This window comes from Crocodylus siamensis, chromosome 6 (assembly GCF_052110815.1).
Source record: "Crocodylus siamensis isolate JL-2025a chromosome 6, ASM5211081v1, whole genome shotgun sequence".
Taxonomy (NCBI): Eukaryota; Metazoa; Chordata; order Crocodylia; family Crocodylidae; genus Crocodylus; species Crocodylus siamensis.
Window position 1 is genome coordinate 69043562 of NC_143400.1, and position 144179 is coordinate 69187740.

General features: G+C 40.4%; 1 long non-coding RNA gene and 1 pseudogene across 1 annotated transcript; one reads left to right on the top strand and one right to left on the bottom strand.

Annotated features, from left to right (window-relative positions):
• Window positions 1–13652: 13652 nt before the first annotated feature.
• On the top strand, window positions 13653–14291 carry LOC149862951 (MOB-like protein phocein pseudogene; annotated as a pseudogene).
• Window positions 14292–46455: 32164 nt separating this feature from the next.
• On the bottom strand, window positions 46456–106566 carry LOC149862952 (uncharacterized). Its single transcript, XR_016443295.1, has 4 exons — window positions 106463–106566; window positions 81440–81603; window positions 47919–47971; window positions 46456–47159 (listed from the first exon to the last, which is right to left on the bottom strand). It is a non-coding gene; the product is annotated as an uncharacterized LOC149862952 (long non-coding RNA).
• Between the last annotated feature and the right edge of the window lie 37613 nt (window positions 106567–144179).

Here is a 144179-nt window from a genome sequence, read left to right on the forward strand (position 1 = left end):
AATCCTCGGAAGCATGTTAGCAATGCATCTTTTTGAAATGTCAAGGAACGGTTTTGTTTGGAATGAAAGTTGCCAGCAATCACTCCAGTCATTCAGATGCCAATTTAGATATTTAAATACTAATGCCAGACCAGAGAGAGACAGAGAGAGGGAGGGAGAGAGAGAAGAAAAAAAAAACCCCTCTGCATACTAAACTAAAAATAAAGATGACGGAAGTATCTGCAAGCAATTTGGGTGGTCAAAACACAATGGTGCCCTCTGGTTTGAAAACAATGTTTAGTGTTTGCAGTGTTTCAACTTGTCACAATAAATTTGAACAGAGTTCCTATTTCTTGAACTGACTGAAGCTTTTCATTCTTTAAATTTCTAATGTGTTATGTCACATCTTATTGTGTTTCATAGTGTCACATTGCATTACTTTGCATCCTTGTATCTGAAGTTGATGAAACACAACACAACAGCACATGACACAACTGAATGAGCTGTTGGTGACATGAACTTAGTACCGTAATTTAATATTGGTTAGGTTCAGTAGTCATTGCAAATAATGACAATATCTCTCATTATGACTGTTCAATCAGGTAATGTGAATCCTGTTTAATTACTGGCACACAGTCAAGAAAGGTCCCTCCGCTGAAGAAACATGAGTTTTGTCATTATTTACTTGGTATCAGAATATGCTGCTGAGGATTTTCTACCTCTCTGTTGCTAATTTATAATGATTAGAAAGAGATTTGAGATGAACTAGTGGAGAGCAGTTCTCAGAGTAGAGTAATGAGAGTCTCCATTTGAGACACCATCAAGGGCAAAAGCTGACAATTTTGATTTTCAGTACAAATACAGTATCTATCCTTGGAGCATTTCCCATTCCCTGTGATTAAGTTGCATCACCATGCAAAAGACTTTTTTCTTTGCCTGTTATTTTTCTTGATAACAGTCTTCACTATGAAACTAAGAAAGTAGAATTTCAATTCATAATGATTATCCTGTTATCATAAAGCAGCTCCTTTTATTCCCATTTAATTGCTGGCACAATATTCATAAAAAGGGCCACCTGATTCTACAGTCTTCATTCTGACTAAACCAACAGCACTTCAAGAGATATTCTTGCCTGAACAGAAACTACATGAACAGATGGACATAAAATAAGAATTCCCTCTAAACTTTTGCTCAGACCTCAAAACAGCTGAACATTTGCAAAAATAAAAATAAAAAATCAGGTTTTTTGTATTGTCATTTTTATTTTCCACATCTAGCCTCTCACAGGATTATAGATAGATGGTCAAATTCCACCAAAAATCTGTGTGAGGTGTCTAGTCCTGTTTTCCAAAATGGAGGCAGCACTCTTTAACATTGGCTTGTCACAGTTTCATTACCTTTGCAGTACCAAATCCAAAAAACAGTAAGAAGGAAGCACAGAACGTTAAATTGTAATCCTAATGGTTTGTGACTACTAGTAGTTTGCAAGTATTTGTGGGCAAAATTTTGAGAAGCGGAGATGGCTTGTATAGCTTCCAAAATGAGAAAAAAATGCAAACAGATTTCCGTAGAAGAGGAAGAAAAGACAAAATCAGAATCCATTATTTTAGTGCAACTAGTTTTAATTATATAAAGTTGAATCTGATCCTAAATCTGCATTTGGCTAATTGTAGGTACTTTGCCTTTTTGCAACCAACAGTTCACACTTCTGCAAACTTGAAGAAATAAAATGGTGTTGGTCTTCCGGTAGTTAGGAGAAGAGGGGGAATATGTCAGTAAGATGTTTGCTGTTGAGAAAAAAAAGTGAGTTAGAATAATAGGAAAATGTAGTGATGTATTAAGTCTGGCTACAGGTAGAGTTTATTTTTTTTTACAACAGGCATATCAAACTCATCCAGCCACATGAGAGGCTGGTCAATGGTTCAGCTTGGGCTTCAGGACTGGTTCCACATGCCAGATCCAGGGCCTGGAGCAATCCAGCTCAAGCATTGCATACAGCACGTGCCCCGCACTGATCCTACATACAGCCTGAAGTCCATTCACCAGCTCTAGCCTCACCCATCACAGGCAGCACACACTGGCCTCAGCACCACAGCAGTGTGTGGGGAAGCTCTGGGCTGCACACTTCATGTGACACCTGCACCAAACCAGCAGTACTTACTGGATCCAATACAAGCAGATAGTCTGTAAGCCTGATCCAGACCAGACTCAGACTCTGTGTGTGAGGCTGGTCTAGCACAGGCACCACATACAGAAGGTGCCATGGACTGGCCCCAAATGTTGCAACACACATGCTAGATCGAGCCCCGACACTGTGTAACACCCATGCCAGACTGGCCCTGCACACTGGCCAGAGCCAGTGCTTGCTGCATGCGTGTTGGGCCAGTCTAAGACCCACAGGCAATACTGTGAGCTGGATGATAGGGCTCTGCAGGCCATATCTTTGACACCCTTGCTTTACAGCATAATATACAAAGTAAAGAGAAGGAAAGGTCCACTACCCTGAACACAGAGATGGTAGGATAGAAAGGCACTTCCTGAGTTGAGTCCAGTAATCTGTCATGACATCATACATATTAGTTACACACAACTAGCTAACTCTCCCAATTTTGTGTCACCAGAAAATTTAGCACACTCCTCCTTTTTTGTGCTAAGGTTATTAATGAAAATATTAAATGAGTCCCAGGAGATACTTGTCTTTTTAGCAAAACTCATCGTTGGCTTTCCTTTAGCCAACTCCATGTGTACTTTGCAGTTCTTGAACTAGCTGTCATCATTTCCAGTTTGGCCACATTCCCTCATGTGGTACCATACCAAATGGTTCACTGGAGATCATCTAGATTAGATCTACTGCATTTACATTGTCTAGAAAATTAGTTATATTAGTAAAGATATTGTGTTAATCTGGCATGATCTATGTTTGGTAAAACCATGATGGATTTTATTACATTTTCCACATCTTTACCAATCTTTTCAAACTTTGTTCTAAAGCACTGTACGTTATTGTGGTCAGAAAAATAGATCAATAATTGCTCAGATCACATTTGTTTTCTTGTCCTGTAAACAATATTTGCTGTCCTCCAGTTATATTGGAGCATTGCAATTTAATAGAATGATTAAAAGTCCTTGCTATTAAACCTATGTGCCTGTTTTTTAAGTATTCTGAGAAAGGGATTATCTGCACCCTGACTTGTATGTGTGCAGCTCTTTTGTTTCCAACTAGGGTAATTTCTAGTTCTATTTGCTCATCCTCATTATCCATTCTGTATTTGGTTCTCTATTCTATATTATCATCCTACTGAAAACAGAGGAAAAGTCTTTGGACCATATCTAGATTTGGGCTTACTTAAGTTATCCTCAGTGCCATGCCCTGTTTCTTCTTTTCTTGTTCTTCTTTGATTTATATGGCTGACAAATCACTTAGTGTTTATTTTAATTTCCTTTGCAAGTTGTCATTCAGCTTGACTTTTGGCCATTCTCACTTTAACCCTACAGATCCTGACCTCCAAGGTGTAACTGACTTTGCTACCAATCACTTTTTTCTATTTTTGCATCTCTCCACTTGTAATATCTTTGTAGAGGTGGTTATTCAAGCAGTAATATCTGGAGGTCTTCCTACAGGCATTCTTTCCTGCCTTGGAGTGAATATTCCAGATAGTTTTTGTACCTTTGACTTAAATGTATTCTATGTCTCATCCACATTTAAATCTTTGAGCTCTTGAGTTCAACTACCCTCACTAACTAGTAGGGATGTGCAAAGTGGGCCCTATTCGATTCGGATTCAGATTCCGTCCGACTCAGGGACAGTGATTCGATTAATTGATTTGGATCACGGTCCCTGATTTGATTCAGCTGAATCCAAATTTGAAGCATGTTTCCCCGAGTGCCCCCTGGCATAACAAGGAATAATGGACACAAATTATTGGAGAGTAGGTTTAGATTAGACATCTGCAACAACTACGTCACAGTTAGGGCGGCTAGGAGCTGGAACCAACTTCCGAGGGAAGTGGTGCTGGCTCCTACCCTGGGGGTCTTTAAGAAGAGGCTTGATGCCTACCTGGCTGGACTCATTTGAGTCCAGTTTTTCTCCCGCCCAGGTGGGGGCTCTGGCTTGAAGATCTACAAGGTCCCTTCCGACCCTACTTCTATGATTCTATGATTCAATGCTGATTCAGAGAATCAGTGATTCGGACATAGACACAGCTTTAAATGTTTTTTCTACATACCTCGAGGTACCAGGTGCAGCTTGTGAATCTGTGATGCTGGGGCAAATGCAGCATCCTACAGGAGAGCGGGGGGACCCCATGTGCTCAGTGGCAAACCCAGAAGTGGACCAGAAGTCTGCCTGGGAGTGTGCTGAGGGGTCCCCCTATGAACCCCTGGCTCAGCGATCAGCCGCAGGGAGACCCTGGGTGCCACCCCAGACCCAGTAGGCACCAGTCGCTGAGCTGGGGGAGGCATGGGGGGGGGCCCCCTGAGCACTCCCCACTGGACCCAGAAGTGGACCCCCCTGCTTCTGGTCCACTTCTGCCAAATTTTTCCAAATCTCTCCGAATTGATTCAGAGGATTCCAATTTGATTTGGAGAGATTAAAGGGTTCTCTGGTTCAATTCAGATTCAGAGATTTGGCCACCGAATTGGGCTGAATCTCCACTGAATTGAATCAGGGACTGAAGCTTCACAAAGCTCTACTAACTAGCTTGCTCAATTTCTCAGTGTATGACCCTTGAAATCAAAGACATCTTACTGATTTGTTCTTGCTTATCCTTCCATAATTTCAATTAAATCAGCTTGAGCTAAGGTTTTTTCATTGGGTTCTTTTTTTTTACCTTGTTTTCACTGCTTATCACATCCAAGTTTAAAAACAGCATCACTTCTTGCTCACTGATTAGTTGGTGAAGAAATCTATTGGCTATCAGACCCAGAAAGAACTTTGGGTCTTGTCATTATTCATAACCACTTTTCTCCAATGTATATCTGAGAAGCTATAATGACAGAATGACAACATTCCTGGTGTATTTACATTGGAGTTTTCAAAGATTTCTTCAGAACCATTCCAACCCAAGCTCAGAGGAATCTGTTTCCCCAAAGTGATATGATCTAAACCAATTCTGCATTGTCTATGCTACCACTTCACAGTTTACCATGGCTAGGTATAGACATTCAGAAAGCCTGAGGTGGAATCAGTCGAAGTTGTGCAGTTTTCTGTAAGCAGCATAGTTTAGATCGGTAGCAAGTGAACAGGTCACACATTTGCCCTTTGTCAGGGTGAGATGCAAATTTTAGACCAGGTTCCGCCACTTTTAAACCAGCCTGTGTGTGCCAAACTTCTGTTCTATTATGGTTACAGACCTGTTTTGTGTGCTGAACGTCTCTTCTGTTACAAGTATACGCTGGTTTCCAATTACTTATATGGGTAAAAGTGTAATGTATACCTGGCCCATGTCATTGAAGTGCAGTGCTATCTCCCCACCTTTTCAGGTAGTCCTGCCTTTCATAAGGAACTGTCACCTGGCAACCTATGAGCAACTGAATGCGAAAGTGGCAATGGGCTTGTGAGCAAGAACGGTTGATGCAAAAATGGCAGTGGTTTCAGTGGCAAAATTTACTATCTCCCACTGTGCAGTCAAAGCACTCATTAGGAACAAGACCCAGCTTCATTGCTGTGGGGATCCAAGTACAATTACAAGTGCATCAGTACTTTCAGCTCTTGATTTCCCCAGCTTAGCCCCTGCATAAAGAAATTGACTGCAAATTTAAAACACTTTTACAGACATTATATTAATAAGCAGATTAACAGACTCTACAGTGGAAATGAATCTAGATGGCCCTAGGAAACAGCCATAACTGATATTATTAGCCTAGTTTGTCCGTTCACTTGTTTGCTTATGGATCACATTAGGATTTGGCTATAAATCTTTACTAGCCAGACCACCTCAAGTTGAGATCTTGCAATCTTTATATGTTAAGCTTTGCTAGACCTGGTGAGTACTGAATAGGAAAGGCCAAGTGGCTGCTGTAAGTGGTGATAGTAGATGCCACTTTGTCTTCCAACTCTCAGGACATTAACCTGCATGACTAAAGTGACAGCAGTAGTAGATAACAGAAAACAACTAATTGTCAGTTGAGGGAAAGATGCTCTTTCATAAAATGTTCTTATTTGATTTGATTTGAAAAGGTTGCAGTGACCTGCTCTGGGGCCTGTCTACATGTGCTCCTATGGCGCTATTCTTACTGCGTTGTCATTCAGAACTTCCTCTTGGAGTACCATGTTGGCAACACATAGTTATTTTTAGCCCCTACGTCACCATAGTAATGTGCTATGCTGAGGGAGCACATTGCTACATCAACGTACTGTCGCGTGTAGATGCTCCCAGTGACACTAGTCACATAGACACTTTCCCCACTGCATTCTCAGATGTACTGGAAGACAGTGCAACTGTCTTTATCAATCTGTAGAGCATGGGAACAAGTTTTTTACTCTCTTCATTTTGATGGAACAGGCTGCAAAAGGTCTCCCAGGTAGACTAATGCAATGCCTGAATACAGTGTGCCTGGCTAGGCTCTGGGTGCCACTTTGGATAAAAGATAAAATTAGACCTTTTAATTGTTTCCATTAAAATCCTAGTCCACATTTTCCATGAGTCATGGTGTTACCCTCCTCATTCCAACTAATGTCTAATTGTTCAGTTTCATTCTGCACATCTACATTTCCCTGTAGTTTCATTTAGGTAAAGATATTTCTAATTGGCCAACCTGAGCTATCATAGTGTTGCTTTATGCTGTTTATAAGCTGCTGCCTTCCAGAGGCTGCTGTAATTCCATTATGACTGATAGTTTCTCTCTATAGCTAGTGGAAATCAGTCTGTAAAGATTACAGAGTGCTTGAATATTTTCAGTTGACAGGCAATACAACAAAGTATCAGGAACTAAAAATATTTGTCCACCTGTTAACTGATTATTTTGCTTTCTAAGCAACTACCCTACCAGCTTCCAATTTTTGTGTGCTTAGGTTAGATGCCAAGTACAGATAATCAAAACGTGTGAGGCTGAATTGATTCAATCTTTGCAGGTTAGTCTAAGCTTCAGAAACTTAACAAATAAGAAGTGAACAGACATTCACTTTTGATTCTGGAAATACATCCACATGCCTGCAGTGGCCCAGGTCAGAAGCAGGGGGTGCTAGAGGTAAGCTGGGACAGAAGTTTAATAAACTGATCTAACCTAAATCAGTTGAGTGTAATGCTACATCCGTACAGGTTTATCTTATACTGGTTTTAGCCACTTTGAAAGCAGTTTATGTGCTCTGAACTTCTGTTGTGTTACATATTTGAACTGGTTTCTGATCATTTATACCAGTTGATGAGTAATTTCTGTCCTTAGCCAGGGTGTTTTTGACTTACAGTTATATAGAAGGAATGACACAAAGTTTCAGGTTTCAGAAGGTTCCTTGAATGTGTTACAAGTAAAGCATAACATTAACATAAACAAGCATAAACTTTTTTTGATCTAATCAGCACTGGGTAGACATATGTACATCATCAACTCTCAGGCTCAGATTGGTTGCATTCTGTACTGTTTTGTCTACCAAAGTGTACACCAACCTTTTTAGCAAGCATACTACAATGTAAGCCCCTTACCCACCCTAAGTGCTACTCCAGTCCTCTTACCCTACCCAGTCTGTTACTCTGTTTTCTGTTCCCTGCCTTATGTGCTTCTGTGCGCCATACTCCCTCTACAATCTGCCATGTGCCACACACAGAGGGTCCACATGCCATGCTGCATGAGGCACGTGTGCCTCAGGCTGGCCACCCCTGGTCTGCCATAAGAACCATCCCCTAAGAAAAAAAAAGATATAACTGGAAAAATGTTTGGTTGTCTACTGTTTCTTAGAAAGATCTAAGCAACTACTTAGTCGCACATCCTCCTGACTAGAAGCTGCAGTCTGAATTTGTTTATACTAATTTTCTGCTGTGTAAAACTACCGGGGTTCCAACTGCTTCTCAACCGTATTGGATCAGAATCAGGCCCTAAATCTTTATCATCTTGGCACAAACTGCAAGACATCAAGATAAAGGCCTGTCTGTCCTGCTTCTGAGTTCCCTCAGCTCCCCTGACAAAACAGCAAACCACTAATGATTACATCCTGATTATTTCTCCTGACCCATGGACTCAGAAGCCCCCTATCTACTGCTGACCTGGGATTAATGCTAGAGCTGCCTAGAAATTCACTGATATATTCCTGCTGACAAATTTTAATTAAAAGAAATTGGTAGGAAGATTTGGCAAATCCAGGATACAGAATCTGACAGAAAAGGGAGAGAGAGACCCACTCCAGAATAGCCAGGCCTGGTGGTTAGAGCAGCTCCCTGGGTTGTGAAAGATCCATGTTCAAAGATGTATTTAAAACTGCTGAGAAGAGAGGCCTTGCCAGCAATCCAAGTAGAGGTGGTAATCTCTCTGATTTTTCATCTTGTCTTAATGTGGAACAAGAAAAAAGTTGAAATCTCAACCTTTTTTGTGGAAAAATTTTGTCATTTACCATAAGTTTGTCTGTCAAACAAACCAAAAGCTGAAATATTTGGAGATTTCAGTCTACTGGAGTAGCCTTTCTCTAGGCAGTTCCTTTACATCACCCAATTTTCTTGGTGACTATCATTTTGAGAGGCATGTTTCTTGCTGGGAGTTAGAGGAATTACAAGGCCATTTCCGTAGGTAAAATCAGTACTACTCCATAAGTCAACCAGAACCTGGCATACAATCCCTTTCTCCAATAATCCAAGGCCTACATACTGGCCAGGTTCCAAGAAAGTATGTATGAAAAATAGGCAGAACTTAAGTAGTTCTCCTTCCCTTTGGACTTTGCACAGGGTCCGCACAGATGCCAAGTGCCTGGAAGTAGATGAGAAGCAGATGAACTGTAAGTGTTGGCATGACTCAAAGACCTCTTTTACATCAGATAGATCAGCAGAGACAAACTGCAATGTTCCACACTTTTAAAAGTGTACAACAGCCAGTGCATTGATATTCTTTTATGGGAACCCTTGAGAAGTGGGAGAATTTCTCTCGAGAATTTCTGAAGACAAGTTGTCTCTTCTCTACTGGTTCTGAAGATACACAGATCAGGCTCTTATCTTATATTAGTTTCTCAACAAGTCTATACACCTCTTAGTTCTTTGCCATCTCCAGATAAAACTACCGTATGGGCACATCTACATGTCACCATACTTCGCCATTGCTATGGCACAGTGCTTTAGTACTTCCTTGTGGCAGTACAGGATGGGCAGTTACTGCGCTGTCTGTGTGGCACATAGGTAGATTTCACCGCTACATCACCATAGCGGTGCACTTTACCTAGGAGTGTGCTGCTATGGCAACGTAGCTGGCAATCACATGTAGACACACGGATTGCTATATCACTGTGTGATAACATGCCGTATGGCAACATAGCACATCACTACGTCACCATAGGGCGACATGTAGACACCCCCTATGATTCCTAGATATAACTAAATCAAAATATCTATTTGGATAATAAATGAAAAACCAGTTACAAAAAATCAACCCATGAATAATATGAGGTAGATTTTAGTATTGGCCAGTGGCATTTTTCTACCTAAGTGTTTTGTCTGCCACGAAGTCCTGAAATTATATTTTATAATTATATATTTATAATGAAATTATATATTTCTAATTATATAAATATAAAAGTAGTATCTATTGGTCAACTGTTTAATGCAAGTAACCCATCTACCTGTGTTATAAATTAACAAAAGAAAAACACCTATATATTTCTAATCTTCAGAAGAAAACAAAAGTGTGTCATTAATTACCTGTCAATCATGTAGATGTAATCACAAGCAAAAATGGACAGAAGTATGTCTCAAGACAGGTATATCACAAGACAGGTATATCACTTACTGACCTGCATGCATATTTGAATGGCCAACTGATCTGAAGAAGTTGGAATTGAGTTTCTAGTGCCTGGCTGTAATATCTAATTGAAATGAGCCATGCTGTTCAATTAAGGGAAAAGAGAAAAAATTTCCTTGGACAGGTAACATAAATTTCTGAATTGTTAGTGGGTGCTTTCTTTTGCTTTTTGGAAGTATTTCAGGTTTCTAATCAGCATGGCACATCTCTAATTAATAATATCAATACCCCAAACTAAAAATTTTCTGTAATTGCCTTTCCTTGTGTCTTTTCCATATGCTCTTATTCTAGGACAGTATGTAAAATTGAGTGGCATAAACCATTTATAGTTCAGCAAAGACCTTAAGCTATTCTTTTCAAGTTTTATTAACAACAAATCCCAGTTCCATACTGATTTTCCTGCTGTGCATACAAAAATGCCAAAAGCATTTTTGGTAGATATTAACAAATTTCAACAGCATAAAACCAGTCCCACATTTTTGCAGATAATTAGACAATCTGAAATAATTTTGAAAAGGTGGTTTCTTTATGATCTGTGAGTAATTCACTTTCATGGACACATATCTCTTCTTACAACTTGCTAACGTAATTTACACATTACAAAGCTTCTAGACATAGTTGGACACTTATCCAGTACTAATAAATTGAAAAATGTGTGTGCTTGATTTAACAGAGAAAAAAATTGGGATTATAATGCTGGTAATTGTTGAAATACATTGCAGTTAAACAATATGGTGAATAGATCAGGTTGGAAAACAAATCTAATTTGCAACAACCTTGAAAGTTTTCCAGTTTGGATTTGTTTTGTACTGGGAATGAAAACAAAATTTTGTGACTCATTTTGAGAACTGAATGGTTTCAAAATGTTCCTTCTCAGATTGAAATGTCAGGTGTTCAATAAGGGTGCCTTTCTCCCTCTCATTGATGGGAGAGTTCACTATGGAATTTGAAAACCTTCACTGAACTGAGGAATTCCATGTGAAATATTTAGGCCTCAATAAAAAAATAAAAACAACACCATTTTGTTAAAAATATTCAGAACCTTTCCACAAACACTTTCCTATAGTGTTCCTCTATTTCCATCTGCTGTACATCTTATCTATCTAGTTTTGATCAATAGAGATCTTTGAATTTTAGCTATCACCAGTTCAAAGCATGTGCCTTATTTCTAATGCTGTGAGAAGCCTGGGTTTGTAACATGAACTCTCTAGATTAGCTTCTCAGGAATTGGCAATGGATCAATCTTTGCAGATTCAGCTAGAGGTTCAGATTTTAAAAACTCCAACTTCCAAAGGGAATATCTCCCTTCTAACAGTCTCCCCCTACAGCCAGCCCCAGGTCACTTATTCACTTATAAGGAATTTTACAATAATTTATGGGATAGCGAGAGCCCTGCGCGTTCCTTCAGGAAGAGAGTAAAAATTTGGGGGAGGGTTGAAGCAACTGTGGGGAGTATGCATATTCATAAATTATGCATAAGCCTCAGCCACACTCTCCAATATCAGCTCTCCTCCATATCTGAATGGCTGTGTGGTTCAATTTTAATGCTTTTCAAAGCTCCAGTTACTTCTGAAATATGTAACCTCAAACACATGACACAATGCAGCCTTAATGAATCCTTATGAAAATCAACACAGATTATTTAGCATCTTCTTTTTCTACATACCTCAAAGGAAAACTTACCTACTGACAGAAACTTTCAAATAGGTCAGACTTTAAGTAACTGTATAACTTTATTTTTTGGTTTTCTTACCAGGTTTGCTACCTTGAAAGGCCATTTGGGAAGAACAAAAGCTTGCCTTTGGACAGTTGTATTGCAGTCACATGATTGAATTTAGGACATCACAGCCATTCACAAAACAGCAGTGTCTGGAAATATAAAACTAGAATTACAATTCCAACCCAGGAAAACAGAGGGAAAGGCTGTGGTGTGAACATTGCGATTTAAATGGTAATATCTTCAAAATTATGCAATACTTTTAATAGAGTTGAAATTACATCACAATTACTATTACAGTTACTTGAATTGAATTGTAACTGTCCAGAGCTTAGGCAAGTGCAATCATTACTCAATGATGATGTTAATTCAAACACCATCAATTCCAGCAAAAGAAACAGAAAAATACTGGCTATCCACTTAAACGTTTTCATTTCTATGATTTCTTCAGTAAAAATTTTCTTTAAGTATTGTGGATTGGAAACTCAGGGCCTCATCTTCTACTCACTTCAGTATACATCATTAATAATTCCACTGACACTAACAGGTGACAATGGTGTGCAATAGGTATACATGAACGAAGAGTAACCTCTACAGTTGTTAATGTGGTAAGGCACACAGGAAACATCTGTTTAAGAAAAGGGATTATTGGTTGTTAAGTTATTAAAACATTTCTTTAAACAAATATTGAAAATAAATTCTTCATCTTCTGTTTTATTTTCCATATAGCAATAGAAGAAAAGCTACTCAAAGGCTTTGTTATACCCCTGGGCATTTTCAAACACAATTCCACCTCTCTTACCTTCCTTCTTAATTCCAACTTTCTGAAAAATAGTATCATTTTTGATACTCCTGTTCTTATTACTTCTTTCTTATCTCTAATGTCTTCAGATCTGCCTGCCACATGCTCAACCTTGCCTTTGAACACTATTATGTTGATTCCATCTTTGCTGAAAAAACCCACACCAATAACTGCCATCAAATTCAAGTTAACATTGCCCTGTGACACTTTGGAGAGTGGATGTCACTGCTGTATTTGTTCAAAAAGGCAGTTGAATTCTTCAGTATTGATTAGTTTAGTATGGCTCTTTTATCTATATCTGAATCTTTAATTCAAGTAGGATCATTTTAATTGGCACATGCAGATGGAAACAAAAATGTGCCTACTGAGGGCTAGATTCTAACACCCTTTTTCGTCAGTTGTGTGAGGACCTTATTCTGTAAGTAGTCTATTGAAATCAAGTGATCTCTCCAATTGTTACAGGTTCATAGGAATGCATTGTTCTGATAGATATTCATTTTTATTTCATGGTATGCTTTAAAAATATATACTATACAAAACATTAAAAAATATATTAAAGTAAGTTTTGCCATAATAGAGCAGGGAAGCAGCATGAAATGAACAAAGTGCTACCCAGCAGGACATTTATGCTAGCAAACACCAATTCACACCTGTTAACTACTGTGAATAAAATCTTTGGAATCAGATCCAAAAGAAAGAAAGAAAGAAAGACTTTGACTTTTAAGAGACGTTTATTGCGGGAAGGGTGACAAATGGTGGGCAGTAGAAATTATGTACAGTTCAGTCCGAGGACCTGAGCCTCGAGGACAAAGTCTGGGCTCATGGCCTGCAAGGCCTGCCCACACACTTTAGACAAAAAACCAAAAAAAACACAAAGAACAAAAAAAGTATTTACATATATACAGTTCTTGCCAGGGGGACACCTGCGGGGGAGCCTCAGGACGTGAGGGGTCGGCCCACCCGGACAAAGCCCAAGGTCTCAGTGCGCTGGGTGAGCCTCTGCACCTTGAGGTGCTGGTGGTGTCACAGGGCAAGGAGCAGGCATCCCGCCTTGACTCGGCACAGTGCCCCGTTGACGGCCCGGTGTTCCTCAAAGGTGGACACTGTCTGCCGGAGGACCGCATGCTCGAATTCAAGAGAGAGGCAGTCCCACACCAGCAGGTGGAACAGCTGCAGGGCGTCGTGCATCCCAGCCCTGGTGAGAAAGAAAGAAAGAGGCAGAACAGGCCGGGCACCAAGGCCCAGGATTTTTACAACTGGCCTGATGAATCCTTTGAAGAAATGGACAGCACACTTGCTGTTCAACAGTATATCCAACAAAATGTAAGAGCAGACTGTTCCAACATTGACAAAATTCTTGAACCTCCTGAAGGCCAGGATGAAGGTGTGTGGAAATACGAACGTTGAAGATAATTTTGTCTCGAGCTCAGTGGACTTGCTGTCAAATTTCAGAGTGAGTGCCACCCAGACACATGTACTCAAATGGCAGCAACTGAGCAATGGATTTTATTTTGTGCTGCCCATAAAACTCCCAAAGAGTACCCTGCCATAGACTACACCAGGCATACACTTGATAGGGCTGCATGTCTTCTGAATAGCAATAAATATTTCCCCAGCAGGGTTAGCATAAAGGAATTTTCCGTAGCCAAATTAGGATCAGTGTGCCGTAGGATTTACAGAATATTTTCACATGCTTATTTTCATCATTGTCGGATATTTGATGAATATGAAAATGAAACCTTCTTGTGTCACTGGTTCACTAAATTTGTAATGAAATATAATCTGATGTCCAAGGATAACCTGATTGTACTAATTTTGGAAGAAGTGCAGAATTCACTGTCTGTGGAAAGTGAGGCATGAAGGAAATTTAGTACAGAAAACTGTACTGAACACATAATTAACTTAATTATGTACTGTATATATCATTTTACACACTTCAATCATGTATCCTTATAGCTTTGTTTAGTATACACTTTGTATGCTGTGTTGTTGCCTTTTAATATGGAAAGTACTCTAAGTTATTCATGAGCTGTATATTCATCAATGTGGCACTGATGGTTTTTAAATAAAAGTAGCGTTATCTGTATAAAAAAAAAGAAAGAAAGAAAGAATGAAGGAAAGAAAGAAAGAAAGAAAGACTTGACGTTTTACCATGAAAAAAGAACCTCAGCAGTGCTACTAAAAGCTAGGAAGTCAAATTAGCATTTATAATCAGTTGTTTTTATAATACTTGAGGGAAAAGATGAAAGATTCTTTGCCCCTCCCCATCAACTTTTTTTTTTTTTTGAGAATCTGATTCCCAATATTGGTTTCTGAGTTTTTTTTCGAAGAACAGATAGATAACATAATGACATCACTGTTAAAGCAAGTATTCTAAATTCTGAACTGAAAGTTTAGTGAGGGCTCTAGTTCTGTGAGATCAGTAATTATTAGATTTTCTGGCATAACTAACAAAAAGAGATTGCTCATTGATGTAAGGAGAAAAGGAAAATATATAATGAACTCATACCTGACATTCCCCTGAATTGTGTCTAATATCTGATCACCTGAGAAAAGAGACATACCATTGTCAAAAGCTTTATAAATTTATGTTTCTCATCCTGTTTATTGTATCCAGCCAGAGTCAGAGTCCAACAAATAACTATAATGGAACAAATTCTGATTTTATTTACATCTGCACAGATTTGGAGAACCCCAATGAAATCTCCTGGGCAGAGTCAAGGCTGTAAAATTTCAAGACACCTGTTCAAGATCTCATGGCTATCAAATACAGGTCTGCGAAATGGGCTGTATTTGATTTGGATTTGGATTTGGATTTGGCCTGAATTGGGGATAGTGATTTGATTTGTTGATTCGGATCACTGTCCCAGATTCAATTTGGCTGAATCCAAATCTGAAGATTCGATGCTGACTCTGAGAATTAGTGATTCAGCCATAGACACAGCTTTAAATGTTTTTTCTACATACCTTGAGGTACCAGGTGCACACACGTGAATGCTGTAATGCTGGGGTGGATGGAGCATCCCACAGGAGGGCCGCCCTGCTCCCCCACATGCTTGGCGGTGAACCCAGAAATGCACTGGAAGTACTTCTTGTCCACTTCTGGGTCTGCTGCAGAGCACGCTGGGGACCCCCCTGTGCTCCTGCTGGATGCTCCATCTGCCGCAGCATTGCTGAGCTGCCTGCTACCTTGAGTTATGTGTAAAGCTGTGTCTATGTCTGAATCGCCAAATCTTTCTGAATCAATTTGGAGGGTTCCAATTCAATTTGGAGAAATTAAAGGGTCTCCTGATTTGATTCTGATTTGGAGATTCAGCCACCGAATCTCTGCCAAATCAAATCAGGGACCAAAGCTTTGCACAGTCCTACCAAAGGAACTTTAAACCTCCAACATTTTCAGTGTAGAGTCTAATTATGAAAACATTACTCATGTTTGATTACATGCATGAGTAAGATCTCAACAGCATGCATAAGGGTCACAAATCTGGCCCTTATTTAATAACAATAACATTTTATTATTTGGATTGGCATGCTTTTGTATTCAAGGTTCCTGGAAATATAAGGCATTCAGTTCTCATGTTTGTGAAATGTGCTTTGTATTTGTTATGCCAGTCCCGCCATAAAGACAATTTACCCAGGAAAATCCAGATGTGGAATTTTGGCCTGATGGATATTGCAGTGGTATGGAGTTACCTGTCCAGTCACCAGGTAGGAAGCATGGTACTAAGGAAGGAGGACATGGCTAGGACCTCCCTACTGCATTGATTCTTGGGGTATCTGTACACAAGTGAGAAGGCTGCTCTGACACTGTAATTTCAGTGTGTCAGAGCAGATTCAGTTAGTTGAGTCTGCTAGAGTGTGGCAACTACTGTACTCCAGCAGCCTCCCATGTCTCATGTATTAGCATCTCTGCACTTAAAAATAGGGGCAGGGCATTTGAACTAAAGCTCATTGAACAAGTTTCAGTTCAAGTACCCCCACTGCCATTGTTAAGCATGGGGATGCTGATACATGAAACACTGCAGCACTTTACTTAGAGTGGCTCTTTGAGTCCTCCCCTCCCCCCACTGCTGGAGCACATGTAAAAGTGCCCTTGGGGACTAATTGAAACTGGCATTGTTTAAAGCAGCCCATGGGCCACTGAGTCCAGCCCTCTATGTTTGCAAGCATTTAAGTAAAGGGATCCTCAAATTGCCACTTCACTCAGTAAAATGACCTAGATTCCATCTTTGCTACTTTGACCACAAAATCACCCTCCTTCCTGGCTTATTTATGTTCTTCAGCAGACCTGAAAGTAGCGTTAAATGCTTTTAATATGCCATCCAGTATGGATACACCTCCCAACAAGAAAGAAAAGGAAATATAACAGGCAAAATTAGGCCTTAGTTCTTTATATCTGTGTAAGCTATTTCTCTCATTCTCAGAAATCCCGTTTCACCATTCCCATCGTCTTCTCCAGGAGTTATTTCTTCCCAGCAAGTGAAAAGGATTTTTACCCAATTCCTGGAATGCATCAATTGCTCATCTGTGGTACTTGAAGACTCTTCTGAGTGACTCAGCTTTAAAAGGACAGTCATTCCTATCTTAACCATCAATTGTCCAAAACATTAATGAGTTGCATGGTGGGACTGAGTGCACACTTAGCAAATCATCAGATGCCACAAAGTTGGGTGCATTTGCAGATACTGGAGTTGGGTTAGGTTACAAAATGACCTGAATAAACTGAAGAAATTGTCCAAAAACCAATCAGGTGAAATTCAGCAAGGAAAAGTTTGAAGTCCTGCACTTCAGATGGAATAACTGCATACACAAATACACACTGGGTAATGATTGGCTAGGCTGCTGTACTGCAGAAAAGGACCATGGGTTATAATGAACCATATGCTGAATATGAGCCAGCAGTACATGCTTGGAAAAAAAACAACATACTGGGGTGTATTAACAGGATTCTCTTGAAATCAAGGAAAGCATTTCTTCTGCTATATTCATAGAATTACAGAATCATAGCAGAAGCATAGAAGTAGGATCAGAAGGGACCTTGTAGATCTTTAAGTCCAACCCCTTGCCTGAGCAAGAGAAAAACTGGGCTCAAATCTCTCCAGCCAGGTGGGCATCAAGCTTCTTCTTAAAGACCCCCAGGGTAGGAGCCAGCACCACTTCCCTCGGAAGTTGGTTCCAGATCCTAGCTGCCCTATGAAGTAGTTCTTACGGATGTCTAATCTAAACCTACTCTCCAGCAACTTATGGCCGTTATTCCTTGTTATACCAGGGGGTGCTAGGGGAAACAAGGTCGCTCCCAAACTCTTCTGGTCCCCCCTAGTGAGTTTATAGTTGGTCACCAGGTCCCCCTTCTCTTGTGAAGGCTGAACAAGTTCAGGTCCCGCAGTCTTTCATTGTAGGGTCTGCCCTGTTGTCCCCAGATCATGCGGGTAGCCCTCCTCTGGACCCTCTCAATGTTGTCCACATCCCTTCTGAAGTGGGGTGCACAGAACTGGACACAGTACGCCAGCTGTGGCCTGACCAGTGTCACACAGAGACACTCATTCAGCATTGATGAGGCCTCACCCCGAGCACTATGTCCAGTTTTTGGCCCCACACTTCAAGAAAGATGCAGCTAGATTGGAAAGACTAGATTGGGATTTTATAATAGTCTTCAAATACCTGAAAGACAATTATAAAAAGCAAGGAATAGACCGGGGTGGGCAATTATTTCAGTTGGGGTGTCACTTAATGACATTTGGTGAGCGATCGAGGGCCACATGTGTAGTCCCACCTCTTGACAAGTGCCCCACCTCCTTGGGACCAGAAATCCCAATCCCTAATCCCTGAACTTTGTCACCAGGCATCCCTCCCTTTGCCCCATGGAAGTACTTCTTTCGGGAGGGGGACTGCCATCTTGGAACTGGAAAAAAACCCAAATCATATACTAAAAATCAAACACCTATTATACATATTTAATTTTATTTCAAAAAATATTTTTGTCCTGATTTTTGTGTGTTTGCATAGTGTATATAGAGGTGATTCCATAATAGTTCAAAATACACTTGTATATTGTGTGGGGCAGGGTTTGAGGTGTGGTTGGGGTGTGGCAGCGGGTTGTGAAGTTGTGGGTGTGTGGATTTCTGTGTGGGGTTTGGGAGGTGTAAGGTTTGTGGGGGTGTAAGGTTATATGAGAGGGTTTTTTGGGGGGGGGGTTTATGGGTGGGTGTGGGCCCCCTCACCACAACCCCCCACCCTTGTACACAGGCTCTGCCACTGGCAGCAGCAGGCCCTCAGGGCACTCATGACCACTGCAGGCAGAGCTCCCCCCCAGTGGCATGTGGCTCCAATGGAGTCCTTGGCACTGCACATCCCAGCCCAGCCCACTGGTACATGCCTTTGATCCAGACTGGGCTGGCTCCATGCCAGCATGTGAGGCTTTTGATGCCAGCACATTGCCCTTTCAGAGGGACAGCTGTAGGCTGATAATAAGTTTTTTAAACCAGATAGAATGGCCTGGTGAGCTGCTTCTGATCCATGGGTTCTATTTGCCTGCCCCTGAGATAGAGTGTTCTCTGTTGCTGTAAGGGACCAGACTAGGAGCAATGGTTTCAAACTGCAACAGAGGAAATTTAAATTGGAGATCAGGAAGAATTTCTGACTATGACAGTGGTTCCCTGAAAATGTTCAGAAGCAGGTTAGACTGCTTCATCTATGGTATAAATCAGGGATGACCCTGCACTGAAGAGGGAGGTGGAGTAGATGATCTCATGAGATCTATTTTATTATTATCCTGTGAACTGCTACAGCTTCAGTTTCCACAGTTGTGCCATCATCTCATGGGGAGCATGTTGAAATTCTGTTCCACTAAAATACTTTCAGATGGATCCTGGGTAATTTTAGGCTTTGTCCTGGGATGCAAGTGGATTTAAAACATTTTTCCTTGGAATTTCTGAACACTATAAATCTCCGTTTAGGACCCATTTTCATAAAACCTTTTCAACATTTTCCCTAGTAAACATGCAGGTTTTGTCAGTTTTCAGCTTTAGATTTTCTTCATTTCCTTGTTATTCCCATAAAACTTACAATTTTTTAAAAGGGATTAGTTAGGGTTCTCAGTTTATGCACTTTCCATTCACTGCTGTTTCATATGCATTTTTCAAAAGACCCATTGACTCAGGATGTGGCTGAACTAAGTAAGATCCTATGATCTTACAAATATGGATTCAATGTTTCTGCATTCATCCATGAAATTCAGGGTCCCCAGAACTGACAAAAACTTGGTTTCCTATAACTTCAGGTACAATTATAGCCTCCTCATAGTTTTACTGGATAAACTTGAGGTATTTCGTAAGGTTGGAAGTGAAAGAAGGGACCAAGTTTTAGCACATGCTGGGTACATCTACACATACCAATTTAAGGTGCTTTAGCCCAATTTAAGGCACATTAAGGGTGTACAGCTACACATGTGTGCCCTTAATGCACCTTAAAAATGGCAATTTTAGACTATTCACAAATAGCTAAAGCACATCAATGCACATGTAGACATGTTAAAGCATACTAATGCTGTGTATGGACTAACGTGGGACTAACTATACTCCCACATCAGTCTGCACACATGGCATTAATGTACGCACGTGTAGACACAATCCTAAATCACCTTAATGTGCATTAAGCTAATGCACATTAAATTTAGGCGTGCTTAAATGCACGTGTAGACATGTCCATTGTGTTAGTTCAATTCAGGTAGTGGAAGGCTGGATGAAAATCTTTCTTGTTCTGTATCAATCATGTGACTCAGCCAAAAAATATATCTTTTTTCTCCCGTGCTAAAAAGCACAACTATAAATATTCAGTATCAAGCACTGTTATTCTGAAATGTTTAACATTAAAAAAATCAAAATATGAAAAAGAGACTTAATTCATAAGTTCAGATGTCTTTCATGTACTCAAAATTCTTCCACTCATTTATTGGGCAACAGCATAAAACCAACATGACAAATATTTCTTACACTTTTCTTAATATGCCAACAGATCTCCTTATTTTATTCATAGAACTGATCTACATGGTTATCTCATTTTGGTTTCCTATAAAATAATATTTCTGATTTTCCATGCCCTTCTCACATTAGTCACTTTTAACTAACACGTTATCTTTTATGGTTCAATTCAAATAAATAATGGTTTGCAGGATCTAGCCCTCACGTACAAGCTAACATAATACCTCACCAGCTCTGCTGAAAATGTTTATCAGGGCTAGAAATGGAGCTGTTAAATTGCTTTAAATTAGGCAGGCGTATCTATATTTTGGGAGTTCTGGCACATGCATTTTTTTAACCAATACCTCTTTTGATTGCTGATAAAAGAATATAAACTGGGCATTCTCCACTTGATGCGGCTTCACTATACAGTGATTCCCATCAATGTATAATTAAAAGTGGATTTCCTTTTCCCTGTTTGGTTGAGGTGGGGGAGGGTCTGCATAAACCTGGTTGATGTGAAGCGAACAAAGAGAACTTTCATGAGTTCTCCTGCAAACAGTCTATCAGTTACAATTCTTAGTGTTCACACTGCTGCACTGTTCAAAAGGAGCTCTAAAAAAAAGTCAAGCAGGGGGTCCAAGAAAAATTCAACCCGCATGCCAACTAAGGAAAAGAAAGAGAAGGCAGGGAAAAAAACCTAGCTTTTGTTGTATAAAGAACTAATGAAGCTGCTGTTAGAACTGTCCATGGTGACACAACAAGATTGTGCACCCACACACATTGTTAGAATGCCAGTCACCCACAGTAATGAGAAAAGGAAACACTGTGGGCAAAGGAAATATATGAATACATTGGTTTAATGGTTTAACTGTAGGGATTCACAATGCTGGCACACAATATCTTGTGCCAACTGCCAAAAGTGGTAAAGTAATACATAAGGTTGTCTACTTATATTTTTCTTACAGACAAGATGGACTGGTGGGGGGTAAAATCCCATTATCATTATAAATTGCTAATTAAATAATTATCAATTAGATGGGCAGACAGAACTCATTCCAATGAATTCCTTGGAGGGCTTTCAGTAAAGAAAAACAGTAATTTTGATTTTTTTTTTATCCATACTTCCTGCCTGGGGGCTCTAAATAGAGCTGATATATGGTGCGTCCCACGTTAGACTCACATACAGTATATCTCAAGTTAGAGCTTAGGGACAAATACTGAACTTTAGAGCGTATATAGATCTTTTTTCAGTATTTCAGATAAATGGCCTTAATTTCATGACATTAATTAGAAACCCAGGGTTATTTCCTAAGGAATAAAAATGGTACTTTGCAGACTTTTACATGGCTTTGAGAAGTTATTCTTTATCCAAGTTACATTGGATATTTCTAATGCAGTATTACTAAAAGCTTTCTTTACTTGGGTGTTTTATCCAAAACTTTCCTTAAAATCTAACCTTACAAAGTAATAGAATACAGCACAAGAAGTATTTAATGAGCTTTGCTTTGTTCATTAACATCAAAACAGTAATTCAAATTAAACCTTCTGTCCACAGGTTTAGCTCTCAAAGTTTAAGATCAAACCCTTGGGCAAAAATGCTATTGACCTCATAGGCCAAGTCCAAATGAGCACAGACATTTAGTTTCCTGGGAGCAAGTAGCAGCAGCACACCTTGTACCACACCTACCTATCCCTGGGGAATGCCTGTGCCACATGTGCTTTGGTGTGCAGTAAGTTACTCCAGGGGCAAGGCACTGTGCTGGCCCTAGCAGCTTTACCGGGGTCCTTGGGACCTCCCAAGGCTGCACCAATGGTGATCCTGCCAGGCAGAGCCTGGCTGGCAGCTGCAGTGTGGCTCCAAGTGGCCTAGCTCCACTTTTCACTCCAAGTGGCCTACCTCTGCTCACTCATGTGCTGCTCCGTTGGTTTTTTTTTTCCGACATATTTTTTTTACCCCTGGATATCCAGGGGTCAAAAAAACCAGCAGAAAAAAAATGGAGTCGCGCACACATGGGCAGCATGCTCTTGCAGCACAGAGAACACTTGACTGTGAGGCATGTGGCGCTACAGATGTGTTTGCAGTGCCGCATACCGCACGGCCATGCTTGTCTGGACATGCCCACATAAAGCAACAGAAATGATCAATTTACAATCCCTACACATATGAGTAATCTTTACTGAGGAAAAGCAGCCCCATTAGCTTTCATGGGACTTACTCAACAAAATAATAATTATTCACATAAGCAGTTGGATGTATCCATAGTTTTCTTGTGTGAAATCAGTTTCTGGAACCATGAAGATGCAATTGTGTACAACTCCTGTGTCAAAAGCCTGGTTGACTAACTGGTATCTTTCAAAAGAAATCTTCAGAAGCAGAGATTCTGTAGACTGAAACAAGTAATCGTGTTAATGTTTGGTATACAGATTGGACTGCAAGCAAACACCAACAAAACGGAACGGAAATGGTAACATGAACGATAGACTTTTCATTCCAGAGCCAGTTACATTTAAATATGAATGGGTTTTGCTGAAGTCCTGTTGTATATGTAGATCAGCTCTATCTTTTGTCAAGAAATATGAAGCTCTGGAGCTGCTTTTGTTGGTTTATTTGTTAAATGTATAGGGCTGAGAGGAGTTAGATGGCTTCTTTCAGTTTCAAAAACCATCACAATGGGCCTAGCCAAAAAAAAAAAAAAAAAGGCTGATAAATACATGAAATTGTTGAATGGTTTACACAGAAAAGAAAACTTTTTTGCCAAGTCATCTGCCCTTAGATGACATAGCAGGGACTTTCAATCAAGATTAAAAGTCACACAGACTGGATTTTTAAGGATTAAGGAATAGTTTATTCCTTTGCATATTTAATAAATGCACTATAGTAAAAACACCAAATTAGTATATATACTGACAACAATACCTAAGAATAATTACAAGTTAACTTGATGATAAACAGGCATTCCCCTCCATGTTTTGCTGTGTTTCCTTAGGTTGGATACTGAGATATCATTGAATACTAACAGAAGTTCATCATGGTGATGGTTTCTAATGTGATTTTACTTTGAGGAATACTTAATGGTAAGGGGTCCTTACTATGTTATTTATTGAGTTTTTTTCTTTATGGTTCAGGATTGATCCACTTGAGTTTTTCCAGCAGGGAGCCGCTTTCCAGTGTGGCACAGCATGGCTCCAAATCAATAAGGTTAATAGATGTGGTGGCCACAGTCAGAGGTGATGTGGCTGGCATTTTCGGTGCCAATGAAGAAAATTTCTGATGACGAGATGTCATTTTTGTGCCGGCAGTAATGTCACCCTGATTACCTAGAGCACATTGCCAGTTACTATGTTAGCAGTACTGTAAATGGCCCATTAATCTGAATTATCTTTACAAGAACTGTTTAAAAAAACCTTGCTTTCCTCCAAATTACTGGCCTTTGTATGATTCCTGAAATGCCAACAGCCCACTTGCCATATAAAAATGACTTGGCTATATAGAAATGACTAAACATGGATGTTTAGTTTGGCCCTTCATTGTATATTTATAAACTCTCAACAAAGTGCTGTAAACCTTGCAAAATGCCAGCCTAACAAATTCAGTAAAAGATGCACATTGTTTTTTAAAAAAATAAATCTAACATATTGTTTCCCACATGCTAGATAGATAGATGCAGTACACTGGCAAATATTTAAAGCAGAAAGAAAAAACAAGGCAGTGGAGGAAAGTACTGTTTATGCCCTAATAGTCATGCTACCAACATCAACCTTATTAGTTTAATGAAGAATGAGTGTGTCACATGTTGTTCATGTTGTATTCTAATTTTCTCTGACTTTTTAAAATATGCAGGATGTTAATAAGCTCTCCAGAATATAAACCAATAAATGCTTCCAGTCAGGCCTACATTGTGAAATAAAGATCTGATGCTACTGAAAAGAATTTCATTTTAACTACTGTTCTTAAATATACAATATTTAATCTCAGCAAGCTGTAATTTAAAGGTCCTGCACATCCATAATGGAGATTGAACTGTACAAAATGTAGGATTTCAAATTATCTACATTGATTTTAGTTAATTATTGAAATGCTTTATTAGTTACTGAAAGCATTATTTAATATTTACTCTTTCCTTATCATTGGTCATATCTCAATTAAATATTTAACAGTAATAGGTATTATGGCAACACTGACAACTATACACCCTAATGCTAGGCACTGTATTGAATCTAAAATACCAAATACTCCCTGCTCCAAAGAGTTTACAGTCTAAATCTTTCAGGTAAACAGAGGGTCAGATGTAAAGTAAGTGACATAAAAGGATAATGAATGACATGAAAGTTTGTAAGCATGAAGCCAGGTTCATGGTTTCCTTCCACTTTCTATGGGCTGATAATGGGCCTGATGTTGACATGTCATACATCATACTTTCTAATTTCACAGTATTTTCTTAGGTAAACATAATTGCTTGTCATAAGAACTACATTTTCCCCTCAATAAGTTCAAGGGCTATCATTTTCTAGATGTGAGAGCAGAATGAAGATTCTTGTTGCTCTGTGCATATAAGTATTGACCAAGTGAAGGAGAACATGTGGGAAGCCCCACAACCCACTAAATGATAATTTTACTTATATTCTTGCATGTTCATTAAACATGTTAAATAGTGGAACCTATTAAGTTAACTTGAAAATGCTTAAGGACTGTCAGAAGCTAGATAAAAAAATTACACTGAAAGGATCTCTCTTAATTGAGTTGTAATCAGTTAGTATTGATCATTAGTCCTTTTTTATCAGCATGATGAAGATAATGATGCTAATGATGATGATGCAATGTGCAGCATTTGGATCATAAAGAAAAGATTAATTTTCCCCCAATATTTGATGATAATGCTTTCTTTCTTGTGGGAAGCAAATATTCATGATAAAGCCTGCAACTGTTCTTAATACTCAAGGTTTCTTTGCCATTCATACCTTTGCCATTTACCCTTTTAGAGCATCAACTAATACCACTCAACAATGAAAAGAAAAGTGTAGACTTTTGGTAAATATCTATTTAAAAACTGTGCCATTCTCTACCTCAGTCTTTCAGAAGGAAAGCAGTTCTTTTGCCAGTTACACATTCAAAAATCATGTCTCATTTGAATAAATTAACATATTTTGTGGCAAAAATTAATTCCAAGGAAGAACAATAAATAGGAAAGCAATTTAAATTGTGTATTTTACAAGGGAAGGGGAAAAAAAGCCAACGTTGTCATGCCTATGACAGCTCAGCTAATTTGATGGGCTTTGATGTTAATTTAGGGTTTGCTTTAATTTCAAAACATATTTTTTCACTTAATAAGGGAAACAAAAGAAACTTTCAACTAGTTTGTTATCTTGGAATGTTTTGGCTTCTCAAATGTGAGAACATGATTGCTTTTATTTCCAGGAGGAGATAATAACACTGAAGCAATAAAAAAGAGTCAAGGCAGCTTGCACAGCACAGGAAGTTCACAGCCAGAGACTTAATTTCCCACACAATGTACTGTGCAATGGGCCCATTAACATAGATGAATAGGCTCTTTAAAGGTTTTTTTTTCCAGATATGCAGCTGCCGCTGAATGGTGATATGTTAATAAGGTACTCACATGCCTATTCTTCAGGTACTCTGGCATTCTCTACCTAGGTAATCTCCATATAGGAAAAGCTATTAGGGGGTTGTATCTACTACCACACCTTCAATTATATTAACACCTGCACTGATAATCCAGGCAAGGTAAACTAGTAGGGGGCCTATGGCCTAAGTCCATCCCCTTCTTCCCCAAAGTCACATCTCAGGGGGGAGGGAAAAAGGAAAAGGAAAAACAAAGTAAAGTCACTTTTATTACACATCAGTGAGAACATTCTGAAAAAGCTTTCATGCCTAGGAAATTGTTATTTCTTCAAACAACTGACAGCCTGCAGAGGAAACTCTAATGGAAATCCAGCTCATGCATTGTTATGCATGGCCCTCATGTAGATACATGGGGGTGGATTAAGTTAGCTTCCAAAGGGTCTATTGTGTGCAGCATTAATTTGCAGCGCTCTTGATATTTGAGTTTGAAGGTTTTGCAACCTTTGTGTTTACTTAGATGCAGTATATTCTAGGTCTGTTTATTTCCTTCCACAGATTCTTACTCCCCAGAACATGTTATATTTATCCTTATTAACTTTCAATATGGTGAAATATTGAAAGTCTCAGAGAAGGAAATAATTATAGACTCTTCAAGGTTTATTAATTTTAGAGCTTATGAGCTTCCTGGTCAGTTTTCAGTTCTCTGCTTATAATGACACTGGCCCCCCTTTTAAAGTCATTTTGGATCTATAAATGAAAAGTATAAGTGCTAGTTATTATTAACTGTTATTATATAAAGTAGAAGGTAAAGATATACATTTACTTTCATAAAATATTTCTCCTTCCCAGTAAAACCCCACTGTGATCATACATTAAAAAAAAATAAAGCCTTCCAAAACACTAGAAGTCCATGTAATATTAACACGATCATCCCCTATTGCTAAGGGATATAAAATAAAAAAGATACGCATCTAACTTCAAGATGAGTACAGTCTTTCCTTATCCCACTGATTCTTATTTCATTAGGAGTGTGCTACTTCTTCAGAATCCATTACAATTATGTTTATTTAACTTATAGCTTTGAAGGAGCAAAACATAAATGATACTTTTACTATGTTGCATGAATTTGCAGTATTATTTTCCTGGAAGCTTGTAAATACTCTGAAGACAGGTGTTTACATATATCCAGCTTTCCAGTGAGATTTAAACCCAGAAAAGACTAATGACTTTTTATTTGAACTTGTCAGGCATGTCTAGAAATGTTAGTTTTTCAGCACTGAACTAAGAACTCAAAGTAACTTGTAGACTCCAAAAAAGCCATGATCTTAATCTGAACTAAAGGGCTCAATTGAATAAAAATACCTTATGCTCGAGTAACTCAAGTTATGTGCTCCCCTGCTTTTTATGTGGAAGCCAGCCAGCAATATGTTTTGTATTATAATAACAAAAAAGGGTTTCTTATAAAAGTAAGTGCCAGAATTATAGTATTTGGGGCTTGAATTGTATCAGGTGAACAATTTACTCAAAAACATTAAAAAATGTGGGCTGCAGAAAAAGATCTCTTATAACCACAGGAAGTTCTTGTGGAAAACATTCATATTACTTATTGTATTAACAGAAAATAAATTACCTCCTTTAGGCTCACTCACTGAGTGGGCATAATGGTAGCAGTAACTGACTTTTAACACAATAAAACTTTACAACTTGCTTTTGTAGTCAAGGAGCACATCTACACAAGTTGCTTACTGCACAGTAGCCTAGTAACACTGTGCAGTAGCGTGCCGATCAAAAACCATGCTAATTAGATACCATGCAGTAACCTTCACAAAAAAACCTGCACCAGTGCTACTGCACAGTAACTGTAGCTACTGCGCATTTAGTTTAGTACTTCATTAAGTACTAAACTAAATGCGCAGTAACTACTGTGCATTAATTAATGTGTAGGCAAGCCCAGGGGATCCCACTCAGAACTTAGTCCAGTACGATTAAGAATAGGTCTGAACTGACTTGCTTGATCCAAAGAGCCCCAGTGGGTAGGCTCAAGTTCTCCTTTAATGTTCTAGTAAATTATGATGTCAGAAGAAACTGCATTTCATATATCTGTTTAAAGTCTAGTGCTAGTATTGGCAACATGGCCACATCTGGAAAATTATAACAAACCATAAATGGTTTTTAAAAATTAGATCAGGAGCTTGTCCCTGTTCTCCCTGTTTCACAACCCAAAGGCAGAAACTTCTAATGCCATTCAAAAGTGGCAAGTTCAAAGCTAATACCAGGAAAGAGGAAATGCTTCTTTTCTTATCAGGTATTTAGACTGTGGAACTCAGTGCCACAGGATCTCACTGAGGCAAAGAGTTAAGCAAGATTCAAAAAAGGGGCTGGATTTTAGATGCATGAATGCCCAGTATTACAATAACTAGCAAAGATCAGGGAACCTGAAAGCCTCATGTTTAAGGATTTAAATCATTCTGTAACTATTCAGGAATAAGATAACACCTATGGCTGCATCCAGATACACGTGGATGTTTGGTTCCCTGGGGACAACTAGCAGTGGCACATCTTGTACCACCACTAGTTGTCCCCAGAGAAGACCTGTACCACGTGTGCTCTGGCACATGGCAGGTTACCTTTGGTGGGATAGGGGAGGCTGGGACCAGCACTGGCTTAACTGAGATGCTGGGGGCCTCCCAGGGCTGCAGCAGCAGCAATCTTGCTGTTCAGAGCCTGGCCAGCAGCCACAGTGCAACTCTGGCCAGCTAGGCTCTGGTTTTGAGCAGCACACGCTGTTCCCCATGTGTGCCTCTCTCCTTTTTTTTTTTTTTTTTTTTGCATGGGTGTTTTTGACCCCTGGATATCTAGGGGTCAACCCTACCCCCTGCCCCTCCCCCCCCCCCACCTCCCACGCTGCTTCCCTGCAACGCAGAGAACAGCTGAACATACGGTATGTGGCACAGGCACACTTTTTAGATGCAGCCTATGAGGCAGTGGCAATATGTAGAGGGTGCATGGGGGTTCATGTGCACTCCCTGAGAGCACTGGTGCACCCCGTCAGGTCGCATTCCCCATTTAGGTGATGGGGGGGGCAGGCAGGAGTGCCAGCGCATTCCCTGTGATCGCCGGCCGGAATGAAGCACTGGATAAAGTGGCTGCGGTGCTCCACTGCGGTGCCACAGCCACTTCTGGGTGCTCCACAGATGCTTTCAGGTGAGTGCAATTGGCCATGGGGGGACTCCTGCCCCTGGTCGGTGAGATTGGCCACAGGAGGGCCCCCTGGACACTGGCTGATCACTGGGAGCCCCCCTGACAGATGGCACCAGCTGCCCATGCTAAGAGGGGAAAATATATTTTACATCTGCCTACAGCTGGGGTATCTGGTAGGTATGACTGCAGGAGAGAGATGGACGGCAGGCGTTATGCTGTAGACAACTTCTATCTGGCTGTCTTCCTATAGTCTTATCCCTAATTAGTGGACTACATGCAAAAGAATCTACCAGTTTTCTATTCAGTCTTTTCTTAGGTAAAACTCTTGAGAGAGTTCACTGAAGATTGCACTTGAGGTAAAAGGCTGAGAAGATATAAAAAACAACTAAGGGCTTCAACACCCAACTCATTAATATTCAAGACATCATTTCAAGCCGGGATGGGCAGACTACAGCAGGTGCAGAAATATATTGCCCCATGTAGCAGCAACTGGGTAAACCTTTCTGATCAGTGTGCCTACTACAGCCAGCTTTGCCTCAGTATGATTGGCCTATTCTGCAGATCTGGGTAGAAATAAATACAGGATTGGGTCTTGCCCCTCACATCATAGAATCATAGAAAATGAGGGTTGGAAGGGACTCCAGGAGGTTATCTAGTCCAATTCCCTGCTCAAAGCAGGACCATACCATCTCGATCATCCCAGCCTAAGCTTTGTTTAGCCAGGTCTTAAAAACCCCCAAGGATGGAGCTTCTACCACCTCTCTGGGTAACCTGTTCCAGTGTTTTACTACCCTCCAAGTGAGAAAATTCTTCCTAATATCTAACCTAACCTTCCCTTGCTGCAACTTGAGACCATTGCCCCTTGTTTTGTCATCTGCCACCACTGAGAACAGTCTAGCTCCATCCTCTTTTGAACCCCCACCCCCTCAGATAGTTGAAGGCTGCTATTAAGTCCCCTCTCAGTCTCCTCTTCTCTAGACTAAAGCCCAGTTACTTCAGTCTTTCCTCATAAATCATGTCCCTCAATCCCCTCACCATTTTTGTTGCCCTCCACTAGACTCTTTCCAATTTCTCCACATCCTTCCCATAGGAGGGGGACCAAAACTGAACACAGTACTCTAGATGTGGCCTCAACAGTGCTGAACTGAGGGGAATAATCACTTCCCTTGACTTGATGGCAACACACCTACCAATGTAGCCCAGTATGCCATTAGCCTTCTTCGCAGCAAGGGCACACTGTTAGTTGCTATTCACCTTATTCACTGTCACTCCTAGGTACTTTTCTGCAGAGTTGCTGCCCAGCCAGCCAGCCCCCAGCCTGTACTGGTACATGGGATTATTCTGTCCTAAATGCAGGACTTTGTACTTGTCCCTGTTGAACCTCATGGGTTTTCTTTTCGCCCAATCTTCCAATTCATCTAGGTCATCCTAAATACTAATCCTACCTTCCAGCATATCTACTACTCCCCACAGCTTGGTGTCATCTGCAAGCATCCATTCCAAGCCCTTCCAAACACCAGGTGCCATGTGAAGCAGAAACAAGGAAACAATAATCCTTATACTTCCTTGAGAGCAGAAACTTTCAGGCTTTTGTGCAGGCCTCTGCAGGAGGTGAAAGCATCTTGCCTCCCTCTTTCCCTATCCTTTTTACAGATCCTTATGCACCCTGGCTGCTAGAAGCATTCCGACAGTGTCAAAGACTTTTCAAGCACACAGAAAAGGCAGGATTGTGTGTGACCCTGTGCAGTTTTAACTCTCAGATGATAACACTTTGAGATAGATAAAGGATATGTTAGGTTAGGTGATGAAATATTTAAATTTTAAGTCCTTGTACCTGAAATGAAATCTGGGACTCTGAGTTAGGCACCTACCCAGTGTCTGGGGGGAGTCAGGCTTCTTGGAATGCGACAGGAGCATAAAACTGCCTCCAGGTAGCCAAAAGGAAATGGCTGAGCTCAAGGGTGTTTCTAAAATACTGTCATTCTCAATGCATAGGTGCCTCACAACAGGTAATCATCCACTTTTGAAAAGGAGCAAGCAGGATTCACTGTTTTGTTTTGAAATAACAGTCCTGTTGGTGATTCTGCCACCCACTTTTCATACAGCAGGCCATCGGTTAGGCAACTTGTCCAAGAAGTGGGAAACCTTGGTTCAATTTTCTCTTCAACTTGACAAGATACAAACCCACAACAAGCAGTACCCAGGAGAATCCCCTAGCCATCAAGCTAAAGTTGTGCCACTCTTAGAAAAGAATGTAGGATTCATGGGGCCAGAAAGATGGAGCTGGTGCAGGAGCATGATTGTAGCCTAATGCTATATTAATTATGTACTTTATCCAAAGACTGTTGAATAGAATATACAGAAACAGTCCTGGAAGCAAGGACTAGAACCTGGCACCAACTCCTTCATAGTGCTCTAACCTGGAAGTCAAACACCACACCTCCTCTTGCACACCCCCTCTTTTTGGCCTAAGGAATCTCGTATTCTTTGCTGCACAGTGACATAGCTTCAACAGGAGGGGTAGGGGCTGCCACAACCCAAAATAATCTATAACGTGGTGGTAAAGAACATCCTCCTGGAAGCTGCAATGTGAGTTTGAACTCCTCAGTTTGAAAAAGGAAGTAAGTCCAGGTCTTACATTTCGTGGATAAGTCTTCTAACCCCCAGGTTATTATATAAAAGTAGGGAATCACTGTGATGTTTTACAAGAAATTAGTAGTTGCACCTTGTAGGCAGCCCAACAACGGGTACATATTAACCATGGCCTGGAATGGAAATCTGATTACGCCTTTCAGGAGACATAGGTAGAGGAACATCTAATTTTTGGATCCTAATTTGCTTTAGTCAGGATACAGGTGCCAAATTGCGGAGACTGGGGCAGTTTCAAGCTTGTAGAGAGGCAGAACTTTATACACCTGAAAAAATGTTACCGTAAGTTTGGGAAGTGTCTGGTGATATTAGGCACATCCAGAGTTAGATAACAGTTGGGCAGGAGGCTTATAGGCTGGACCTAGCCTAAATTCCACCTGGAACTATTTTTTTTTTTTTTTGTATCTAAGCCTTTGTGCCCAAGAAGCACCTAGCTTTGGAAAGATGGACCTAGTGTCCATCAGTCCCACAATGTAGGGGACAAATACAAATAATATATTAAGTTAGCCTGGCAAATATTCCCCCAGATACTAACACTAAGAGCAGGTCATGAATGCAGCAGAGAGATCAGTGTGAGTTACAGGTATGAATCAATTCACAAAGACAAAATAACAGATACTGGAAGTCATACCAGATAGGAAACTCTTCTACTTTGTAAAATTAAGTAGGCATAATGTGCTAATTACCTCATGTATAGTGTTGTATTGACATGGCTACACAGCTTCCAGTTCAGGTGGTAAGACAGCCCAACACTGAGTAATGTTTTTGAGGATGTCATTCTGGAACATAGTAAATTCATCACATATACTTTGCCATAACATTTTAAGGGTTGATTTCAGCGGGCCAGTCATAGTCAAATATCAGATAAGCTGCCTGTGAAATATTGATTTGCTTGTGCAAAATAGCATGGGTCTGGTCACCAAGATTTCTAAAGCTGGAGAACTAAGGTAAAACAGTCTTTTTTCCCCTCCAGCCAAACACACTAGTAGCAGCAGTGAGGGCAAGGGGTAACAACTGCAAATAGGCAGGGACTATACACTTTGCATTTTATTTTGCAACTGTGAAAACATTTTTGATCACTGATCTCATTTCTGGAATGGTTGACATAGTTTTGTGAGTCTAGAGAAACATAAAGCTGCTTCCTGTTTTTGTAGCATTAACATATACCATGCATATATGTATTTCTGATGCAGAGGGACTATTTATTTAATGTATGAGGCACAAACTTATATTACTACACGTTAATTCTGTACAGGCTTTATTTCCAGAATCCCCAAGCTCCTGAAACCCATTCCTTGTTGGGAAAGGAGATAACAAGGAACATGTTATACACCTGGAACAAGATTCTCCTGTTTTTTGTGTGTGCCTTCACTGACCATACATTTCAGGCAGGTTTATTCTGAATCCACAGTACAGTAATGAAAGCATCAGAGATTATTCACTCTAGAAGTACACACAGTAGATTAAACTAACTAGGTTTCCACTGTAGCTGCACCATCCCTGGGAGAAACAATCTGTTCCAGTGTCAACAATATCCTGGGGTCATATATTTGCTGCACCACCAAGTAGCAACAATGCGGGAGGGTGCAAAATGGAGTGGAACAAAGCTCCAGATACAGTCTCCTAACACCCCTGTGATAACTGGTACCCCCTACAATACATGGAAGCAGCCGTCCTTCTCCTTCCTTCAGTACAGGAACATCTCCAATCTCTGGATTTTGCCCAGGCATAGAAACAAGAGGAATTTTTTAACCCTTTATACACTCTTCAAAGATCAAGAAAAATGTTACCTATAATATTTTGGACAATAAACCAATGGAAAATGTTGGTGCCTTCACACATGGATGTAGAGATTCTATTACTTTCTATGACACTGCACTCAGTGCATTTATGACAGGAAAACATGAGATCTCATTTTGGTTTTGGGGAGAGGGAGGATTGCACCAGGAGACGCTGCTGCCAGAACAGAAGCAAGAGCTTACTCTTCAATTATCTGACTGGCCTGGAAGAAGGGAAGTGTATGAGAGATACAACATGAGTTACGAAGAAGAGCAAGGAATTAAAAGAGAGAAAATGACCAACAGTTTATTTGACATCACTCAATTAATCCATCTACCTCAAAGGTGGGAACTGTTTTAGCTGGAGGGCCACTTAATGAGTTTTGGTGGGCAGTCAAGGGCCACTAGTGTAGCTCTGCCCCTTGACAGGTCTCTCGACCTCTGGTTGCCATATTGGAAATATAAATCCCAATCCTAACCCCTGATCTTTGCCATTCCAACAGAAGTCCCTCCCCTTGCCTCCAGAAGCAAACCATTGGGGCGGGGGGTGCCATCTTGGAACTGGAAAAAAACTAAATCATATACTAAAAGTCAAACATCTACTACAACATTTTAATTTTATTTCAAAAAATATTTTTGTCCTGATTTGCATGTGTTTGCACAGTGTATATAGAGGCAAGTGCATTATAGCTGAAAACAAAGTCTTACTCTTGTATATTGTAGGTGGGGGGAGTGTGTCAGTTGTGGTTGGGTGTGGATGGGTAGGTGTGGCATATGTAGGGAGTGTGGGGGTGGGTGTGGAGGGTGTGGGTGTGTGGGGGGACTGGTGGGGGGTGTTGGGGATATGTGTGGGGAGTATGGGGGCAGGCGTGGCGATAGGTTTGGGAGCGCAGCGTGCTGCCCTGGAGGGAGTGGGTGAGACTCAACCCCATGTGGAGTGCAGCTGGAGCAGCTGGGTGGATACAATTAATTAGAGGGTGCCTGTACACAGACCAGATGAACTCAAGTAAGACCTGATGCCTGCCGAGGAGTGCAATTCCGTATTTCCCCAGAATTGATGGAAGGGTGTCAGTCCATCTCCCAGAGAGGTGTCCATTTCTTCTCTGAATTCTTTGGACATATAATTCATCCTGGAAGTTTGATTAATGAAGTCTCCCTTTGTTGGGGGAATTTTTACAGTAATAAACTATCAAAAGAATAAAGCAAAGATCATTTGTTTTAGTCCCATCATTTTAATAACACTGAGCAATACTGTCAGGTCAGGATTGAAAACCTACTACTTCTATGACCATAAGTGGTACCACCTGTACTGGTCAATACCAGGTTTTGGGCAGTGGTTTATTAACTTGGCAACCTCAGGAAGTGCCAATGGCTTCTGGCAGATGAGTGCCTGAGGAAGGGAGTGGAAACCTTGATGGAGGAAATGACATCAAAGGCAGAGGAGCATAGTTACTCATACACTGCACACCCAACATCAGATGGCAAGATAAAGTTACCAATGCAGAGGTTCTTCAAAGGGCAAATTTACCTAGTGTTACAGCCCTACTCAAACAGAGATGACTGCACTGGATAGGCCTGTGAGCAGATTGGAAGTTGGACGTATACCCAAGGACATGCTATACAAAGAACTATCGGGGAAACAAGAACAACAGGATCCCCCAAGCTTTACTACAAAGATACATGCAAGTGAGATATGAAGGCATTTGGAATTGATCCTGGCCAATGGGAAACCATGGCAAGTGATCAGAACAAATGGCATCAGCATCTCCACCAGGACAGTAAAGTCCCTGATGGGAATTGGCTCCAACAGCTTGAACAGAAAAAAGTCCGTAGGAAACAAGCATTTCCCAAACCACCCGACTCTGACACGTACACTTGCAACCACTGCTGCAGATCATGTAAATCTCGGATTGGACCTTTCAATCATGAGAGACAAGGCAAAGCATCTACGTCATAGGCTGCAGTATCTACTGTCTCCCACAGACAAAAAGATGCCAAGGATGAGCAGTCAGGCTTATGCTCATTTTCTACATGCATGTTGGGTTTATTATATCCACAAAAAATGGATTTTAGCCAATTCACTCCAACGAAATCTGGTGACCCATTTCACACCTGTTTGCACAAAAAGGTTGGATTTGCATGGACACAGGGTCATCTTTATAAGAGCAATTATTTGCACAAGCAAATGCAATGACACAGTGGCTAAATGTACTGGAGGTTATAAACTAGGGTCCCCCAGCACAATCACATTGTAAGAGACAGTCCCAGCCCCAAAAAGTTTACAATCCGCACGGGAATAATACCTATATAGTCATTGCATAGAAAGTGGTAAATTGTGTCATTCCTGCTGACATTCCAGATGTACATTTGCTGCTGAGTATTTTAATAACTTGATTTTCTGAAGACTAATGAAACATACAGGATTTTTGTTTTGCTTTGTTCCATTCTAACACACAACTCAGGACCACAGAATATCCTCCCCACTAACGGAAAAAGGAGTGTTTTGATCCCAGTAGTATGCATCTATAATGCTGAAGTCTGCATCTTTAACACTCTCTGCTGCTCCTGGAGGCTGCTTTTAACTGCATGTTTTAGCTTAGAGACAGCCAACATCATCACTGAGCACACTGATTTCAGCAGCAGCCAAGAACTGAGCAGTGGCAGAGCTTGCAGGAAGCCAAGGTAATCATTTTTATATTAAATATCTGGCAAAATTATGGGCATGTGCAGCTAGAAAGGACACGGGACAGGCTGAGGGAGAAACTGAACCTAAAGCTGACACTGGAAAATGAAGAAACAGATGTTTAAAATAAACATATTTTCTCTGCTGGAAGGGACTGAAACAAGAGGGGGTGATGCTGCAGCAGGGAGGAAGATACAGCTAGAAGAGGGATGGATCACAAATCTGCATGACAGAAAACATGCTCTAATGCTATCCTCTTCTTTTTTAGGTTAACTGCAAAGTTTTGGAAAAAGGTTCCACTACTAAAAGCAACTGGAAAGCACTGGGTACCTGGATGGTGGTTTTTCTTTGTGACAGTTTGTTTTTGTCATACTGAAAAGGGCTGTTAAAGGAAAAATGCCCATATAATTTCCAACAGCGACAGTTTGATCAGTTCCATTTTTTTTAAATGCTTCCTTCATTTTTATATTTGCATATCTAATTTTTATGCTGACATGTACATTTCTATTATCTTCCATCAACATGTTGCTATTTGTCTCTATAATAAAGGAATTATTTTTCCTGTGGGCAACATGAAGCCTGATTTGCTTGTAAAAGATCTGGGGGGACTCCATCCCTTATTGAATCAGAGCTAATATGCTACATGTTTTGTGCTAACAGTCCACTTGCAAACTGCATGTAGTGCATGCTGCATAGCATGTTTGTATCTCATATACTGCACATTATAATGTCAGCACTGTACATTCCCAGAGGGGATTAATATGCCCAGTTATGTAGCTGAGGAGCAAAGGGGGCTGAATATAAATTGTTACTATACCAAAACTCAACTAAATTTGGCCAGCTGAACATTGCTAAACAGCCAGTCAGGCACTATTCAACTTCTGGAACTACAGATGCCAAATCTGGTTTTGAAGGACTGTTCCAAGATTTATGAGTCAATCAGTGGTTGGATTTAGACTCTGATTCACACTACCCTTTTCAGATTCTTCCATCAGATGTTTGGCTTTCAGCAGGATTTAGGATGCTAAATCATTTAAGTGTTTATGAAAATGCTGCATGCAGTGACAGACCATTAACCCACTCTGCAGCAGACAGGCCTCTTCTTTTCAGTCAAAATGAACACCACAGTTTTATGGGAAATGAGATTTCAGTCTGTCCATCTCTTATTTTTTATCTATACTTTCAGGGTTCAATACGAATGTAACTGAAGTCAGTGGAAAGATTCCCATTGATTCCAGTAGGAGTTAAAATAAACTGTTACTTTTATTTGTTATATTTTCTTTGCTTTGTTCCCAGGGCACAGCCAACCACCGGATGCCCTGATTTGCTACCAGTCTGAAGCCACTGTGTCTGCAAAAATGAATAAGCCGAATCTCTGCTGTGACCTTCTCTTTTAACAGTGTACCCCTTACTCTGCTATTGCTGCTTTCCCTCACTGTGGCACCATCATCTCACCTACTGACTGAAGAGCATGTCTTGCTCTTTTAGTGAAGGAAGGCATGTTTTCAGTATATCTCCTTTTACTGATAAACAACTGACAGTGTTGACAAATGACATCCAGGGAATAATATGGTAGATGGCATTTACTCTCCTTGGGACACTGGCAGCTATAGCGAACAATAGTGGATCAACCTTCAGACACTGATGTTTTGCAGTGCTGCCATTCCGTATGTCCAGATGAAGCTCTCACAGCCACCCAAATCTTTCTGAATGTGAATGTTTCCAAGCATTTCCTGAATATTAAGAGCATCCTAATATCAGTCGACTCACCCACATCTAAGGCTCCATAGAGGATCTCTGGATTCATGCGCACATGTAGGTATGACACAAGGAGTCTCCACCACCTGTACGCTCTAAAAGCATGCTCACAATTATAGCGCCTGGGTTCTGCCATGCATCCCCATATGGGCATGTTGTTTTGAAGGGACACACAGTGTTTTGCATCACTCCTTATTCAGGACTCTCTTTCAAAGGCTCAGTTTAGTATTATTAGTTGTTTCAATATGCTGCATTTGAGCTATCTATACGTGCAACTTCTATATTAGTCTTTATGGAAAAGTCCTTTAGGATATGTTAGAAAACTTTTCCAGTAAGTTTTTTTTTCCCAATAAGTTTTTTGAACCATCCAACAGAATATAATAGAAAATATTATCCTTGGTATAGAACACAATTCTATAGGATGTTTTCAAATTTTCATAGATTTCCATAATGTATTCACTGCTATAGATTTATATAGAGTATTTTCTATTACATAGAATTTTTAGACAAAGGTATTTTAGATGAACAGATAGTTTTAAATATACAAACATTTTGATGATATTATTGTTACATTCTGGTTCATAATTCCACTTTCATCATCTTCCAACTGAGCTCTCTGTAAATGCCAGAATTAGCTGGCATACCTGTAGATGCCTATAGCATTCCATCAGCTGGGCTTGGCTGGGAAGAAATTAAGTCTTCATCCCACAAATTGATCTATTTGGGATGGGTGGACCTTAATATTCCTGAGAGTAACCAAGGCATCCAGCCCTGGTGATCATCTGGCAAGTTTGCAGCTTCTTTAACAGATCACCATTAACTATTTTAATTCCAAATGTGGTATCAAAACTACTTAGGATCCAAGTTCAAGGACTCCTGCCTGGGGATGCTGAATGGATACAAAATCTACATAAAAATCCCTCTGCAGGACCAAGACTTGATTTTATGTCTTTTGGAGCATGCTGTCTATACTTTTGTGAGAGGCATGCAATGCATTCTCTCTTTCTCTGACAAAGGGAACTTGGAAACTTCTTTGAGGACAGCAGGCAAACTGCAGTTAGCAGATACTTTGCCTTTTAGAAAGAAAACAGTGATGATCAGTGAAACAGAAAAGTCTTGAGATCCTATATGTAGTTGTGCAGACTTTAATTATTCTGTTTATTTTTAAATCTTGTGTTTAGTAACAATTCAATCATACCACAGACATTGCTACCACAGCAATGTCTGTGGTTAATGATAATGTATAAAGGCTGCATAATCTAATAACTGAATGAGTAGGGCTTGTATTTAAAAAGATGAAGTTTGAAAAGAACAACTCTGGGAGTATTTCAGGACATTATTTATGAGCTACAGAAATTTCTGCCTCTATCTTGCAAATGTGAATAGACCTGCAGTAGGTAGTGAATGGAATTCATGGAGAAGCTGGGTTAAATTCACTAAGAAATGGGGTAATTTTTAAAAATACTTTTTACTAGCGTATGGAATAATGATAACTATTTTACAGTACAGAAAGGAGAGAGTCAACTTGTCCACCCCTACAAGAAACTTGACATTTAGCTAATGAAGGCTAAAAGATGTCTTTGTGATTATATATTTATTAATATCTTCTACTCATGGTAAACAGTCAGTAGAAATGGAATCCTTTGTATAGCAAAAGGTAATCTGTCTTCAACCAATCAAGTGGCCTAATTGACCGAATATTTACGAATGTTTCAAAATTAAATCTGTGCTAAGTTATGTGAAACAGATCCTTTAGGATCCACTGTTTCTAAACCTGTGTTTGTTTGTTAGAGAGAGAGAGAGAGAGAGAGAGAGAGAGAGAGTGTGTTTTGGAAATTTTTTTCACTAAATATGCCATTGCAGTGGTTAGAAACATTACGTTATAACAGCATGCTGCATTGATATTTCTCATTAAATGCAGGAGCTGACATGTCATTAGAAAGACACACCAAATCATGGTAGCCAAGATCTCTTCATCATAGCTCAAATCATTACATATTATATTAAGTAGCCTAATAATTGTATACAGAAATAAAGGGAGGAGAACAATTTTTGCTTTTCCTGTGGCTTTGTACTACTCTGCAGGAAAGATGTGGGGATCTGGAGACTGTGCTATTGACTATTCTCCTCCTAAGTATAGTTTAATGCTTGATCTCAATTTGTCATATGATTTGATGTCTAAGTTGCAGATATGTAGCAGAGAGATTATTATTCCCTCCACTAATAATCAACCATGTGGAGATACACTGGAACAGAAAGTCTACATTCCCATCACAGTTTCATTGTGGAGGAATTGCAGATAGATACCTGCTGGTACTTTGAGTACTGGCATAGATGTTATGCAGATTTATGTAGATATTCAGAATGTGTTGCTTCCCAGATTTTGGGGAAAGCAAATCAGCAATATCTAAAGTATTATTATTCTGCAAAATAAATAAATAACAACTGAATGCTATTTTCTGTCATGGCCTACAGAAAATAATTAGCTTTCATGCAGTCACTTGGGTGCATGCATCTAATGAAACAAAACACAGACAGAATTGAAACAGTCCCCTTAGATTTGAGTCAGAATGTGCCAAACTCCTCATGATTTTTCAGGGCTCAACTCATTTTTTAATCCTGGGGGATCGCAGGACTGTTTGTGGGAACTTGTAAACTTTGCCAAAGTCCTTGGTATTCATATAAGTACTACCAGAATTCCTAATGGAGTTATAGAAACCAAAGTGATCTTCCATGGGCATTGGGCAGCAGAGAGATTCTTATATCAGGCTGTTCCAGGATTCTCCACCCTTCAGATCCACATCACATACCAGACACATCCTCTCCTTCCTGCTTCTCAGAGTCCAAGAACTGAAGCCCTTCTCACAGGCAAGTCTCTTATAAGGAAACCATGGCCTCATATCAAACTTCAGGGTATGAGGTCACAGGAGACAAAGCTGTAGATTCTCCATATATACCTTCCTCCTTCCCTGACATATCCAGTTCCCATGTGTGCTGCTGTATGGACAACTCCCAAAACAGTAGTGCAACTAAAGTGTGTATATGGGAACACAAACACACAAACTAGCAGCCTAGCAACTACTACTGCCTTGGTAATACCTCAGTCCCAGAGTAGGCTCCCTCTACATGTTACCCTTAAGGCGTGATTAATTAGGTAATCACGCCTTAAGTTGTGACCCAGCTACATGTTCAACCAATTAATGGCATGGTAAAACAAATAAGCTACAAAGTCATTCCACAAAAAAAAGGTGTAATGATTTTGTAGCTTGTTCTAATCACACTATTAATTGAACATGTGGCCAGGTGCTCCCCTGTGGCTGGGAGCACCATCAACTGAGCAGCTTTGTCAGCTGCAAAGCTTGCAGCAGGGAGAGCACTGCCCCCTCTCTGAGCTTCCTCCACTGTGGGGCTTGCAGTGGGGGCTCACAGCAGGGGCAGCATCTTTGGCTGCAGGGCTTGCAGCGGGGGCAGCAGGCAGAACACTGCCCCTGCTGCAAGCTCCGTCGAGCCCCATCAGCTGTGGGGTTTGCAGCTGCAGGAACTGGTGTAGGGAAAGTTGGGGATCATGATCCCTGTACCCGCCCCCACCTCCTCCCCCCTGCACCAGTAATAGGTCATGATAGGATCTAATGTGCAATCCCACAATCATGCTTCCTTCCATGAATGTGTGGCATGGCAGTAGGCACGAGGGTGTGGATTGCACTTTAGTTCCCATTGTGCGTTTACCTGCCCTCAGAAGCACACAAATCTCATTTGACTTACATCTTGGATAGTAGAATTTCAGTGATTCTTCTGCCAGATACTTCTACATGGTTAGAATGAAAGGATTTGCCTGTGAAGAGAGAAGTCTTCAATGCTAAGGACTACAGAAAATTTAACATTTTATTAAACAGGTTCAGTTAAATATTGAAAAATGCAGTAGGTCTGATACATACCTAAATACTGGAAAACAGGGCAATATATTGGGCCAAATCCTTGTTCCTTGCTAAGACTCAACTCCCACATATTTCAGAGAGGAATTAAACCTAAGCACAGATTTCAGAATTTGTCCCATTATATTTATTGCTGCATCATAAAAATGGGAATGGAAATATTAATGCTGTATACTTCAGGATATTGCTTTGCTTCAGTAAAACACTTGAAGAAACTACAATGAAACTTTTGAAAGTTCTGCCAGATCACAAAACCAGTGATCCAACTGGTGACCACATCAGTAAGTCAATTATCAAGAGTAAACAGATGCGTGAGTGTTGAGTAACTGCTTAGTGATGGAAATAAGAGGCTATACTCTGGCATTTGTTTTTACCCCAAAGTCAATGAATGAAAAGCTATACAGAGGTTGTACCTTCAGAAGATGTTTGACTCTTAATAAGAAGGTAAAATTTGGTGCAATTCCTTTGTACAATTCACCAATATATGAGTTTATCTAAAATAAGCACCTATTTAATTTCAGGTAGGATATGGTGCAGGATAACATTACCATTTTTAATATGACTGTAAGATAGTTTCGGAGCTGTAATAGAAACCAGAAATACAAGTTGAATGCCATCTTTTTTTGTTTTGTTTTAGGCTTTCATGTTGACCTCTGATCTACACAAATTTAAAATCTGTTTTACATCAGAAGTTGTAGAGACATGAGAGTACATGGGAAAAGAATAGTTCTGGGAGTTTATAGAAAACCAGCTAAGTTTTCTTGAACTCCAGTGGGATTGATGACATAAGAGCAATAAACAGTAGGTGATAGGAAGGATTGAAGTATAAACAAAAGTACTTTGAAGTTTCAGTGTTTTATTGATTGTGCTCATATTTTCAAATCAAGGTCACTGTTTCTAAAAAAATATACATAAGTCGGTAACACATACCAAGAGGGAAAGAAAAAGAAATGTAAGTGCATGGAAATTCTGCATGGTAAGCATTGTTCAAATATGTGGACTAAATTTCCCACATTTTTATTTTATTGAAAAAGTGAATTATTTAAGATTATCTAGTTAGATTAAACCTCTAAGGAAACAATTTGATCTGTTTGGAGAATCCACTGGTGCTGATGAGATCGCACATTTGCTGAGATCTGCCCATGCAAAATCCAATTGCAAGGCATAAGTTTTAAAGTAACTAATTTCAGGTCTAACTTTTCAATCATTAAGGCCTCCATTTTGCAAACAATTAAGCAATTGAGTACATCTGTCTTAACAAAGTGGCTTAAATATTTTAATTAATCCTTAAATAGGTGTTTTAATAAGAATTACAATCTTTTTTGCTTTAAATCATTTAGAAACTACAGTCATGTGTGTAACTGTCCATGGTTTAACATTGACTATTCACTACTCTTCTACGGGTGCTGAGGCTTCGTGGTACAGGGACCTTTTATATGATATCTGTTGGGGTCAGAGCTCAAACAACAAAGCATTCAATCTGAAAAAGTGAGGGTTGCAACAGAACAGTAATGATAGTTGTAGATAATCTGAAAAGCTGAAAGTAGTGAAATATGGTTGTTTGCTGTTAGAACATATTTACTTGTGTTTTCCCAGGACATAATCCATTATACTGCCAACAAGGAAAAATGAATAACCAACAAAAAGACATAATTAGAGCAACAACACTCTTAAACGAAAAGAAATCAAGCTGGCTGGACTAAAATTAGATCATCTGAATGACATATGTCCAGATCAACTATTTTCTTTCAGCTCAGTTTAATAGCAGGTTACAATCCAATCCAGGAACCATTCATGCACATGTATAATTGTCCTTAGTAAAGGAGGTCCATTGATTGGGACAGCTCCAGGAAGCAAAATTAGAATTTTGATAAAAGTATCCTTTTTAAAAAAAAGCACAGTAACAGATTTGAACTAATCTCTAAGACAGGGTGGGGGCATCTACTTGTGCACTTTACTGTGGAGTTGTAAAGCATCACCATCTACATGTATGGCACTATTAGGCCAGAGTAAACTAATTAACTCCATTGTAGTATAGCACTGCCTGACACAAGTACTACTTGGTGGAGTTATTTAGAGCACTGCAATGCACATGACCAGGGAAGGCTGGGGCACAATGGTGCTACAGTGCAGGAACTGGCTGCCAGTGATCCTTTCACTGTAGCACACTCATGTCCCCTCCCCAGCTTCTCTTCCAGCTGGGGCTGCACTACCTCTGCTCGTTGTGCTGCAGTCCCAGGCATGGGTGTAAATGCTGCACCTGGGAGAATTAACTCTTGAGTGAACTGTGCCAGAGTTCAGTCAGTCACGCTAATTGCATGTTCATATGCGCCCAGTGTTTCTAAGATTGGTGGTCACTAAAATTAAATTTCTGTCAATTAGCAGCAGTTACGAAAATTATCACATGAAAACTTGAATGCACCTTTTGTTAAGAATGAATCATACTACTAGTTCTTTTGGTCTGTATAAAGCAGAGACAGCCTAAGATTTTTTTTCAAATACATGAAATGAGAGAGCACAGTTATCCATTATAAAAACACTACTCAACAATCAGTATAGACAAGATCCTACAAGGAGCATATGTGCAGAGCTGTGCATAAAAGTACAATGTGAAGAAAGTGACCAAGATACAGAGAAGAGAGGAATATGCAACTAAGGCTGCCTATACACATGTTCAGGGGTGGGGGTTGGGGATTAATTAGAACAGTTCCCAGATAGCTGCTCTAATTAAAATAGCTCACCATCACATGTATTAAGCTCCTGTGCATTTCAAAATGACTGTGGGATGCTTTATCTAAAGCTCATTTGAAAAGGTGTAGATAAAGCAACCTCATGGCCATTTTGAAACTCCTGGGGGGCTTAACACATGTGACAGTGAGGTGATGTGGAAACATTCTAATTATAAAGTGAAAGAGTATGTCTACAGGCACCCTAAAATAGCAAGTATGTGGGTAATTCCTGCTTAGTAACAGGAAAATTGTTAAAGAAAACTGGAAGAATTAAGGTTGACAAGGCCTAGGAAATAACCCTCAAGGGAATTAAAAGTAGGTTAAAACCAAAGAAATTCCATCCTGAAATTCTGCTGAACCATGCTTCCAATCACTCCTCCTCTATGCCTCCCCAGCGAGCAAATAATAATAAAGTGTCAATCTCCAAAATAATAAGAAGTGCCCTTTAAAGTCTCCATCCACTCTACAATGTTCTGTTCTATGTCCACTTTCTGATCATCTCTGTACATTGATTTTGTTGTCTGCCTAGTTCTTAGTCCTATTTTCAGCTGCGTGGGTGCAACTATCATTGAGGTAGATTCACTAGGAAGCCAAACTTTCAGGTTTACGTAGCAGAGAGGTCCTTACGCTTTCCGTGTACACAGGGTTGTATTTCTCCTATTATGACTAGATTTTATATTGTAGTAATATGGTCATTCTGCAAATATTTTCCAGGGAAAAATATCCTGTCTGTATTTGTACAGACCAAAATATCAGCCATGGCTAATTTAACCTCTCCCCCTCCCCCCCCCCGCCACAGACACACATACACTTCCCGCACCATAGTTCTTACATGGTACAAAGCACTTTCCAAAGGTAAGTGTCATTATCCCCATTTTACAGGTGGAGACATAGAATGACTAGCTCACCCAGCAGGCCATTGAAACAGAATCAAGAACAGACTCAAGTTTCCTGAACAGCACTTCAGTACTTAAACACTAGGCAACAGTGCCTTTCCTCTAAATGCTTTTCACATCATCTTTGGAGTGGACAGTTTAATAAGATATCATTATGAAATTATAAAATATTTGAAAGATTAAGGTATATTATGGGGCTTCAAGTCTAAAATAAGTTCTTGTCATTTGTGCTATGTTAAATAGGCTAGTAGATCAATGGTTACTCTGATGATTTATTAATGTAGTACTGTCAATGAGAACTCAGGCTGGAAGTTAAGGTGAATCAAAGTTTATTATAAAATAATAAAGTGAATGTGTATTTTAAACATTTGTAGAACATTTTTTATATTTATACCCATTCTTTAAATCAGGACAGTGTAGGTCTCATTTTATATCCATTATACAGGAATTCATTTTTTAAATATCGGGAGTACTACTAATTGAGAATACTGGTGATAAAATTAGCTATGGTAGTAGAGATTTTTGTTTTGTTACAATGCCATAAAAATAGCTCAGTTTAACAGATAAACAAATAATTCAGCCTACCCAGTACATTTGCTTAGCCAAACTAACTAAATAAATAAATAACATTTCATTCAAGTACAAGAAAATTAGATTATTCTCATAGTTTAATACAAGCTTTTATGAAAGAGCAAAAGTATGTTGGTTGAAAAATAAACCCAAACAAAACAGTTCAGAAAGCATTCATCCAAGTTCATGAAATAATGGTCACAATTTTGGAAAGCTGCATTTATTGAAATTCTCTTTAAACTTTGGATTATAATTATAACTCATTTAAACTTGATTTTGTCTTCCGGGTACTTTGGAGGGTGATGTAACACATATCACTCCCGAATAGGGCTGCAATTCTGCTTGCGCATAAATAACATTGCAGTTCTCAAGATGGAGCAGAACTCCCCACCCATACATATATTAAAAAGCGTTTTGTTAAATAGAACATACAATTGATTTGGGTGTATTTTCATGGTTCAGATCTTTTTTTTTTTTAAATGACTTTTTGAAAAGTGAAGTTTATGAACATTCTAGTTCCATACAGTCATGGATAAAATATTTATGATTATGCTTTGGATTTGCCTAACGTTTTATCTGAGATGTGAATAGTTTCATAAAGGTGACCAAGCCTTATTTCCCCCCATTTTCACGTCAAAAACCTGAGGGTTTTGGCATCCATCAAAAGACTCTCCTAGATTGCAACAGAAGTTAGAATGAGCCTTTATGACCTACTTAGCCTGATCCAAACCTTATTGAACTTAATGGGAGTCTTTCTACTGATCTTAATATCTTTGGATCTAGACCATCAAGGCCATCATTAAATCACACTGCTGTCCAACACATCTTGAAGCTGTTAAAAATATTATAAAAATATCATTTAAAAGTAGGAGGTGATTTACTCGTTCTTATATAAGTAAAGATTTGCCTCCTTGTATCTTCCAGTGTGCAGAGAGACAGCTCACAGTTCAAGTTGATCCACAGACTCTTTAACTAGTTCTCCAAATCGACCTAAATACAGAAAGTAATAATTTATAGTGAGTGATCACTGCTTATTAACTGGCATCCTAAGTCTATTCATGTTTCTAATGCATTTTGAAAGAGAGAAACACACTTTAGCATTTATGCCATACATAACATTCCTCTTCCCTTATATTGTTTCCTGTTAAATAAAAGTAAAAAGAGCCTGTGGTCATTCATTTTGATCTTGCATTCCTAGCACTATACATTTATTGTAAATCCATTTCTTTGAGAAAAAAAATATTTTTAAAGACTTAAAACAAAGATTTTCTTACAAATAAACCTAATGATCAAATAGCCAGAGATTCAAAAGCATTCCTACCAAGGTAAGTGCAGCCAGTCTATGTGTTAGGCAGAATATAAACTACCTCATATATTGTCAGTTCTTCAGAACAGAAATTGCACTACCATTAAGCTCAAAAAGTTCCCCACTGGAATGTTATGATTAGGTAACTTTATATGGTAGTACTGCAAGTACCCAATAAGTACAAGTACTCAGTAAGACCAGTCCTAATATGTCTTTGGCCAGATGTTCTATTTCTTACTGCCCCTTCTTGCTCTATGTTCTTTCCTACCCTTTGCCATAGTGCCATCAGTTATACAGATGTCAAGGCCCAGGGTGAACCACTCCCCCTCTTCTTGTCTGGCAACACCCTCTTTCTCTTGCAGAACTCTCCTGTAAGCTACCCTTTTCAAAGACTCCTTTCTACATTCTGGCTCACTGGCAGTCATTTTCTTGCCCAACATTACCTGAGCTGCTGTCTTTTGTCATCAAATCTTGTACTTGTTCATCTTGTTGAGCTCTATAAGGCAAGGAGGGTGAAGTAAATGTGAGTACTTTTACTCGTTTCTTGAGTTTGTGATTGTTTTTCAGTGATTTTTCAAAACAGTCAACATTTTCATCACCATTAGAGCAGTAGATGTAAAGGTAAACTTCCTTAGAAAGCATAGGCTTCTACCTACACCATCAAAAAGTCATCAGGAGTCTCAATTCCTTTTGACTACTTTATGTATAACAGTCCATGGTGGTTATGGCACATATAGCGTTTTACCAAGGTTTCATTCAAAATTCCCTGGAACAGTAACTCCAGATTAATGAAGAGAGTACATTGTGTTAACACAGATCTGTTAAGTTTAGCCATTGTCAACTTGCTGCCATTCAAAATATGGTAAAATATCTCCTACAGTTTTTGCGCTATTAGCAATCTTAAACATAGATGTTTAGCTGCACTGGTGAAGTAAGGAAGGATATTTAAGGTAAAAGTGAGCAGAAGTAAAGTTGAGACTGAAAGAAAAAAGAGAGGATTTTCATGGATGGGATTTAATAGATATTGTATTAGAACTATGAGAGACTTCAGATTTCTATATTTCTTACTCTATTTTGAAATTATGACCTCTGCTTCCTTAATATAAATGTTTTCTTTCCCCCAACTGAAGTTCTCAAAACAGAGCTTTCATCACCACTGGCTCAACACATCATCATCTAAAATAAGGTGATAAAGCCTGTATTTATATCTACCAGGGGACCTACTGTAGATGATGAGAGCAGCCATTACCAAAGGTATAATTCTCTGCCATGGTGTATATCAGTATTTTTCATAATTATTTCTGACATTTTATCTATTACTCCATGAACCTCCTCAGCAGACTGAAATAAAGAAAAAAAATGGTTTATGTGCCACAGATGAAGAAATATATCTTCTGTATGTAATCCCCAGCAGAAATCTTGAACATCTTGCAGGGTCAAGAGAGATGCAAGAAGGTAACATTTATCACCTTTGCTGAATTGGTCATCTACAGCAAGAGCAGTGGGGATGAAGGTAGTGTAGGAAACCATGTTGAAAGGGTAAGAAGCGATTGGAAGTTTACCTTGCTGGTGTCCTTCATTTCAAAGGGCAGCACTCATTTCAGAAAAGACAAGCCATGAAACTTAGATTATTTACACTAAGGAAGAGGGTGAAAAACAGATTGCATAAGCTCCTCAGAGATTCAGGGTCCATTTTATCACACATATAAAGGTAAAGCCAATCCAAAATGAAATCCATTTTATCTCACATATAAAGGTAAATCCAATGCATACTATTCCACAGAAGATCACATAACCGGGTAAGTGTTACTATTACTCCAAGTGACTTTGATACAGTTAGACAGACACCCTGAGCATGCACAAATTGTTCTGTATTTTGTAGAATGGAATACTTGGCACAAGTCTGTTCATTACCAGCATGGCTTCTTTATTCTATACTTCCTAAGACGTTAAATTTACTTTTCCTCCCCCTTCCCCTTCTTTTTCTGTTGGCTACATGGTGGCCTGACTTTAAGACTTTAGGAAGGAATTTGTTGCTTATCTTTGAGAGAGAAGAAGGGCGAGTGATTTCCACAGTCTGGCATGCCTTGAAGGCTGTCAGGACTACCAGGCCATGGTTTTGTACTCTGACAGGTTTTTGTTATTCCTGCTAATCCCATTTCTGTTGCGTAATGTGCGTGGCAGCATCTTGTGACAACAGAATAGAACACCTAATTGTGAATGAATGCAGAGTGCCCTGTTCAGCCACACAGCCTATTGCCCTGTTTTTGCATTTTTGTGTCTGATGGTGGGCTTCCACAAGCTGCAAAGCAGACAGCCCATAATTGTAATCGAATTTTCCATTTGCATGTGTGTGTTCTCTACAGCCTTCCTTGTTCTAAGGCAATCCTGAAATTTGGATTTCTGAATCCTTCTGAGTGGGAATCATGACCCTAGTCATTTTAACCATCCTCAATTTACATGAAGTATATAATTCACAATTCAAAATGGGAGTCTGGTGGTAGGTGGGGTATATCTGGGCAAAATTTAGAAATTATAGTTTCATGGTTTCATAGTTTCTAGGGTCGGAAGGGACCTGAGCAGATCATCTAGTCTGACCCCCTGCCATGGCAGGAAAGAGTACTGGGGTCAAATGACCCCAGCAAGATATTCTAACCACCTCTTAAACACCCCCAGGGTAGGAGCCTGCACCACTTCTCTTGGAAGCTGGTTCCAGACCCTAGCCACCCTGACTGTGAAGTAGCGCCTCCTGATATCTAACCTAAACCTACCCTCTTCCAGCTTGTGACCGTTATTCCTGGTCACTCCTGGCGGTGCTCGGGGGAACAGGGACTCCCCCAGTGCCTGCTGGTCCCCCCTGACTAGTTTATAACAGGCCACAAGATCCTCCCTCAGCCTTCTGTTGTGGAGGCTGAACAGGTTCAGGTCCCGTAGCCTCTCCTCATAGGGCCTGCCCTGCTGTCCCCTGATCATACGAGTGGCCCTCCTCTGGACCTTCTCCATGCTGTCCGCATCCCTCTTGAAGTGTGGCACCCAGAACTGGACGCAGTACTCCAGCTGCGGCCTGACCAGTACCGCATAGAGGGGGAGGATCACCTCCTTGGACCTGCTCGAGATGCATCTGTGGATGCATGCCAAGGTGCGGTTCGCCTTCCTGACTGCCTCCCCACACTGCTGGCCCATGTTCATCTTGGAGTCAATGATGACCCCCAGATCCCTTTCCACCTCTGTGCTGACAAGAGGGGAGTTCCCCAACCTGTAGGTATGGTGCCGGTTGTTCCTCCCCAGGTGCATCACCTTGCACTTGTCTGTGTTGAAGCCCATCCTATTCTCATCTGCCCACCCTTGTAACCTGTCTAGGTCTGATTGTAGCCTGTTGCATCCTTCCAATGTGCCCACGTCCCCCCACATCTTAGTGTCATCAGCAAATTTGAACAGGGTGCTTTTTAGTCCTTCATCCAAATCGCTGAGGAAGATGTTGAACAGTGCGGGTTCGTTATGGCAATGTGTAGAATGTAAAACATAACCTATTCAGTACTGATGGACTGTTGCTGACAATGCTGCATTGAATGGCTAATTCCCTTCACCATTGCTCCTGAGGATTTGATCGAGAACATGCAGTTAGTTTTTAAAATAAGACACTAAGCTCCTTCTTTCCTGTCCCAGAATTTCACTCTATGGTCTTGTGACATCTCTGGCACTCTGACCTTGTTGTCCCTCCTTTTGCCCTCTCTGGGGAGGACCATTCCCAGCTGAGGCACTCGCCCACCATAACTTGATGGAAGAAGTTATAGAATTCTGCCTCAGTGGGAGACAATGCTTACCCAGGTCGGGGCAATTCGTTATATGATTCACTGTGTTCTGGAGTACTGTTTGGCAGGACCTTTATGGGGTCCAGACCAGGAGCTCCTCCACCCCTATACTCCCTCCATAGGCCTCCATATGATTCTTGGTCACACAGAACCCAGGCTTCAGTCTTATCTTGTCAATCACCCTTCAATCATCATACCAGCCTTGCAGAGTCTTATCACTACCTCTCAGAACTTATGCCTGGAATTCCTGACAGTCCATCTGATATGAAAATAAAGAAATGTGGCTAGTCCAGCTGCTTCTCTCTAGCATATGTGTCTTCATCCATCATCCAAGGGCCCCTCCTGTCACTTCTGGCATCCTTTCACCTCTGCCCCAGGGCGCGTTCAGCCAATCAGCATTGGGACTCATCTCCCAGCTACAGCTCATGTGCCCCTGTGGGAGGAGGGCCTACCTAAAGTGACTCAGGGCTGGAACTCCTTTTATCCAGGGCCCTAGGCTCCCCAGAGCTCAGCATGCCACCTGAGGTGCTTCTGGCCAGGGCCTCTCTCCCTGGCAGCTGATGTTTTCTGGCCAGGACTTCTGGCATGCAGCACCTGGGCTTCATTTCTTATAGCACTGCATTCAGCACTCTGCCTGCTTGCCTTGCCCTGAGCCAACACGGCTTTTCACTGGACTTCAGGTAAGGGGGAGGGGGCAAGCGGGCCACTCCCCAGTTGGAGGGGGCAAGTGGGGCACTTCTCCAATCCCCTCATCCTGCTACAGGTCCATAAAGCTCAACACAGGCACAGACAGAAGTGATAGTTTTCACCTGCACTGGCCCCTGAAAGCGCTCTACAGCTGTGACCAAACAGAAGTGTACAGCTGCAAAACATTTTAAAAGGGCCTGACCCCACAAAAATCTGAACCTTCATTGCATGAGGGTTCAGATGAAGATATTTCAAAACATAGTGTCTTCAGCAACTTCTGTCTGCTCTGCCTCCCATCCTGTTGCCGCTTTCAGAATAAGAGAGGGGAAAGGGAGCAGAGAGAGTTCAATATGGGGTTTTTTCAGCCTACACTGGAGGTTGGGTGGGTGGATGGGACCTGAGGTGGAGGGAGGCTCCCATCCACCCCCCTAATGTCAGCTGAGGAACCCCTAGAACAAGTTCCCTCTTCTCCCTTTCCCTCCTCTAATTCTGAAAACAGTACAAGCTGGGAAGGAGGAGGGGTCATTGCTAGGGGAAACCAGCTACAAGATCAAAGCCAGCAGTTAGGTTCCCCTCCCTCTGGAACCAATAGTGAATTTCTGTTTGGTCCGGAGGATCCTTGTAACTCAGAACACTTCCTGCAAAGTGCTCTGAGTTACAGTGGGGAGTTGCACTTCTGTCTGTGTCCCAAGGGTACTGAACAACCAGGTTTTGCTGGGTCAGAAGGTAATAACAGCAGCCTTGCTCAGCATTACAGGGATTTAAGCAACTATGCTCAGCGCATCTGGATCAAGCAAAATGCAAATAAGATGCTTCCAGAGTTTGTACATATGAACCCCCCCCCCCCCAGAAAAGAATGTACTATTTAAAAATGGGGAATGAATTTTTAAAAGTTCAGCCCTTCTAAATGTCTACCTAAATGCCATGAAAATAATTTTTTGCTTTATTCAGAAGTTTGTAATAAAATTCTCGGAGGATCATTTGGGAGGGGCGTGGGGAGGGGCACCAATTTTTTTCTGCCTTTTCAGCTCTGAAAGAATTGGCGAGTACACAAAATTTAATTAATTTGGACAAATAAATTAAATTAGATTATGGCAAAGAACAGAAATTCAGAAAGGCCAAGGCAGAATTGATCTAAGTTATATAGTTTTCTGGAAGTACCCTAGGTTAGATTGGTAGTGAACAGTAGAGGTGTTAGACACAGATTTCAATGTTTTTTCTACATACCTCAAGGTACCAGGCATGGCTTATGAATGCTAAGATGATAGGGCAGATGGAGCGTCCCACAGGAGTGTAGGATGGCCCCTGCACACTTGGCGGTAAACCTGGAAGTAGACTGGAAGTATTTCCAGTCCACTTCTGGACCTGCTGCCAAGCACATGGGAGATGCCCTCCACAGACCTCCCCAGCTTGGTGATTGGCCACGGGGGCTCTGGGGGCTCCCCCAGACCCAGGAGGCACTAGTTGCCAAGCCGGGGGATGGGCCCCCAAGCACTCTGTGGTGGACCTGGAAGTGGACTGGAAGTGCTTCCGGTCCACTTTCAAGTCCACTGCTGAGCATGCTGGGAACCACCCCCCCAAACACACACACTCCCATTGGGCACTCCATCTGCACCACCATCTCAGCTTTCACAAGCCACGTGGTACCTTGAGGTATGTAGGAATAAACATTTAAAACTGTTTCTATGTCCGAATCATCAAATCTCTCTGAATCTCTCCTAATCAATTTGAAGGATTCCAGTTTGATTCAGAGAGATTAAAGGGTCTCCAGATTCAATTCAGATTCAGAGAGTCAGCTGCTGAATTGGGCTAAATCACTACCAAATCCAATCAGCAACTGAAGCTTCTCACAGCCCTAGTGAACAGCACACTACCTAAGCACAGGAGTCCTGGCTGGGTGTGCAGGAGACAGAGTTGGGCTCTATGGGGCTGTGCCCAAAGACAGGGGCATATGGGTCTCTAGCTGGGTGTGCTAGAGTTGGGCTCCGTAGGGCTGTGCCCAAGTGCAGAGGTTCTCCTGGGCTTAGTGCCAGGTATGTGTGTACATTGGGGGTGCTTCATGATGGGGTGCTGTAACAGGCTAGGATCCCAATTATGCTACAGATGTGGGGGCAAGGCCCAGGGATGTCCAGGTCCTGGGGCTTGTCCAAGGGGCATAGATGCTTCCCTTCCCCCCACCCTGCTATCTGCTTGTAGCTGACAGATGGCTGGAGGCAGGAGGTGGGGCTGGAGGGACAGTCTGTGCTGGTTCAGCTCTCGGAGAGCTTTGGGGACGGAGAACTGAGTGCAGGCCAAGTGCTAGCACACTTTCCTCTGGAAGTGGGGGGATGGCATTGCAGGGGGCCACAGAGGATGCTGGGATGCCAGAGAACAGTGATTTAACTTAAATCAATAGGGGATCTTGTACAGAAGTTTGATTCACTAATTTAACCTAAATCAATTAGATTTGAGTGCACATCACACCACATCTATGTTAGAGTGGGTTCTTCCATTTTTAGACTGGTCTGTGTGTACCAAACTTCCATTTTGTTCAATTTCTGATCACTTAAGCCAGTTTATGTGTAATGTCTGTACCTGACCATGGACTAAAAAATCTTTTTTTTTTCTTATGGTACTGCTTATCTGTTGCAGGAGAAATATGAAGGTGGATTCTTTGAAGGAAAATAATGGTGTGAAAGCAAACGTTTATATACTTGATGCACATATAATAGACAACCAAAGGAGATAAGTTCCTCCTATTAAAGAATTGTATTAGATGTATACTACTTCTGAGTATCTGTGAATAGCTTTCCAGAGAATATGCGGTTATTCTTTATGATCATCTGTTATTCATTATGATCATCTGTTTATACTCAATAGGAACTGTTGGATGCTTAGCACTTTTGAACACTGAGCCAGTTATTTGCATGCCTAATACTTACACACACACACAGCTACTTTTTTCAAACTCTTGTACTACCTAAGTTTAGGTACTGAAGAACAATCTTTGGCACCTACACAAGAAGCCAGTGAAACTCTGAATGGGTGTTTAACAGTCCACAGTCTTGTATTAGAAAGATTTCAGAAAGCTAGATGAATCATTTAGCAAAATACTGAACTTCTATGATAGCTGAGAAATGAAAATAAAGTTACTGAAAGGTGGGTGGCTATTTGGTTATAAGATTAAATTATGGCTCTTGAATATTAAAAAATACCTTGGAACAATGTATTTCATGTCAAATGGAATAATGGCAAATGAAAAAATGAAGTAGTATAATAATTATATGATGAGTTTTGAAGAAGGGAAACACAATGACAAACAGTAGCATAGTTGGCACACTCAGTATAACTACTATTCAGGTCTGGGTATATTACTTGCTTGTGCACACTATCCCATGTAGAAGTTTAGCATTTAAATTAAGTGGTGGGGTATATTATTTATATATATGGTATTTAACTGAGGGTTAAGAATGAAATGCTGTGGAGAGGATTTGTGCAGAATAAAGAATCAAATGGTGAGGGAATGTGCTTGGTAAAGAGAATGAAAGTCTGAGACAGCACTGAGGACATGGTGGGAAAGGTTTAGGATGGTGATATAGCTTGGGGACAGGAAACTGGCAAAGGAAGAAGTGCTTTTTAGGTGTGGAGCTGAATTTTAAAATTGAAAGAGATGCAATAGGGCAGGAAGGGATAACTAATTTGTTGAGGGACTGGAGAACTGAATTCAGGAGGCTACAAACTGATTATTTGTCTTACGCATATTTGGTCTTATGCAGAAACTGCATATGATAGTAGATGTGATCAGTAATCCTAGTCTCCCCAACATGAATCTTTACCTAGCAGCTCAGTTCAACATGGGGTACCCTACAGTGCTGCCTCAGAAACACATACTTGCTACTAGTACTTTTTGTGCATCAGGTGGGTGGTTATATGTAAATACGATCCTGAGAACCATGGACCTGTCTTGTGCCTGAAGTGGTAGATTCTAATGTGGCATATTTCTTAAATCTTCTAAGATTATACAAAGAGTCTCACACACCCATTTTTCTATGGGTAAGGAAATACCAATAGTAGTGGTCTCTTTTCCTGTACTGCTGAGGGATTTCCTTTAAATCAGTGCTTGTCAACCTTTTTGACTCAAGGTACCCCGTGAAAAATCCTAGCCCTTAGTTTTTGTTCTTTTTGCCTACAGAAAAATAATAGAGCAGTTTTTCTCTTGCAAAAACCTCAGAAAGACCACGACTGTGGATTTCTATTTGGAATCTCTGGGTTTATCTTGTAAATCATATTTGTAAACCTGACAGCGTTAACATTGTGTGGCACCCTGTGGCCCCCTTGAAAGGTTCTCATGGCAAACAAGGGTGGTTTGGCACCCTGGTTGAGAGTCACTGCTTTAGATGAAGCAGTAAAACTACTTCCTTTTCATGAGAAGGGTCCCTGAAGGTGGTAGGGAGAGGGAGTGCAAATTAATAGGATAGCTACTATCCACTATGTCTGACACATTTTTCCAAGTTAATATCAGATCAAAGCAGATGGGCAAGCTGACTTCCAAAGATCAATTCCAGCATCATTCTTAATACTCCCATGAAATCTGCTATCTAGAGGACAGACTTAGATAAGAGTGGATGAGGCAAATGACAGGAATAGTTTTACTTATCACAATTGTCGGTAGTACATGTATAGCATTTTTTTTAAAGGTAGGGCAATAAAAACTCAGAGATGTCAGGTTAGCCCTTGAAAGGTTTAAGAAGTAGATAGGTCCATTAAATCTTATATTGTAAAGCTCTATTCCCTCAAACAGAAATTTTGTATGGTGCCTTGGACTCCCCTTTGTGTTACCATCAGTCTCAGAGTTGATCCAGAATTGTCCATGGGTGCCTATTGTGGTGCTCTGACAGCTATTTTTGGTGATTATGATTCTTCCCTAGAATTCTGTAATAGTTTTGCCAGGAAAATAGGAAGGGACCATCTTCTATATTAGACATGCATACTTGGTGAACACCAGCTAATAGTTCCCAACATAGAATATAAGTGAAATGGAAGAGCAAGTTGCTCTTCCTAACAGGTATAACTTTGTGATATCCTTGTCCCTGAAATGCTTTTTATCTATTTTACTTTTTCTGCTCTGCTGCAACTATCAATGATTCTGGGTGTGGGTAAAAATAACAGCTCTCAATATTTTTCAGAGACACCTGATAGTGCTTTTACACCTGTTCAGACATGAGCTAAATGGTGATGAGTTTGCCAGAGCTGCTTGTCTGGCTTTTATTTATTATTTATACACTAAAGCAATTTGCAAAAGTGTGCTGTGCCAGTTTTATCCTACTTCTCCAGTAGGCAGGAATAGTTGCAGTACTTCTGTTAACTTCTCTAGCTCTACCCTACCTCCTCTAAATTAGACTCCCACTCTTGTTTAGTGATAGTAATGTAAGTATGAGACAAAATAAAGAACACAAATTAAATGTCACAAGTCCCTTAAAACCTTTTTAGAAACATTTGGGAATAGCAACTAGTACCATTAGCAAATTTTACCTTCTCTGCTTTAATACACATAATTTGGTGGATTAGCATCTTTCAGATCAATACTCTCTACAATTAGGCTTTCAACTGAAATGAAAGCAAGGCTCACCAACTGCAATTATAAGAGAGTGTCCATGTGTCTCTTGAGCATAAATTTGAAAAATTATGTCATCTAGTTACAAGCAAGGTTAACAGAATTCTGAGTACAAAAGTTATATACGAAAACAAAGATGAAAGCTTATTTTTACATGGAACCCCAGCTTTTGGGTATGTTCCAGGTTTTAACCACCTGCCGAAAGCTTGATTTTCATTGCAAAAATCCAGGGTATTTATGTCAGAGGATGTCTCTTCACCAGATGGTTCTTCTTCTAATGCTCTGCTTATAACAAGGTACTGTTATTGTATTTTTAGGGCAACTTTGATGTTTTGCAGATATCAGGCAAAAATAGGTTACACGAATCCTCAAGTTGTAAAACTTTTCTTCATGTTACTGTAGGTGGTATCAAAATCACAATAAGAATAAAATGTTAGGATTTGAGGGGGGTGGAAATCACTTAAAACTTCATTTTTGGCCTTGTAATCAAACATTCTCTTTTTCAATCATAGTCTAAGTTGTTTTCTCTGGTAAACTAGCTTCATTTTCCAGTCCATCAGTCATTTCCTTCATTTCAAATCCCTTATCAGAATGGTAGTTTATAAGGAAAGCATTTGAAGCCTAATGCTGATGCATAGTTTCTTAAATATTTACTTCAACATTTTGAAGCATTTTACTTGCAATGTTGACTTTATGGAGTATATTTTGCCAAAATCCAAGTGCAATTGCACAAGGATTAATTGCAGATTTTGTTGGCAGCATTTTGGGCTCACTTTGAGTTTGGTTTTTGCAGATATTTTGGTTTTAGGTGTGATCACTCGTACTTTAAAGCAGTGTCACATGAAACTTGGTACTGAAATATGCAATTGCATCACATTGGTTTCCCCATTTAGTTTCATTAAAGTTTTGTGAACTTCCTAGTCACACGTTGGCATATACATCCCAGTGCCATGGCCGCAAAAAGTATAAAGCCTTTAAACCACATTGAAAAATACCATAGCCTCAGTGCAACAAATCATGGCATCACTGAGTATGAGATTCAGAGTATGTGCAATACGTAAGACAAAAAAAATCACTCTTGTTAAAGTCCCAAATTCTCTTCTGACCTCTGCTGTGTTTGCCTTTCATATCTGCCCCATTGTTGTAGCTTTGACCTCTCAAATCACTGAGTGAGATTCCTGTTTCTTTAAACCGTTCAAGGAGAGCTTCTGTCATTCCATCACCCAGAGAATCTGTCACGTTCAAAAATTCAACAAAACATTCTTTGATCTCAATGCTGCCTTCTTTCGCCTCAGTTGCTTCTTCTGCAGAAACAAATCTAACAATCATTGTCATCTGGTCTTCTTTACTAATGTCTTGGGTGCAGTCAAGTATAATAGAACAATACGAGGCAGCTTTCAAGACAGAAATAATTTTCTTCTTGATCATGTTCCCAGGAATTTGAATAATTTTACTTTGAATCTTTTTACCCAGGAAATGATAATGAATTTCTTTCAAGATAATTCATTAGAGATATCAAAAAGTTATATCTCCTGAGAAACTCCTTAAAATTTCTTAAATTTCCCCTTGTGGAATGAACAGACTAAAATGATTCCATTTAGCCAGATCAAATTTAAAAAAAAATTCCAAAATGGCTTGTCTCATCAGAAAATAAATTTGGTGCTTCTTTTCTTTGTATTAGTCATAGTACCTTGCCTCAGTCTAATTTCTAAGTATTTCCACATGTGCTTACTATTTGTATGATCCACTATTTTCTCATGTTTCCCTAGGATACTCTATATGTTCCAGCCTTAAGCACAGTTCTGGCTAAAGCGCAATTTCTGGAGTTAAACTTGCAGAATAAACAATGAGCAGAATCAGCTGAAGTAGATTAGAAATACTGGAGAGAAGTCAAAATCTGGTGGCGGTGAAGAAGAGAAATACTCTTGGAGCAGGAAAGCAATACGGTAATGTTTGGCTCTCATACAGATGTTGTATACCACACCAAACTCAATGATATCCCTTGCCAGAGAGGATCTTACTGGATCTCTGAGCACATCTCAAGGCTATTACCAATGCAGTGGCTGACAGCAGTGTCTTCATTGATGACAGCTGGGCTGACTTAATAGCACTGTCTTACCAAATGACGTAGTTTGTCCACAGAGGAATGATGTCTCTTCTCCTGTCTTATGGGCAGCACTTCTTGGTGTTTGGAGCAGATTTCAATATCTACCTAGTCTTGGAGCATCAGTGCCTGTGATGGTAATATGCCAAAAGTATCAGTGCTAAGGGAAATACAGAATCTCACACTGAACTGCTGACATGTCACTAGCGGTGTTAAAGTGGTACAATACAGAACAAAAGGCATGGTGTTGGTTGATAGATGTCAACGTAGCTGGAATTTTGTTCAGTGATGGTTTCTTCTTTGCCTTCCATTTGCTACAAGACTCCAAGGTGAGCATCATCCAAGATAGATACTTTCTGAGGATGACCTTTTTTGTTTCTTTGGAGGTGGGTATCTCTTCCATACCACAGATAATTGTAGTTTTAAGTCACTATATCCCTTGATTTGTAATTCCTCAAAAACACATATCTTGCATGCAGCTCTCTCTGAGGCAGAAAGGATACTGAACGTTACCATTGACCAAGAGTATGAGTCTGTAATGCCTTAAGACTCTTGTGGGGTTCTGTCTTGCTGCCATAGTGGGTAAGAAGGAATTGTACAAGGTGTGCAGCCATTTATCTCCTTGCTTAGTAGTATAAGTTGCTAAAGCACACAGACATGGCCCCAGCAGATACTACAACATTTAAGAAAACTATCTTATGCAGTGTGTCTTGTGACTCCCGCTCATGCCCCTGAAATGGGATATACATAATACCTGCTGCAAGAGCTATGAATATTTAAATACAACTTTGCAAACAGATGCTATGCCAACTATTAGGTGCCCAAGTATGATCCTAGTTCACCTTGCTCATTTGCATCTGCAGATCTAGTATTTGGAGAGGGGGGGAGGTCAGTGTTTGTTCAAACTTCTCACTCTGAACTGCTGATGTGCCTGGGGTGAAGATATCACATCAAGTGCAAAGATGGTAGCAAAGTCTCCAGGTCAATTCAATTTTCAGTCTCTGCTCAGACCACCTAGGGTGCCAACTTGTATCAATTGTGTGGTGGTTTTGGTGAATCTGATGATCACAGTACAAACAAGTTACAAGCCACAAAGCAGCTACCTGACAAAATAAAATATTTAAAAAATGAGTGTAATATAAAACAAGTTCTCCTAGTAGACATTGAAAGTTCAATAAAATAAAGAGAAGGGGAAAATCCCCTCTCACACTAATGGTAAATCTTTAAACCTGACTACTGTATTTAAATTAAATCTATTCACTTTTTATACAGTTTGAATAAATGCTTTTTAATTATTGCTAATTGTTTAAGATATCGGTGTAAGCCCTAAAGAGTTAATCTGAACAAATATAATTCTTTTAAAATCTTTTTTAGTTACAGGCAATGCAGTAAGAAGCCCCATAGGTATGGTAGTAAAAATAACCATAAAGGCATAAGCATTTAAATGAGAAGAGCATGGAATACTTCCCACTAGACCAAAAAAAGAAAAGAGAAAAAGAAAAAAAGGCCATGTGTTTTGGAGACACAAGAAGCAAACCATGAAACACACAGTTGAAACATTTAGGATAACTGTGAAAAAAGTCTATATTCACTTGTTAAAGAATGTGCTAGGGCAGACTAAAGCATATGAATAGTCCTTTCACAGGTCACAGATTCTATTCAGTTCTTGGACATTGTTATTATCCAACAGAAATAGATGGACCTAATTAATATTCTGAACATACCTGGGAGAACATTCTTAAGGAAATCATCCTCTGGTGTTTTAGGTTTCGGTGGGGTTTTTTTTTTTAAACAAATGGCAGACATTAAAAATTGTGTCTGGTTAATATAGTATAAACATAATGATAGTGTTAAAAGTTTAATAAAGAGCCTACTACCAAATAGACTCTTGTTTATGCAGGGATTTTTTTTAATTTTTAGTAAACAGCAATGCCATGTAGATTAAAGCTGAACTGTGCAGTCATTTGGCAAGTAATTATATTCTTGGCACTTTCTGAACATAATATAACAATTACCACAGCAACTGCATTTTTATCAGACCACTCCAAACAAGTAGCTGGTTAATGTAAATATTAAAAAACTTAAGATATTTCTAAGATGCTGATATTTACCGAATTTCAGATGCAGTGAACAGCTTCTGATATACACTTGTGTGCTTTAGAGATAATGCAGTTATATAGGCCCTCATCTTGTGTTACAATCCATGAGGTTGCACTGATGTACACAGGCATAACAGCATGGAAGTTAAAGGGACCCTTTGCAGACAGACACATTAGTCAGCACATGCAAACAACAATGCAGGACTGGATCTATGTTAAGTAAAATGAACTGTTCATTACACAAGCTAACATTCAAGGAAGTGGCCTCATAGGGCCCTGGATTGGCACTCAGTGTTGGCACTGGATTTATGACTCAAATAACTTGTTCTGGGCAGACCCAAACCCTCAGACCAACCACGACTTCTCCATTCAATAATAGGCAAATTTTATTGATACACAGTGATAACAGATAAGAATAATACAGGCAAGGCAAATAAAATACACCCCCCCCCCCAATTCTATATCTGTGAAACCTAGAGCTGTCACAGAGCGAAGGTACATCTGACCAATATGCAAGCTTTACCCTGTGGTTCTTTCTTGAACGTCAGATGTCAGCATCCTGGAGGCTGAGGGCAGAGGCCCACCCCACCAAGAGAAGAGCATGGAATGAGACAGACTGGTGGTGCCCCCTCTGTCCCTGGTGGCTTCAGGTTCCCCTCTTGGGGACCCATTGCTATTCTAAAATATCTCCCTCCTTTTGTATCTTTTTTCTCCCCTGATGACTCTTCAAGTCCAGGCACTATTGATTTGTTTCCCTGTGGCCATCATACTGTCCACATTCTGTTCTGTCAGCGTGTTCCTTTGTTTCCCAAACCCACCAGATGCATACATCTTAATTTGATCATTTTGGGGGTCTTAATCTTGTTTCTCCACCAAACCTGGAAATTACAAGAGCTCTGCATTTGAGCACTATGATCTGGCCATGTTATGGAACAGTGTGGTACATGTCTTCAGTTTCCCAGCTTGTGTATGCCCACTTGTACACTGGTCTCAGACATGGTGTCTGCTGGTACCAGACACACTGCGTCTTGAAGGAAACTTTGTTACACACAGGCTTTTTTAAACCAATTAACCCATGCCATTCCCCTGGACTATTATTCTAATGCAATATCTACTTTACCTACAAGCCAGTTCCCAAAAGCAAACCTCTAAATATCATTTTCGAGTCATCACTCAGAAGATCTGGACTGGTTTCCCAGGTTTGCTACAGTACAGCCCCTGATGGAAGTGCTCTATCATACCTTATTTAAAGTGTAATAAGTTAGAGTGCAAATGAAGCAAACAGACATTCGCTGTTCATTGCTGGTGGCTTGAAGCCTGCTTGCACTGGCTGCTGGGCTGCTCCTGTACACCTTCCCAGAGGCTGTCCAAGTGGCCCCTCTTTCCAACCTCACCCACTCCCCACCAGCTGGTTACTGTCAGGAGCAGCTGTGGAGAAGGGGTCCTGGACCTCTTCTCCATAGCTCTTCTGCCCAGGCTGTGCTGCAGCATGGCCCAGAAGGGGCAGCTGTGAGGAGAGAGACCCCAGACTCCTTACCTTGAGCATCTCTCCCCCACCACCAATCAGCAGTGCACCCCTGCTTGGCCTGGACTGCTGTAGGAGAGACCCTGGAGCTCTTTACCCACAGCCCTCCCCACCTCCCCCCCCAGCCACGCTGAAGAGCAGTGTAGGGCCAAGGTGGCTACAAGGACAGAAACCCACTTCCCCTCTCTCCCCCAAGCAAGGCTGTGCACTGGCCTGGAACCAGAGGCCATCACTGATTAGGGTCAGTGACAGCCAAGAGGGTGGGGCAAATGAGTTCTGCCCGAGGCTAGAGTGGAGCCCTGCCAATACCACCTGGGATGGCGGCGATTGTGCTCTAAGGTAATCTTTAATGGAATCTGGCACAGATATTTGATAAAGCACTCAAACGGAAAGCACTTTAGTTAGTATACATTCATTAAGGGTTAACTTTCTGCATGATATGCTGTATTTAAAGTGCTCTCAGAGATGTGAATGTTTGTTCAGTTACAGCTTAAGAACACTTTTTGTCTACTTAATGTGTAGTATGTGTGACATCTGCATCTACCCTATGATATTGACTAAGTCTCTGTGCTTCTGTCCCCCTTTGGCGGGTTATCCGTTTAGACTGTAAGGCCTTTGAGGCAAGTACTACATCTGACAGCATATTTCGACAGTACAGTGAGGATTCTGGCCACTGCTATAATACAGCTATTAATAATAGAGTTTAAATCTGCTTGTAAAGCTATATAACTTGATTTAAAAATACTCTTCTAGTATCATTACAGAAACTCAAGTGGAAGCAATCCTATTTAGAAAAGACCTGTCCTGCATCACTGACAGCAATGGGCACTATATTTCATTGCCTTTACAGAGAACAAGGAATGGCTCAGAACATAACTAGTCACCAGTTCATCATGCAAGCTGTTTTACTACATTTTGAATTGAACTCTATCTGAGTGCAATGATTTGTGGTTTTCATCTTAAATGTCTGGATTGCAGACAAATATAGATGACTACTTACCATATCTGGGGGTGGGGGGAGGGGGATTATGAGATACTCCTGCACATAAATTCTCTGTGTGCCAACTGGTAAATAGACACTACTTTAATCTATTGTCCAAAGCTGTTTTATAACTGCTATAAGATAAAACAGAGGAGAATCTATTAAATAAAGGCAAATATCTCAATACTGATTTATGAAAATACCAGCAGGTAATCAAATATTTCAGCCTACAGCATGCCCTAAAAGTAGGAGTCAAGTGTTTCATACTCAAACCTTACTATTAATGTGTGTGGAAAAAAATCCCATTGAAATAAATGGAACCATTCATTTCAAAGACAGAGAAAGAGACTAACTTTCTTTGTCTTACCACTTTAGAGCCCCTTGGTGGCATTTTCCTTTTTTATTGTCTTTTAGATATAGTTGCCCCCCTGCTTAAGTATCAGCACAGCTACTAGTAGCAAATACCTAAATATATAACAGATGCATAAGTGCATCTTGGGATAAATACATTATGGACAATTAACTGTCATCATACCCCTCAATTACATTTTCACCCGCTCATGTAGTATACACCTGTGGCTTGTTAGTGATGCAATAAGTGTTTTAAAGCAACTCTAGGGTTCAAAGGTAGCTCTACAAAAATCTGTTTTCCTCTTTTCTTAAATGTGCCTTACATAAATGTGGAAACAAAGAAACAAACACATGAGAAAAAGGAGTATTAGCAGGTCTTCCTGAACCAGCTAGCATTAGTGATCATATAAAAACATGTTTCATTTTCCCATTATGACAATATGCACTAAGTATAGGGCCAGATTCTGATTTCCACTGTACTCAGTGCAGCTGAGTCTGGCCCAATGTATAACATTACTATAAATGGAACACTTCTTAACAGGGGATGGAAGGGCGGAAGGGGGTAATCTAGGAGTCACAAAACACACACATGCTATTTGATTGAAGTTTGGTAATTTACATTATTTTCAGTCAAAAAAAAGAGGGAAGTCATTAAGAGCAAAACTAAAACTGATAACAAACCTAGGCAATGATATAACTAAATCCACAGCTTTGCAAAATGAATGTTTATGTAAGTTGAAGTAGCTACTGGATATCCTTCTCATAATTACACAGAAATCCATAATAGTTCCTGGAAGGATTATCTGTTATTAAATATGTGAGTGGCACAATTCAGTAAGCACTGTATATGACACTGATAAAGTGTTTGTAAAGAAAAATATTTAACATATTGGACAAATAGTCCTATAATTGTAGCTAGGAGCAAATCCAGCATAAAAATATCCTTCTTGATTAACATCCCAGTGGCATTAATACATTTGAATTGCTAGTTTATTTGTTTATTCATTAGACTGTATCCTGCACTGTTATTCTTTGATTTTCCCCCTACATCCTGTATTTTTTCCATCTCAGTTGTTACATTACTTCTGTAAGCATGTCCAGATACTCACATATCTTATTTAAAAAGCATGCATAATGGGGAATTAAAAACTGGAATTAGTAATGGAAGCTTTCTTTGCGTGTTATAATTTCTTCTGCTCCTGCTGAACCCTCTGAAGGCACCACGGTTGTTCCTCCAACTCATACACCCTTATTGACATTGATTGCGTACCAGGAACCTAGAAACACTCCACAAATGGGAGCACAGATGTCTTTCAGTGCTCTAAGAACCTAGACTTGGTTAAGGAGGGCCAAATGGTGTCAAGAAAATTATTATATTTATCACCTCCAATCTGAATTAGAGCTCTATTCTGCAGGCACTGAAGCTAACTGGAAGATTAGTATTGAATTCACTGTGTGCAGCCATCAGGAGCCTGGATACATAGGGCATCTGAATAATGCCAGAATGATATTCAAACTTTTGGTGCTGATACAAGTTAAATTAAGCCATCAAACATTTGGCAGCTCACTCATCAGTACTTTATATTTGGCTGCAATACTGCTGAGAGATCAACACATTTATGCATATTTTTTAAATCAAAATCTTTAAATATATATGTATATAATCCTGCTCTTGAAAGGAAGTGGGCATCACCTTTTACTTACTTTCTTTATTTAAATAATCTTTAGAAATGGTGTCACATCACTGGACAGAGAAATATTAGTCCACCTCTTTCTGATGATGGCATAAGTTATGTCTTACACCTTCCAATTTGTCGGTATCTTTTTGGGAATGTGGTATATTCAGTTCCAAGTACCACATTCCCAAAATGATAGCAAAAAATGGAAAGTGTTCAGAGACAAGGAAAGAAGACCAAAGTGATTAATTTAAAAAGAAAGCCTGAAATAAATATCTATAGCTTGGCTAATAAATGACTAAGGGATTGCCTACATCAGGGCTCAAATTCATCTGATCCCATAGGCAAGATGAGTGGTTCAGAACCATCCATAAGCCAGGCAAATGGTTTGTGAACATAAAAATTGCCATTTACCGGGTAAGACCATAGGTCCATCTTGCTCAGTATCCTGTGTCACACAGGGCCAGAGAGTGGATGCTGGAAGGGACAATGAACTGGGTACAACCAGGGTTTTTTCCCACTGTTCTTCTCTTCTTTGCAGTCTTATTTAAGGTATAGGATGTTCTAATTCACAGATTGTATCCCTAACTCCCATGCTCAATAGCTACTGATGCCCCTCCCTTTCCTCCAAGAATTTGCCCAATCGTTTTTTGAATCTGGCTAAACTGCCAGCTTCCACAACATCTGGTGGCAATGAGTTCAACACTTTAATTATACATTGTCTGAAAAAAACCCTTCCTTTTGTTAGTCTTAAACTTAATACCTACTAATTTCATTTTGTGACCCCTAATTCTTGTACTGAGATAGAAAATAATAATTTATTTATTTTCTCTTTGTCCTTCAGTATTTGTAAACATTTATCATGTCCCTCCTCAAGTGTCTGTTTTCTAAACTGAACAGGCCCAAATTCTTTAGTCTTTCCTCATATGAAAACCCTTCCATAACACTAATGATTTTTGTTGCCCTTATCTGTACCTTCTCTAGTTTTTTCATATTCATTTCGAGGTGTGGAGACCACAATTGGATATAGTATTCAAGGTGTGGACACACCATGGATCACATGGTGATACTTTCAGTTTTGCTTATAATTCCCTTCTTAATAGTCCCTAACATTTTGTTTGCCTTTTTGACAGCTGCTGAGCATCAAGCTGATGTTTTAAGCAGACTATCCACAATGACTTCCAGATCTCTTTTCTGTGTGATAGCAGCTAATGTAGACCTGCTACCACACAGAGCAGTACCATGTAGAGCATGGAGTGGTTTGGGCCCACAGACCCAGCCCCTGCAGGCCAGATCCAATGTATGGGTGCTCACTCCAGCTGATCCAGGATTGTACAGTACGCAGCACCTCCGCAGGGTTAGTCCGGGACCCATGCTACATGTGATGCCCATCCCAGGGAGGTTGGGGATAGGGAATACACTGTGCAGTATGGGTTCCAGACTGATCAGAGTAGGTGCCACTTGTGGCATGCATCCTGGACCAGCTGGGGCAGGTGCTGCATGCAGTGTATGTCCTAGACCAGGCAGGGCGGATGCTGTGTGTGGTACACATCTCAGGTCCTGCGTGCAGGGTGAATCCAGTGCATGCCACATAAGACACATGGATCAACTCCAAACCCAGGAACAGCACCAGGGGCTGAAGGATGGGGTTTCGTGGTCAGTGGGCTGAATCCTAAACATCCCTAGTCTACATGACAAAACGTAAATGTGTTCAAACAATACAGCAGAGTAGACTTGGCTGATACTATGGAAACCACAACTGACTAGTTAGTGTGGACCAAGACAAGCTAAGTCAGCTCACCTTGATTAAACACTGGTCTCAGAATACTTTAATCACAGTTAGCTAACACTATGACTAATACTATTTTCCTTGATTGACATTAACTGCTCAGTCATGTCAGTTACACAGTTGAATTTTCACAGTTGTACCCAAGTACAATAAAATGTAATCAAATAGAAGAGGCCTGAGGAGCAAGAGAGACATAGGGCATGAACACAAATATTTGAAGTGTTACCACCATGGATGAAGAGAAATTATTTAGAAGAAATGGAGCATAATTATGAACAGATATATATCTAGGATTTTTTTTTTTGGTAATATCAGAGAAATCTTTGTGAAATGTGGGATGTGGTTAAGCTGTAGACCAGACTTCCATGGGATGCCCCATTACCTGGAAGTTTTAAAACTTAAGTGGGCAAAACATTAGAAAACGTATAGGAAGGAACAATCCTATATTGGCAGGGAGTTGGGCAGGAGGATACAATAGATTGTTTGCATTGCATGTATACTTCTGTTAAAGAATTTTCCTGACTAAGTAATCATGCTTGTTCTACAAAGGGAGCAGCACGCGCTACTTACCTCAAATCTTTACTCTTCATGATTACAAAATTCACCAAAAAATCTTTAAAAATGTCTCTCCTCACAACATTTGCAATACTTTATTAAACTGTTCTATCTGCATTAATATAATTTGGGATTTAAACTTTTTTACTGATGGTAAAAATCATCCAAATGCCTATTGTCTAAGCAACTCCATTGACTAGTCAGGGCAAAATTAGTTTCAGTGGCATTTACATTGTTCTATAAATGGCCTGTGTGAAATCTCATAACAAATCCACAGTGCAGATGAAACTCATCTGCTGTTTGCACTTCCTACTTTGCAGATGAGATGGTCTCAAAAGACAGACTAGACTGAAGACTGGTTGGACAACTCTATAAGTGAAGTCTCAAGACTCTTGTCATTCTAGCTGTCTAAATTACTTAAACAGGACTCAGAGGGATTTAAAGGGGAGAAACGACATGACAAACAATTATATTCTAACACACTATTTATAACAATGCCCTTTCAGATTATTGTTCCACTCAGACTGACACATCACTGTAATCCCAAGGATGAATCAAGGGATTTAAGAGTTAGATCATGCACAGCTTGTAGGCATAAAAAAATACGAATAAAGAGCTGACATTCAGGAAATATAGAGCGACTCAAGGATAAATTCTGCTGGGATGAGCTTAATTTATCAATGTCAATAACAACGGTGAACACATCGCAAGAATACATGCATATTAATTGAAAATAATTCAGATTAAATCACTGCAGTTTGACATTTTGAGATAGGCACTTTATCTTTTCAAGAAAGAGAGCACTATAAAATCTTTAATCTGAAAACACATCTTAATTGCATGTTATCACCTCCTAATTGCTTCTATATTATATTAAACATTTTGCTAATTACTAGCCTGATCATGGAGTAAATAGCTGCAGGCTAGAGCTCATATCCAGCTGAAGACAACTGGGCACAATGAGGGCCAGAATGAAGTTTATCACTTTGGTGTAGAGTATGGACTTCCATCATTATCAGTATCTATCACTCTTTATCTCAGTTTTCCTTGTGAGATAAAGAAAGCAGGCAATAACGTAAATCAGAAGTTGGGCTGAATTTCAGTTAATCCATCTATTTCTAGCTCTAGATTTCTAGTAGTCCCTTGGGACAAAAGTTGTCTGCCTACTGCTGTCTCTAATCTACTGCTTCAAGACTGAGGCCACAGTGCTATTGGCTCCACCACAATGCTCAATAATGGACATGCTCCTGGGCATCTGGAGGTGCACTCTGTATTGGAAAATAAAGGACATGGATGAAACAGATTGCTGTGAGCAATCTGCTCACTTTGTTTCTGACCCTGAATAATGCACATGTAATGTATAAGGAGCTTCTGAGACAGCATTTTCTGCATTCATTGAAACCAAATATTATTTATTTCTCTGTCTGGACACTAAAAGATGCTCATACAAAAATAAAATAAAATAAAATAATTATTTAGGCTATAGCTACCAATTTAGGCACAGTAACAGTTTAGGCAACTATTGTTAAGTACAAATGTCTGAATCCAAACTTCATTTCAAATGTTCTGAAAGGAATATCCTTTCTTCCAATAGCAAAATCAGGAGGGAAATGGCTTTAGGAAATTCCAAGTGCTAAAGCAAGCTAGAGATTTGTAAAACGTTAGCACATGTCTGAAAATAAATATATACTGTATCGTCAAAGCCTTAGTCCAGTATGAGGACTAACTTCCCAGATCTTACAACAGCCTTGCCTGGTGAAATGAGAGCCCTCCAGTGTATGCAGGTAGAATGAAGGCAGGGGAGTCCCTGAATTTTGCATCATCCCTTCCATATCATAAATACACTCTGCTTAGTGAAGTTTTCCCACAGAGGTAGATTTTGATTTATTATTATTCATAACATGGATAACACCAAAAGGATCCTGTCAGGATCTCACACACTTTTTCTGGTTATTATAAAAACGATACAACTGACATGATCAGCCTAGGGCCATGTCTGGTTACTTTTATGTACAAGTATATACAAAGAAGTCCCACTTCAAAATAAACTGTTGATCTAAGTGAAGGGCTTCTCTCTTTGCAATTGTGGAACAATTAACTACATCCCAAAGTAAAGCATGGCCCCTTATGTGAACAAACCTCTCAGGGATGGTCCATGACATAAGAGAGCTTAACTTCAGAGAAATCGATGACCTTGCACCCACTTAATCAGGTTTGAATTTCATTCTCTCTCTTTTCACAATGGTCCTTTGGAGAATGCTATTCTGTATTTCTGTATACAGAAATGATCCCATAGCTGCGCTTCTAAATTTGTGTTATTCAGGGATTTCACTCATTTCCTCTCAGAATTATATTATGGAAGGAAGCATAATTACAAACTAAATGTCCTATACCCTACACTTAGTCACTTCCTCCTAGTGTCTTGTTGTATTGGTCTCTGATTGCCTCTCCCCAAGACCACATGACACCATTCCCTTTTCCTTTTAGTTTATATGAATCTGATCCCTGCATCACTCCTCTATCTCCCGCTAACCAAAATTCTGTTCCATTTTGTCTGCAGTAGCTGCAGCCTAAAATTGACCTGAATCTTGGTCTCTGAAATATTCTGGACTTCTAGAAAATTTCTTTCACATACACAAACAGGAATGGAACTCAAGACAAGAAACCTAAAGGAAGGAATGATGCAGAACTGTCTCAGTGCCTAGTACATGTAAGAACATTTAAAATAATACATCTACTGTCTTTGAACAAACAGCAGAAGATCTTAGCTTCATCTCCCTTCCTGAATCAGCTCACTCTGTGCTTCCTGTTGCTTCTGTGCTTCCATTTCATAATGTTTTAAGAGACCTCAAGTCCACCCTCCCTGCCCAGATGCAGCTTGCATCCAAAACTGAGAGAAGGAGAGCTTTCTTGATGGAGTCAATATTCTGCTATGCTCTTTGGCTTTAGGTGCATGTAGAAGGAACAGACTCATTACACAGCAGTATTTATCCACATCATCTCTAAGCACTCATGATGAACCAATTTAAAGGAAATCCATTTGTAAAACAACACTTTTCCAAAGGTTCATTTCAATGAGTGCATTTTAAATCCACACCATAAAGGAGTGTTATGATATTTGCCTGTGTGTGTTAGCTCATCTGTATTCAAATATATTATCTCAACAGCCAGTAATTCTTGATATAAATGATGCTAAGCACTAAAGTATGGTCCATTAACTCAATTTTTAAAAGTGTCTAAAATTTATGTAGTGATTTAAATAATAATATAAATTATATTAAGTATGTGCAGCAGCAGAGGCTGTGGCCTCCTAAACAGAATGAATTTGCCCTTGGAGAGCACTGATTAGTTCATTTTTCCTAATGAAGCTTTCATTACACTCAGAAGTTTTTTCCCCCACTTTCTTAGTAACAAAGCAGTTTTTGTCTGTCTGTAAGAAGTGAATTCATGGTGCGCAAGTTTGCCAAAGATAAAACTTCCATTTTTAAACTTCTTTTGAAAAGAAATCTGTATGTTAAGTAATCTCCAGCTTCTGTATCATGCTTTCCACATATAGATCTCAAAGCTGTTTAAAAAGGTAAAAAGCTTTCACATATTATAGATAGAGAAATGGAAGGACAGAAAGTTGAGGTGCCAAATCAGGGTCAGAGTTGAAAATAGAAGTTATGGACTCTGAGTTCCAGTCCAATGCTTCAACCAATAGATCAGACATCCTCAAAATATGTAATCTGGACAGTGGCCACTGTGAGCAAGAAAACAAGTATGTGGAATTGCTTCTTCCATCACTGGAGGCAATAAGTTTTACCTTTTCAGGCAATTAGAAAATGATGCTTTTCAGGACTGAACTGGCCATTTCTGTATTCCACAGGAAGGTACAATATATCTTATCTGTTACCAGCGCCGATTCTACAGCTAAGCCTGGACCCATCCTATGTCCTTCAGAGTGCCTTGTGCTGCCTCAGTGTTGATTCTAGTTTTCTTTTCTGCCTTTCCTCTCTGTAGGAGAGTACAAGAGTGCACCCCATGTGCTGTTGCACACATACCTTGTACATTCACAGAAGATGACCCAAATCCTTCTTTAATAGGCTTTAGGTATAGTAGAACTACCATGAATTGGCTTAAGGATAATGGTCTTTTATTTGTAAATATGAAGTTTCTTTAGCAGTTGCTTAATATTATACTGGCACACAGGACAGAATTTAAGATGCCCTACCTTTGTTCTTTCCCCAATAACATCAATGCAGGTAGCACTTTCCAATAAATGGACTTTAATTCATGCTAAATTACAGTAAGAGTCCCATCAAATTACATATTACATCCACATGAATTCTGAAAGAAATAGTCATGATTAATGGCATAATTTATATGTGCATGTTGATGAAAGATTAATAATCTACAGTAAATTAGTAGAGATTTATGTACTAATATATTATCCTTGTGCTCTAAGGTCCAGATTAAAACTATCTAAGCATTATTGTATTGACAACCAGTTCTACATTGGACCATCTTAATATGGGGAGGAGAGAGCAAGAGTTCTGCAACATATAACAAGGTCTGATGGCCATAAACTCCAGGAAGGACGATTTAGACTAGACATTAGAAAAAAATTCTTTACGGTGCGTGTGTCCAGGGTCTGGAACAAACTCCCCCCAGAGGTGATGTAAGCACTTACTCTGGACTCTTTCAAAAAAAGGTGGATCTATTTCTTACTGGGGTCACTTGATACCAGCTGACTTCCTGCCTATGGTGGGGGGAGCTGGACCCAATGATCTCATGAGGTCCCTTCCAGTCCCTAACGTCTATGAAATCTATCAGATGAGTGATTTACAGTGCACACTGATGAATGAGTAAGGCAATTTTTGTTTTACAATATTTCTCTAAGACTTTTGACAGGAATCAGATTGTGCATCTTTCATTCTCACATACATGCAAAAGAGTAAATTAGGTCAAATAAATGCACCTATTTAAATATCGGAGACTAATGTACATACATAAAGCATTCTGAATGAGTTATCTGCTTCATTTCTTGTGCTACTAAATATACAGGCTTTATGGCAGGAGATGGAATTCATACTTGCAGAGCCAGGTATAGAATTGGTACAGATCTCACTGCAACCCCTGTTTGTTCAGCTTATTGCCTGTTCCCCTCTATTCTTATATAGTTGCACAAGATACTGCAGATTTAGGTACTTCTAAATACTGATTTCTCATCTCTCCACAGGGCAATCCCCAAGGTCACCTGTAAGTGCCTTTTCAAGCTGGCCTTAAATTGGTTAGCATAAATTCCATTTCCACAGTATTCACGGATGCATGGGGATCGAACTGAAATGATCAATGATTTTCCATATAGAAATATCACTAGCTGAATTATTTCTCTCACTGACAATGCCTTCTGAAATTGGAGGCACAGTTAAGGCCCCTTAAAATCTTAGCCTGCTGTAAGATACTTGTACTATTGTTGCAGTCACTTGTTTGACCACAAATAGCAATCAATTGTATAACATCAGAAGAAAGTAAGTCAATTAATAATTTGGAGAGCTTTAACTGAATTCTTTTGTATTGATTTCTGAAGCAAATATATGTAAAATACATCTCTTAGAATGAAAATCAATGACAGATTTTAAACAGGAAACATTTACAGAAAAAAAAGTGCCTTGACTGTAGCTAACAATTAAATATCAATTGCTTTTTAAGGGAATAATACACAAATATTTTAGAAGGCAGAGTAGATATGCATCTTTGGTAGACTAACTAAATAAGATATATATATATCTTATTGCTTATATAGCTTATGTAAGCTTTTGTGAAGTTCATTTCATGAAATATTTTAAACATAGGACACATCTACACATGACACTACTTCACTGTAACAATGTACTACAGCGACATAGTGACCACATGCATCTACACGTGAACCAGCAGCTATTTTGCTGTAGCGCTACAGTTCCTTTTTATAGCGTGCCACTACAGCGAAGTAGCAGCTAAAAATAACCAAGTGCCTGGTGTATGGTGCAGTACGGGCTGCTATTTCACCATGCTTTAATACTTACAAAGGAAATACTAAAGCACAACACAGTAGCAACATCACCATACGGGCATGTGTAGGTGCGCCCACAATTTCTCAAATTGCTGCTAGCACTTGTTAAGGGTTTTTTTTTTTACAGCCAGTTTGTTTTTTAATAATACTAATAGTATAAATTAGTCAATTATGTTCTTATTTTCTTGGGGGGGGGTTATTATCCAGCAGAGCACCCAAACTATACATAGCATTCAAAACACAGAAAAGGACAAGTTTCCTGCCCCAAACAGCTTACAATAGTCCAATTTGTTAAAAATACCATTTAAAAAAAATATTGAGAACTTGGTTTATAACTACATTGAGATTGAAACATTTCCCTGTTGATTTTTCCCATTAAAATCAAAAACTAGAAATTAACTTTGTTGTTGTTGAAGATATATTACTGTTGTATCTGTAACTTAAAGTTTGGAATACTTCAAAAGTTTTGAGTACAGTTTGAGTTATGTATCTACTAGCAAACCATGCTGGAGGATTATGTCTGTATTAAATGGAACCCAAGGTCAAATTTTCAAGGAAGAAATTACTGATAGTGACACTGCTAATGACAACCAGCATGTTTCCAGGCATTTTACCTAGCCATACATTAGTGCTTATGAAATCTGGTGCCACCACTTCACAATATGTAGAATACTAAACTAATTTTCAAAATCCTTGTTTAAAACCTAATTCAAGGGAAAGATCTCTCAATCTTACAAAAGCATTATTGCCGGAGATTAAACTGCTTGATGCAATGTATTGTTCTAGTTGTAGTCAGGAGGGAATATTAATTGAGATGTTCCATGGATTACAGTGTGTATTCCACAGTGGTTCCCATGTTTCCTGGTGGTCTTTCCAACCAGGAATAGCACAAATGAGGGGAATAAGACAGGTCATTTTGAACCATAGTAAAGTCATTGTTCTGTTTTGCACAAAAGGTAATGCTTGGTTGATTTGCTTTATTTCTGTGCTGTTCTGATTTTTTCCCTGTGCACCCTAATCTCTGCCACTTCCTCTGAGTCATCAGCAGCTGGACTCAGTGAGGGCACAGGAATTGGCTCTTGGTATACAGCTCTAATGGTACTATTTCTCAAGTTCAATTCTCTAATAAGAATCACCAGTCATATGGGACAGACAAGAGTTCTCTTGAATTCTTTAACAAACTCAAACACCAGGCTTTTTCAAATAAATGCAATGATAAATACCATACCTAGATGCATTGTTGTATAAACATTGAAGACACAAAACCACTCCTGTATCAAGTCTGAAAATGTTCTTTTGTTTTGAATGCCTCTTGAAGTGTAACTTTTCCCTTCAATTGATATTTTTTAAAGATTTTAAACTGATTTTTTTAATCAAACATTTATTTCTCCTTCAAATTTTGTGATGGACATAACAAAGAAGGGCTTGATTTGATCTACACCTCTAGTTCAATTGATTTGATTAGTTGCTGCTTCCATAGACCTGCTGCTGTCACTGCAGTTGTCTGCATTTGTGGTGTATGATCCTGCTGTCTGACAGAACGGGTGGATCTTGTATAGTAGATTAAAAAGAATGGCTGGAAGAGTAATTATTCTGAATCTCTGTTTATACAAATCCAGCCAGTCTTCAGGCCATAAAACAAGACTCCCATAATCTGCCTGTGATAATCAGGACATGTTATATTAAACTGAGGTCAGCACCTTAATTGCAACAGAATAGCCTGCTCAGCTGATGGCAGGACAGTTTCCATAACCTCCTGTTCACTGCTGATTCTCTGCCTTTTCTATAAAATATAGTCTAAAGACTTGGGAGAGACCTGGGGGATCTCTATGGCTCTTCTTAAGAGTTTTTTTCTTCTCTTTCAATTAAAACAAACCATCCTTAACACTTAAAAATGGTCCTTATCATAAGACTGCCTCATAGTCATTATCCTCTTAAACTAGCATCATGCCTTCCAATTGTGTCGTACATGCTGGTATGGGTGCTTTACTGAATTGCAGTGCAACACTGCTCAGTGACTGATAATCTGTGACATATCCTCTAATAGTGGCCAACAGAAGACAATTTTAGTTCATTCTTCATCTCATTGAGTACAATGAACTATATGCTGCTTAAAAATGTTGATCAGTGAAGAAAAGAGACTGCTGACCATCTAGCTCTCTGAGCTATCTTAAGGATGTGGTTTGTTACAGGCTTCAAGTCCTATACATCTCATGAGCAAAATGTCTGTTGTAAGTTAAACGACAGTGTGGGTGCATCTACACGTGAAATTACTGCACAGTACGGGCACAGGTCTACATGTGCATGCCCATACTGCACAGTAAATATGGTGACCTATGCCAATTTGAGCATAAATTTGATACCTGCATCATACAGGTATCAAATTTATGCTCAATTAGTTACCATACAGTAACACGTGTAGATGCCTCACTGTGCAGTAACACTGTGTATAGACTGACTTGGGACTAACCTTAGTTCCAAGTCAGTCCACACACATAGTTAATGCACTTTAATGCCTGTTTGTGTAGATGCAGGCCTATTCCTACTTACTGTGCAGTAAATATAGGTCAGTGTAAAGGCATGTGTAGACATGCCCAGTAAGTAACTCTCCCTTATACTAATCTAATTATTAGGAAGATCCAGAGAAACAAAACAAACAAACCAAACAAATAAAAATTTCTCAGGAGTCTGGGCCTAAATACAGTGGACTAGCTACTAAATATTGCTAAAATAAATCAATGCTCTCCTAAACATACCGTATCTCTGTGTATTTACATAACCATACTTGGATGGTTTTCAAATCTCCAGCATATGCACAGTTTTCCCTTTCACACGAACAATTTGCTTCAGCATGGTACTGTGCATTATCTGAGACAAAAATTATTTTTCAGACTGAATGACACCAAACCATTTTGATGTTTTTGCACCCCAAATTAAAACCTTTATATCAGCCCAGTAGCAGTACCCGAATTCTGAGTGGGCTATTTCAGTCTTCTGTTTATTTCTCTTGATGTATTTTCCTAGCTAGACTTTGATAAGTGACAGATTATAAGTCATGATTCTACTGGAAAAAAAGAATCTTACAGAAGTCTGAAGCCACATCTTTACATGCAGTTTTTCAATTACACACATTTTAACTGCTCTGCTCTGAAGAAATTACTTTTTCTAAAAGCAGAAAACAGATATTCCAGGCAAATCAAAGTGAATATAAAATTTTTAAAAGACAGCTCCACTACAGTTATATATTTTGGAAAAATCCACAAAGTTTTATGGCATTCTGTTTCAAATTCTACTTTAATTAAAGCTGATTTATTTTCCTACATGGTCTCTAGAACTTTTCCCATATGTTTTAACTTTTAGCTATACAGTACATTATTAGTATTACATAATTATGTCTCTGACAGTTTTCCTACTTTCAGGCTAGGGGCAGCCCAGAGGTCTTCTTCCAGTTTTTCCCAGTTGTAATAGATATATCTGTTTTACAGGAGGGATTGGTTTCTAGTTCTTAAAAATGTTTAAAACAACTGCAGCTGCTCTATTTTTGATGCCATCATAAATATTCATGATAATTTCCAAAGCTCTGCAAATATAAGGTGACCTTAGACAAAAAAAAAAAACAAAAAAAAAAAACACAACCTACAGGTCTGGGTGGTACAGTGGATAAATCATCACTTTTTCACCTCCATAAGAATTACAGAGACAGCTGCAGAGACTGTGCACAACATCACATGCAGGGCTGCTGGCAAGCATTTTCCCATTTACTTCAAAAGGGAACCACTGAAAAGCCATCCACTAAAATCCTGCACAAAGAGAACCTGAGAACCTAGTTTCAACTTAAATATAATGCCCTGCCAGTCACCATGCATTTAATTGAAATCTGTGTACTTTTAAAATGCGTTAGCACAAGTTTGTCAGTATCCTTTGGGAGACTCATCTAGACTCCAGTGAGGAAAAGCAAGTGACACAGCAACTGAAAGATAGGCGCAAAGTGAGGGAAAGAAAAGCATGAACTAGTAAAGCTAATTATTTCATTTGAAAAATTTAGGTCTTCAGTTTGTAACTGGCTTGAACAACTGGAATCAATACAGCAAATAACACTGACAACACTGACCTAAGCAATACTAAAGGAATTACATTATCCAAATATACAGAATAAAAACATTCTGTCACTTAGCATCAGGCAATATAATTTGTTTCCCCCATCCCCTGCAGTTTGCTTCTTAAGCAAATAATAAAAAATATTTATTCAAAGAGTTCCCTCCACTTGCACTTAGCATATTTCTCTTTCTGGCTGGGAAAGAATGGGGATAAACATCTGATATTGTTATTTCTGTTATGAAACAGGGAGTATAGAATATACTATACAAACACTTAGATAAATAGTATGCCAAACTTCATACATACAGAAAGAGTTTGTAGCATCTTCTTACTACAATAAGTCCGACATTCAGTTGTGTGTAGCTCTTAGGCTATTTAAGGTACAGGTGCATCTGTTGAATTTCTTGTGCCATACGTGACCATACTTGCAAAATGTGCTGATGCACATGGAAGCTAGGTAGGCACACAGCTGGAAATGGACCTCTCCACGTGCATAGAAAAAACATGCACTTCTGCACTTTCAGCTTCCCTTTCTTAGGTGTAACAGAAGAGTATAAAATATTCCACAAGCCTTGAGGAAAACAAGAAGATTTTTAAATCTGTTTTTAGTTAACAAAAAATGTGTGTGGTGACTTTAGCTGTCACAGTCTACCAGGCCAGCCAGGCAAGTTTTTAGCATCCTGACTAATAACATGAAGATATAAAAGAGGACTTGAAGAATGGAAATAATCCCCCAAGATTATGCAAAATTTGGGGGGTCAGATCTTCAAGCAGGATAAACTGCTATACAGTGATGCTGGAAGCACTAACTGGCTAATATTTGGATCATTTGGTAAGTAAATTGCATCCAACTACCCCATGAAGAATGCTGAGTGGAGCTTTGGAGTAGAATTTTCATTGTCAGTAACACCTATAGCATGATATAATCATTCTTTCATCCATGAAAAATGAAAAATTCCCACCCTTTTCCTTAAACAAGATTTCTTTAGAAAATGGTGACCTTTCTTTATGAAAGCAATCAAAGTTTGCTTCCTGTAAAGAAGGGGAAAATTAGGATTTGTGCCAAACTGGGATTTTGCCTACTTTTGCCCTAGAAACTGATAGAAATGGTTTATTTTTACATAAGCCTTGTTTTTCACCCCACTTTGTGATTAAGCATTCTAATCCACATTGGATAGAACATGTTATGGGACAAAGGGATACAGCTGACTGGTTGCTTAGAACCCAGAAGGATGGCGGTAAACTAAAGAAGCCAGCCTTACACCTGAGAATCTACAATAATATATGTTGCTATTAAATATATTTTTAAAGGTAAAATGTATAGCACTTAAGCACCATGGTACAAGGAATCTTGTGTCTTTTTTCCCTCCCTTATAAAGTGCCCATGTGTACTGGAATAGATTTACAAAATGCACATTAATTCATTCCTGTTGCTATTGAAGTCAAGTGGTAAACCCCCAATGACTTCAAAGGGAGCAAATTTAAGCCAATGCCAAGTACTTTTGAAAATCTCCATCCTAGATAAACAAGGTAAAAAGAAAATAGTAATAAAATAACGTCATGAAATACTGTCATATTGTAGTGCATTTACATTTTTTCTTAATTGAAGAAAATTGAAGATTTGTAACAGAAGTCACATCCATACACTTTATGCAAATCAGGCTAAAATTCTACATTTATAAGACACTTTCATTTTTTAACCCTCAATATGCTGAGAACAAATAATTTCCTTTCTCTCTTCTATGAGGATAATTTATGCTATTCCTTTGACCCTGAACAAGAATTAAAACCCCCCAGAAATGTCCTAATTGGATGTTTTTTCTCCAATTCTTTTTAAAGAGGTAGATGCTGTTTTTATGATGTTGGACACTATTAACTATTCAGTCTAGCTAGTAGTCTAACAATAACACTTCCTAGTCTGTACCAATGAGGGAAATATTTCTCTTTCACTTTTCTTTAAAAGATTAGTAAGGCCTATCTTTCTGAAAGTAGATGATAGACTGTTTCTTGCTTTATGTCATAGTATTAACATACCTCACATAAAAAACTATATAAAATTGAGTATAGATCTGGGTTAGTAATTTTTTTCTGTAAATATCTGTAAAATAATCTCTGCTAAAAGTAATATTTGATAAAATAGAATTTGTATTCAGAGTGATTTTACTTAAAAATGAAGTTACATTCTTAATCCTCGCTTTCAGCAAGCCACATCCTTTTTACATTTCACAGACATGACATGTCATTAGGAAACTGTGTTACTCTTGGTTACATTGGCATGTCATGTTACAGTACATTAGAAAACATGATGTGCTGACATAACCATGCATGACCATTATCCAAATGACACATTAAATCCTGGCAGTTCAGAGAGAGAGAGAGACATTTGGCTATTCGTGTACATTTTCTACATATGTTGTAATCTGTACATGCAAAAATTTAAAGATGAATAAACAAAAAGAATTTGCAAAAAATATACAGAACATCTACATTTTAGTTGTGATTCATCCGAAATCTACAGCATAATACACTCTATACAGTATACAAAGCATGTTCACTATATTCATAATTAATCATATTATCATAACTGCTCTCCTTCAAACTTTGCCAAACATATTAACACGAATATCTTGTAAAATTAAAATTAAAAAAAAATCACCTTTAGTTATCTCCCCACTTGTTATGGTGGATCTTTTGTATTTTATTCCTTCTCTCGGCTGTTCATATGTGTTAACATCTGGGATTCATCACACTGTCCAGCATTTCAATGAAGATGATGTCAATGCTGTCAAATACTTTACCAAACATGGCTACTGCATAAATCTAAAGAAGTAAAATAATGGATAAATTATATTCAAGATTAGAGATAAAATGATTACTTACCAGATGGCAAAAATTTAACCAAAACCTGTAAAACTAAGGAATTCTTTTTCTATAGGAGATTTTGGAAGAGCTTTTGATCCTCCAGTGTCTCTTCTAACTTCAGACAAGGTTAAGTTAACCCTTTGAATAAACATTCCTACCAGCTTCCACTTCTCATGAATAAAGTACACTGATCACCCACTACACTGAATTCAAACTATTTTCAAGAGTATAAATTGATACAATGAGGAAAAAATGAAAATAAATGTATTTTTGCACTCATTTATTTTAGTAATGGTTTGGGGTCCAATCCTCAGTTTCCACCTCAGAGGCCTGATAAATGTTGCTCTTCTACTATTACAGAGAGATAAGTAGCTAGGGCCTGGGCATACATTGCTTTTATAAAACAGATATCCATTCTACATAGGTTCTTGAGCAGTAGCAAGCAAGGGAGTTGGGTGGGGCAAGGCAAAGACAGACTTGGGAACTGCTCTGTGAAAAAAATCTTCCTATCCTGCCTCTCTGAGAACCAAGTAAATGCCTACTGAGACTACTTCAACCATTGCACTTTCTGTATCTGAGCCTGGGGATGGGTTTCCTATTTTTCCTTTATTTTCTTATGCATCTCTTCAAAGCCTGTCCTCCCTTCTCTCTCTTACCAGGGTTGGTCCCTTTAAATATATATTTTGGGGGAAATAGGAGATTCAGTATTAACTTCTCCTTCAAAAATTCAAAGGAACTGAATGAGTTTCCTAGGGACTTGACTGAGGCAACTCATTTATTAGCAAACAAAGAAACTTCTGTTTGTAAATGAACTTGGGTTGATTAAAAATTAGCCAATGACCGAGATTGGAAGGCTCCTTGTCCCCTCCCCCCACCCATTTTAGCTCTAAAATAATGAGAAGCACTTATCAACAAAGAATCAAATGAATACTATAATAGAGGCTCTGAGCTGAGATTATACAGAAAATATCACATAAAACCATTACAAAATAACATGTCACATAGCAGGAAAGTATTTGTGCATTTTTATGGTGAACAATTATACTCCCTTGTAAAGCAGGAATATATATATTTTTAAAATCTAATCAGGCAAGATAAAATTTCAAAAATTAAGCTAAAATTCATCTGTATTTCACATTGGCATTTATACACTTTAAGCTATTATTTTCAGCCCTCAGCTGCAACATCGTGCACCAGGAAGTAGCAGGACCAGATAAGTATTTTCTCCCACATACAGGAATATTAGTCTTGCCACATCTACAGCATCCCGTTATATTTATCCCGGCCAACATTACTGTTTTACTTTCTACTACAGGCCCTAGAGTAAAATCTCTTTGCCAAAACTAAGCTTAAGGATAGGGAGCTTTACAAAGCAATGTAATCTCTAGCCCTACTGAACATGCAATCAATTAACTAAAAATATGGAGAAAGCTGTTTTTCAAAGCTCCTTACAGGGTCTGGGCAAACGTAGTGAGATAACAATGGCAAATTGTTTGGCTTACTAATTGTAGCCAAATGTATGCCATTCTATCAAAACATTCTCTGGAAGATGTCAAAGACTCTTTCCTAAGCAAATATCTTGTCTCATCCTCTTACTCAAGTGGAACAAGGATCTCAAATAATATCTATCAGGAACACTCACAGTATTTCTCTGCATACATACACCCACACACACTTACACATAAAATTGATCTTTGAAAATGGAGCTTTGGAATTGCATTGATAATTTGGCCCAGCTGGCCTTTAAATGTTCTTGGCAGAAGAATAACGTAAAAGTAAGTACATGAACCTTTTCCAAGAAGAATGTTTCAAAACAGACAAAAACAGTTATCATAGTTACTTCACTTTTTTTAGCTCTTTCTACAGGCTGTTTCCATGCACAAAAATCTCCTTGTGGAGCACAACACCAAAAAAGCAAAAATTCAGTACTGATTTAATACTTAATATTGAGCTGACATATTGTTATAACTGGAGTAAGCTCTAGCAGTAAGAATTAAATATATGTTTGCCAAAATAAAATATAATTTTCCATCTGAAACAGTTGGTAAGATGCAATAACTGAATTGCTAAGGATACAAGCTATGTTTTCAAGATATGTGGAATCTGCAAATAAAACACATATGCAAGCTGAACCATCAGATACTTCAAGCATAAGTGGATTAAGATTTATTGGAGCCCTGGAAAAATAGGAAACTGGAGGCCCCCCACACCCTATTATAAACATGAATGTATAGACTCCAGCATGGGGAGAAGCCCCTTCCCCTCCCAGTGCTGCCACTGCCAAGGGTGGGGTGAGTCTCCATGCCCCACAGGGGAGGCTGAGTGTACATGCCTGGGCTGGGATGGACCCAGCCAGACTCGGATAGGGTGGAACATGCCTGCCTCTCCTCCTTGCTCACCACGCCCCCTCCTACCTGCCACAGCTGGAGCAGGGCAGCGCGAAGCAGGACGAGGGTGGAGGGAGTGCACAGCAGCAGCAAGATGCCCCCCTGCGGGCCTTGGAAGAGTTGCCCATGGCTCTGTTCCACTCCTGTCCCAGGCCAAGATCCCATGCACTATCCTAGCTGTGCAGTGCCCCCAGCACCAGCCACTGTCCCACTCTCTCCCTCACTGCCCTCCCATGTCCCTTCCCCCACATTAGACTTACCTGCTCTCCATGCTACCCAGCTGTATTCCCAGCCACTTGAGGCCATGCACATGTACACAGTGCCCCCTGAGTCCTGCTCCTGGAAGCCCAAGCAGGATCCCTTGCAGGCTAGAATGCTACCCACTTCCAAGGGGATACCCCTCTTTTCCCAAGGGAACCCAGGCACCCAAGGGGGGCCTGACTGGCAGGGGCCCCTGGACCTGTGCCCTGCTGGCCCATTCATTAATCCACCTATGAATTTAAGCCATAGAGTTATTATCAAACAGTGGAATGCACTGATCAATTTCTATGCCAAAAAACCCTGGGTGAACAAATGAAAAAGTACCATTGCTATTGTAACAAAGAGTCCTATTCCAAAGAACTTGCAGAATTTTTACTTACATGTTTAGGCAATGGAAGTTTTGCCTGCATAAAGATGGAAACCTAATTCAATAAACTACTTAAACATAGCTATGTCCATCTCTATTCAGTAGAGCACTGAGGCACATAGTTAATTTTTAACAGATGTTCACTTACTTCAATATGACTTAGTATATGCTTAAAATTACAGACATGCCTAAATCCTTTGCAGGATTAAGGCACAAATAGAAACTAAATGAGGTCTTCAGGTTTGGCCCAACATGCAAAGGAAAACAACAATCTCATCCACTAAAATATTGTTCAGTGATAGGATGGTAAGAGTGGAAAGCCAAAGGCATCCAACACAAGGCTTGTGCAAGCTTTGCTATTTGAAATCCTATGGGCTTTGTTCTGGAAGAGAACAGGCTAACATTAAAATATATGACCTCCTGATTTGAATTCATGGGTATTACTATTACAATAACACTGTGAGTAAATTTGTTTTAATGATACTGTTTTCCCAGATCAAAAAAGTTTTTGTTAGGAACTCATTCAATCACATTTGCGATGAATCTGAAAAATACTTTTCCATCAAATTTCTCCAGAGAAGCAATTCCCGATAGGAAAGTTAGCCAAGACTTTCAGACATTAGTATAAAATGATGGAGACTGCTGGCTGCTGTTGCAAAAAACTCATTAGCTATAGCTTTCTATGAGCTCTGACATCCCAGAGCCAGGCTGTTCCAAATGCTGCTTTTAGGGATAATGAAAGGTAAGTGATGATGATGGGGACTTTCTCAGATTAGGATCAGCTCTTCCTAGGGCCATCCATCAAGGAGGAAAAGAAACACCTGAATAATAGACACTGGCTAGTAAACAATCCAGTCCCATCATGTGGTGTGTCAGAAGGGAATGATGCGGAGAGTGGTTAATGGAGATGGAGTGATTGTAAGAACTTTGGCTTAAATATCAAAATACTGCTCTGAAGGAGGATTATAGCTAGTGAACTATTTTATCTTCTAATATACCAATTTTGTGTACACCTCCTTTTCCAAATCTGCATGCAGCTAGTTAACCAGAAATCAAATACTTGTGCCAGGGGTAAGTTAATTTTCACTTGTACCACAGTATATCTAGTTGTAGTTCAGTTCAAATATCAATCAGTTTACTTACTTGCTTTCTTTTTCTTTTTTCTTCCTTTCATTTTTCATTAAAAAAACCTAATGTATTGCTGCTTTAGTAAGATCAGAGTGCCTATAACTTCTAACACATTTAGTAGCGACAAATGGTGACATAATAGCAATTCAAAGTCTGGAACTAAAATCTAATAAAATGGAGCCCAATAAGCATGACTCCTAGCTGTATTCAAGAATTTTGAGTTTCTTGGATGAAAGAGAGCTAATTAATAGGACAATTTCTTTTCCATCAATTTCCTTTCAAATTCATAAAGCAAACAAAACAACAGCCACCCCAGTCACTCCTTCAATTAGGCTAATTTTAGTTTTGCTGGAGCTGTGAAGATAATGATTATGGCTAAGAGAATGGGCTAATATAAAGTCTGTAGCTTCAGTCTCAGTGGGAGGAAAAGTATTTTTGAAATTTCTGCTAGCAAAATCTAGCAATAAATTTAATAAATTACAAAGAGGCCTTTTGGCTCCTCACAGATTATTTTTCAAGATCTGGTATTTATTATTATTTCTTACAGCTCTGACAGTTCCTCATTTCAAAATCTCCATTGAGATCAGAGCTGTGCAAGACTTGGAGCTTTTGGGGCTTGGGCAAATATTTCCTTTGGTTCTGGTCAACATGAGTTTTTATTTTATTTATTCCCTGGGTTTTGCTTTGAGTTTGGGGTTGGAAACTGATCTCAAAACTCAAAGCCTGATGTAGTAAAATTTGCTTAAATTTCATGGTTTTTTGCAGCAAAATGACAAGAAACTGCAACTTATTTTTGATATCTTTAGCAAACAGATTTGGAATAAGTCTTAACATTTTTTCTTTAATAGATGATTGACAACTATGGTGTTCCAGAGACATAAATATCAACTCTATTTAATAATTCTGTAGAAAAACTATTTTACTTTGAGAAACAAATACCTCAAATGATCTCCATAATTGGATGGATTTCCTACAATTTTCTATAGAGAAAGAGGTCATATACAATTTTCCAAATATCCACTGTTTTTCAACTAATTTTAAATTTTTAGTGTGACAATTCTATCTTGAATTTCAAGTCCACAGTGAACATAGAGTTCACAATCTCCTCTCTTTAGTACACAACCTCCTTTTACTTGAGAATAAGGAAAATATTATTATCTATGTCACTAAAAGGAGTTACTTATGGAAAGACAAGGAGATGATAATCATATAGGGCATGTGGAAGACATACATTACATTGGTATACATAAAAATGGGTAAACTACAAATATAATTTTAGAATATAAACTTAGACTTCTACTCGTCAGGTGACAATAACAATATTATCTGTATAGAACACCTCTCATTACAAACATACTCAAACATTCCTGTAATGAAGTGCTTGGCAACTGTTGAGCCTTTTGGATCATGGTATATGCATGAGAGGTTACCTAGACATTTGATGCACATGCCTAGGCAGCCATTACTTTTGGAGGAGTAGAGGCTGCCCAGACCTTACATTTCCACTTCAGGCCACTGAGACAAAACCAAAGGCCAGCATGATTTCAGAGATTTGATGCCTCTATAGCTGGATTTGTATAAGTGTCTGGGAATCAAACTCAGGTCTCCTATGTAGGAGACAAGGATTCTACCAGTGAACCACAGGCAACTCCCAATGAAATGTGTCCATGGCTGAAATATAATCATATCAGAAGCAGATCATGGTACCCCTGAGGAACTAAGACAAATTCTCAGCTATTAGGCATGAGTTAAAAGCAAATTTTCCAAAAGTTGGAAATGAATCAGGATTTTAGTGATAAATACATCTGTTTTAGCAACAGAGATAATGAGAGCTTCAACAACCATGAATGTTCACAACCTCATTAGGTGTGCCTATTTTAAGTCAGTATCCTTTAAAAACAAGTTGATTTACTTCTGACAGAGAGAAGATTAAATCAGCCCAAAGTGATTTACCAACCCTAAATCTGATGTTGTTGGATATTTTAGGATGTTCTCTGGATATCCTGGACCTTTGATTCTGCTTACTTACAATGACCTCAGCAGATATGGCAAGACTACCATCATTATGAAATGACTGCTGTATAGAATCTCTATCATAGGATAATAGGAAAGTAGGGCATGAAGGAACCTCATTAGGTCTGTGGTGGGCCAGTAAGGGATGCTCCTGAGTTGAGCCACCCACCTCACTGCACCTGACCACCTTCCAGGCTCCAAGTGCCTCCCTGGGGGCACCTCATGTCTGGCCAACCCCCTTCCTGAAGCACACCTGCAAGCCTGGGGGTAATGCCGCCACCACCCAGGGTGTGGATTGATCCTGGCCCTGTGCCCCCTGGGAAACAGTCCTTGAGGGTACTTGGCCCACTGCAAGAACTTGGGATGCTTCCCTCAGTCTGAAGCATAAATAGTCAACCAGGCCCTCCCTTACTCAGCTGGACCAATGGGACCCCAAGGCATAATCTAGACTCTTTCCCAATAAGTCTCCCATGCTAGGTACAGAGGACAATGTTATTGGTTACAAGGAGTAGGTTTGAAATAGGGTAAAGGGTAGAGAAATATCAGAGAAATACCTTAGAGCAAACAGTGGCCTTTGATCATGCATCTGAGTTACTGCAAGCTATATATCTAGTTAGATCTCAAGTAGCTTACTCACAAGTATCATCCAGAGGCAGGCGGAGATTCTCTCTGGAGGCAAGCAGTACATTGAACATGAGTTTCAAGAGAGAGAGCAAGTTTCAGGAGATCCAGCTTCTCTGAGAGTTCTCATCATGGCTCCTGCCCTGCCTCCTGGCAGTCTTTAACTTATATAGATCTTATGACCTAATTTACCTGGTCTGATGAAGGCCAGCAGCTGTTGGCTGCCAGCCAACCAATTTGAAATGCACCACTGGTTGCTGGGTAGACTGGCAGGGTCTCTAGCCCCCTCCCGGTCATGATGACATTGCTTAGAACAATAGGGAGTTTAAGCCCCCACCAAAGCACGTGAGGCCAGTCATGTAGGGAAAGGGAGCAGATTTCCCCCTCCCTCTGGAAGTATCCAGCTCAGGTTACAACTCAGGGTTACCTGAAGCTGATGGGGCCAGGGATGTCTGCCCTCTGCAGTGACCATAGTAACCAAACTGTCAGATTAGGCATCTGCCTGATAGCAGAGTTTGGGGAGAAACAGAGATGGCATTCTGCCACACTTCCACCCCACCTTTAAAAGCTCAGGCACATGGATTCACAGAGCTGTGAGTATGAGTGTGTTTTGTTTGGAAGAAGTACCTAAAGATAGATCATACAACACATAAGACTGGTCATAATAACAATACACACTGAAGTGGGGCATGGTCCAATACAATGGTGAACTGCTGCCCCCACAGATAGGACCTCAGTCTGTTCAGCACCCAGACGACTGCCAAAAACTCCTTCTCAATAGATGACAGTTTCCACTCCAGAGGGATTAACTTCCAGTTTAAGTAAACCATGGGGTGTCATGTCTCTTTGTGCTCTTGTAAGAGTACAGCTCCTAGTCCTGAGTCAGAGGCATCAGTGGGTATGTAGAAGGGTTTATCATGGACCAGTGCCTTCAGAATCAGTTGTCTGATTAGGGCAGCCTTTAGGGTGTCAAATACTTCCTGACACCCCTGCTTCCAGACCACTAGATCAGGGCTTCCCTTCTTGGTCAGCTCATGTAGAGGAGCTGCCGTCTCTCCAAAACCAGGGACAAACCTTTCTACAAACTGTAGTATCCAGCCAGACCAAGGAAGGCTCTAACTTGCTTCTTGGTTTGTGGGGGTGGCCAGTCTCTAATGGCCTTGATCTTGTCTCACAAGGGAGCAATCTGACCTCCACACACACGATGTCCCAAATATACCACTTCAGATAATGCCAAATGGCACTTTTTGGCTTGCTTGATCTTACCTATCATGGTGGTCAGATGAATCAGGTGTGATTCAAAGTCCTGACTGAAAATGGCCATGTCATCAGTAAAAAGCCATGACAAACTGCTCACATCCCTGTAACAGGTTATTAATCAGTCTTTGAAAAGATGTAGGAGAACTGCACATACCAAATGGTAACACTGTAAACTCATATAGTCCCACAGGTGTGGTAAATGCAGACTTGGCTATGGCGTTTGGATCCAGTGCCATTTGCCAGAATCCTTTGGAGAGATTGAAAGTAGAGATGACCTTGGCTTGGCCCAGGTGATCAAGCAAAGAATCTGTCCTGGGCATGGGGTAAGTATCAGGGGTGGTAATAGGATTCAGCTTTCTGTAGTCCACACAGAACCGGATGGTCCCATCCTGCTTCTGGATGAGTACCACCATGCTGGCCCAGGGACTCACTGAATGACAGATTACCCTTAACTCTCTCATCTCTGCATGCTCCCACTTTATTTCTTGAATCACCTTTGCATTAACTGTGTATAGTCTGGATTGGATAGCGTGAGGGATGCCAATGTCTATGGAGTGTACCGCCAGGTTCGTTTTACCTGGTTTGTTGGAGAACACTGTCTCAAACTGCTGGAGTGCTGCATGAAGCTTGTCCCTGTCCTGGGAGGGCAGATGATCTGGCAGGCAGAGCTCCTCTATTCCTGCCTCTACCCCAGTCACCATACATGACTGACTTCTGGGTCCTCCGGTGATCCTTCAGCTGAGGAAATCCAAAATAACGTATAACTTTTATTAAAGTATGCAGTCCAAAATAAACAAGCCTATTCTAGGCTTTTTATCTGACCCGTTCGTGGCCACGACATAGGTCACATTGTCCAGCCTGTCCAGGATGACATGGGGACCTTCCCAAGCTGCTTGCAGCTTGTCTGCTTTAGTGGCAGGAAAACTGTGATCGTATCACCTTGTTCAAAGGTATGTAAGCAAGGCTTTTCATCATACCAGACACTTTGCTTCTCCTGGACCTGGCCCAGGGAGTCTCATGCCACTTTCATTATGTCAGTTAGCTTCTGACGAAAGCTGAGCACATACTGTACCACAGAGGTCTTAGTGGAAGTGATTTTGCCTTCCCACTTTTCTCTCACCAAATTAAGAGGACCCCTAACTCACCTTCCAAACATCAACTCAAATGGCAAGAACCCAGTGGACTCCTGGGGCACCTCCCGGGAGGCAAAGAGCAAATGCGGAAGTTTCTCATCCCAGTCATGCCTTTAGCATACCTTTCAAGGTCCCACTGAACCTTTCTACAGGCCCATTTGTCTGCGGGTGGTAGACTCTGGTCTTGAGGTGTTTCACCCCACAGCACTCCCACAGGCATTTCATCGCCAACCAGTCAGGAAGTTCCCACCCCTGTCAGTCAGGATCTCAGAGAGGAAGCCCAGCTGAAAGATCTTGGTCAGGGCTTCAGTAATTACAAGTGCCTCAGTGGAGGCCAAGGCACTTGCCTCTGGGTACCAAGTTGCAAAATCCACTAGAGTCAGGATGTATTTCTTTCCTCTATGAGTCTTATGCCGCTGAGGGCCTATAATGTCTATTCCCACTCTTTGGAAGGGCGGATCAGCAATAGGGAGGGGCTGTAGGGGAGACTTTCTTTTGTCCCCACTTTTGCCTGTCCACTGGCACATCTCACAAGTTCTGCAGTAGTCTGTTACATTCTGGGCTATCCTAGGCTAATAAAAGTTCATCTGCAGCCACTGGCATATCTATTTCTTGCCCATGTAACCAGCACAAATCATGAGTCATGGAAAGCAATAGGTGTCAGAACTGAAGAGGTACTACGAGCTGGCTATGGGGCTCCCAGGTCTTGGCACGGTTCTTTGGTACCCACAGCCAATAGAGGAGTCCCTTATCCCAGACCACCTCTTCCTTCTTATTTGGGGCGAACCCTCTCTGACTCCTGAGCCAGCTACCAGAGTTCCTCCAAGCTGGGGGTCCTTTAAAACCTCCTGCTTGGACTCCTCTTGCCTGGCTAAGCAATCAGCAGGGAGTTCTGGTTCTCCTATAAGGAGTGCACCTTCACCCTCAGGGATGTCCTCTAATTTCTCTCCGAGAGTCTCAGTTTCTTCTGCTACTGATGGACCGGGCTCCTCTCTGGAGTGGTCACTTAACCCAACTGCGAGGTCACCAGTTTCCTCAGTGGCTGGCGGACAGTTGCAGCCAAGGGGAGTCTTTCCCTTCTCCTCCTCTGCCTCTGCAGCCAATTGGGTGACTGGCTCCTGAGAGGTTTCCACTCCTCCCACCTTAGCCTTTCTGCCCTGTTGATGAGTCACCACATTAACGTGTAGGGCTCTATGAAGTGACCCCCACTCTTTGCAGGTATTTGAGCTCCATAATATCCCACCCCACCAAGAGGGGGACGGGAGCCTCTTACAACACTCCTAGTTCTATGCACATCCTGCAGCCTCTCCACTCGATGGGGAAACGAGTTACCATTACCTCGAATGACTGGGGCCCCATGCTTTGTATGGTAAGGGTCCTCCTGGGGACTATTTCCATGGGTGAAATGAGGTTGGCATTGATTAATGACACACTGACCCCTGAGTCCAGTTCCCTGACAAGGGTTCTCCCTTTTCCCATTATCTCATTCTGATGGGTGGCTGCCACCTCCTCTGGGTTTGTAATCCTGTAGCAACAGGTCCACCCCCCAGAGTGGTTCAGGTCCCACCCTGCATTGCTTACAGCTGTTGCATGGCTGATTGGCTTGGATTTGTTGCTTATCTTTGGGCAGTTAGGCCTGATGTGGCCAGACTCCCTACAGTTATAGCAACTCATCTTTTCCGAATTGGGTGGTTTGTCCGAATCTCGGGCCACTTTGAACTCTGCAGGAGGTGGCCCCCTTTCCCATTTTGGGCCTGGTCCTTCCCTCCCCACTTTGTGAAACCCTTTCTGTTCTTTCCCAAACTAGGGAGGTTTTTGGTTCAGCCCCTGTCTATTTAACAACAGCTGGTCCACAATTTTTGTAGCTTGCCAGATTGTCTTAGGGCCCCTACCCTTGACAAGGGTTTTAGTCCCCCTCAGGCATTTGCAATAGAATTGTTCCAGTACAATAAGTGTGTCCACCTCCTCCACAGTGGAAGCTTCGTCTTCCTTCTTCCATTTCTAGTATAAGTCCCATAGCTGGGCCCCAAATTTGTTCATGGTCTTTTCCTGCTGGGGTTTTTTTCTCGGAATTTTTCTCAGAAGTAATCTGGACCTAGCTTAAACCTTATAAACACCATCTCTCTAAAGGCATCATAGTTATCCACCAACTCTGAGGGCAGGCTGTTCAGGACAACGCACATGTTGCCCTCAATCATAGTCACCATATGTTTCAAGAACTCTTCTTTTTCCAGCTTCCATCAGCAGGCTTGGTTTTTGAAGTTGCTTAGGAACACTTCTGGATCATCCCTGTCTTTGTAGAGAAAGAAGACTGGGGTGTTCAGTCTAGCGGGGTGCAGCAGATACCGGCTGAGTGCCTGTGGCTCCAGCATTTGTCTGCATCTTCAGTACTGAGAGATCGTGTTTGCACTTGAGCCTGGCCTCTTCAACTTCATGCTCATGCTGGCACGGGGCCTCCTTGCACTGGACCTCCTTCTCCACCTTCACCATCCAATTCAGCTCTAGTTCCTGCCTGAGCTTGCACTCCTCAGCTTCTAGCCACAGTGGGTATTTCTGGAAGTCCCACTCAAAGGATGGCCCCTCAGGGCCCTCATTGGCTGCTGGTTGGAGGTGCATGGGAGATCTTGAGGCCTGGTCATTATCACACAAGATCTTAATTGGGTCTTCTATCTGCCACAGCAGATATGGCAAGACTACCATCATTATGAAGACTGCTGTATAGAATCTCCCTCATCACAGGATAATAGAAAAGTAGGGCTTGAAGGAACCTCATTAGGTCATCATGGGGCTATGCAGGAGAAGGTCTTTGGATATATCCCACAGGGGAGCTGCTCCCAGGCACTTTAAAGGTGCTGCCTACAACCCTACTTTGGGGCTGTGGGAGCAGGGTTCTCAAGTGCCACGTCTCAAAGCCGGGGGAAATACTCCCCTACAGGGCACATAAATGCTGGTACCCAGAGCCCTCCAGAGCAGGGGGGAGGAAGAGGTCTGTGGAAAGAAGCTGGGTTTTCCAAGCACCTAAGGATGACGGGGAGGGGAGGGTTGTTCTGTGACTCAGGCTGCAGCAGTAGGGAAGAGGAGGTAGGACTTGGATACACTGGAATGCCAGCTGTAATCAACTGAGGTTGTATGCAAGTGTTCACTCAAAAACTTCAACCTTGTCCAACGTGGTGATTTCTACCGTGTTGGGCATTTTTTTAAATGGCTGAAGTGCTATGACTGCTTTTCACAGAGCATTTCAAATAATGAAACTGTGATTTCATTAACTGAAATGCAACTGTTGTACATACCCCTATTCCAGCATGATTATCCTTGAATAAACTATACCAGCCAAATATCTGTCTAACCTTCAGGGATGGAAATTCCACAATGTCTCTAGATAGCCTGTTCCAATATTTGGCCACCCTCATAATCAAAAAGTTCTTCCTAATCTCCAACCTAAATTTCCTGTGCTGCAGTTTTAGGCCATTGGTCCTAATCCTGTCACCTGCAGCCACAGAGAAAAAGTTATCTCCATGCTCTCTATAATCAGGCTTCACATATTTTGAGCCCCCCATTCTTAATCTTCTCTTCTCCAAACTAACCAGCCCTAGTTCTTTCAGCCTCTTCTCACAGGTCATACTTCCCAGGCCTCTAATAATTTTTGGACATTCTTCACTGAACTTTTACCAATTTGTCTACATCTTTCTTGAAGTATGGGGCTCAAAACTAGACACAGTTCTTCAGTTCTGAGACACCAGTGCTAGATAGACTTCTCTTGATTTACAAAAGACACTCCTGTTAATACACTCCAGTATGTTGTGCTGTGTTGTTTTGTTTTGTGGGGATGGGAGTTGGCAACAAAAGCACATTGTTGGCTTATATTCAGCATATGGTCCACTGTCAGTCACTGGTCCTTCTCTGCAGTACATTCATGCCTAGTCTATTCTTCATTTGTGCACGTAGTTATTCCATGCCAAGTGCAGGACTTTGCACTTGTTCTTACTGGATTTCATCTCATTCATTTCAGACAGTTTATCCAGCTAATATATTCCAATCACATGGCCATGAAAGGATTACCAAAAAAATGGGGGAAATGGGCCTTTGGAAGAAATACCTTTGAGAATTTACTGGGGTTTCCAAATGGAGTTCTGAGGTTTCATTCTCTACAGATAAATCAAACTTGCTTAACATGTGGCTTTCTGGATTTATTTTGCTGAGGTTCCAATGATGGCTAGAAGTAATGGTTTCAGCAGGAGATAATGGGCTTTATGACTTTTCCCAAATTATTCCCCTTTTTAGTGGCCATCATCTTGTCAGGGGACATCTGGAATGATAAGATGCTGATATTTTAGACTGAAAACTGGGCTGTCATTCACACTGTCAGTCAGCAAACATCTAGGTTGCCAAGGGTTACAAAGCTAGTTTGTACCAGGCCAGAGGCAGATAGACAGCTCATATTGATGGTAGAGTTCCTGTGGTACCTTTGTGTATGACAGTTTTAGGGCTTGTATGGCAGTCCATCACCCAGGACACCATGTGTGGCTACCAGGTCAGTTTTAATAAGTTTACCTGCTTTAGAAGACTGCAGAACAGCATTTGGCCCATGCTCCAGGAACATGTTCTATTATTTTTTGTCCATTTTTTAAAATAACAGTTTGCTTTTTCCAGTGACTTATCAATTAATGGAGATATTTTTTTTTCTGTGTTTAAGAGACCTACTAACCTGCCCTCAGTGAAAAATCAGTGTTCAGATTAAGAAAGGGGAGATCAAAAATGAAGCACCTATTCAGAATGAACCTCAGTCTCCTTCCCACACACATTTGAGACCAGCCTGAGCCATAGCTTTTAGGGTTAGTGAGCTAGTATGAGTTTAAAGTGTAGGTATGCATTTAGCAGCAGTTTCACTGTTCTCCAATCTAACCACCACTTGATGAAGAGCCAAGACTCCTGAATTCTCTCTCAGTTCTCTCACTGACTTTGCCTGTGAGACCTTAGACAACCTATGTAGGTCAGTACCAGAGGGCTGTCATGATGCCCCCTAGTGGCCACCTTGATCCTATCTGGCTCTCACTCCCCCCGGGGTCTCTATTTCCACACCTGCCATGACTTGATATTAAAAGGTAATAAGGGTTACTCCGCCTGTAGCTACTCTATTACTGTATTGGCTCCCACCTGGCCTTTTTGTCCCAGGCTCTGGATAGCCTGTGGCTGCCCGCACTGCCCCTCAGCGCCCTAGCCCTCTCAGCCTCAAGCTACCTGTGTTGCCCCCTCAGGGCTCAGGTTCTGGCCTGTTTGGCCTCATCCTGCCTAAGCCTTGTGCCTCTGCCCCTCACAGGGCTCAAAACCCCCTGTGGCCTCCTTTCTTCTTGTGGCCACACCCAGTCTGCTGCTCATCTAATATTTAAAGAGAAGGAAAAATCCCACCTGAAAGTTCTTCCCCTGCTTCGTGGTGATGAACCCAGTCTGTACTCTGGGCTTCTCCCCATGGGTCTGCTGCTTAAACCACTCACAATCAAAAAAGAGGAAAACAACAACAAAACTCACTCCCCTTCTGGGGCTCACGGTGTTTATTCAGGCCTTCTCTCCCTATGGTAAGGACTTCTCCATGATCAGGACTCCACTGACTCTCCAGCCTGAGGGCAAGCCTATTTACACCCCTAAGCCCTGCCCTGTCCTGACAGCCTGGCTGATTACCTGGCCTGAGCACAGGGACTGCTCATTAGTCCCAGTTCTGCCAGCTGCCTGCCAGCTTCCCTGGCCAAAGTAAACCCTTCCATTCAAGGGCCTTTGCCAATTCTCTGGCTTTGTAGCCCTCCTCTAGTAATAGAGCAAGGATTCACTGTTACAAGGTCCCAAAATGATCTCTACTTCAAATGCTTCAGTTTTGGGGTTCCTAACTTTAGATTTTCCAAACTTGCAACTCCTATGGATTTTGATGGAATTGTGACTATCCAGCATCCCTGATCATCAGGATATACAGCTCTAACTTGGACAACAAAAACTGAGGCTTCAAAATTAAACAGTTTTTCTGAATTTGGACCTTAATATCTCTGTGCTTCAGCTTAACTGTTTGTTCTTTGGCTGTCTATATTGATAATTCATACATATGCAAAATCAGCATTCAAATATGAAATATTTTACTGTTAGATAATTGTGATTGGTCAGATAATTAAATAACTGTTTGTTTTTATTCCTTGTTTGGATAAATTGTACAAGCATTCAAGGTGCAGATTGTTTCACATACTACATAAATACTCAGTCTCCACAAATGCTCATAGTACACTAGTGAGGTCTGCTTTCTGTCAGCAATTATGCAAATATGTTTGCAAGCAAGCTAAGATGAAGCATGGCCAAAGCAAATCCATTTAAAAATTTAAACAAATTTCACTAAACACTGACAATGTTTATGCAGCTTCAGTTAGTCAAAGGAACACCTAAAATGCAGAGCTCAATGTTTTTGGTCAGCACACCAGATGGGAAGTGCCCAATACCACTATGGGCCTTCAGATCCCATAGGGCCCCACCCAGCTGAGCAGGAGGGGAGGGGAGCAGCTCAGCCCCAATCCAGCCATACCACGGAAGAGGGCTCAGGCTGCCCCCAACCTGGCCCCACAGTAGGGAGAAATCATGACCTAGCCTTGATCCAGTGCTGCAGGAGAAGGGGGCATGGCTTGGCCCCATAGGGGAAAGTGGACATCATGGCCTGACCCCAAACAGCCCCACAGGGGACAGGTGTGGCCTGGTCCCATAGGAAGAATGGGGACATGGCCCAACCCCAACCTGGCTGGGCAGAGGAAATGAGATGTGATGTGATCTGGCCCTGTGGGGAGAAGGCAGTGCAGCCTGTCCCTAACCCAGCAGCCTGGAGGGAAGGGAACATGGCCTGGCTATGTTAAGGAACAGTATACATCCTCTATAATCAAGATGGGATCAGAGGAGGGCCAAACTGAGGTACTGTGGGTCAGGATACAAGGGGGTCGGGGGGGAAAGGGACTTGGTAATGGAGGTCTATTATAGACCACTACACCAGGAGGATGAGATAGACCTGGAATTCTCCAGACAGCTCTCAGAGGCTGTACAGTCAAGAGATATGGTTGTCATGGGTGACCTAAACTACCCTGACATCTGCTGGGAAAAGCAGTCAGCCAAATCTAACCATTCACGTAGGTTCTTAACATGTATACAAGACCTCCATGTAACGCAGGAGGTATATGATCCCACTAAGGGAATTATCTTGCTGGACTTGGTGCTAGCTACAGAGGATGACCTAGTGGGGAATCTGCAGGTACAAGGTAACCTAGGGGACAGTGACCATCGATTGAATGAATTCACTATCCGGCGAAGGGTAGGTAAACTAGCAGGGCTGAAGTGCTAGACTTCAGAAAGGCTAACTTCAGTGTGCTCAAAAGATTACTTAGTGAGGTGTTAAAGCTCAAGAGCATTGGCAAAATGGGGGTCCAGGAAGGGTGGTCATTCCTCAAGGGAGTGATCCTATGGGCGCAGAAGGAGACAATCCCATTGCTCATAAAAGTGGGCAAAGGGGGCAAGAAGCCCTCTTGGTTGAACAGGGAAGTCCAGGAAAGTCTAAGGGAAAAGGAAGAGGTATACAGGCTGTGGAAACAGAGGGCAGCTACCAAGGAGGAGTATACCTCCCTGGCTCGCACTTGCAGGGAATCAGTTAGGAAGATCAAACCAGGATTGGAATTTAGGCTGGCAACAAAAATTAAGGACAACAAAAAGTCCTTCTTCAGGTATATAGGGAGCAAAAGGGAGGAGCAGGGTAGCACAGGACCCCTACAGGACAAACTAGGGCAACTGGTGACAGAGAGGGGGGACAAAGCTGAGCTCTTCAATGAGTTCTTTGCATCTGTATTCCGAGACACAGACCAAGATAAACTTCCCAATTGGATCATAGATAGTCACAGGAGGGATACCAGCCCACCAACTGTTAATGCAGACTTAGTGAAGGGGCACTTGGAGGGGCTGGATGTGTTCAAATCAGCAGGCCCGGATGAACTTCATCCAAGGGTGCTGAACGAATTGGCCAGTGTCATAGCAGAGCCCCTGGCATGAATATTTGAGCATTCATGGCTCTCTGGTCAGGTCTCAGGGGACTGGAAAAGGTTCAATGTGGTCCTTGTTTTCAAGAAGGGGCGGAGGGAGGAACCAGGAAACTATAGGCCAGTTAGTCTCACCTCTATCCTTGGGAAAACTCTGGAAAAAATCATTAAGGATCACATTTGTGGGAGCCCAGCAGGAGAAATAATGCTGAAAGGAAATCAGCATGGATTCATTACAGGTAGATCCTGCCTGACTAACCTTGTTTCTTTTTATGACCAGGTCACAAAATGCTTAGACACAGGAGTCAAGATAGATGTCATCTACCTAGACTTTAAGAAGGCCTTCCACATGGTATCTCATTCTGTTCTCATAAATAAACTGACAGGTTGTGATGTAGATGATTACACAGTCAGGTGGGTGGCAAATGTGGGAAGTAGAGTCCCGCAAGTCTCGGTCCTTGGACCGGTGCTATTCAATGTCTTCATCAGCTACTTGGACAAGGGCATGGAGAACACCCTGTCCAAGTTCTCAGATGATACCAAATTATGGGGCAAAGTTAACACACCAGAAGGTAGGAAATGGATCCAGGCAGATCTGGACAGGTTGCAAATATGAGCAGAATGAAATAGGATGCAGTTCAACGAGGACAAATGCAAAGTGCTGCACCTGGGTAAAAAGAACCACCAACACACTTACAGGCTGGGAGATGACCTTCTTAGTAGCACAGCAGTGGAGAGGGATCTTGGACTCATAGCTGACTCCAAGATGAACATGAGGCATCAATGTGATGAAGTGATCAACAAGGTTAACCACACTTTACCATTAGCAGATGGATGATGAACAGGTCCAGGGAGGTGATGCTTCCCCTCTATGCAGCACTGGTCAGGCCTTAGTTGGAGTACTGTATCCAGTTTTGGGTGCTGCACTTCAAGAGGGAGGCAAAGAAGCTTGAGAAGGTTCAGAGGAGGGTCACTCGTATGGTCAGAGGCCTGCAGGCAAGGCACTATGAGGAGAGACTGAGGGACCTAGATCTCTTCAGCCTTCACAAGAGAAGGCTGAGAGGTGATCTTGTGGCTGCCTATATCATCAGGGGAGAGCAGCAGGGAATAGGAGATGCTCTATTTACTAGGGCACCCCCTAGAGTAACTAGGAACAATGGCCACAAATAAATGGAGAGCAGATTTAGGTTGGACATTAGAAATAACTTATTCACAGTAAGGGTTGCCAGAATTTCGAATGGGCTTCCAAAGAAGATGGTGCTCTCCCCTGCCTCGAGGGTCTTCAAGAGGAGACTGGACAAGCACCTAGCTGGGGTCATCTGACCCCAGCGCTCTTTTCTGCCCAGGGCAGGGAGCCGGACTCGATGACCTACTGAGGTCCTTTCCAACCCTAACATCTATGAATCTATAAATCTATGATCTGGCTATTCAGGGGACCTTGCAATACTGTCACTGCTCCCCGCGACCAAATTTCCCAACCCATGAGGAGCCCTGCAGGCCAGATTTAGCCCACGGCCTGGAAGTTGAGTTGAACATTTCCTCTAATGTTGTGTTGCTATAAAAACATATACTATTGGTATACATTACAAAGGATTCAAGACCTGTACACCTTATGCACTTTAAAAGACTGTTTAAATAGCCAGAGTAGTGATTCTGTTGATAGTACACTGCAGACCCCCACTCCCCAACCTCCATCCCATCCATAGATTCATAGATGCTAGGGTCGGAAGGGACCTCAATAGATCATCGAGTCCGACCCCCTGCATAAGCAGGAAAGAGTGCTGGGCCTACATTACCCCAGCTAGATACACATCCAACCTTCTCTTGAATACCCCCAGGGTAGGGGAGAGCACCACCTCCCTTGGGAGCCTGTTCCAGACCTTGGCCACTCGAACTGTGAAGAAGTTCCTCCTAATATCCAATCTAAATCTGCTCTCCTCTAGCTTGTGGCCATTATTTCTTGTAACCCCCGGGGGCGCCTTGGTGAATAAATACTCACCAATTCCCTTCTGTGCCCCCCTGACGAACTTATAGGCAGCCACCAGGTCGCCTCTCAACCTTCTCTTGCGGAGGCTGAAAAGGTCCAGTTTCTCTAATCTCTCCTCGTAGGGCTTGGCCTGCAGGCCCTTAACCATACGAGTGGCCCTTCTCTGGACCCTCTCCAGGTTATCCGCATCCTTCTTGAAGTGCGGCGCCCAGAATTGCACGCAGTACTCCAGCTGCGGTCTGACCAGCGCCCGATAGAGGGGAAGTATCACCTCCTTGGACCTATTTGTCATGCATCTGCTGATGCACGATAAAGTGCCATTGGCTTTTCTGATGGTTTCGTCACACTGCCGACTCATGTTCATCTTGGAGTCCACTAGGACTCCAAGATCCCTTTCCACTTCCATGCCACCCAGCAGGTCATTTCCTAGGCTGTAGGTGTGCTGGACATTTTTCCTCCCTAGATGCAGCACTTTGCATTTCTCCTTGTTGAACTGCATTCTGTTGTTTTCTGCCCACTTGTCTAACCTGTCCAGGTCTGCTTGCAGCTGTTCCCTGCCCTCCGGCGTGTCCACTTCGCCCCATAGCTTAGTGTCATCTGCAAACTTGGACAGAGTACATTTCACCCCCTCGTCCAAGTCACTGATGAAGACATTAAAGAGTATCGGTCCAAGCACCGAGCCCTGCGGGACCCCACTGCCCACACTCTTCCAGGTCGAAACCGACCCATCCACCACAACTCTCTGGCTGCGACCCTCCAGCCAATTCTCCACCCACCGGACTGTGCAGTCATCCAAGTCACAGCCCCTTAACTTGTTCACCAGTATGGGGTGGGATACCGTATCAAAGGCCTTCCTGAAGTCCAAGTATACGACATCCACCCCTCCTCCTGCGTTGAGGCGTTTTGTGACCTGGTCATAAAAAGAGACTAGATTGGTCAGGCACGATCTACCTGCCACGAACCCGTGCTGGTTTCTCCTCAGTATAATTTGTCCTGCCGGGCTCTCACAAATGTGAGCCTTGATGATTTTCTCAAAGATTTTGCCAAGGATGGAGGTGAGACTGACTGGCCTATAGTTACCCGGGTCCTCCTTCCTCCCCTTCTTGAAAATGGGAACCACATTGGCCCTTTTCCAGTCCTCCGGGACTTGACCCGTGCGCCACGAGCGTTCAAATATTCCCGCCAGTGGCTCTGCAATGATGTCGGCCAGTGCCTTCAGTACCCTCGGATGGAGCTCATCCGGGCCTGCCGACTTGAAGGCATCCAGTTCTTCCAAGTGACCCTGCACCACCTCAGGGTCCACGCATGGAAGTCTGGTGCCTTGCTGCTGCCTCCCTACACTCCCAGTGAGAGACTTGTCATGCCTCTCGCTTAGGAACACTGAGGCGAAGAACTCGTTGAGGAGTTCAGCCTTGTCCCCAAGTGCAAAAGTGCGCTTACAGTTGCAGAGAAGTTGAAATGGACACTGAAGAAGCAAGCAGTTAAGAGTAGGCCCAGAAACAAAAACAAAGGCAATAGAAGAAACACAGCCTTGAGAAGGTTTGATTGAGCTGTTCTTCAGCCTGTTAAGCAACACCCTTCTAAACAACTATATGAAAATAAATACATTTTGATAATGTTTAATGAAATATTTAATTAGCAAGCTCTAATATATTTTGAAGAGTGGTATATCACACAAGTGATTTTAAAGAAGAAATTAAAATACTCAGTGATTAATATTTTTAAAGAACTTTTGCATCCATAGATAAATGTTGCTATTCAACACAAAAATTGACAAATTTGATAAGGACCCAGAGCTACATGTGATAAGGAGCCAGACTAAAGATTTTTTTCAGACTGAAAAGCTCTTGTTCTGTTACTAATATTAGAGCTACAGAGATCTATTGGACAAAAAAGCACCTCCTAATTTGAGCTCTTAAGCTCCATAGTTGCAGCTATTTACCTGGTTGGTTCACTCTTCACAAAATGTATCTATTAAGTTCAGGGTATAAAGCCAAAAAATAACAGTCACTCTACTGAGCATGATTGAACAAACTGCTGTACTGGTATGTGTTTGATAAGAGGCAGGGGAGGTAAAGGAAAGAAAACTTTTGGCACAAGACAGGAGTTTACATATTTCATTTAGAACAACTGAAGAAACTGTCGTTGATTTAACTAAGAATAATTTATTGTAGTAGGAACTATGAGGGGTAACAGGTTTTCAGGATTTCCTCCAAAGGTCAAGTTTTGCTTTTCAATATATAGACACAATACCAGTTTGTGTCAAAAGGGGTGGGTGCCCCTATTGGAGAGTACACTTTGGCCCTTTTCTTGTTCACTGACTTTACATAAATATTTGCTAGTTTGAAAAGGCTAAATTAAACTGGGCAGCATTTTATGTGTGTTTGATGTCTGCTAAATGAGGTGAGCTTCCAACTTATCACATTTACTCAAGCTCACTCAACTCTGGTAAAAATTAAAATGTTCCAGTTAATTTAACAAGATAATTTAAGTCTCTCAAATTTTCCTTGCTCAACATTTTTCACTGTTTGGAAGTGCCAAATACACACTGCTGTGTATTTCTCTAGGCAGCCCTGGCTATTTAATAGCTGTAGGACAAACTTGGTCCATGATCCCATGCATAACTCTCTGGGGAGGCTCACTAGAGTCAGTAAGAGGCTATGCTGGAGTAGGAGTAAGGCCCTGAAGGATAGGTCTGTTGGAAGTTGGGACCTCAGTTTGTAATTTATAAATAAAAGTATCAAAAAGATGTCTAGAGAGCACTTAGGAATGACCCAGCCTGAATACAGATGCAATGCTGATATAAAATGAAAACTTGCTGTGTCAGATAGAAAAAAAGTTTTTGCATATAGAAAAAAAGTTTTTGCACGTTCCTCTGAAAGCCCAAACAGACAAATATCAGTACATGGAACATTTCTTTCCAGCTGCTACCTGAAAAACAGAGAAACAGTTTTGAAGATTTGAAACTCTCCACTGCTCCTCCAACACTTTCTCACATAAACCCAAAGAAATAACCTACAAAAAATAAGTACTAGTGGTCCTTACTTTATGAATAGATCCACTGAAGTCAATACCTGTCTTGAGAAGTCAGTGAACGAAGATTCAATATTGGCCTTGACTAGATCCTAAAAGTTTATGCAGAAGGACCTGTAATACCCAATAGTCATGAATGACTTAATTAAACAGTATTCCTGAACATACCATATAAAAATGACCTGGGATAACCTGTTTAAGAGATCCATTAATCCTTCATAATTGTGATCAGCAAGGTCTATTATGTTCCTGTGCTGAGGCGTGTGCCCAGCTCAAGCTTTTCTCATATCTGTGAGGATACAAGAGTAAGATGCTTGTGTCTTAATCCAGTTTTCTGTCAACTGAACTGTATGTTTTTTACTGATGGCAGGCTAATGGGTCTGGTAAACACAAGGTTTTGGGGAGGCGGGACCATTGCACCAATAAGGGGTATTTCTTTTAATTTATTTCTATTCTTTTCATTATTTCATAGATCTCTACTATATCCTCCCTCAGTTCCCTTCTCTTTAAGTTGAAAAGTTCTGGCCTATCTAGTCTCATAAAGAAGCCTCTCCATAGCCCTGATTCTTGTTCTTCTCTGTATCTTTTCTAGTTCTACTATACCCTTTGGAGGTAGGGAATCAGAACTGCTAACAGTATTCAAGGTGAGGGCATTTATACAAGGGTATAATGCTATTTTCCATTTTGTTTTCAATTTCTTTCTTAATAACTTCTACTATCCTGTTTGCTTTTTGACTCTGAACACTGAGCTGATGATTTCAGAGAATTAGCCACAATGATTTGAAGATCTTTTTCCTTTTCTTTAGTAATATAAGCTAATGTAGGAATCCATCATCATGTATGGGCACCTCAGCTTCTTCCTTCCCACATGCATTACTTTGCACTTACCTACACTGAATTTCACCTGTCATTTTGTTTCCCCTCCATTCAGTTTTACAAGATCCTTCTATAGTTCTTCACAATCTACTTTTACCACCCTGAAAAACTTGGTGTTGTTCACAAACTTGGCCACCTTACTATTCACTACCTTCAAAATAATTTATGAAGGCATTAAATGGCACATGCCTCAGCACAGACCCTTGAGCGACCCCGCTACTTATAATATCTCTCCATTGTGAGAACTGACCTTTTACTTCTAGTGATGATGATCTGCCTTCAGAGAGACCTAAACAAGCTAGGTGAATGGACAACATGATGAAGAATTAAATTTATATGAATAAATGCAAAGTAATGTATATTAGAGGGGAGAAATTAAACTATTCCTACACCTTAGAGAGTGCTAAATTAGCTATATCAATTCTGGAGTAAGAACTGTGCATCACTGTAAACACCTCTGTGAGGACCACTGCTCAGTGTGCAGCTGCAGTGAAAAGCAAATAAAATGAGACAGAGAATAATATGGATGACAGTCAAATCAGTTTCTATAAATCACTGATTGACTTCAGCTAGAAAACTGTACATAGTACTGGTCACTCAATCACAAAAAATATTGCAGAACTAAAGCAACTTCAGAGGACAGTAACCAAGAACACAGACAAATACTCATAAGAGAAAGTGAAAAAACTAGGACTCATTAACTTTAGAAAGATGAATACAAGGGACAGAAAAAAATACAAATGCATAAACAGTTTAAAGAAGCTGGAGCAGGAACATTTTTTTCTCTATGTCTCATAGCACAGGAATAAAATTTGGAAGTGGCATATGCAACAACAATAAAATTACATTCTATTTCCCATTTATAATTAAACTGGAATAGAGCTGATTTTTTTTTTTTGGCAGAATAGCTTTCCTTTGGAGAGATGAGCTAGTAAAAATAGAAATATTTCATGTGCACATGCCAGCTTTGAGGACAACCAGAAAAAGTCAACACCCTTTGTTCTGCTTTATAATGCTGAGTGAATTTAATTTTGTTGACATTTTTGTTTCAAAGGAATTTCTGAAATATTGGAATTTCCTTCATTGTGGAAAATCCTACAGAATTTCCTGCAGAACTCATTGCCAATGGTTATTGCTGAAGTTAAGAAGATTTTAAAATCAAGAAGCTTATCAAGGTTCAATAACTGGTTGAATATTTACATGGATATCAAGACTATCCAGAGATCTCATCAGGAATGATAACAAAAATGTAAGAGACCTCATGTTTCAGATTCAAAAAGGAGATTTCTGCCTCTTGCAGCATTTGGCACTGGACACGGTCAGAGATAGCACACTAGATCTGATTTGTTGTGCCCATGCCTATGTTGTTATATTCATCTTCAATAAAATTTGGGTGCTCAGCATGCCCAGAGAGCTTCCTACAAAACAATTACTTTTTTGATGGAGGTTAATGGAAATCAAGATATCAAGTTTTCACCTGTGTTCTAGAAAATAAATGGAAAACACTGAAATATCTCACAGAATTCATGTGAAGAGATGAAAAACTGGTATCAAAAATGTTTGGTAAAATGCTCCCTTTTTGTATCCAAGAACTCAAATCTGGTAACAAAAATGAAACAGAAACTAGAGCCAGAAGAGTAGATAACAGAATAAAATATATTTTCTGTTCTTTTCAGAGGTTGAAAAAAATCTATTGTTCAGACACTTACACTGAAGATGGAAAATGCACACGCATGCATAGAGTTCGTAGACTAAGCATTACTTGCAGCTCTTATAGATGATGAAAAATGCAGAGTAGGCTGATAAGATGACTCCGGGGTTTCTGCTGGATGTTATAGCATGGAGAGGTGGCCTTTCAAACAGGACAGAAAGTCAAATTAGGTCCATGTAACTGTTCAAAATTCATTAGAATGACCTTAGTTAAGCTTTGCTTCCATGCACACTATGGTATATGATAATATTGCCTAGAGCAACAGCAGTAGTGGTAGTTGCATTTTCTAAAATATATCTAGTATTTGAAAGCAGTTCAATTTGTTAAAATTTCTAAAAGGATTATAACCAAATGAACTGGTTTTTCCCTTTTACTTTCTTCAAGCTAGCGTAATAATATTATATAGAGATTTTCATCTTCAAAGACCTTTACCAACCTTAGCGATTTACAATAACTTAACAGCTGTAAAAATATAATAAAACTTATTTTTTTCCATCTTCCTAATGTTTACCCATTATTTATTAGACTTAATGTTAACTGACAACAACTTTTCTAACTGGGATCATTCTTCAAATTTAATCTGAAACTCGCTGCAAAAAAAGTCTTTGGGCAGTTAGATTTCATGCATGATCACAAGTTGGAATAAATAATATAATATCTTTACCACCCCAAGTCATGACCACAGTCCACTCTTTTCTCTCCACTATACTATACTTAATTCATTGATTTTATCATTAATTAAAGTACACACACAGGACTACAATTACAATTATAATAATCAGCTTACCAAAACTGACAGTGTCAAATGTCTGCAGCAGATAATATGAAGTGATTATCAGTCTCCTCCTTCTTCTTAACAGCAGCTGTAATAATGGATAAAATTCCCACTCATCTTTCATGTCTCTGTTGTACAAGTGAGTAATTCCTCCACTTAATAATAAAGGTCCAGTCTTGCCAACTGGCCAGGTCCCTCTGTTTTTGCTGACTTGAATGGGAGTTTAAGGCACCCACCAACTGGCAGGATTGAATCTTCTCGGCCTTCTCACACTGAATAATACATTACCCAACACAAGGCACTTCTCAGTGTAAATTAGAGTATCTGAATACAGCCCATAATACAGAAATTGTTTGCACCTAGAATTATAGGCTGCTTTGCCTACATATTCCTAATAGCAGATCAGAAGCTCAGAGACTGTTAGCCTGATCCTCCAGACCTTACCCTATTAACCTTAATGACAGCTTTTTACTTTATGACCTATTACAGGTGCCCCATTTTGCCAATTTGAACATTCTAGTAACTTTTTGCTGTAACTAATTTGAAGGTTCAACAGGGTTCAGGTTGTAGGTGGTTCTAAAACATTTCCTGAGACCCAGTTCTGCAACCCTTTCTAACACTGAGCAGTACTCAGTAGTCCCACTGAAGTCAACAGGACTGTGTATACAAGCAGCTGGGTGTTAAACAGAACTGCTACTGCAGGGCCAAAGAAAGGTGTCTCCAACCACGTGTGATTTTGTGTTTAATTAAAAAGTATTAATCAATTTGTACTTTATAATAATAGAGCAAAGATTCAGTTTCTAAGCATCAGAAAGCATTGCCTCTTTTTACATATTAGTTGGCTTTGCAGAACTTTTTTAGACAAGAGGTCAGGCTGTATGGCAGTATGAAAATGTATACAGTACACAGCCATCAAAGCCTCAAGGTTCTTGATAACAATACTAGCACATACAGAAGAGTTTATATCTTCAAACAGCCCATTGAAAATAAGTATGTGCAACTTCCTTATATGGCAGATGAATGTTTTTATCCCCATTTTACAGAACAGAAAATTGACACTACTTGTTGAAGGCCCACAGCAAATTGAGTCAGAGCAAGGAAAGCAAACTCAGGAGTTTCTGACTCCTATTCTGTTCCTTTAAACTTTTTGAATATCTTGGAATCTTTGGTATGACTGAATGAATAGCAGACTACATACCTAAACTAATAAAAAACAGGGAGTAATGAGTTAAAAATGTAAAAAGTCTGCAAAGAGAAAGCCACATATTTCCTTCTCACAAACCTACTGTACATTTTGCTGTCAATTGATTCCAATATTTAACATTAAGACATACATTCTGACCTCCTTGTCTATCTGGCAGCAAAGAGGTTGGAAGACCATCTTAACTGCCTGTGTGAGAACTCCTCTTTTGTAAGGAAAACCTCCGGTGGGGCAGAGGTTCTGTGCCACCCTCGTATATACCCTGGTGCAGGGGCGTGGGAAAAGACAAAAGGGCACAGCTGGAGCATAGCTGCTCTTCTGCTATTCCGGATACCCTTGAGCAGCATTAATTTACAACAGGGACTGGATCAGACCCAAACGAGTCCCAGAATTAAGGTCCCACCCCATAGTTACCTATAGCCTCATTCTCCTTGTAGTACAACCCAGATGTAGCTCAGAATCTGCATCTAAAATATTCAGCTGGCAGGCAAACAAAGTTTTAATACAGGAAGTTAAGGCAGAAGCATGTTACTTTTAGTAATGCATATACACATAATTTTACAGCCATATAACCAGAAAAGAATGAAACAATATGACTTTCAGTACTTAAAAAAAACAACCAACCTAATTCTTACATTTTGACTACAGGGACTGCACTTCCACCATGCCAATGACTGCTTATTCTGGTGGTAGACAAAAGATTTGAAGTTTATAGCATGAACTCCATACGTAGTATCATTTACTTGGTAACACAAACCAGCTTTAATCCAGATAAGGAATGAAGTTTAGGATTAGATTTAAATTTGGGATTTGGGGATTCAGATTAGAATATTGTAGGTAAAACTATAAAGCAGTCAGTAGACTTTCTTCAGCTCTTTCAGTTTTTTATGCTATGAGAAAAAATCCTGTGTCATGGGGCTATGGTCTTACCACCCCATAATTCTCTAAATATTTCATTCCACAAACTATTACAAAAGGCAATATGGACAATGCAGTGAGAATCACTTTACTGAGGAGCATATTCTGTTGTACTACTCAGGCGGACTGCCTTTGGAATTGATACCTCAGGATTTAAAATTCAAAGTCACTCTCCCTCTCACCTCCTCCCCCAAGTAATAAATTAAATCCCCTTCCATATGTCATAGAAACATTTCACATAGAACATATTTTACAATATTACCTACGTCTACCAACCCCATTGTTTAGTTCTATTTCAAAAGCTGCTTTGATACCAAAACTGTAGTAATCTTAGAAAACCATTTAAAATTATCAAAGTATAAGGCCTAGATATCTTACCATATATTTCATTTTGTTAAGAAAGGCCTTCAAAGATTTCACATACATTAATTCTTCAGATTCCTAACAGAATACAAAATATGAGACTTGCACGCATACAAAGCGCAAGAAATATAATCACACGTACGTTTTAACACCTATTTTTCAACCAACCGTTATGTTGAAAGCAACATGGCTGATCTGTGTTATTTAATTAATATCTAGGCTCAAAGATCACCCTTTGCTTTTCTTTAATTTGATAAAAGAAAAGCCTTTTTTCTGGATTAACACAAATATAAAACAGAAAGACTGGAACATAAAGGGCATGGGTTGCATTTTGCACTGGATAGGTTCTGGTTGAATGAGATCTGGGATGTGTGCCAAATTAATAGAAAAAATCCTGTTCTTCCTCTCCAATAGCCACAATGTTCATTATTAAGAAAAGCATATGAACCACAGGATTTGATTTTAATAACACCAATGTCTTCATTAATCTGTACTTTCCATTTAGCCTCATTATTGAGTAAATGCTGAGTTAATGCAGCACCTATTATTGTTGGATTTTCCCTGAAAAACCTCTTTTCCGTCTTCTTTTTTCATTCATTCAAGGACTATCAGGTGTGTGTGTCATGTTTTTAAACAGGCCGACTGCTGTCAATGGCTATTTTCTTACCTCAGGTCTTGGAAGCTACATTAGTAATGTGCTGTCTACAATGGAGATGGTAAAAACCCCAATAAAAGAGCTTCTAATTCAAAACCATATTTATTTTGGTGTTGTTTTAAACACTGTCATGTCAAGAAGCCTCTCACTATCACCTGCTAGTGAGCTGATCTTTCCTAGATGTTCCATGGGCCTCCTTCTAAATCAAAAGCTCTGATAGCCAACACTGCTTTGTATCTGCCGAACAAATAGTGGCCTTTTGTCCAGCACAAGTTCCTAAACAAACTTAATCTCTCTAACACTGTGACAGATGACATTTAGATGTCCTTGTTACCCTTAAAATGAGTTTTATTGACAATCAGAGAACAAAAAGAAGGCCCAGATAAAGCCCAATGTTTTATAGGCCTGCTAACAACATCTTAGTTCTTAGTGCAGAGGGTGTAGAGAAAGCCTGAAGTTGCCCCCATTTTCCCCTGCTTTGCTATATCACCATGACAACAGATATAGAAATCACTTAGTGACTCCTAGAAAGAAAACACAGTGACACAGTACCCCTTGTATGGCGAATCAAACTAAAGCCTTCATTCAAATGGCTATTCAGCTTGGGCATTCATGTAGAGGATGGGGTGGATTTTACACAGGTAACAACAACAGAAAGGCCAGCAAGCACTCCAGCCATAGCATATGGTAAAGTCTCTGTTTAATTAATGCATCCTCAATAGAATTTATCCATTTTAAATTTGTTTTCTTTTACTTGAAACATCATTAATGTAAAGGGCAACATTAATCAACATCTTGCAACTTAAAAGGGCATTAAAGAGTGATCTCTTTCCCCCTCTGCAACAGAATCTTTTCAAGTAGTTTTCCTAACTGCATGGGATTCAGTGCACATTCTAAGAATCCTTAATCGAAAGGCAAATCTAGAGAGGCCTCTACTGGCCAGTCTCTCCATGTGCAATTTTTTATTTTTAACTGACTTGGAAAAAGCAGCAGTGAAATAACTACAAGCTTTTATCTTAAAGTTGCACACAGAATGGATTACTGATAAATATATTGTGGAAAATATAGAACAACTGTGCTTTTTGAAGTAATCATGTACAATGTAACTTTTTCTTACAGGAACAAGTAAAGAGACTACAAAGATTTGTGGTGGCTATGATGTATATGCCTCTATGACATTTTAAGATATTTTAAGATTATCCAACTAAGAACTAACTGGTAATCATCTTTCTTTGTGCACACAACTCCCCTATTACTTTGGGACTTAAAACCATTTACATATGAAACTCTTGTGTGCATGTGGCATTTTATATATGCATTTCTCACACTAAAGCTCAAAGAAATGAAATCAAGAGCACTAGAGATGCTGAAAATGGATCTATTTCTACCATTACTGAATGATAGTGGAACCCTGCTCCTACAGGTTTTTCCATAGCAACAACACAAAAACAAGAATTTCAATATCCTCCCTTTAGGCTCCTACAAGTAGCATTTTAACATCACGAGCCACTATCAGTGCTCTGTGCTCTAGTAAAAATACCGCCAGTAATAGCTAAAAGAACAAGTCTTTTATGTTTTCTTTTGTAAAAACAATGAGAAACATGACACATTTTGGTATTCAGAGAAAGTAGATAATTAAAGCTAAATCCGTGGACTGTTTGATTTTAAATTCAGGGCACTAGCTTTCACTGAAAGCATGAACTGGCATAGCAATACCCATGAACTGAATTTTACCCATGGGCATAAAAATATCCCCTTGCCACAGAAGGTGTGACTCACAAGGGATCAACTCATCTTTGTTCAGTTAGGAAGCTTCTCAACCCCAGGATTCCTGGAAAATGGATAGACAGACAGATCTTTAGTAGGAAATGCACAATGTGATGCCAGAGGTTGAAAGCTGAAACTAGACAAACAGAGACTAGCTATATGGTGCACATTTTTTAGACTATAGGTAATTAACCCTTGAAACAATTTATGTAAGATGTAGTGGAGTTCTCTATCACTTACATCTTTAAATTAAGAGTGAAGGTCCTTCTAAAAGACATGATATAACTCAAGCACAAGTTACAAGCCTGATAAAGAAAACACTGGTAAGATTCTTTGGCCAGTTTATGTAGCCGGACAAAGCAGAGGATTATAATATCCTGTCTAGTCCTAAAATCTATCATATATTGTTTAAAATGGTGTCTACCACACACACAGTAAGGCTACCATAGATTACATACAATGCTATTTTGGATTATAAATATCGTTACAACACTTTCACAGCTTGAAAGTTTTAAATGTTTTTAAACAAAAAGATTTTTATAAATATCAAATAACTAAAATAAAGGATTACCTAAAACACTATCAGATATACAACTAACATAATTGCCATCAAAATTCACCAGGCCAAAAATGTACTTTCCTTAACTCAAGAATAACTGAAATGTTTTACTGTCCAATTTAAAAAAGATCATGCTCCGAAAGAGTGATAAAGTGAAATGTTTAACAAGGCTGGGATAGCTAGCATTTCTTAAATCATCCTATGCTTAATGTATTTTGTAGATACCTCCAAATAAATCATCACCTAATTTTATCTGTGATTACCTTATTGATGTTAGCTCTTTCCAGTGAAAGTTAGGGGTGAGGAAGCAAGCTGTGAAACAGGCTAGTACCTTCTGGTCAATGTATGTTTTAAAAAAACTACATAGGATTGTCCCCTTTCAGTCCCAACAGTGACACCTACTGGGACAAACAGGGCCTGTAAGAGCTGTAAATTTCCTGTTTGCTTTGAAATGCATTAGCCTTGTGTCTATAAAGTTGTACAAGATAGTCTTACGGTTTCTTTGGAGGCAAAACTTCCTCCATTACTGAAGCTGCACCAGAAGAAAAAGTGCCCCTGTTAAACCACAGTTCAACTGGGAAAGGAGAAAAGCCAACAGTCATGTGAGGAAAGAATATTGTCTGTAGGTATAACATAAACAAGTAATTCAGTTTTGTAAATCAGTCCAAAAATGTCTCCAAATATTTTCTGTTGTCAGAGCTTTTTCTTAAATGCTTTTTAAACTTTGACATGGTCAGAAACTAAAAACTATTACTTCTTCAACCATTTAAATGTTCACACCATTTTGCACAATAAATAGCAAACATGACTCAAGGAGTTAAGACTTGCAGAACCTACCCTTGATCGCAAGAGTAGTTCTTTCTCATGTTGTCCTGTACTCATTGGAAGTGTTGGCTTAGTAAGGACAGGTCATGGGAACAAGTTTAGCAGGATCAAGCCCTACATTTCTTGAGTAAAAACTGATAAAAAATAGTATTAAAAGGGAGACTAACATAAATAAGGTGAAGGGTTGCTTAGGCTTGGAAGAGCCATATAGTGGTTGCACAGGAGTCCCTTTCTTTTTAAAAACTCATGCTTTCAAAGTAACAACACAGACAGTGATTTCAGACTTGAGTCTGGTCTTATTCTAGACTCTTTTGCACAAGTAACCATTTTGACAGAGGCTAATAAAAATATTACGTACCAGTCCAGATGGCCAGCAATCCATACACATCTTTGATGCCAGCCTAATAAAAAAATATAGTTTCAAGAATATGGACTGAGTGCGTTTCATAGGGGAATGTCTGTAATGTGGTAATTTCCTGATGGAGATAGAATTACACAGTTTTAGTGATATCAAGATGCATGAAGACCATTTAAATTGGTTGAGGTTTTTTGTGGGGGAGGGCTTTATTTGATTGAGAGTTTTGTTTTGACATCATAACCTCTGTTTTAAAAAAAGTTACTGTATTGTAAGTCTCCAATTAATAAATGCTAATTGTTATATAAACTTCGCCAAACTGGTTTTGTGTGCTACAGAAATCACAAAGTAAATGCAGAATTAGAACATAATCTAACAAGAGATCTTGTGGATTTCTACTACCTGACATATGGGAAATTACATGGAGAATTCCACAGAAGTAATCTATAGATCTGTTTTGCGAGTGAAACTGTGATTGCACCTTTTGCATTTTCATCATGATCCTTTGACAGATATGCAATTTACTTATTATAATGAAAAATCCAGAATTAATAAGCTGAAAGTTATGCAGCCACAGAGGGAAAGTTAATCACTATTCAAGGTATTTTTTCAATTCAGCTGTAAATGAAGTAGAACACACTGGGCAAAAGAGGGAAACCAACATAAAAATATGTATAAAATTATTTCCTGATTTATTAAAAAGCCCAAGGGTCCTACCTATAAATCACTTCTGTACCCATAGGGAAAAATCTTCTCTCTAGTCCAAGATAATATTAAAAGTGCAAGGAAAGTATAGTATAATGGCTATATAGGAACACATATACATGTGTATATGTGGAAGGAATGTATATAAGTGGAAGGAATGACATTTAAGATTACCTTTCAAGATCATACTGTGGAAACTGAATCTGAAGAATTGCTACAAATAATTTATTTTATTTAGGATTCATACTTTTTAAAAATATGAACCGGTCTACAGAAAAGCTGATAATGAACCCATAATTAAAATCCAAAGTACTGAACCCTTATTTTATTAATCACATAGTGATATTTAAGATGTCACATTTGATTTCTAATACCCTAATAACATAGTATGAATACATGTGTGGTTTGATATCCCATGAGACATAGGAAGTAAATGGAAACAAAATATAGTAACACAAGATAAAGGACATACATAGTAAGACAACGGGTACATGCTAGTAGCAAAATTCTTTGGACAACACCCAAGATGTTTATTTGTGACAAAAATTAAACTTAGAGGGAGGCAAAAATAGAGGTAGCTGCAAAATGGATGAAGTTTTCCTGAGTACCTGAACTAACAATTCAGTTAATATCTAGAATAGTGAGGAAGCCAGACTCTGTTTATTGCCTTCGTAGAGTCCATCTGCCCATTTCATGAGGGATTTGCACAGTATAAAGCTCCAAAGAGTCTAAGAGCTGAGAAAGGGAAATGGCATCCAGCAGCACAGGGCAGCCCAGGCAGCCCATCACGACTAAAGCCACAAAACAGAGCCAGAGGCAGAGCCAAAGCTGCCAACACAACTGCCTACAAAAGCTGCCAAGGAGCCAGAAGCTGCTTGTGGGAAAATATCACTTACCCTTAGCATCTGGGTCCTGTAATTATTATCCAGAGAGAGGGAAAGTGGTAAGATACATTGGGATAAACAGCACCCCATTCCATTCATCCTTTACCAAAAAAATCAAATAAAAAAGGCTTACTATCTCCCAAATTTGATACATTCTATATTGCTTATTTCAATACTGGCTGTATTTTTAATCCCTACATTACTCATGAAGTAAAATGAGCCTTGTTGCTTCATCTCTACAGACAGCTTCAGTAAAGGCACACTTGCCTGCGATCAGTATTTGAGGCATAGTAGGGCTATTTGTTACTGTTATTGTCATGTTTGTGTTGAACTGTAAGCATGTTTACAGTAGAAATGAAATCCCTGCTCTCTTGGAGGTAATCCTGGGGAGTCTAACAGGCTCAAGGGAATCCCTAGCAAGGATGCTTTAAATTGAGTTTCTGCTCATGTCCCAATAAATTATAAGAGGGCCAAGAATTTTTTTCCCTTTTTCTCCATGAAAAAAAAAAAGATGTAAAAGTCCCTGACAATTCCAGGAATGATCTGATACACGCTCTCCCTTTTTCATTTTTTTTTTTTGGGGGGCGGGGGGCTGGCAAAGAAAAAAGGGGTGCTCTACCCACTTATCACTTAGAGTGTGATAGGAAAAGAAGCAGTGCTTTTGCTGACTAGTAAAGAGGACAAAGTGAGAATCAGTTCTTTACAGTGATGTATGCCAAAGATGTAAGGGGACAGAAAGGCTGGAGACACCTTATGGTTAGTTAATTGGCCCTAACTTCCCAGAGTTACGCCTACAGTTACCCAGACAATTTTGCAACCACTAGCTTTTGGATAGCACAGCTAGCTCGGTTTCCATTTTCAGGCTTCGTTTGCACAATGAGGAAAAATGGCTTCTGTTTATAATGTGTATACAGCATTACCTTTTTCCAGCAACTCACATTTTTTTCCCTGCAGAACTTCATTTAAAGAAGAGGCCCTATACAACCAGAACTGCAAATTGCAGAACTGCAATTTATACATTGCAATGTACTGAAACAAATCAATCATTAAAAAGTGTTCAGTTCTATGTGCCATCACCATAAGGGGCTTTGCAACATGCCTGGTATCAAGCAAAGGGTAGGGGTGACATAATTCCATATGTAAGGTTAGGTAAAATACAATTTACCGGTTTGTCACAAAACAACTCCTTTTAGCTCAGCTGCACAGAATGCAATTGAGAAGTACATGTGGTTAGTTTTGTATATTTTGAATGTAGGAAAATCTCTTTGTGTGTCTGTACAAATTTGGATTTAACAAAACAAGGCCTATACTAATCTTTCAGTAAAAATATTCTTCCTTTAAAGGAATCAGGGGCTTACAGTAATATAAATAATGTATAAAGAATATCTTTGGACTGCAGATACATTTAAGAGTATAACCAGCAAGAAAATATCCAGGGGAGACTAACCAATAACATAAGAAGAACTGCAAGCTGGAGTTCCTGTGTAATAAACCAAGCACCATGGATTCAGTGCCACAATCTGTTTTTTTAATTCTCACAAACAGAAGGGACTTTGATTCCAGGGATGGACTCTTTTGATTGATGGACCATTTGATAGAATGTTACTGAGAGATTATTATTTCTATTCCTATATAAACAAATGAATTCCAAAAGCCATTTAAATTTATAGTATTATTTTTACTGCTATTAAACAAAGTCACAAAATTATTATTAAACTGTTCCTCTCTTTCCTATTCATTATATGAGGTCAAAATTCAAAACAAACATGTCTCCAAATCCAGTGTAAGGCTCATTTCTTAGAGAAAGCTACTGTACATATGACTGGCATTAAGCAAGCCTTATGTCTGGAAACAAAAGGAGAAGTATATGTGAAAATATGTTGTTCTAAACAAAGACAGGTTAAAAATAATTTGGAATTACTTCCCATGCTATGCAAATATAGCTTTAAATATATTTTAAAGGGTAAATCTGAACTGTTGCATTTGCATTTTGAGCATGTTAATTTCAAGAGGAAACATATAATAGACAATACAGTATATATTCCAGGTGGTGCTGGGTTCCTTAGTTTCTATTCAGCTGAAAAGTAAATAGTCATATAAACATGCTTAAAGGGCTAGAGTTCAAATCAGACCTACTCCTCTACAGGCTTTAAAGCATATTATCTTTTAAAACAACAGCCACAAGGATTCTCATTTTTTCTAGTCTGTACACCAGCATGTTTCACTTATTTTTTCTGCCTATATTCAGCCCATTTATTGCTTTATCCCAATGATTTTACCACCTTTAAGATTTTCTGGCCTGTAGATCTTGCTTGCATTTTACATTTTCATATTTCTTTTCATTTTAATTACAACAAACTCTATCCACAAGCTGCACCATGGTATTATTTGCTCTCCCTTGTTTGAAAATCCTGCACATTTTCTTTAATGCTGGAATATGCGTTTTTAATAAGGAAATGCTTAATAAGGCATAAAGTTTGAACACTTAGGTCCAAATGCTCCAAATAAAACACCCTACTTAACTGGTGTTTCAGTAGGAATCAGAAGTGTTTTAGCTTACTATTTTATTAGCAGGATTATTTAAATCTTTGATGTCTTACAGTTCGAACTTGACTAACATGTCTAAAAATGTCTAAATTCTATTCAGTAAAGCCAAAAATTAATATCACTTAAGGAATTCATTTTTAATTGTTTTTCTTTACCTGGATCTATACATGTATAGAAAGATCACTATGCTTTTAAAGGGTCAGAAATTCCTGTTTCTGTAAAGCACCAACTGAAACTATATTAGTTAGCTGCACACACTCTATGTTCATCCTGTATTCTTCAGAAGAACTGTCCAAATTGTATTAGGGTTTGCTTATAATGATGTTATATGATGTCCTTGTTGTGATACCTGCACATATGGAGAACTTAATATTGATTTACTGTGTCTTTTGCCCATCCTTGAGCAGCATAGATAGCAATTACAGCTGTTGGTGGTATCTATTTTGTCTTTTCATAATTGTCATTTCTGTTTCTACTTAAGATTAAAATATGAAAATTGCATCACGTGCACATGAACAGTGCATTAGCCAAGTTATCAGCTATATCCTGGCACAGCCATCATTTTAACCACTGTTCTCTACCTCTTATTTATGAAAACTGCATACTATAATATAAACTTTCGAAGGAATGCATCATAGAATGAGCTTCCTTGACAGAAAGTCCTCATCCAGTTCATTAATATCTTCCTAAGAAATCATCAGGGATTGTCCAACACCTGTACAACTACACCAGATGTTTCTGAATAGTTTTGTCTGGCTTGCAGTCTGATATTGATCAGCTTAGAAACTGCCTCCTGCACACTGTTCCGAAGTCATTTGTAAGCTTTTTTTTTTTGGATTTTTGTTCACCAGAAATTGCACAAATGACATACGATATTTTACACTGCAGAGCCAGCTTTATAAAAATGGCAGTGGATACCAATATGAATAGTAAATAACTGATCGTGCCTAGTAGTGGCCAGAAATCATATGCAGACATTACACTGTCAGAAGATACAAGTAATTTTGTCCAGAAAAAACAGCAGCAAATATTTTCTAGCAGGCCCCGGGTTTCCATTTTTAGTGTTCATTTTCTTTAATACTACAAAAACCCAGGAAAAAGAAATCCTTGTGTAGAACTGACTTGGCTTTGGTTTCTTTATAGTCTGTTCATGTACAACACACAGCTGAGATAATGGAGAGTAAACATTACATGAGAACATCCTTGCAAGCCATCAACCTCATCTACCAATCCTCCCAAGCAGTACATTTTATCATTTGTCAATGAAGTGAACGTTCTATTAAAAATGAAGTTGAACAAAGAAAAATAGTGTGTACGTGTGTAGGGAGGGGGAGGAGAGTCTATTTTTGTTCTGGCTGGCATTTAAAAGATCTTTTACACACTGCATTTGGATACATTTAAGAACAATTAAATACCATCTAATAATTAATGTACATGCAATCTATAGCATGCATTCTCTTCCTGTTAGAGTCTGTGGTTTTTTGTTGCAATCTAGCTAATAAAGGCTTTCTTTTACACAAGAGAATTTTGACAGGGTTGACTCCAGACGGCTTTCCAGCTGAGGTCTGGGGCCTTGCTGAACCTTCAAAATTTTCCCATTTGAGCTGCATCAAAGTGAAGGAAATTCAAGGATCACTAACGTCTCAGATGGTAGCACTTGCCCTAACAACCAAGGTTCAGGAATTCTTTGGAGCAGGCTGAGGTCATTTTTCTCCCCTTTTCTCCTAATGCTTTTCTCTATTAATCAGAGCTCACAGCTCAGATTGGTCTTCAACTTCCTCCCAATCCTTGCTAAGCCTGTCATTTCTAGCTATTATTTACTTTAATGGACTTTGGCTGATCCCTTATGAAGCTTTGGATCTGAGAATAATAAGGCTGGAGAGTAACGGGCACAGACATGGGTGTGGGTTTGCCTGCAGATTAACCGTGGCAGATGGGCTTTATTGCGGTTTCCTGTGTGCCGAGTGTTGATTGAGAGGGTATAATGAGAGAGGTGGTGTCTGCACAATGGCTGCAGCCACTTCATTGCACCTCGCGTCTAAACAACCCCATTTTTCTAAATCTTTGGGTTGTGAAATTTTAGGAAGTCAGAGCACAAGAACAAGTACAAAAACAACTGTAAATAACCATGAATGTTAATCCAACCCTAATTGGTCCCTTCTTTCATTATGGATACATTTTGCTCAGGTTTTTTTTTCCCCTTAGTAAATTAATTATATGGACAGTTATACATAAATTTGACTTTTATATCAGTTTAACACAAATATTACTGCATAGCAACTTATGTGATTATTATTAATATTAATGTTCCATTAATTTCCATTATTAACATTAGCAGCAAAAGCTTACCTTGCAATCATCTTGTTATGCTTTAGGTTTTGTCATCTACAGGAAATTTGTTTGAATTAAATTATCTATTGTCTAGAGTATCAAAAATAACAGCAGGGAAATTGCTTAATTTCTGGCATAATGTGTCAAAAACATATTTTTTTATGCTCAAATGAAGTTAACTCTCAACCACAGCCATACAAGAAAATATTTTTTGTTATGGGCACTATCAAAAGATCTTTTACACATTCCTCATTTTAAAGATTTTACTTAATTCCTCCCTTTCACTGATGGATTAAATCACAACTATTGATTCCTTTCTTCCTTTGGGGCTTTACCCATCTGTCTTAACTCTTTTATCCCAGCACCCCTTGGGCTGAGAGAAGTGTTCTACAAATGAACTGCTGAAAACCTGGAGAAGATTCCAGGTCAAGTTTGTGTACAAGAGTTTAAATTTTTAGTGACAGTCTTCCCTTACTGCAGACTGAAAGTTTCCACACAGTGCTGCACAAACTAGCACCACCAATTATCCTCCTCCTTTGAAAACCATTATCAAGTTTTTCAAAACTTCTTTCATTTCACTGTTGTCATTCAATGAAAAGGAAACTAACCACCATGTCAAGACAACTCAGCTGCCTAGCAACCAAGGGCCACATTTTAATTCTGACTTGCTTCTGGTCTTGACTAATGGAAAGTGACTATGTTAAGCCAGTCAGAAGAGTTGTTTGTCATTTCTGAAATGCAAACAAAACTATATTGTTTTCGAAAGTATTGGATGTGATTGATGTAAAGATTTACAGTAACATCATTCATTTTCCCTTGTGTTTTAGTGGGATTGATGTCATATCTTTTCATGCTTTATTAAATGCTTTAGAAGAGCTCAAAAACATGAGGCTTTTTGTCCTAAAGAGTCTAAAGAGTTTTTTTTATGAGTGAACTAGACTCCAGCAACTTGTGAAATTTAATGAATCTATTCAACATGTATCCATCACATCAATAAATAATTTAATAAGAAACTATCAGCCACGAAGGGGAAACATATTTCAAAATGACCAAAAAAGAAAAAGTCAGACTGAAATCAACAGCACAGAAGAGGAAAAAAGAAGAAAAAAGATGTTAAGCTGTTAATTTGCAAGCGTTAGAGTTTTTGTCAAACTTTCTCACAGCTGAGTAATCTTTTGCTCCTAATATTAAGAGGGAAAATCAAATTGCTCTCACCACTTTAATTGTAAATATGTGCAGATAAAACTATAAAGCTTATTGCAGTACCGTTAATTGAAAATATTACAAGTGAAATCAGTATTAATTATTTTGACAAACTGTAGCTATGACCAGTTTAAATCAACTGGTTAAATTTATCTGAACACCACTTTCTGAAAATGAAAAAGTGTATTTTATTATTTTATAAAATTCTTTTTATTAAAGTTTGATCAAGTTTTCTATGAAATTCTTTACTGATCAAAAGTGACTCAACAGATACTTTCCTATTCTGGATGTTGTTTAAATGGGCTTTTTTCCCCACTATGCTTGCAATACATACGTAACACATGTTTTTTTTCTCCAAATCAATAATGAAAAGCAAAAAAGGAAACCAGTGTTGGGAGGGGTGATGGTTAGGGGCAGGGAGGGGCTGGGAACATATTTTCTGTGCTATATTCAGTAATATAAATTACTATTTAAATTTCCATTACTCTGAGAGAAAATAATTTAAAGAGAACCACGATAATGGGCAAAGACAATGTAAATTTAATTGTAGCAAAATAATTGGCAAGCTAGATCTATTTTAAAAATCAGTGTATTTATTTTTGCTGTTCTGCCCATGCTTTTGAAAAAACAGCACCCCATAACAATTTTTATATACTTTCTAAAAGGAAGAGTCAACATTAATGCAGAACACTAGTTGAGTGCATGCCTTCATTTGAGTTGACAACTGAGATTCCTTTCAGGAAGGATAAATGGTATATAGGAAATATGCTGGTTGTGATGGGGATTTGGAATGGAACTCACGGTGAGGTAGGTGAAATGGGGCTCGAGAAGGAAGAGAGCAGTTGGAGAGGTTTCCTCTGACATTTCTAAACCAATGATAATGGGTGCCAGGGAAGGTAAAGAACAGGGATATATTACTCTAGATAGACCTTGTCCAGAGGGAGATAAGCTCTCCCTCTAAAACATCCACTCCTGCCACTGTCAGAAACAGGACACTGAGCTAGATGGGCATGCCACTTCTTATGTTGTAATGTTGCTCTTAAAAAAAGGGGCCAGCAATCCAACTCACATTAAGCTTCTGTTGTTGCTTGGCCCTGACTGCATAAACAGTTTGACTTTTATTAGTAAATGTTTAGGGTTGGGAATCCAGAAATAAGATGACAAAGTTGATAGGGAAATACAGAGCACCCAAGCAAGGGACTAACAATAGAGGGATGGGGTTGAGGAGGGGAATGCAACTAGGTTACAGGAGATACAATGTTAGCCAACTAAGCCCGGGGGTGAGGGGGGTGGGGGGAAAGGGGAAGGGAAGGGAGAGGGTTCACGACGCTGAGAGAGAAAGGAGATAGATACACACAAACTCATTATAATGGTCCATAATGGTGGAGGAAGTGGTTCAGAGGAAGTGCCTCAGTCCATATAGAGTCTCATCATGGGGGTCCTCTTCGGGTGGAGTGGGGTTGTCCGTAGTCGAAGAATCCTCTCGGAGTGAAGTGAAGGGAGGGGGCGGTTCAGGCGGTCCCCTCCGGGTCCAGTCCAGTGGTGGCTCGTCTGGTGGGGTTGGAGTACCGGCAGTGGCCCATGATGTGTTCCACATAGATGTCATGGGACCAACGGATGGTGTCAGACACCATGAAGTAGCTCATCACCTTGGCATAGCGGCGGGAGACGCAGCAGGCACACAGGATGCTCTTGTTGCTGGGGTCCCAGGCTCCGAGCGTTCCCATGATGAGCGCATCGACTGTCACGTCATAGCCGTGGCCCCTCAGGGTGTTGGCCAGCAGGGTGTACTTGTCCCGCTTGCAAGCCCAGGCATTGGTGAAGGCTTGGCACCAGTTCTTGAAGGGGATGGTGACGTCCATGATCACAACCTTCTTGGCCTCTTCGTCGGTGATGACTATGTGGGGTCGCATCTGGCTCTCGCAGCCCGGGATGATGTGGTTCATGGAGATCTCCCCCACCATGGCCGGGATCGCCCTCACCAGGTGGTCCTGGACAGCGTCGTGGTGAAGCTGCCAGACTCTGGCGTGCAGCTTGCAGCTGCACAGCACGTGGGAGAGGGTCTCTGCCGCATAGCCACACCATCGGTACCTCTTGTCCTGGTGGCCGAAGTGCACAGCCCCGTTCAGAGGCAAGCAGTTGAGGCGGGCGTGGTGGAGGAAGCGCCAGTCTGTGAAGCGCGTGAAGCTCCCACTAGGCATGAAGTGGTTGTTATTCCACTTTAAAGTGTCGTGCACACACGACTCTCATTTTGTCTACACACGGCCGTTGGGATTAGCTTACTCTGTCTGGTTCAAATTGAGCTGGAGTATATTCAGTGGCATTAATTGCATGTGTAGGTGCACCCACTGTTTTCAAAATCAGTCCAAAATGGTTGATCTAGAAAAAAGAAAGAAGACCTCAGATCATCCAAAAGAGTGACTGCCACACTCAGGGTGATCAGGGTGATCACAGAATGCGGGCTTGCTTCAACCCTCCATATAACTAACCCGCTATCAAGCAGTATAGAGTACTTAACTATCACAAGCAAATATTGTGTTCAGGATCATCTATTGAGCTGGCAATATTTTGTGAGGGATTGGGGACAGCAGCTGTAGTCCGGTACCCAAATACTCCCTGGGTGCCAATTACTTTAATTTGCCAGACCGGTGTTCAGCTTTCTTCTACACAGATTGGTGAGGCCTACTCATTTCATATTGCTACCTCAAAAGGCATTCTACATGTCAAAGTGAAAATAAGACTACATGCCAAAACTGACACTGGAACATTTCAGGATAGGCTTCCTGCAATAAATGCAGCCCTATTCATTACCATTACTTGAAAAAAGCCACAGAAATGTTGCCTATCAAATAGATGATTTGCTACAATTAAATTTAAACTGATATTTTGCAATAACCCACAATACCTCTGCCAGTGCCACTAATCTAATAGTAGTTGGCATGAATGGCGCATGCCCTGAAGGCTGGGGGTGGGGGGAAACAGTGACTGCCCACAGATGGTAGCAGCACGGGCACGGTGGCAGTGAGCAGTGCACTCCTGCAGGTGGCTATGGCAGTGTTAGCGGCAGGGGTGGGAGGGGTGGTGAGGGCCGACCAGCAGTCAGCAACCACCTGCAAACGCTGCCAGCAGCGGCAGCCAGCAGTGATCGGTGACCACCCGCACACACCACCGGTGGTGTTGTCAGCAAGAGGTGGCGGGGGGGTGAGGCGACTGCCTGCAGATACTGCCAGCTGTGTCAGTGGTGCTTCTTTCAGGGGCTGCGCCACCCATCTCGGGGGGGTGCATGTGCACCTGCATGCACCTGCTATGCGTCACTAATGGTAGTTGGATCATTACTTTCTACATTACCTGACTTCCTCCCTTCAGCCAAAAGATCCGTACACTAAAGTTTAGGTCCCTAAGCCTTTAAATAATTACTCCAGGAATATATTCATCTCCAAATTGACTTTAAAATGAACATAAATACAGTTCTCTACAGCCACCATTCATTATCCAATTGGAGTTCTTTCCTTTCCAGCACAGCCTATATTACTTGCTTCTGCAGCAGTGGAAGAAGCCCAATGGGAGTTTTTCCTAAACCTTTTGAATGCAATACTCTCAGCCAGATCCACTTCAAAAACAGAAAAGAAAAACTGAGAAGCCAAAAAACACAGGTTGCCAGTAGATACACTCTAAGCTTTTCCAGAAGCCAAACCACACTGACCCAGCCAGCACTGCAGGCAGCAACTTATAGTACTGTTATCTAGCACCATCTACTTTCAGCCAACATCCTGTGAACTTGACCATTTCTCCCAGCTGATTGTTCCTAACCACCAACTCCACTCAGCACTGTCCTCATTCCTTCCTCTTCACACTTTTCCAGTTAAATAGATCCATAAAGTAAGGTCTGTGGTATACCCTGGACAAATAGAGAGTTAAGCTTCAACTACAGCTTTTTTCTTTGTTTATTTTTCTTTCCTCCTTTCTTTTTCTGTTTCATCACCCCTCTCTCCTGTCCAGGTCAAGACTGCACACTGTTAGTATGGCAGAGCCTCTGTGGACTGGAAAAAAAGCAGAAGGGGTGCATATGGATATCAGTTTTCCTACACCTTAATTATTCTTCTACTGCTTCTGAGGTTTCTCTATTGCTTTTTTATTTTATTTGTTCCTCTACACTATACATAGGACATCAGTTAGGCCATTATTTTCTCTTATTCACCATAAAATTAATTAGTCTGGTCATCAGGAAAGAACTCAAAATCTTTTATATAATTTTTCTCATCCAATGTATATGACAAGCAAGTATCACACACCACACTTCCTATTCAGAGAAGATGTCTGTGGTCTTTTTCTAACATTAATTTTTAAAACAGTTTTTATTCTGACTTACAAAATTATAAACTACAAGAAATATAATATTGAATTCTATGGAGCAGGAACTGCCTTTTTTTTCTATTTATACAGCTGTAGCTGTGTTTATAAATCCCACCCAACAATGAAGGGATTAGACAAGACCCAAGGAAGTTTTAGGACCCAACAGCAACCTAGGCAGTGCAGACAATTTAATACCTATGCAGATAGGAGATAAAAAGAAGAGCCTCTTCTGCTGACAGGAAGTTCTTGAGGTAAGGGGAGTTGCAGACTGGTCATTTTGAGAAAGAGTGGTTTCAGAGGTATTTCAGAGAAGACAACAAAAATTACATGGAAGTGATCAGCACTTTCTCCCACCACAACCACACTTAGAACCAGAGGGCCCTGATTCCACTTTCATCATCCTTACCAAAATAAAAGATTAAATATTTATAATGTGTTTATTTTCACTGTTTTTATGCATGAATTATAGACTTTTGCCATCTCAACTTCATGTTCTTCAAGACTTCCTCTCCTTGCTTTGCAAGTCAAACATTACACCTTCACTTTCAAGGTTCTTCACAACTCTGAACTCAGTGGCCCATCAGCTAAACTAGCACTGGCTGCCCTCTTGCCCACCTTCTTTCAGAGCTATATTTGTGCCTCCTCTGACACTGTCCATCATGTATACCTTTCCCCTCCACTCCTGTCTCCCCACCCATTGGATACCATTAGAACATCACACTAACTGTTTCTAGTTTCATCTCAATACTGACTTGTTTGATGACACCTGCAAACAAATCATGAATATGTTGGGAGCAGTTGGAAATGGTTTATGTATATTTTTAACTCAATAAAGAAAATTAAACCCAATATATGAAAATATATAAAATATATATAAAGCTGTAAGGTTATTGACTGAATCTTTTAGCCTACTCTATATACTTCTCCTGATTGTACTGTTTGTTTGGACCTAGAAATCTGTCTTTCTCTATGGGCAGCTGCTAGCACATTATGGGCAGTGTCTTGATTTGTCTTGCTTGTCGTTCTCTCTCTGATACTGACTAATACAGATAAAAAAATACACAGATGCCCAAAATGCATAATTCAACATAAAAACACTGAAGCTGAAAGTGAAGCACCTAACTTGGTGTCTGTTCTTATTGTCATAATATTCTAAAATCCCTGACTGCCTATACACATGCTGGCTTGCATTCTTCTTAGACCATGTCAGAGTAGACTTGACTAGTCTGAATGATTAATCATGTCTGCTCCATGTTTTAATTAGAATCCTACAGTGGGTCTCATGGTCATGTGTATAAGCCCCCACAGGTTTAAAAATGGCTGGGGGATGCAGGATGCTTTATCTAAACCTTATTCAATGAGGTTTAGATGAAGCTGCCTGGTGAGCCACTAGGGAACTGTATCTAAACCTCATTAAATAAGGCATCCCACAGCCATTTTTAAACCTGTGGGGGCTTAATACACATGACGGTAAGGTGTTTTAATTATAGCAGCACCATACTAATTAAAACACCCCCTCTCTCTCCTCTCCCCCCCTAAGCACTTGTATAGGCACCCTCTGTTCAATCAATGTATCACCCTGTTTTCAAAACCTACTAACTTGAACTCAGTAATATCTTCTGGGTATGAATTCTATAAATTATTCGGGTAAAGGATAAGAAACATTTTTAATGTTTTCCTTATAATTTCATTGGATATCTCCTGGATTTTGTGTTATGAGCAAAGATAAAATTGCACACAATTTTATAACACAATACATACACAGACGCATGCTAGGTGATCAGATGAGATAGAAGCTTTAAGAATGTATATACTCTGCTTCCATCCACAGTAGTGTAATAAAGATCTCTCCTGTGGCCTACTTCTCCAAGAAACACACCCAAGTTTTACGTTTAGGAACCAAGGCATTAATACCTACTGGACGTGTCTATATGTGCCCCCCTTGGTACAGTTGTTATTCTGCCATCATTTAGTACTTGCTTTAGAAAGTACTAAATGATGGTATAGTAACAGCCATTACTGTGCTGTCCTGATGGTGCATCATTATTTTTAGCAGCTACATTGCTGTAGCAATGTACTATAGCAAGGTAGGTCATCGCTATAGTAACATAGAGTCGATGTCGTGGTTTGTGCCCGTTGACATACGTCACTGTAGTGACAAGCTATGTCACAGTAGCAACATATGGTGATGTAGTGTTATGTATAGATGCGCCCACAGAGAAATTTTCCTACTGAAGTGGAATCTCAGATACAGTAGCTCCGTGGATCTATGGAAAATAACTATACAATGGTATTTACACTTAAATTAGATATTAAATCGGGGTTACACTGTTATACCTCTTACCTAAGTAAGAAGAAAATCATGTCCTGTATGTCTAAAGCGGAAACAAAATTAAGCATGCAAAACCCCAGAATCAAAGAATTTTTGCAGTCCTTACCACAACCAGAAGTCAAAAGCATTGTCTCTCTCCATAGCCAAGTTACATACAAAGCATATTGTAAGTCAGCATACTTTCCCAGAATGAGGCTAAAAAGCAAACCTCCTAATACAGGCATAATGGTGAAAAAGCACTTGACTGAATCAGAAGGATTTTTTTTGAACTATCCACACCTTTGGAGGACCTCAAAAGGCCATACGGTCTACGATCCCTAAGTGATAATACAAACTTGTGGTTTATTTTCATGGGAATGAACAGTTAAGTTTCTAACAACTTTCAGTACGTGATGCAACACTCTACCCCTACATTTTCTCTTAGATGATCTTCCAGGAGGAAAGAGTATACAATGACTCTCCTGCTCGTGCTACTACCATTACCATGAGTTATTTTCTGATTAGTTCAAAGAACACACAGAATGAAAGTGGGTAGCTGTTCCCTATGAGGAAAATGAGTCCAAATGGTTTCTGTTAGACCTTTTACTGACATGGGTATTTTCAGCCAATCATGGAAAGGTTTGACTGAATTCCTGGTACTATAAGCTATACTGACTCAAAATTCAAAACAGTGCCACAAACATCTGTCACAGTACTGCTGTGTTTCTTATTGTAACCAAAAACAGAAATGCATTTCAACTCTTGGAATGGCTTTAGATTTGTTATTGTTTGATGACCTCAGATTAAATATTAATTTAAAAAATATTACTTATGAACATTCACCAAAGGTGTCAGTAACTGGTAATGAGGGAAGGTGAGGAGGTTGCATCAGCAGGGGTTAATATAAGCTTTAGAGAGGAAAGACAGTTCGTGCTCCTCCCCTTTTGTCTACTAAAAGCAGAAAGATCCCCCATCCAATTACAGACCAAGTACTTTTTTCTTTATTTCAAATAGCAATCCATTACCTTTCTATTCTCTTGTATCCTTCCGAATTAAAATGGTACTAAACAAGCATCAGCTGTTATTAGTAATAATAATAATAAATATGTGAAAAAGCAATAATTCTACCTGCCTACAACATGATTGCTCTATTAGTTCAAACCTGGCTCAGAGATTCTTTCCCCTGGTATAAATTAGAATTAGTCTATATTTTAAAATGTTTTTAACTGACTGAAATATTTCCTTCTCCACCCCACTTGCCTTTTTCTTTAGGGGAAATTTAGTCATTTTTTTTCTGCTGCACTTTGAAAAAAATACAAATATACAGTATTTGAATCACAGTTATAATCCAGGCAACTAATACTAGTTTATTTTCTAAGAGCCAGATCTTGAAGTTTTTGTAGAGTTTGGTCTCTACCCTTACTTTAGGAGCATTTGCTGATGCTATGGGCAGGACGAAAAAACACTCAGTAAAACTGGAAGCCTCAACTCTGCCTTTAAGGAAGAGATGAGCTACAAGGAGACAGGGCACAGGTGCTCCTCAGAAAATTGTGCCTTATGGAGGTATAATGCTTTTTGTGAATCATGGCTGCCTCTCCCTCACCTCTGGAGGCTTTATCTATACTGGAAATCAAGGCATGTTGTAAAGAATGTATGGGGGAGGCTAACAGTCAACACAATTTTAAAGATGTTGAACTCTGTTTTAGGGACTGTGACTGGTCCTGGTATAAACCTCATAGGGGATGTGGGTTCCATGTGTCTCCATAACCAGGCCTAACTGTTTAGCTTCTGGTCACAAACAGAACTTCCTACCCAGATAAGGAACCCTGTGCTGTGATGCTGCAAAACCCTTTTTTAACATTTTGAAACAGAATTTTTGTTTGTGTCATGGGTAGTTCTCCTGCTGTTTTTTGCTTATGTTACACAAAGTTTTGTTCTATAAACAAAACTGAAAATTCTGTTCAAATACTGTTTTTAAAAACTATTAAAATGGAGTCATGAAAGCAACCTGTGAAATAACCGGGTCCAGCATAAGGTCTTTCAGACACTCCAAGAAGTTTTTACCTTTGAACCAAGTCTTTCCCATTCATTTTCACAGCATTAAAGTCACCACTGACCCCCTTTCAGAGTCCTTTGGCTACCTCTCAGTGGTCATTAAAAATCATCACCATTACTACAACTGAAGTTTCTACTTTAGATCTGTTTTCTCCTAAGGCCAGAAAGACATTACCCTTTTACCAGAGGAAGTGATTGGAAATCAGACTATACCCGTAACAGAACAGACAGAATGGTTTAATAATGGCAAAACTCAGTCTAAGATTTGCCCTCCTTCTTCCCCGCCTCTGGCCCCTGAAGGGTGAATGTGTGTTCTGTTCACTACCAAACTAAACTATGCTGCTTATAGAAAGCCATGTAACTCAGATTGATTCTGCCTTGGGATTTTTGAATGTCTGTACCTAGTCTAAAGGATCATGAATAAGCCACTGGAGTCACTGGAATAGCAACTGTTTATTAAGTGATCAAATAACATCTCCTCTAATGGCTCCTCAGCCTCTTCTCTTTCTGTTTTCTCTCATGCTAAGGCTTTTTTGGTGCTTATACACAAGCGCAGAAGCTGCTCCAGTGTGCTGTAATTACCATGGTAATTATCGTGCTCCAGCCAGCCTTCATGTCTCAAGTGTCACAGTCCCCGCACTTCAAAATGGTGGTGGGGAAACTTAAACTAAAGCTCATCGAACAAGCTTTAGTTCAAATGCCCCGCCACCGTTTTGAAGGGCAGGGATGCTGATACATGAGATGCTGCACCTCCCACCCCCAGAGCATGTGTAAAGTGCCTTTTGTTCTTGGCCTCATGTCTTCTCTCTTATTCTGTGGTTTTATCCACCTCCTGACCAATTTCAACTCAATTTCTCACTCTGCATCTATGTTTTATCTCTAGCTCTCTCACCCATTCTTCCTAGAAAACTAGTTACCATCTCAAAATTAATCTTTCCCACACTAAAATGTATCAACTTTCTTCCCAATTCCTCTCCTCCACCCCTAATCACACTATCCTTCTTGTCCCCCTTGGCCTGTTATCTTAGTATAAAGCTTAACTGTTCTTTTGTGTGTATGCCATGTATGCCCCACTGTTTTGCTCTAACATACCACCAAAATCTACCTTTTCCTCACATGCTGCCTTGCCAAAGTCTTTATCCACGCTGGTACAATCACCTTCTCTTTCTCTGCTAGTTCACTTCAGCTTCTTCCATCTCTCCACTGACTTCTCATCTCCAGTTAAAACTACAATCCATCTTCAAGTCCCTACATCAGGTTTCCTTAAGTCAGAACATTGTTGCTTTCATTTCTTCAGATGCTCCACAGGCTTTTTCCAATCCTTTCATTTTCCTCCATCCAGTTGTCCGCTCATTCATAGCTCCGTAGATTCAGCTATGCTCATACTGCCCCCTATGTCTCAAACAACTTGCCTGTCCTCACTCACTTCCTTCAGTCTCTTCAGCAAAATCACCCCCAGGAAATCCCTCCTGACTTCTTCCCATGATTAAGTAATCCTCAGACCCTCCCTACTCTGAATGGTTATTCTATGCCTCTTCTCAAATTTGTCTGGCTTTTTAGACTGTAAGCTCTTTCCAGTATGGAACACATCTTATCTATATTTTGTAATGTGCCATGTAAATTTAGGACACCATACATATAAATAATTATAGTTAATAAAAATAAAAAACTGCTGGGGCTGTTTGTCAGAAACTAATGGTGCTTTGTCATAATATCTCTTTCTCAGCCAGATGTTTTGGTATGTATAACACATATATAGGGGACTGTTCTCCCTTCAGTGTGGGCACATGTAACTCCCATTAGCAGTAATGGGAATTATGTGTGTGCATTGAGGGGAAACATGGCCATTGTGCTATATTAGTTTTGCTTTACTGAAACCTAGGAGCATGTGAAAAAATCTTTATAAACAATGAAGATGAAAAAATGTACGGCAAGCTTATGAATAAAACTATACTTTTAATGAGCTGCTATTGCAGGTGCTAATTCTCTCCAATTTGATATAGCCATTTCTAAAAGAGCAACAAAAATATTCTGCACAATAAAATGATTAGAAATAAAAATTAGCTAGAGTTGTTAGATTGGTGAGAAATTAAAAAAATCAAACAATTTTAATAAACTACATTTTGATACTAAAAATATCCCTTATATGGGTAGATGCTGCTTTGCAAAATACTAAACTTCATTTCACTATCAATTTTCTGATTCATCTGAAGAAGTTCATTATCTGTTAAATTGAAGGCAAACCTCCCACAGAGGAATGCTATCTAAAGATGGATGTGTTTGTGTGTAGAAGGATAGTCTGTCTTAGCTGTTTATCAAAAAAGACATTCATGGACTAGTTACTATACTTCACTACTTTGTAAATATAAAGTACAATGCATACGCAGTATTGTACAACAGTGATTCATTTTTGTCTTCATATTGTGGCAGATTAATACAAATTTAGTCTAAACATTCAAAGTTATGCTGTTAGGAATGTTGCCATCTGTTTTTAATGAATATCTGGGGTCCATTTTTCAGTTAAGCTTTTCTTATTGTGTTTGTATGTTGCTTTTCCCAAGCTATCTGCATAATTGCTTAAAGATTTTACTGCAAAATTAATATCCTTGCTGTGATTGAGAGAGAAGGGCAAAAACCAGGATGACAAAGACTGAAATGAAGTGAAAGGCAAATTCAATTTTTCCTTGCACCATAGAAACCTCGTCAGGACTAGCTTTATCTGGTTATCCACATTTAAACTTTAACCTGTAGGGGGGCTCTTTGTGTTAGTTAATGTAAGCATAAAAAAGTCTGAACCACTAATCAGATTAATCATATTTTGTGAGACTCAAAACCCTCATTAAAAGGACCTAGTTTCCAAGCTATACATTTCAGAAGGGGAAAAAAAGTTTGCTATGAAAAGGAAAGAGTAACACTGAAATTCACAAAGATACAGAACATGTGCCTTATGGAACAACATCAAACAATATAAAAACTGTAGCACTCCTCTTCATAAAATCCATCTTAGCTATTTCAAAGATAAGCAGGACACCTTACTATTAAACTACCCTTCCACTTCACTTACAGGGATTTATCTGATGCACATCACATTTTCCAAATATTCCAGGTGACCTAGTGGAGAGGAGAAAAATGTGAGCTTTGGTAAGCAAGAACCAGATTCAGTGACTGTTATTCACATTGATTAGCATCTTACTTCACAAGAAACATCTTAGTTCCCTAAGATGAACCTCTTCTACCAAGGTTGCATAAAGCTTTGTTTTCCTAAAAAGCCCAGATCAATCTTCATTTTGAACAAACAAAATTGGTCTTACATATGAAGCCTAATAAAACATGTCATAGCCTCCAACAGGCTTTGAATCGGGCCCTTATGAAATGGAATATTATTTAACAGCCTAAATTCTGATCCCATTTGCTTGACTACTGATTTCAACAGGACTTCTGGCTTTTAAGAGATAAAGGAACTGTAAATCAAGAGAAATTATCTGAAATCAGTGAAAATGTCTTGATAGAAAACCAATTCAACTGAGAGAATAACAAGGTCAAATGTGTTATTTTTGAAGATTATTTAACATTGCACAATATACAATATTTTCAAATAGTTATTTTTAGTCTAGAATATTTTGAATGCAGTTTTAATTGGTTGTTATTCTTCTTTCAAAAAGGAAGAGGAGTGATCAGCAATATTTGGATAATCAAGTCCAGATTAGTGAGCCAGGTGATGAATAGTTTTGGAAGTGGCTTGATGCAAGCCTGAAAGGCTGCCATCAAATGATCAAAGCAGGCACTGATTTACAGTGTGGTCCATAGTGCAAGCACTGCCTAATGCTAACTATTTTGGAAAATGACAAAAGAGCAAGATACACATCTCACAAGAGATTTATTAACATAAGGATTCAGTCCAAATTCCAATGCCACTCCAACTATACTCAGTCACAGAGTTGTTACTGATTTTCATGGGAGCTGGAATATGTCCTGGTCCTAGATGATTGCTGAATTATTTGTTCATGTTTCACATTTCTCACCTAGAATTTTTTTTCACAGAACTTACTCAGGATTCCTCTTTCTAACTTCTCTTCTGATCTCTCTTGAATACACTGCACTGTGCAGAGACAGAACAAGACATGTTCCCTCATTTAGTCTAGGTGCTTCTGTAACCTAAAATATATTTTTATGCAAATATTGTATTATTCACTCCACAGTGTTGAACACAATCAAATCTAATAACATTCTGAATTCCTATTTAGAAGCTTTTTCCATAATTTTATAGAGATGAGTTTTCATTACATTTTAGGTTACACAGATGGGGCTCACTTGAAGGCAATGACAGGGATGGGAAGGGGCCTCAGTCCCTCTCCCCTTCTGCATTGTTTAGTGGAGTTGATATAGTGCATTGAATGTGCACACTGTCATCAGTGCACACTGCATTGACTTCAAGGATGGCACAGTGGGCGGCTTTTCTGCATCATATAAGGCCTTGTATTTCCAGCGATGCAAGATATCTTCACAGTGGTCCCTTCTCACAAGCTGTCACTTTATGTTATTATCGAGCCCACCAATAAACAGCACGATTCACAAAATTAAGTTACTTAAGACAGGTTAAATTCTGCTTTCATTTAAACAGATGTAAATCTGGAGTAACTACACTGACTTTAGTTGAATGTACTTGCAATTTACACCAGTGCAACTGACAGCAGAATTTGCCACTTCACCTCTACTGGTAAGCAAAGGCACCGCTATAAAATGCACATAGCTATATTTATAAGTGCAACCTAATGCAGACACACACACACGCATGTGGGCACACACACACACACACACACATAAATCTGACCATGAAGATTAAAGTTAAATTAAATCTATAAATGAAAACTAAGAACTAGGAACTATGGGTTTAAGAAATGAGTTGGAATTTGTTAATCATCTTACTTACTTTAGCTGTCCTTCACTAATGCTGAAGAGTATGCTACTGCATGAATAACTTGAGTGAAATTAATGCAACCGGCTCCAGACTAGGTGAGCAACTGGGGCAGAAACCATCCTTTTATCATTCACATGTTCAGTCACTAAGCAATCATCCTGATGAGGTAATTAATTATGACTCCCATTTTACAGGTGAGGAAACTGAGCCAGAATGGAAGAGGATTGAGCTAGAATTGGGTCACTATTAGAACTTGTGCCTGTGTCACTCATAGAACTAATGTGATCTTGACTTCTGCGTAAGCTCACTCCTCTTACTTTCACTTCCACATAGAGTCGTAATGTCATGATGCAGAATGAAAGGGGGAAGGAATAAAAATTTTATTTTAGTTATGATCTCCACCAGAGATGCAGAGATATGAAGCATACATTTTATGTATTTATTATGCTATATAGTTTTTCATTAACAGCTCTTATTTTCACCTCCAGAAAGCATATACATTATCAAATGCATAGAATAGGGACAAATTTTGGAAGAATCTGGGCTGATTTACTATCATGCCAAAACCAGAAGACTCTCTATGATCTTATGCTGAAACCAAGTAAATATGAATGCTTCAGCTCTGCTTTGCTTTGAGCTTTTGACTGAAAGCTTTTGGCCTCTGGCTCCATCAAAACACATCAACACAAAATTCAGGTTCTGTGAATCCTAAGGAAACAACTCGAAGAAAAATTTCACACTCATTCATGAACAATGGTAAAAACCCTGGAGTTTTACTCAACTTGTTTATTCCTTTATATTCAAGTTTCCTCCTTCATCCAAAGGAGTTGTTTAAAAATATGAATAACGTATATGCATTCGATACCTTTGAAATATAACAAAGACTTGGTGAAACAGACTTAGGTTAATCTCAAAGGGAATTTACAGGTATTATTCCTATAAATACTGCAGTAACATATAATGAATTAAGTTCGGATGAACTAGGAGCTTTGCAGCCTCCAAGAAAAGTTCCTGCTTCCCAGAGAGAAAACTGTTTCTTCCACAGTTCCAAACTCTCACTGCTGGCTATATTCAGTGTGTTCATCAGCTCTTTCACATTCCTTGCTCTCCGGTTTAATCATATGTGGCACAAGAGTTAATACTTCAGAGCTGCATAAAGAAAGCTACTGAAATCTAGGCCCTCATTCTGCATCCCCTTGTGTAAATTATAGTGGTGCAATATGGGTACAAATGTAGGTAAAAAACAATGCTGCTTTTGTTCTGCACCAATATTACATAGGAATCAATGACTATACAAAGTGAAAGCTGTGCAGGATCAGGTGGTTATTGTTCTCTGAGAATATATTTATGCTGTCTTCCTTCTGAGATTAGGTCCACAGCTAAATAAATAAAAAATGTCACCTATTCCCACTCTGCGCATCTTGAAACCCAGTGCAGACATCTTATGCAAGACTGAGTGCATGCCCCATTTCTGCTCTCAGGCTTTCTATTTCAGCCTGGCCAAGAGGGGCAACAGGACTTTGCTTAAGACTGCTCTAAGTCTTCTGTGCTGCCTAATTGCTGCACTTGGATTCACATGGAGCAGAAGCAAATAGACAATATTTATATCCTCAGCAGCAGTCCCGGGTTCAGCAGGGAGGCAGTATGGCCATAGCCATACTGAGATCTCAGGCTAGGTACAGGTATTCAAGAAGCCCATGGCAGAAGCACTCTAAACTTTTGAGCTTTAGTCACTGCTCCCCTGTTCAGGTTGGGAGGAAGCAGAACATGCATTACCCCTTGTGGGGGAGGGAGGCCTGGAAGCCTGCCTGCACAGAATAAGCACAGCATGGTGGGGACTCTCATACACCTCCCAGCATGGCCAATGGGCTCCCTGAGCTGCTGAAGACTCCCAAGTGGAGCCAAACAGCCAAACCACCCATTTGGCTGGCGGGTACATCACAGCCATCCACCTGGACCTGATGCAACAGTGGCTACATCATGACATGTGCTCTCATGGCCACAAGATACCCTTTGCCCACAGAGTGTGTGTGTGTATCCAAGATGCCTGGGTTGTGTGGGTGTGTGTGCATGAACGTGTATGTGAATATGCCCCAGATGCCTGGGTTCTGAGTGTGTGTGTGTTACAGATGCCTGGGTTCTATGTGTGTGAGTGTGTGTTTGCCCCCCCCACCATACACACAGAACCCAGGTGTCCTGGACACTCATACATACACACACACACACACACACACCCCCCAGGCATCCAGGGCGTAACTGGCACACTGACTTTCATGTGGTCAATAAGGATGATGTCCACCTCTTGTGCAGTTTCTTGGGGTGATGGAGAGCAAGTGCTATGCTCTCGGGGTCTCTGATTTCATCAGCAGTGACATTATCACCCCCCAATCCTCAATGGTGGCCCAGCCTACCCCCTCCTACCCTGGCTCATGAAATCCTATGGCAGGTAGCTGGAGTACCAGAAGGAGCACTTCAATTGTAGACTGGGCACATGCAGAGCAGGAATGGGGGAGAGAGCAACCCCCTGCCGATGTGGGTGGCCCTGGCCCTGCACCATGGCAGGCTGTCCCTATCTGTGAAGCCCTAGCTGGCTGCCCCCTCATCTGCATGGACCAGGAGCCCTCACCAGATGAGTAAGACTTGAGGGCTTCTGTACCCATCCCCTGGCACCAGAACGTGGCAGTCTTGCTACAGACTCCTCTGGCCCTGCATCATGTTCACCACTGCCCACAACCCAGGCTGCCCAGAAAGCATCTCAATTCCCTTCTCCCTCCCTAATCCAACCCACAGGGGCATACACCAGCATGTGGGGAAAGGTGATGTGAGAAAAAGATGCATTTCATTTTAATCAACTGCCCAACTGTTAGTGTGTTTATTAAACAAAAACTGTGTGATGTTCTCTACTCTGGAATTGGGAACCTTTGTCTCAGAGAGTGGGAAAAGACCCTTTCTGCATTGGGCAGTTATGCCATTGAAGGGGATGCGGGGGGGCGGGGGACAGCCATAGGGGAATGCCATGCATGAAACTGCCACTCTTCAGTTTAATTAAATGTTGCAGCTGCCAAACTGTTTGTGTGCATATTGAAGAAAATCTGGAACATTACCTGCTCCAGAACTTGAACCAGAATCCAGGGGGCTGCTAGTCTTCACAGAGGCTGTGTCACTCCCCTGCAATGGGACTCAGACCCACAGTCACCCGACCTGATGCAGTGGTGACCACCCCCATCATTCTCTTTGGGGCCCTGCACCTATGACACCAAACACCAATGGCTGGGGGTAATGACTGGGCTCTGGAAGGTGAGCTGAGTCAATGCCATCCCTGGCATTGGTTCTCAGGCAACCTGGTCCCCCACACTGGGCCTCACCAGAGGTCCTAACTCCTTAGACCACAGGTCAGTGGCTCCCGTGCACCAGAGCCACCCCCTTGCCTCCAGCATCTCCCAATCAATGCATCATGTGGAACATTCCACCATGGCCACCATCCAGGGCCCCCTGTATGGGATCCTCAGACCCACTGCATGGGTCATCTCAGCGGGGAGTCCCTGAAGCAGGGCTCTTCATGGATGGGGGTGTGGGCAGCAGCCTGCCCCACCACTTTGGCCCAGAATGGCAATTATCTCCCCACAGGCAGCAGCGATGATGCCACTCAGCAGTGTCATACCTGAATCCCAAGTGGTGTTTGCCCATTTGCAGAAACTCCTTATCCTGGTGTTGTGACTCTCAGCTTTGTAGCAGCATGTGCGACCTCCCTCAGAGAGCAGCTGGCCATCCATAGACCTCATTCTTGGACCTTTGCGGTACATTCCTGGTCCTGCATGACTTGTTCAAGTGTCATGGCACCACAGGTGCAAGCAGTCACTAAGCTGTCCATTCCAGCTCCCCCCAGTGAAGGTCCTTGTATAACCAGTGTCATCTATGTCCATGTCTCCAGTGCTCTGCTGGTGTCTGGGGAACCATCCTGGATCCAGCATCTCGGGATCTGTGCCTGGGCCTCCCACATACAAATGTGGAGTCTGCAGACAAGGGAGACAACAATGGACCTCTGGTGAGTCCCCTGTCCCAACTCTTTCCCTCACCTGAGGCCAGAATCTGTACAGCTTCTCCTGACCTGGTACTGACCATGGCACAACACCGCATCCCACCACCCAGCTGGAAAAACAAAATGTCTGGGTTCCATTTCCCTGCTGTGGGAGCTGGGAGTGCTGGGAAACTGAAGCATCAGGGCCCAGAGGCATGAGTTGTCTCCAGTTCCCTGAAAGAATAGGGAGGGAGAGAGTTGGGGGGGAGGGGGAATGGTTACTAGAGATAATTCCTGCTCTTCCTTACTTGCAGCAGTGCTCATTCATAGCTGCTCTGCCAAATGACAGTGACAGCATCACCAGCAAAGATGCGCATATTCACTTATTGGTTACACCTTCGATGTGGCGTTTGAAAAAAACTTTCAGTGTATATGGGGGGCTGTTTAGGTTAGGGTTTGTGTCAGGTGGGTCCAAGCATACTGGCCTTTCCCAGGAAAGCAACACAACCTTGAGGGACGGGGCAGTCTGTTGACAATTACCCAGATTTATGGCCCCACTTAATGTAACATAGACTGATATTCCACCAACAACAGCAAGGGAGACTGAGCCCCTGCTTCACTCCAGGCCAGTAGCATGAGCGATGTGTGTGCGTGTGTGTAGGGGGGGCTGTTGTTTGAAAGTCAGAAGGCCAGTAAGGAGCATCAGTAAAATCAATATCGTCAGTCTTCCACATGAACAATCATCAAGCCAAGAGCATGCTGAATATTAGAGTAGGCAACCAGATCCTTCCCCATGAGCATATTCCAACTTACCAGGGAGTCGCATTAGATCATTCCCTCACCTCACATTTAGAAGGTCAGGAGTAAAATTGCTGCACAGTAGCTGCTTTCAGATGTTTAGCTATCACGACATGCGGTGCCAACTTCAAAGTGCTCAGAACCACTGCAGCAGACTACTGCACTCCTATATGGTCCAGAAGCTGTTGCACTAAAAACCTCCACATTGTATTTAACAGTGCACAGAGACTCATAACAGGCTGCACAACACAGTTGCATTTTCTGCAATCTCAGACACTAGACCAAATGACATAAGAAGACATACCCTAACTGCCAGGTTTCTGGGCCTGCAGAGAACCTGGTAGGCTAGGTACTGTGGCCTTGTGTGTTGCACTAAATTTAGATAAGGAGTGGGGTAAATAGAAATGAAATGACTGTTCAGAGTAATCTGGACTGAAGTCTATTCCTACAGCATTTAATGCCAGCACCAAACGAGCCTCCCATGGGACATGACCTTGACAAAGAAGCGGGATAAGCTGAACACAGAGATCTAGATACAGACACATCAAAACAACACAGTACAAAATTAACATCTCAGATAGACTCTTGTGTGAATGTGGTGTTCACAATCAGGACAGCACTAAACTGAAAGCTATAATCTTTACAAATGCACAGATGGAGTAGATGGAATCTGCTCACTGAGCAATAATACCAGGTAGTGGGCGCATCTACTAGGCATTTAGTTTAGTACTTCCTTAATAAAATACTAACTAAATGAGCAGTACCTAGACTTACTGCACAGTAGTGCTGGTGCATGGTTCTTTAGTGATGCTTACTGCACACTAGCCTAATAACACTGTGCAATAGGCTATTAGCACAGTTTGTGCCATGAGACATTACTGTACTGTGTTATTAGGCTAATGTGCAGTAAACATCTTGTGTAGATGTGCCCAGTGGTTCATAGCTGGCCAGGGAGAACAAGCGGTGTGTCAGAAATGGTCTTGGCTAATTTTGTCAGCAGCAGCCTGAGGGCAGGGCCAACCCGATACTCCGACATGCCACATAAGCTCTGGCCAAAGCTATACCACAACCCCATGAGGGGGCATGAGCAGGGTGCTACAAAACCAGAGGGATGTGATGTAACTTGAGTCACAATGGGATCTGGTACAGATGTCTGCTACAGCACTGTAACCTGCAGTGCTGAAGTCTGATACCACATCCATCCAAGGTTATCTTGGAGTGGGATCTCCCATTTTTACAGTGGTCCATGTGCCCTGGCCGTTTGTTCAGTTACAGCTGCAATAAAGTGTCACTTCTGTACCTGGCCTCAAGCACTGCTTCAAATGGGGACACAAGTGTAAGCATCTCTGTACGACAAAGAGAGTAGGAATATGAGAGAAGCACCCTTCACATAAAATGTAGTACTGCTTTCTCTACACTGTAACTAATTAGAATCTCTCCATTAACCCCCTGCCCTTTGACTCTTCTCTGACTGCTCCCTGCTGCTCCACCATCTATTTTCTTACCTACACCTGAAGGTTAAGATAGAGCAGCACGGGTGCCTGGGAGATGAAGTTCAATGCAGCAGCCTCCAATAGGGAAAATGAAAGTCACCTTCCTTCTCTCCCTGTGCCACTGCTACCAATATTGGAGGCAAGACTCCTACATTTAATAACTGTGTCCATGATGGGGATGCACACTTTCAGGGGCAGAAATTTGCCATTCTGCCTAGTAAGACAGAACCATTAAAGACAATCCGAACATAACTCACGTAGCTACTAGCTAGATTATGTTTCAGTGTTTCAAAGCCAAAAAATGTAGGGAATGCGTATTCCTTCATCCTTGTAAAAGATGCACAGGGAAAGAGAGAGTACAAAAGATCAGTACAGGTCCCTAAACTGTCTGGATTTGATACGAATTGACCTCCAGTTGTTTGGATTTCTGTTTGATTTGCAAACTGTAGGAGAAAGTTCACCAGAGAAACAGTTGGTTTGCTCTATTTCAGAGTGTTATTTCAGCTGGGGAACCACTGGACAAACTGCTAACAGTCTTGCAGCTGCAATATGTATAATGCCTTCAATTTTTACTTAGAAAGTGACATTTTATCCTTCAGGCATCATATTGATACAGTTTTACCCAGAGTGTCTAAGTAATAAAAAAAAAATAGTTCTCCATCGTCCAAATTGCTGTTGAACCAAACAGTCCATCTCTCTATCTCGACATAAAAAAGGATTTGATAATGTTTGGTACCAACATTCATTACTTGGAGATGCCTTCTTGCAGTTTTACCAGTTGTAATCCCATCTACATTCTGCTCCATTTAAAGGGAAGAAAACAAAAGCAAATGGGAAAAGTAGCAAGCAGAAACATAAATGGCTCCTAGCACTCTGCTATAGCCCAGCTCTCTCCACAATGAAAATCAATTTTAACCCTGCACCCTAAATGAAGCAACTGACAAGTTTCTTGTTCTACAGATGCACCAGTGCTGCAGTATGACAGAGACAGGAGGAAACTGGTTAAAACTGGAAAAACCTGGGGCTGCAGGCAGGGCGGGGGTTCACACCCCTCCCTAATCAGAGCAAGGTTCCCTCCAAGCTGCGCATGTGCATGGCCATGCACAAGTAAACATCTTGCTGTGCACAAACTTTTTAAGGCTGTGCATCACCCAGAGGGGAGCTGGGCACAGAGTGCGGTGGAGGTACTGGGGCCAGAATGGGACACTTACTGAAGGTAAGCTCCTCACTCCTTATGCAGGGCAGGCAGCAGCTTCTCCCCGAGGCAAGGTGAGGTGGGGGCAGGGATGTGGACGGGGGCCGGGGCTGGGGCTGGGAGCTGGTGCAGGCTCCACCAGCTCCAGGGAACTGCTCCACACCCCTGTATCACATCGAGGAGCAAGAAGGCAAATGGCGTCAAGGCTGGGGATTAGAGCAGTTCCCTAGAGCCGGCAGAGCCCACGCCAGCCCCAGCCCCAGCCCCACCTGTACCCAACTATATTTATATACTTGCAACTCCTCACATTCCTGCAGCCCTTAAAGGAAAGAAAGATTAATGGTAAATGTACATAAAGCAAAACAACTACATTATAACTCCTGGGTCTTTGTATCATGGGAGGTAATGCCCATGGGCAACCAACATGGGTTCATTGCATGCAGATCCTGCCTGACTAACCTTGTGTCCTTTTACAACCAGGTCACAAAGTCCCTGGATCCGGGTGTTAAGGTGGACATCATCTACCTGGACTTCAAGAAGGCCTTTGACACTGTTTCTCACACCCGGGGCCGCAAGTGCGTTCGAAGTGTCGATGATCAATGTGTCCTATAGGCTGGGGAACATGCTTCTCAACAACACAGTGGCTGAAAGGGATCTTGGAGTCATTGCTGAATCCAGGATGGACATGAGCTGCCAATGCAAGGAAGTGGTCAGTAAGGCTAACCTCACCTTGTCGTGCATCTACAGATGCATCACAAGCAGGTCCAGGGTGGTGATCCTTCCCGTCTATGCAGCACTAGTTAGGCTGCAGTTGGAGTACTGCGTCCAGTTCTGTATGCTGCACTTAAAGAGGGATGTGGCTAACCTTGAGAGGGTCCAGAGGAGGGCCACTTGTATGGCCAGGGGGCAGCAGGCCAGGCCCTATGAAGATAAACTAGAGGGCCTGAATAACAAGCACCACCTGGAATAACAAGGAATAACAGCCTTGTTACAACAAATTGATTGAGAGCAGGTTCAGGCTTGATATTGTCATGTCTGAATTCAACCTGTCAGTTAGAGTGCCGATGCCAGCAAAGCAAAAGATTATAATAACTTAGTAAGGACGCCAGCCATAAAAAACCCCTCAGCACTAGTGGCCTTTATTTCTTTGCTGAAAGATGTATTGCAGTTGGAGTTTGTTAAAAGTTCTGTTCTCCATGTTTTGGAGACTTGTTGACTGCAATGATAAAGATTGCAGGTACACAGCACATGTTTGACCTTTTGAACCCGCTAAGGGCAGTAAAGTAGGTCAGATGAATAATGTATTTAGGTCAGAAGAATAATGTATTTAGGTCAGATAAATATGTATCTAGGTCGCTAGTGTAAGAACGTAATTGGCGATCAGTAAATATTCACAACTGGCATGTAGCGATTGGTCACTGCTGACTATAACTAAGAGCAGACTCCCGCCAAAAGCCAGAGAACTCCAAGCACACCAAGGAGACAG